Source organism: Necator americanus, chromosome III, assembly GCF_031761385.1.
Source record: "Necator americanus strain Aroian chromosome III, whole genome shotgun sequence".
In the NCBI taxonomy this organism is placed as follows: domain Eukaryota; kingdom Metazoa; phylum Nematoda; class Chromadorea; order Rhabditida; family Ancylostomatidae; genus Necator; species Necator americanus.
In genome coordinates, this window is record NC_087373.1 from 6,127,750 (window position 1) to 6,271,928 (window position 144,179).

Genomic DNA, 144,179 nt, shown 5'->3' on the forward strand with positions numbered 1-144,179 from the left:
ATAAAGGATAAAGTGTCCGGCGCGAATCAATGTGCTTGGGACCCGCGCTACCACGCACGTTCACTTCAATTCAGAATCGTTTGAGGTTTATGAACGTGTAACTGGCCTCTACAATAACTTGCGGTGGCTAGTCCATTCGTAAAGTTAGTGTTTTATCCTTCTAGACTGGTCTGGCACCAATTTATCGACCCCGGAGGGATGAAAGGCTTGGTGAGCACTAGGGCGGATTCGAACTCCGATCGATCGTGCAGGAGGCGGAACCTCTAACCGATTGCGCCACACCCGCCAACTGAATATGGGTATGGTTCTGGTTATGGAAAAACGAAGAGACTGTACAGTTCAAGGAGAACGTCACCGCTCGGATAACACAAAAAAAAAATTCCAAAAAAGGCTTTAATTTAATTCACCATAAAACCTACACTCAACCTAAAATTTTAATTTAACTAATTTGATTCAACTTGAAATATACATTGGTATAGAGAAACTTAGAAAGACAGAAGGTAACTTTAGCTAAGGTAACTTTGATATATTACTGCTAAGTAACATGGTTTGGATGAAACTTGGACCATACATAGAAAATGCGCTGGTACAATATAGTACAGAAGGTAACTGAAAGAAATACGGAGTGAGAGAAACAAAAATGACACAAAATTCTTTCAAAGACATCAATTACATTGTTTAAAAGTTCGTTAAAGTTAAAAATTCAAAAATCTTCAAAAAAAATTAAATCTTGGCATAAAGATTGCAATTTGTGGAATGATGACTTGTTCTGGATCAACGATTTGAAAGGATATTTCAAAAATGATCTCAAAAATGAATAACTGTGTCTTGGCTCTTACTTTAATTTATTTTTCCCGTTTTTTTTTGCTTCAATTTGTTTTGTTCTCTTTTTTTTCTTAATTTTTCTATTTTTTTCAATCGAAAATTTCCAATAATTACACTGATGTCACTGCGCAATTTTTGACGGGTCCCATGGACATTTAAAAAATCTAAATCTATCCGAAAAAAATTATCTAAAATAAAAATTATAAGATGTATATATATAATATTAGATAGATATTTTTTTAAATATATAATAAATCATATATCTAATATTATATACACATCTTATATTTTTTTATTTTCTAAAAAATAAAGAAATATTAGTAAAAATTTCTATATACATCTAAAAAAATCTCATCTAAAAGTGGGACATGGCCCTTAATATATGTGGTACGTGATCAGCCAGGATGACAAAGCACTGCCCCGCAAAGTTCTGCTCCCATGCTGACCATAAAGTTGGTTTTTTCAAAAACTTTATGTGGTGTAGGGACTATAAACGCTTTAGCGTAGCGCTAGAGCGTTTATAGTCGCACCGTAGTCACCAGCTGTGATGTCCAGCTTTCTGTGCAGGATCCTGGAGACTTCTGGGAACATACTTCCACATTTTCACAGATTCCCACCGAGTTATTAGTACAAATACATACACAAGAATAATAATAATTAAACAAATAAAATATATACACAAATACATGTAATACATTAATAATGTTATATTATTTTACCTATACCGTCCCTTAGTTTTGTACCTCGCGGGGTATCGAGAGGAGAGGAGGTTGAATTGTAGGGGATTTTCCCCGACTTTTTATTTTCTCCGCAGAAAAAGAAAAAGAGGAAGAAAAAGAGAGAGAAGGACCAAGAGAAGTCCAAATTTCAGTTTATTTTTTGTCAACAACAACAGTCAGTCAACAATTTTTTGTCAAGAACAGTGGAACCTCGGGCGATCTTACCGTAATTTCTGGAAGAACAAATAAAAATTTTAATAATGTATTACCTATTTTCATCAACAATTTTTTCTTTCTCTGGAAAAATCCTATACGGCTCTGAAACTGTCGAAAAAAATAGATTCATGGATTCATCAATGTCTTGATGGTGATTTCCGTTTGGAGAAGAGCTCCATCTAAGACTTCCTTCCGTTTGTCGGTACCTGCTTCTTCTGCCTTCTTCTGTCTTCAGGATATCGCTACTCTTTCAGGATATCGGATGGATGGGGCGGTACCAGCGTATGTAGATCGTTAATTCTCTGCTCTACCAACATTAGCATAACAGACACACACACACACATACACATACCCATAGTTGTTCATAATATATTGGAGGCGGTGCAAGCCTCGTTAGCTCCTCCTCCTCCTCTTCGTTCTCTTCGTGGCTCTCGAATCGCTCGCCGCTCGTACATACCAACCACATACGAGGAACGTGCGGCACATTCAGCGCTACACTGCGGCAGCCGTTTTTAACGCACGAACGGACGGACGACGCACGCACGCAGTCGCCCAGAAAAACACTCGTCATCGGAGCGTCGACGCCCTCGTTTCGCTCGCCTAATCGCTGATACGAATGGTGTTGTGATCCGTGGACGGCGGCTGGGATCTTGTAGTTTTTCGTCAAATTCTTCCTATTCCTTATTCTACTACTACCACTACCACTAACAACCAGTTCCAGTTCTATTCCGCATCGGACCACTCCAGCCAGCAGTGCCGTCGACGAAACACGAAGCGGTGGGGCCTAAGGGCCGTGGGCCGGCCAAACAACCTGTGGCCGTTCCCGATGCTCCATCGTCTAATTCCCCAATCGCATCGACACGATTAGCGGTGCCAACACGAAAGAACACCATCCCAAAACGTTCCCTATGGTGTTTTTGTGGACGTGGATTTGGTGGTGGCGGTGGTGGTGGCGGTGGTGATGGTGGTGGTGGACGAAATTCCCGACGAAAAGCACCAAGTAGTCCCTACGGTTTCACTTCACCAAATGATTCGTCGGACCGCCCACCGCTACTAGTCGACTTGCCTGAGGCGTCTGCGGTGAAAACGTCGGCCGCTATGCCGAACGTGGAGGATCCAACGAAAAATCTACTACTAACGCTTGATATTCCAACTGTATCCACAAGATGTAAGTGTTTTTCGATGTGTTTTTTTTCTAAGTCTGAATTTTCTCATATTTTTTTTCATCGTCCACGAGAAAAAATTCTGAAAACGTCTCAACAAAACGTTTTCGTTCGTTTATTCGATTCGCATGAATTTTGAATTGATTCTCTCGGATTTATTCGGTACAAATAGCGGCAATTAACATCGTATTCATGCGGAGCGCTTTTCTCACGCTTTTTCCGGTTTTTTGAATGGATTTTGCGATTCGTCTGTCACCATCATCACATCATACATCATTGCCAGAGGTCACGTCAACACATATGTATAGATAGAAGGGATTTGGGATTTTCCCGACTGGTGCAATCCGTAGTTGCAAAATCTTTCCTCTCTCGCCGAACGGGGGAATTCTCTTCCCAATGACGTCATTGTCCAGTTTCTTCTCTCCCTTGTAGGATTTTTTTTCGTCTTTTTTCCTCTCAAGCTGTCTAAATCCTCCTGGATCTTGTAGTATTTATTTATTTATTCATCTATCTATTTATTGAAAACACCTGCAGATGTGCCATGAAACAAAAAAAAAACCGAGATGGAACAGAGCTCACTAGAATTTCCCCGGAATTTTACACAACTCTAGAAGTCATGATATCTGGTGATTTTCAGTTTTCTCTCCATTCCTCGAACTTTCTTCCTCACTTCTTCACCTGATCCATTGAAAGAACTCCAGCAGAAAATAATGAATTGTTCATCGTGGTGGTGGTGGTAGTGGTAGCGACGCGGTGAAGCGAGAAAATTTCCTTCGATTTGTGAAATTTCTGGATTTTTTTCCACCTTTTCTTGTTCCTCTTCTTTGGACTAAAATTATGGGAGTGGAGATTGACACTAGTTTGGTGCCTGTTGTTGTTGTTGTTGTTGTTGTTGTACATGATTCGCTGTTATCTATGCCATTACCCGTTTAAAATGATGACAGTCGTTTATGCATCTAGGGGAAGGCAGTCATCATAATATTCGCTACTACCAGTTCTAGTACTAGTCCCAACGTCCCACGGTGTTATTTGAGGGGAGAATTATCGATTTTTCTCACCATATATGAGTCTCGTATGAGATTTTAGGATAGGATTGGATTTTGTAATTAAAAATTCTTACGTGAGGTGTAGGAGTGATTAGACGCTGCCGCTCGCCTCCATGGTTGCAAAAGATTCGCAAAGGAGACAACAAACGTGGGTACATAAATAAATAAATAAATAAATAAATAGATGATATATATCGTTTAGAATAAACCATGAAATAAATGGAATCATAAAATTCCTATTCGCTTGTCGTTCGATTGTGGAATATTTAATGCTATAATATGGAATTATACCGTAACCAATGAAGTAAGAATAAAGGACATTTACTATTTTATTGTTAATTTAGTATGATTTTCGCGCTCACGTCGATCGTTTTTAGCCTTTTTATATTTTTCTGCAATTATAGGATCGTTGGCGATGTGGCAAATTTAAATTGCAGTTTAAGTTTAAAATTTAAGGTCCCATGAATCCTGCGAAGTTTTTCTTTTTGCAGTGTTTTTTCCTCTTTCCCAGGAATTCGAAAAGAAGAAATGAAATTAAAATGTTTTTCCTTTTCGCGATATACTGAGGCTGACTACAAAATAAAACTATTTTTTTTCAATCCAGGTGCTTTAAAAATACTCTAAATAATAAATAAAATACAAATAAAAAAATTAATTAAAATAAAAAATAAAATAAAAATAGAGTTTTTTTTTCTTCCGAAAAATTGCAGTACCTTGTCGTGAATGACTGAAAAGCAGGGATAGTAGTTTTTCTAGTATATTCTGTTCAAATAAATATGCCATGGTTGATTTTACTTCTAATTTAACGCATTTTTTTACGCGTTGTCCTATCTAGAATAATAGTTGCGATCTGTTGAGAGAAGGGAAACTGCAGTGGTAAATATTATAAGGGGACCAGTTCTCGCTAAAATCCGTTCTTCTCGCTGTTTGTTGAACTAATGCTCGAAGCCCTGTTGAGCCTTATGTCTTAGTGAATATCAGTCCGTATCGGTCTAGGCGTTTAGGATCTGCAAATAAGTTTTACGTTACAATTTTAAATTATTTTTCCTGAAAATCAATAAAATTTGAGATATATCCAAAGATTACCTTCTTAAGAACCCTAGGAATATCCACAATTCCCATATATGTAATATTCAGAAATCGTTTTAAGAATTCCATATTTTCTTGAAAAGATTTTGAATTTTTGAAAACAAACCATCCGGATACTTGAAATGTTCGCATTTCTTTTGCATTTGTAATTCGATACGGTGACATCAGCTCAGTTTTCAATAGGATCCTAGAGAAATTTCTTGAATAAACAACATCGTATGGATTCATTTTTCCATGTTAGTGTTAGTTTAGGGAATTTCGTAGCGTTTTTCTTCCTGAAATAAAGTCAACAATAACAATGCCGGGAGGCGTTCGTTCGTTTCGTCTCCCGTGGTTAATGAGCGTTTTTTTTTTCGTTCGTGCACAAATAAACTCCGAGTGCTGAACATGCGGTCACGTGCGGATAATTAAAGGACGCCATGGGAATCGTTCCGCGAATGGGATCCATTAAAATTAAATCCCGAGAATTTTGAAAATTCACATCTTATTTTCTCTCTAGCTTTTCTATAAAGATTTTTTTATTATTTATATTATTATTTTATTATTTATATTAGTTTCTATTATTTATATTATTATTTTATTATTGTTTTTATTATTTATATTATTATTCATTGCTATTTATTTTCTGATAAATAGATGGAGATGTTTTTTTCTTCTCAGCTCTGCTCAAATTTCCATATCCATATTCATTTTTCCTTTTTTCCTTTGCTATTTTTCCCCTATATTTCCTTTTCTCGGAGCAATTTTTCTTAGATTTTACTGGTAAACATTTTTCGTCGTTTTTTTTCGCATCCAATGCTCGCTCCATATAAGTATTCATAAGGAGGTATGAGATTTGAATGAGGTGGGGAAATTTCCCATTAAAATATCCAGAAAACTTGTGGAGGTTCTTTTTCTTGATACTCTCAGATCCCGTTCTAAGTTTTAAGAAAAACATTTCTATTAGGTAATATTATATATATTATACTATTTCCTTGTGCAGAGAAATTTTTAGCAGCTCTACCGCAGTAGTAGATCATTAAGCAGATATAAAAAAATATATTATAGAATGGAGCAATTTTTCTTTTCTTTTGATCAGGTTTTTTTTTCTCGCTTTAGGTCCGTATTACGGATGTTATATGTAATTAAGTTCACATTAAGTGATGAGTACACATTGTTTTCCCCGTAACGATTCTTTCCAGCACAATAACAGCACTCCTGATGCCTGTACTGAATTTTGAGACATTTTTGAATTTTTAAAATTTTTGAATGCTTGAATTTTTGATTTTGATTCTGAACGAATTTCTATGTATGAATTTGTTCCATAGAAAAACAGTGTGCATCGAAATGGAATTCATGGATTTAATGGTTGCTTTTTTCTCCTCGAAATCCCATTTTATTACCTCCAGGGAATCATTAAAAAAAATAACGATTCGTGAAAATTTTTCCTGCGAAATCCTAAAAGTTCCCCCCAGGGTACGATTTATGCGTTTTCTTTCGATCAATTTCAATTTTTTTCGTCTCGAAAATCGTCATTCTTCCTCAGAGACATTTTAAAGGTATGCTTCAGATCCCATAAGGGTATTTAGCCGGGAAAAATTCTCATATTTCCGGCAGCCGAGCTCTTTTTTTTCGCGAGAAAACGAATTTTTACCGGAAGTTGATTGGCATGGAACTGACGTTAGATGCACTTTTGCTGACTTTGACTGCTGCAGGCAAACGTTTTGAATGTCGTCAGTTTCAGTTCTCCGGGTGAGCAAAAAAAAATCCATAAATGTCTGAAATGAGCCTCGTCCGTGTCCGTGCAGTGGCTACACTCAGAAAATTGTCGTCAATGAAAATTCCAATTAGTCGGGGTGGGGGGTATTTACGAGTGCCGACGAGAAGGACGACGAATTTCTGGTGGTACTCCGACTTCATTTATTCTCCTCCTCGACTGGACTGGACTGGACTAATCCTCCTTGCATATTTTGCTTTTGGGATGAGGTGGAGCCTATTCAGACATCGCCGCTTACTGACTGACGCAACGATAACGATCTATACGGTAGCTTCGGGATTATCGGAATCCATGACGGATGACGGACGGCTAAAACAGGAAACCTTAGGCCTAAATCCACACAAATGATTCCATTCATCCTGCCTGCTTGCCTTCCTGCACGACGGCAGGTCTTCTTAACATCTTCTTATCTGTGGAGCCGAGAAAATGAGAAAATCCATCGAATACGACGAGAGATTACAGAGCTTTCTCGTGTTTATGTGTCCTCCTCCCCTCTCCAATCCGGAGATTCGTCATCCCGGATCGAAACCGAACAAAGCGAGTTGCCAAGCTACTACAAGCTATATGGCGGTGTGTGTGTGAAAATCGGCCGGCTTCAATTTTCTTTTTCTCTTCGCTTGCCGCTGCCTAATTTTCAGCGAAGTTTCACCGTTACGCAGCCTTAAGGAAACGAGGGAAAAAATTCTGGAAAAACATGTTCGAATGCACATACGAAATATGTCGAAAGAACGGAGAAAATTCGAGAAATTGGCCAGAAATTCATAAATAAATAAATGTTATAGTGTTGAAAATAACCGTTAGAGAGATTTTCTTCTAATAACACAGGGTGAATTTTGTTTATTTTTTCATTTATTGCTATTCTACTGAAATTTTATCATTGAAAATTATTTTAAAAATTTATTTTCAATTAATTTAAGTACATTATTGTTTTATTACTAATTTATTATTATTATTATTATTTTATTGAAGCTGACAATACGTCGTAGAGGACAACTCTTACGTATTTCCTCTTATCTATATCATTTTTGCATCTTTTTTATCTTTTTTATCATCTGTACCGTTTTTTAAAGAATTTTCTATATTTTAATCTTAGAATTTTTTGAAACTAAAACTTTTTTCTCAACTTTAACCTCAAATTTCTTGGATTTACAGAGTAAACGAGTTTCTGTATTTGCATTTTTTCTAAATTTTTCAATCCTTATTTCAATTAGTTGGTTTTTTACATTGTTTCTGAAAGCAATGAATTTTTTCTATATTCCTGGAAGAGGACGTTGCACAAACACTTCATGGTATAAAATTAATATATCGTGCGCGATTAATTCAGAAAAAAAATATTTCCAAATATTTTCAGTCCTAATTTTAGGCGAAGCTACTTTTTATGATTTGCAAATCCATAACACTTGCTAGGAATTGAATGAGAATCAATTAAGTGAGTTAATCGAATTTCTCATCGAAATATATTTTCTGTTATTATTTCAAATATTTTATTTTTTTTATTTTACAAATATTTTCTGTTTTTTTTTTCAAGAAATTATCATCTTTGCGGGGCGGGTGTAACGCAGTCGGTAAGTGGGTTCGACTGCCACTACCTACGGTCGATGGTTCGAAACCGCGCTTGAGCCTACCAATCCGCGCATCCTTTCAGGATTGATAAATTGGTGCCAGACTTGTAACATGCGCGGCGCAAACACACGTCCGTAAACATCAAACAATTCCAAATAAATAAATTGCCGTCGAACACGCGCAGTGCTATCCTGCTGCGGAGAGTCCCGAACGGATAACGCCATGTGGTGCGCATTATCCTTTAATCCACGCAAACGAGGAGAGTAGTTTTTCGGGATTTCAGCAATTTTAATCCGGAATTCTGGGATGTAACCGCATCGGAACACTTTGTTTCCCTTTGCGTTTCTTCGCCGATTAGTCCGATTCCATTAGCGAATAGCGTAATCCTTAAGGGAAATTCAATTGCGGTGTGTTTGGTGGGCGCTCGTTTCTCGAAACATGCAAATTTCTTCTTAGTAATGTAAGTAAACAATGTAACTAATCAAGTAATCAATAATGTTGTAGTCAAGTAATCAATAATGTTATAATATAATTATAATCAAAGTAAACAAAGTTTTCTGGATAATTTTCTGGGTATGATAAATAAATAAATAATTACATAAATCTTGCATACTGTACGCTTTAATTAAAATTCTTTAAAATACTGTATAACAAATAATTTAATTAATTAAATCTTGTAATACTAAAATTTTTTAAAATAGTTACGCATATTTTTTCGAAAAATAATTTGTCATTAAATCTGCATGTATTCGAATTTATTCGGTACGATGTTCAATAAGAAGCATATTTATTGATTTATTGTAAATATCTAGTATTTTATTTTATTGTAAATCTTAGCGCGTTTATACTAGCGCGACATTGACTATGTATAGGGACCTGATATTTTTTTTTGCTTAAAAGAGGCAGCACAGCAATCTTTCAAGAGTATCGGGAAAAATTAATGTTTCTAATTCCTGGTCTGGCTAGAATTTCAGGCAATCGAGGATATTCAAGGATTTCCCCGTTGTTGCTGCTCTCAAAGGGATACATGTGTGGGGCATTTGAATTGCAAGAATGTGTAGATCACTTCCTCTACAAATAATGCATAGGACATCGTATGAATAGTTGTGGGGTCGAGAGAGGCACATGCATTTTTTGCCGAGCGCTTCCGTCTCATCGAGTCGAGAGCGTCGTCTCGGAATCGCTAAACATCCGTATTTGCCGCCGTATCTATCTGAGATCATAGCTCATATTGAGAGAAAAAATATAAGAGTAGGTGCTGATACGAAAACTCTGCCTAAGTAGAGAAGAAGTGACTTTTTTGGGGGGCGTGATGCACCGGTGTATCACGTCCATGCTGACCCACCTGAGCATCACACTGTTTTTCGTTGCGTAGTCGAGCGGTGTATCTTTTTCAGGGTAATCCATCAGTGAATCATATCCAGAGCGAGTCACCCGTGTATCATATCCGGTGTGGCTCACGGGTGCACCACAGCGTCTTCCGTTGCGTGACCCACCGGTGTATCTCATCCACGGTGGCCCACCGGTGTATAATATTCGAGGTTACCAAACGGTGCATCACACGTTTTTCCGTTGCGTGACCACTGGTGTATCTCATCAAGGATGGCCCACCGGTGTATCATATAAAAAAGTGATCCACCGGTGCATCACAGTGTTTTCCATAGCGTAGCCGAGCGGTGTATCTTTTTCAGGGTAATTCATCAGTGAATCATATCCGGAGCGACTCACTGATGTATCATATCCGGTGTGACCCACCGTTCCATCACATTTTTTTCCGTTGGGTGAAAAACCGATGTATTTAATCTAGGGTTGCACACCGCTGGATCATATCCAGGGAGATCCACCGGTGCATCACACTGTTCTCCGTTGCGTGATCCACCGATGCATCTAATTTAGGATGATCCACCGATGTATCTCATCCTAGATGACCCACCGGTGCATCACACTGTTTTTTCCGTAGCGTGATCCACCGATGTATCTCATCCGCAGTGGCCCACCGGTGTGTCATGTCCAGGGTGACTCACCGGCGTATCACGCGGTCATGTAACTTCTTGGGAAAGTGCAACGCATCGTGCCCCCGTTGGATGATCCACCACTGTATCACACAGTCATTAACTGATTAAAATAATACAATTTGAATAATACAATAGTACAATTACAAGAAAATCTTGGTAATTTAGTGCCTGATCATTTTTTTGTAATAGTACTAGTAAGACTGTAATAGTAGTAATAATGTTAGTTGCTTTTACTAATGGACATGGCAGACTTTCTGCAATTTTTCTCAAAAAATTTCTATTTTTAAATTTGTAGCGATTCGATTCCTGGCAAAAATTAAAGAAAAGTGCAACGAATGCTGAATTAAAAATCCCATTAAGAATAAACGTGTCGCCAGACGTGTGCTCACAGCTGCTTTTTTTTCTGCATGCGGGATTTTCTGGATACGATTCCACATCCAGACGGACGAGCTGCACTCGTCGTATATGTGAATTATGCAGAATTCGTCGTAGACTATGGTAGCGTTGACGCAATTAGTGGCCATAGGGAAGCTTCCTTTGTGTCCCGTAGGGATTTCGTTAAGAGCATAATGTTCGGGAAGAGTTCCAAGAACGTTGACGTTCATTGTTAGGATGGGGAAATTTGTATTAGGATAGAGAATAATTGTTTATAAAAATTCGTTTGGCTCTGAAAATTCACCTAGCTTCTAATGCAGACGATTCCGGAGAAGTTTCCAGAAGATACATAAACATTAGATAAAGTCTTAGCGCTAACAGATGGAGTGGGTAAAATTTTAGACTGTCGAGTTTCGAGAAATTTCTACATGTGAATAACGGAAAAACTGGAAAAAGTTCCTGATATTTAAGTGATTTACTTGTAAGAATCTCTGGAAGCGAAATTTAGAGGTTTTTCGGCTAAGAAATTGATTTTTCAATCCGTAAATTGGAGTGGCTGAGCCAAAAGTAAAGTAAGGGGGATTTAAATAACATTATCCGGTGAGGGACTTAGTTATTTTATCGCCTTAACTCTAAATTCTAAATCCAGACAATGCAGAATCAATAGGAGCGTAAAATCATTAAGTTTAAGCTGGGTTAGTCTGGATTTGTTCATTACGAAAGTTACGTTAGGAAAAGAGCGGGAATTTAAAGAAAGTCCCACAGCCTTAGTCTTCAACTAATGGTATTCTATAATATATTAATAAGATACATATGAATCCAAATATTACTTCCAGATCGAGAAAAAATAGTGTGAAAACTTGTTTGAGGACCAGTTTTCGCCTGTTTATGAATAGTCGCGTCAGCGCCACTTTACAACGAAAAAGTAAATAAATAAATAAGTTATTGCAATCGGTAAGAGGTCCACAATAGCCACACGGTCGATGGTTCGAATCCGCCCTGGTGCTCGCCGAGCCTTTCGTCCCTCCGGGGTCGGTAAATAAATTTAAAGAAAAATAAAAAATGTAAATGGACCATAAATTGGTAGCAGACTTATCTGGGAGGATACAACAAATAATAAATAATAAATAGATAAATAAAATAATAGCCAGGTAGCTACTATGAACGAAAAATTCTTCAAAATTCAAAATTCTTCAAAAATTCAAAACAAAGACCAATAATTCTTCGCCTCAGGCAATTGCGTCCGATACCGCGACCGTCCGTCCGTCCGTCCGTCTCGTAACTCGCCTTTCTTTCCATGTATTGATGAAAGCATCCATGCGAAGGAGTAAATATGAGTTCAGCTGTGCGAGAGAGAAACATGTTTGGATATACTTCTAAATCACTCTTTTTTTTCTGGAATATTTTACTAAAGTGCAACATATGTACATATTCTAAGCACACGTGCTATGTTCAGATATTCAGCCTGTGCACTTTTGGCAGGGGATTTTATCAAAAAAAGGAAACTGTCTGGAAAAATGCGGAAAGCACTTTGGAAAATTATATTCAAATCCAGGACCATTTTCTCTGACTCTTTCCATTGCTATTTTGCTTCCAAAGTGAAATCTCTGCAGAAAAAAATAGAGTCTAGGGAAATTTCTAGAAGATTCGATATAATTTTGTTGTTTTTCTTTTGTTTTTTGATTTTAAAGTGATTTTTTTTTATTTTTGTTAATTAAAGTTTTTTTCTTGGATTCTACCCATCTCTGCCAACTGAAAACTCATTTCCAACATAATTAATAATAAGAGACCCATCACATTACATTACGTTAATGTTTAGGTTTTTTTCCTAAATAAAAATTAAGAGAAAAACAATAGAATTGTAAAACAACGGTCAAACGGGCGTAGTTCTTTTTCCGCTCAAGATCCCGGGACCAGTTCTCGCACCACTATTCTATACTCTAACGCTCTCCATCCTGGTGATTAATTTAAACTACTCTGATAAGTTAATAGCATCGAATACTACCATGTATAATTTATTATAATTATTTATAATAATTTTATTGCTATTAAATTATCGATTTATTGATCTCCGTTAGCTTAAGCTTGATGAATATGCGCGCGTTACTTTCACTGTCTACTGTATTATCGCACATTCATGCACCACTTTAGGTGACTGAAATCAATAAATCGATGAATCCTTATGGGACCCGCGCTTCATGGATTACCGTTTCACGGAATCGTCCGGTTAATTTGCTTATTATTAGTTAAGCTATGGGAATTTTTCTGCTTGTTTTTTTTTTTCACGATAGGGTACTGTAGATTGATTTGACTGAGCTGGTAGCTTAATCATCTTAATGCTGAAACATCTGTAGACGCTGGAAATTCCAGGAAAATACAATATTTCCTCAAAAAAAAGTGACAGCTGTTTTGTTCCTGTACGCAATTGCACACACCTGGCATATTTTACAGCAAAATTGCACATGTTTAAAAAAGTGACTTTTTTCGTTGAAAAAAAATAATTCCAGAATATTTCATCAGACGTTCGACTAAAGCGATTCATTAAGGTTAAAATGAGAATTGTGTGCATGTGTGACTGTCTGTAATTGCGGATCATACAACGGAACAGCTGTCAGCAGCTGTATCTAGTTTTTCTTTCTCCATAGAAAATTAGATTACCAGAAAAATTGCTGTATTGAACAGAGGTATGGGTGGATCTGCTGGAAAAATTATGGCTAAAAATGAGAGTAAAGTAATTTTTTTCCATATTTTCACATATTTTCTCTATTTTTTCCCCTTAATCTACCTTTTTCCAGGCCGTAGCAGTTTTATTTTAAGCTTTTCTTCGATTTCCCAAAGTGTTTGAGTTAAAGATTTATACATATCTAAAATAAATTCAAGATTTGTGGACTTCCAGAATGGATTCCTTTATTTTCCTTGGAATAATTTTCCACGACATGAAGAGAAATTCAATTTTATGGCTTGAAATTAATGTTAATGTATAAAAAAAATCTATATTTTTTTCTTAAGAAACTTCGTCACTTCTCGCTAAAAAGTTAATAACCGAACCGTTTAAATAAAATTACCACCACTATTTCCCTCTATTTCTTATCACGAGGAAATAGAAATAGAGAAAAATAAAAGGTTAAATGAATATTAGCACTTCAATAATTTTTTTCGCTCTCTCTCTCGAATGGAAAATAATTACAATTACGATTATTGAAATCCTTCCTCATTCACGTCCTTATTAATTATTCTGAGAAAGAATTAGAGGAAATTTTCATTATATTTTTCATCTATACTATTCTTTTCACATGTTTATTTTTACATATATATATATATATATATATATATATATATATATATATATAATTTTTACACCTCACCACCTACCACCACCACTTGTTTAGTTTTTTTAATTAATAAACAAGTAAACAAGTGTATTGATGTTGAATTTCATACTTTTTTACTGTCGAAGATTTTTTACATATTTGTTTATGCTGTGGATTCATAAATGTGGATGGAAGCGATGACTCATCGCTAAAAATCCAAGCAGTGAGCGATTCGTGGAACTCGTGGAATTCGTTCATTACTGTAGCGGAAAACTTTGTGGCTCTTATTCTCTATTAAAAAAAACCTTAAACTTAAGCTTAAACGTTAAAACTGTGGAACATAATTTTATGCTATTAATAAACAAATAAACAAGTGCTCTAATGTTTGCTATTGAAGGAATTAGAACTCTTCGTAGAGGTTCTGTAATATTTTTTTCCCTAAAAAATTTCCTAAAATAATAATTTAATTTTTTTCCTCTTCTTTTTTTCCTTTTTTCCTGGAAAATTTCCTAAAATAATAATCTCAAAATTTGTTTACTTTTTATTTACCTACCCATTTCTGTTCTATGTATTCTAATCTTGTAATCTTGCGCAGGCAATTAGTTATGTGGGCTTCGTGGATGGCACAGTTTTCACTTCCGTCCTCTTTTTCTGTTGAATTCTGCTTCGATAGGGTTTTTTTTCCCAAACAATTTTTACATTTCACCCATCCCGTTCAACTTCCTTTATTAATAAACAAGTAAACAAAAATTTTGATTTTGTGCTATTGAAGGAATTAGGATTCCTCATAGAACTTCTATGTATTAGGGAAATATGGAAATGTGAAGCAAAAATTTCCGCGAAAAAAAATTGAAATTGAAATTGAAAATTCGTGGAATTTTATGGATTTGGCTTTCGGAAAAACCCATCGAATACGTTTTCCTTGCGAATTTCTTAGGATGAAAACCGATAGTTTGATATATATGGGAAATTGTAGGGAAAAACCGCCACGACCACCATTTTTATCCAGGTTCTAATGGATTTCATCGAGTTTTCATTTTCTAAGCTTGTTTTGCAGAAAAAAAAACTATCCGCATTGTCGACTGCAGATATTTTTTGATTTCGCAGAAAAAACATTTGTAATGGGGTTCGTGCCTAAATGATTGAAGTTGAACACTTAATGAGTCGTGAGTGGTTGGGGGAAATTTTATGGATTTTTCTGGATGATTCCAAAAAGGGACTCGTGGGAAATATCATTTTCTTTCCGCATACAATAGATTTTATCGAGTTTTTTGTTTTTTGAGCTCAGATTTCCATGTTACTAAAACATTATATTCTGTTTTTTTTTCAGTTTTGCAAGAAGGAAAACGTTTGCAATGTGGTATTCGCATCCGTAAGTGCACGATTCAAAATGGAACATTTAAATGGTCATGAGGAAATTTTATGGATTTTTCCGTAAATGTTTCGAAAAAGATTTCCAGCGGGGAAAATTCGCGCAGGAAAAACTCGCGTCGTCGTTTATTTGAGACATTGACGTGTTCGGACGTCATTTGTTATTCCGGATGCTAGCAACTACTTAGATCTGTCCATCCGTATATCAAATCGTGTGTGTATAAGCATGTGTTCGTGTGGAAACGATAATTATCGTAAATTGTGAATCCTTCAAGCAGATTCATGAAATTTTATCGTTGGAAGAAAGAAAAAAAAACGATAAAAAAATAAAAATTTTCGAAAGTGGACCAGGAGCAAAAATAGGGTGGAATTTGCTTCTGTCCTCATCATTTTCTTCTCTATAGGTTTATTTTAACGATGAACCTATCGCTATTATTTGAAAAAAAAAGCATAAAAATTTGTGAAAGTGGACCAGGAGCAAAAATAGAGTGGAATTCGCTCCCAACTTCATCATTTTCTCCTTCCATAAACTTATTTTAACATAAATCTATCGCTATTATTTAAAAAAATAAAAAATAAATAAAAATTTTTGAAAGTGGGACAACTTTTTCTCCATAAACTTATATCAGCATAAATCTACCGCTATCATTTGAAATAAATAAAAAATAATAAAAAATTTTTGAAAGTGGAACAGGAGCGAAAATAGAGTGGAATTCGCTCCCATTTTCATCATTTTCTCCTTCCATAAACTTATTTTAAAAACCAACTGCTATTATTTAGAGAAAAAAAAACTTTGTTTTATAACTTATTTTAACATAAAACTATCGCTATCATTTGAAAAAAAAATATTTAAAAAATTCTTAAAAGTGGAACAGGAGCAAAAATAGAGTGAAATTCTCTTCTATCTTTATCATTTTCTCCTTCCATAACCTTCTTTTAACATAAATCTATCGCTATCATTTTAAAATTTTTAATTCTTCTTCTATGACTTTTTTGTTTTAACATATATATATATATTTTATATATATATATATATATATTATCAGTTTTATTCCCAAATTATTCTTAATTTTTTTACCTTAGTTCATTTTCAGCTGAACTTTTTAGTCGGCGGGTCAGAGCAGAAATCAGTCGAGCTACGCGTATTCATTCATTATTCGTTTATGAGCCTCTTATCCGTATAGTTTCGGAGAATTAATAAAAATGTGCCGCATAAATTTATGCGGCGCATATATTGATGCCGTTTGAAATATTTGCACCATGGGGGCATTAGTTTCTGCCCTGCCTAGTGCACAGAAATACATATTTTTGTGTTGAATACTGTATTATTATCATTAATTTGTTTGTTTATTAATATCACCATTAATTAATTTGTTTATTTATTAATTTATGGAATATTTACAACATGAGGACATTATTTTTTCATTTGCCCAGTGCATAGAAATACATATTTTTGTATTAAATATTGTATCATTATGATTAATTTGTTTATTTGTTTTATTAATTTGTTTATTTATTTTCCTACACATTTATCTATTTGTTTATGCAATATTTACATGGTAGGGATGAGAGACATCCATTCTTGCCCTGCCTAGAACATAGAAATACATATTTAATGTTAAATATTAAGTTAGCATCCTTATTTATTGTTTATTTATTAATTTATGGAATATTTACACCATAGGAACATTAGTTTTCACCAGCCCAACAAATAAAATAATAAATAATAAAAAAAAATAAATAGAAATACATATTTTATGTTAAATATTATATTATTGTCGCAAATCAGTTATTTATCTATTTATCTATTCATTTGTTTATTTATTTTTCATACAATATTCACAACATAGGGTTTGAGGGACATTAATTTTTGCACTGCCTAAAAGAGAAATATATATTTTCTTACTAAATATTGTCATAAAATCTTCATTATCAATATTTTCACATTATTATCATAAATTAGTTTATTTGGTTACTTATTTATTTATTTATTTGTTTATTTACTTATTTATTCTTTCAGAAGTGTAAAACTTTGACCTTTCTTCAATCCTGGCATAATGATTGATTTGCAACTTGTCGATTATTAATGTGAAGCAAGAGCGAAAATTGTAAAACTCCTTATTTACGTATTCATTATTTATTTATTTATTTATTTATTTATTTATTTATTTATTTATTTATTTATATACACGATGCGCCAAAGAAAGAGGGGAAAGAAACCAGACTTGTTCGGAGTCAGAAGATTTTTGAAAAAAAAACTATATATTTATCTATACTTTATACATACACATTTATCTATACTTTTATAAAAATTAAGACTAAAATTTTAAATTAGATTAAAATTCCCCCAAAAATTAATCATGGTCATAAATTCAACAAAGCAGCTATACATTTTTAAAACAATATAATTTGCACCGCTGGTGCTCGCGAACTATCGGTTTAAGCATTAAATGTAAACACATAAATAAATGTCAGCACGGAATCATCGCTGGAATGGTGTAGAGTTATGGGCGCTCGTTCTGGGGATAGCAGATGATAACCCCCCGTTAGAGCCGTTTTTCCCCCCGCATCTCGTTCCCATTCGTTTTGGTCGTAATTGCAGACAATTTATGAGAATGACGGTGGAATAGCGTGACGAGCAGCGTTTTCCAGGAGCGACTGGGTGAGGGGGGTTTTGAAGCAGCCGATGTGATCATCGATCGTCTGAATCCTGAACTCGGATCGGAATGCGAACGAACGAACGACTCATCACGATCCTCTCTCTACTTTCTCCTTCAGGGAGGTATCCGTGAAAATTTCTGAGTGCGACACGCATGGAATATGGTTGAATGTACTGAAGCAGTAACATGGACATCCAGGAAAGAGAAAAAAGAGAGAAAGAAGAGAAAGAAAGAAAACCCGCCCATGTCGTCGTCGCCGCCAACTTGTCATTTACATCCGGTTTTTTTGGTGAAAATTTCATTAGGAAACTCGCAAATTATGCGGTCGAACAGGGAATAAACTTACACGGAAAAGAAACACAGATTCCGCGAACGGAAACAAATCTCATTTGCAATTCTTCCCGGGGAAATTTCTTCTGTTATATTTCAAAAAAATTCTTTTCTTCTATGTTTTGACAACATTATTAGAAATTTTGAAAATTTCAAACTTTCCAAATTTCAACCAACAAAAAGCAATGGCAAAAAGATGACAATAATACCTAGAATAAAAAAAATAGAATAAAATAAGATGAATTTGTAAACAAATGATAGTAGTAATAAATAGGTATAATAGGTGCGATAATGAATAATGATTAAATTGATAATAATAACAGAATAATAAATAAATAAATAAATAATGATAATAAACAGGCGGGTGTGGCGCAGTCGGTTAGAGGTCTGTCTTTGTAGCCGCAGGGTCGAGGGTTCGAAACCTCCCCAGTGCCCAAGAACACTTTCATCCCTCCGGTGTCGATAAACTGGTGCGCCATGCGACTTTACTTTTGATTTTTCTAAAATATATTTCTTAATATGATACTATATAAGAATAGTAGTATAGGAGATTATTTTTATTGCATTATTAATTATTTCTCATATTATATGATCTGATTATTACTACTGTTTGATTACTATTGATTGAGTGAGGATAAAATTAAACTGGAGATAAAAGTGATTGAAAATACATCTACAAAAAAATGGTAAAGAAGTAATTGTTAAATGGTTGGTAAGGTTTTTTGAAGTAATTGATTTTTTCTAGTTTTCCACAACTTCATGGAAATTTCTAGGATTTACTTTTTTGCATTACATTACTTATAGCTTGCAGAATAGTGCAAAAATGTATTTTGCACTCAATTCTCAGGATACATTCGATTGCAAATGGGCGGAAAAAAACTAGTTTGCAACGGATTTCCTGCAATTGTGAATATGCTGTGAAAATTTTCTTTTTAATATTTTCCGGAATACGGGAAAAGGAAGCTCTTTAGCTCTATCCGTTTTTTTGCACATTTTCACAGAAAATTAGAATAAAATTTTCCATGAAACCACGAGAAATTTAGAACTCTTTAAAAAAGATCTCCTCCAGTAGCTTTCGTTGTAATTTGCAGATTTATTTTTGATCAAATGATTTTGCTTTCACAGGTTATTAATTATTAATTTATTTATGTTATATTCGACATATTTAATATTTTTTAATTGAAATAAAGCAAAAAATTACGAAATCTAACAACACTGATTTGCAAAAACCTACTGTATTCCCTATATTTCTAGGGTGCATCTAAAAATTCCTAGCAAAAAAAAAGAGAACGAAAATCCTCATCCCTGGTAATTACTTAACGGTAAAATTTAAATTCTCACGCATAAATTTTTCATTTAAAATTCTCTTCCGATTTTATGTGATGTTAGATTACTTTTTGAATCTTTTTCCATTCTTTTACACATAAAACAATGGAAAAAAGCAGAATTGTTACTGGATGCAGAAATTTCGTTAAGTTCTCTTCATTTGCTCTTCACTCTTGAATGGAAATTAAAAGTGAGTTGATCGGAAATTGGCGTTGGAACACGTATGGGGAACAATCAGCCGAGAGGGATTCGCATTTAAGGCGGAAACAGTTCTAGAAGATCAACCGGACTTATTCCAGGGAATTTCAGAAAAATCCGGGGAAAAAAAGGGAAAAAAGGGAAGAAAAAGAAAAAAATAAACGAAAAGAACCTATAGATGCTTATTTAACTCATCATCTTGCATTAAAAATACATAAAGGAGTAAGGTGTTCCACCATGTCCGTAATTGCAGACAAATTTTGATTAGATTAATTTCAATTAACGAGCTCATTTTAATGTAATTTTTCTTTGACGAGAAATTATTCCGGAAAATTAGAAAACGAAAAAATCTATAGGTGACAATTTCCCACATTGAAAACATCATCTTACATTTAAAATATCTACAAGGAGTATGGTGGACGAACGTGTCCGTAATTGCAGACAAATTAAGATGCTCATCTTTAGGTCATTGTTCTTTGAAAGAGAATTATTCCAACGAATAATTCAACCGACAAAAAGCCTATATGTAGGTGACAGTTTTGCTTGACATCTTATGTCAAAAAAATCTATATAAGGAGTATGGTGGTCTGGCATGTCCGCAATTGCAGACAAATTCAGAAGCTCATCTTAAGACCAATTTTTTTCGAAAGGGAATTATTCAAGCGAACATTAAAACGAAAAAAAAAACCCAAAAGGTGACAGTTTCGCTTATGGATCTTACATTAAAAATACATAGTGAGTATGGTAAATCCGTATGTCCGTAATTGCAGACGAATCTAGAAGCTCAGATCCTAGAATCGTTTTTGGAATAGAATTATTTCAACCGATAATTCAACCAAAAAACCTAAAGGTGGCAGTTTTTCTTCCCACCTTACATTAAAAATACATAAGGGGTATGGTAAATCCGAGTGTACGTAATTGCAGACGAATCTAGAAGCTCAGATCCTAGAATCGTTTTTGGAATAGAATTATTTCAACCGATAATTCAACCAAAAAAAACATAAAGGTGGCAATTTTTCTTCCCACCTTACATTAAAAATACAGAAGGGGTATGGTAAATCCGAATGTCCGTAATTGCAGACGAATTCAGAAGCTAAAATTCTAAGATAGTTTTCCTTTAAAAGACCATTTTATTTCACCGACGGATCTACTTTAACAGGAAGCGATGAAAATCCTCCAGTATTCACGAGGTCACCTGACTCCCATTAATATACGATGAGGCTGGTTGGATTGCTGGAATCCGGAGCAAAGTTCATCCGACTACGTATCGCGTTTCTCTGCGTCTCCACCCCAAGCGCATTATTTACGACACTCTCTCATCGCTCTATTTGGGAAGACCCGATGTTCATTAGGCTATTTGTTGGTTGGACGTACACATTCACGATCAACTCCCGGACCGACTTCCTCGGACGAATCCGCACAGAGAGGATTTTTTTCTTTCGTAACGGAGTTGCGGAGTGCGAAAGGGAGCTGTGGCCGCTGCTGCTGCTGCTGCTCATTATCCATGCAGGACCACCATGCACCACGTATAAAAGTGTGCCAGAAGACACGGAACCGGAAGGAGGAGTCTCTATCCTCGATGCAACGATGATACGTATTTTATCGGAATGAGAATGTGTTATGCAGAAGCGCTGAGGGGAGATTAGTGTGATTTCCGGCACAGAACTCGTTTCCCCTCATCTCGGCCCTCCATTTCCGGAAGATAGATAGTGCATTTCGTTTACTCATAGGTGCAGCACGGCTAATGTATAAAATCCTGGTAAAGCATCCAGAAGGGATTCGATGGCTCAGGAGTTTTAGTGCTCTAATCGCAAGGGGGAGGGGGTGGGGAAGGCTGACGGTAATCCCTGAACGAGGAAAATATGGTGAAAATTGAAAAAAATGGTGAAAGAAAACACAATATGATAATATATAATTACATGCATATTTATATTATACATATTTTCGATAATAACACAACAAAAACAAATTTTCAAAAAAAACACTGTATTATTTCGCTGTGCGTTTTTTTTTGTAATGTAAATTTAATTGTAATTTTTTCTTTGCTGCTAATAGTATTTCTGTTTTTATTTCAACTTCTTCGATGCTTTTGCAGAACAGAAAAGAATTTCCGTATTTCTTATATTTTCTACATTTGTATTATTAAATTTTTTCTTATTTGTATTTTTCCCATTATTTCTTGTTTTTCTATTCTAAGGGGGATTATATATTTTACAAATGTAGGCCAAAAAGTTAGATCCAAGTGGATTTTTTTCTTCAAAATTTGCTCCTGATTAGCTCAAACGATTTCGGGTGTTACCTATTTGTGTATTCTTCCAAAAAAAAAAATCACAAGAAAAAAATTCTGGATTCCAACCTTGAGATTTCTGGAATCTTCGTATTAATAATCATCCATTTGACTAAAATAGTCCACATACAGTAAAAATGTTCTCTATCCAACGAAAAAAAGTGCACCAAAATTGAAAATGATGGGAAAAGAGAAAAAAAGAAAAAAAGAAAAAGAGTTAAAAAAAAGTACTTGATATTGATACCATTACATTTAGTAGTGTTCCAAGAAAGTAACGGAGATAAAAGGTGAAAGAAATTTGACAAGAAAAAAAAAGAAGCAAGGAAAAAGAAGTAGCAAAAGTGAAGACAGAAAAAATGAACTAGAAGCTTCTTTTTTTAAATCAGTAGATATCAGATAGGGAGATTAGTATACTCAGTTCTCGCTTAAATATTTTTTATTTTATACCAAATTACCCTTTATCTCAAATCTCCTTATTTAGTATTTGTTTTTAAATAGCTTTATTAATAATGGTTACTAAACGAGAGAACTTCTTTATAAAATAATTTTATAATTACGATCTTATCATCGATAAATAATAATTTTTTAAATTTTCAAACAGTTTTTCTCTTTTTTTGAAATTTAACACTGGTAAGATGCTAACGTCTGACATTTCCCCTAATTAAATCCACTTTTCATGCGTAGCTCATTTTCTGTGATAAAAAAAATTGAGAAGAAAAAGAAAAGAAGTAGAAAAATGGATATAAAAGGTAAACAAATTGAAATGAATAGTAAAATTTATTAGCTTAGTAACTTTTTGAATTTTCATATTTTTGTTTACTCTGCTTTCACTCACTCTTCCTCTAATGCTGCTCCAATAGCACATAAATTATTTCGATGGGATTTTTGCAACGAAAAAATATATTTGCGAAAATATATGCAATAAAAAATATTAATAAAATAAATATTTCCAACAAAAAATATAGAAACTCTATTTCCTAGCAGCATCTAAATGGATGCAGCGCAATTTCTTCCGACGCTTTTCTTTCGATCGCAAGTTCAAATTCCGCTGACGCATTCGAAAAGTAAAAAATGTCTGGCTTATATTGTTTCAGGATGCTTTATTAACGATCTGGAAGAGAATGTCACTTTTTTCTTTTTTTCTCCTTTTCTCTGGTAGAAGAACACGTAGGAAAATTTCGACTCTCCCGTATTAATATTATCCACGGAGGCAATTGCGCGATTGACGTATGTACCTATTTTAGACCCAAATAACAGAAGGTAGGAACGGAATGAACGGTAATTTTCTCTTCAGGACCACCTTAGTGGTCTATATTTCTTTAAAAAGTGTTGGCGAAGGCTCCACGAGCTTACAGTTTTTGAGAAAAAAAATAATTTGAGACACCATAGAAAATGTCGAAGATTCGTTTAAATACAGAGAAACTGTAAATGCTAACTTTTATGGAATTTTCTTTTTAGTAATTGTTAGAGATAAAGAAAAATTGGAAATGGAAGCTGATCCGGAAGAAATTTATTCACTCCGAGAGCTAAAAGAAATCCAACTCGCTCGCGCTCCAACAATAATCCGAAGGAAAATTCTGATTGCTTTCATACAACCAGATTTTTCTATCGAATTGTTAAGAAGATTATCAAGAATGAAAAAATTAATAAAATAATAAAATAATAGGTAGTAAATAAATTAATAATAGCAATAAATAAATGATAAGAAGTCATTTTATTTTAGTTTGAATGTTCTCTGGCGTAATAAGTTGCATCGTTGGGAAGACTCGACCACATAGGACTGTTCCACAGTCTGAGAAAAAAAAACAGTCTGAAAGTTTCTAAGCTCATGGTCGTAGTTTCATAAATCCGTAGATTTTCTGAATAAACAGGTCTTTGAAGGAAATTTCTCTGAGGAGAGAATCCAGAACTAAAGCTGAAATTAGAGAAGCCGACGATTCAGCTCTAAGAGCAGAATACTTTTTCTGGATTTTCCTCCTAATCTTTTAAACGGAATCCTATTTTTCTAGTCGGATCGGATGTCGTTTGATGGAACGTGGTGTTCTTTTTGTGGTTGGTAATCAGAGCTCTTATTTTGTGTTGGCACGATGGAAACATCGAATTTTATTCGACTAAACAATGGTTACGGGGTACATGGGTTAACTGGTAAAATATTTAACGAACCTGATTAACTGAGTAAATAAATTTCGAATTTATTATATTTATAAATTTATAATTTATAAATTCGATAAAGAAAATAAACAAGCTTGCCACCAATTAAAGTGTTTTGTGTTGAAATTGAAAGGAAGAAGTGCTTGAGGGAAGGAAGAGAATAGGAATGGGGTTATTTTTTTTTACCATGAATAAAGAATTCACCATGAATATCATGCCTGTCACAAATAAATCCGCTTGGGACCCGCGCCACCACGTTCACTTCAATTCGGAATCGTTTGAGATTTACGAACGTGTAACTGGCCCACACAATGAGTTCCGGAACCTAGCCGATGTGTCATAAAATACATATAATAATATATAATACATATAATATAATAGAAAATAAAAATTTTCTTGAATTCCCGGGGCTGGTCGTCGGTGCCAAGTCGGTCGGTTTTTATCCACCCAGACAAGTCTGGTACCGGTTTTTCGACCTCGGAAGGATGAAAGACTTGGTGAGCACTGCGGCGATTTCGAACCATCGATCGATCGTACAGCCACAGCCGGACCTCTTACCGACAGCGCTAAACCTGCCCAATACCATTGATATGATCGTGAAAACGCTAAAAGTGCTAGTGATCAATGATTGGCAGAAATGGTATATTTTTCTTCTACTTATACCTGTCTTTTTATTTGTCTTTTTCAAATCTGTATCCATAACTAATTTCCTTGATTTATTAAAATTCCTTTTTTATCATTCGTAAAAAGGAACAAGATTTTCCCAGGAACATGAATCAAAAAATATTTACGTTTAACTGCGACGCGCGCGGCATTGCACTAGAGCAGATATCGGATGGAGAATGTGTTCCTTGTAGACATGTGTGAGTTGCTGCGGATGCGTCGCGGTTGCGTGAGTAAAAATAAGCGCTGGTTATTGTGAATTTTCGAAAGGGTTATGTAGATACCTTTGAAAAAACTATGGAATCTTTGTTTTTTCTTCCCTGGAAAAGCATCAAAATTTCGAACGAATAATTGAAAATCTTCACAATCTTCAATTATTTTATGGAAACCATAACCACGTTATGGAACTAAGTGCATGGTGAGTATTCTTCTCGAATAATTTTTTTTTCATTGAAGTTTGAAATCATGTGACACTCATTTTTTCACAGCCAATTTGTCATTTTTTTTTTGTTTTTTTTTCCTTCTTGCAAAGGACCAGAGGACGTAATGCATCATGTCCAAATAATGAATAAATGACAGTCGGTTGGAAACACAGGGTGTTCGTGCTTGATTTTTCCGTACGGGACCGAAAAAATACATTGCCATTAGGACAAAATCGTAATAATCCTCGCAACGGTGATGCGAGGGAGGGAGGGAGGATCCTCCTCACAAAAAAATCCTCGCTGATCTTCGAAATAATCGCCTGGCGGCCCCGCTAGAAATAACATGTTTTCACAGTAAGCACGAGAATAATTCCGATGATGTTATTTAATTGAAGATTTTCGTTTTTTGGTCACATATGGGTGTAACTTCTAAAAGAATGTTTTTCTCTCATAATCAACGCTTCAAAATAGCGTTTAATGAAACATTAGGGAAGCGAATGTCGAATGAATCGAATAGTCGACTATTCGAAACGAGTTTAAAGTTCAATTGTATCGTGCTCCAGTACTTCTGAAAGCGTACCAACCATATTGGCGAGAAAAATTTGAATAACCGTTAAATACATCGAATAGAATCGAATGAAGTCGAATTTTCGAATGAATCGAATGGTAGAGCATTCAAAATATTGATCTGACATGAAGCCCTATAAAATATTTCCTGCAAAAGAAAAACCGCGTTTGCAGTGGATTTGCCGATTTTTTTTGTGAAGACAACTTTTCATTTGAAAAAAAAATCCAACGTCTTTGGTCAAAATAATTTTTCTTCATTTATTTATTCATTAAAATGTAATTCTTTTTCCGTTTATTTAGATTTTATTTGCTCTTCAAAAGCTATTACCGTATTTAAAATAAAAATTGTTGTTCTAAAATAAAATTTTCGCATTACATCACAGTTTGAGCTATTAAAATCCATGAAATATATTTGAAATAACTAAATGAGTAAAATGAAAAAATGAATAAAATAAAATAAGTAAAAATAATAGTAAAATACAAGTAAAATGAAATAAAAGGATTTGTAAAATCTGATAATAGAACGAAATAAAAGTGGGGGAAAATCAATGCAGTGACTTGCTGAAGTAAAAATTTGCGCGAAAAGTCGGCTTAAACATCAATTCGATCCATCAACATTTCCTCAAAAGTGCTGAAAATCCAGAAATTCTGCGATTTTCACGAGAAATCCACGCGGAAGGGCGCGATTTCCCTTTGCAAGTTCTTTCCTGCCGCACAATCCATCGTTCCGTCGTCGGGTAAACAAAAGCGCTGCCGGAAGTTGTCGTTATTTTTTTTTTCTTTTCGTTTAACGCTCATATTCACATACAATTTGTTTTCGACTTATTATTACAAAACAAAACTCCCCCCCCCTCCCCCACGTGTTTCAATAGTTTGATGTTTGTTGTTGAGTCATAATAATAATAATAATAATAATGAGGAGGGATCTCCATGGAAATCACAGGTGCGCCCCTACATCTACACACAATATCTTTTGTTCGATTCTAGTATAACGTTCTAGAGCGTCATAAATAGATGAACGACTGGAAATAGAACGCTGCAAGTTAAAATCTGAATGAGGGTAGGAATTATAGAAACAGAAAAGAAAAAAGAAACGAAAAAAAGAGAAGAAAAGTGACGGAAAAGTTGTAGGCACAGAAAAGTTCCCAATTTTTTTCTTCGCTGGATTTCGTGGTCGATCGCCATGGATCATTTTTCAAAGCATAATTTAATACGAGAAAAAAAAAACTGGTTGTATTTTTCTCTACAGGTTTTTTTTCTGCGAAAGAAAAAAGTGCTTTTCTTCTTGAAACAGCCATAGAATTCTTTATGGCTGTTTTAAGAAGAAAATCACTTTTTTTGAAATTTAGCTAATGAAAACGTTAACATATTTGTGAATAATGCAGTTAATTTTGGATTGAATTAAGGTGTAGTCGATCCATATTCGATGGCATTCAAAAAATGCGTTTTCACTCATTTAGTCATGTGTATGGATTCCAGAGACAGATAGAAGATTCCAAAATAATGGATTCAGAAAAACAGATAAAAATTAAAAATTTGACTTAATTGTTTCAATTTTTAATTATTTTTAATTATTTTAATCAATTAATTAATTTTAAAAAATTTTAAAAAATTTTGGTCCTAATTTTAAATTTAATTTTAAAATCCCAATTTTTGCAGTGCTTTTTTCCTAAGCGTGATAGGTACATATCTGGGCACGGAGGCGTTGTCGTTACGCATGACGGACGGAAACGGATTTAATGGTGCTCGCTTCCAGAGGTAGTCGCTTTCAAAAAAAAAAGACAAGCGTAGAAATTAACGTCTTCAATCAATTTTTTCCCCAATGAAAAAGTAGTTCCTAGTAAAATTAAAAGCACGACTACATCGCTCGTATGTTGGCGAGGAATCTTCTTGAAAAGATCCGAAAAATTAAGAGAACTTTTTGGATACGAATGAGATTACCGAGAAACTTGAAAATAAAAAAAAACTCAAAGTCACTGGCGTATCAATCCACTTGGGATGCGCCAACGCGTTTCACTGGAATTCTTAATCGTTGAGGTTCTGGAACGCGTGTCAGAAAATACAATGACTTGAAAATACCGTACCGCAATTATTTAATTATTTATTTATGTACTATCGTTATATCACAGGATGTTAAACGTTACGGAAAATTCTTTCTGAGATTTCATGACTCTGAATGAGAAATTTGAGCTCTTCTAGAATTTCACTCACTTTTAAATTCTGGATAATCTCTTCACTCTCCAGGGAAATTCTGAGATGAGTTTCTCTCACCGATAAGCACAGATTTTTCTTAATCAATAGTTGGAAAATTCCCAAAAATTCTTGAAACCTCTCTGATGACTGGGGTTTTGTGAAAACTTCCTTATTATAATTTTTTTCCTCTTCATTGACATTCAGCTTTTGGCACAAGTTCAAAATTTTATTAGGAAGCTATCGATGAAATTTTTATTCAAAATTTATTGGGATCAGATTCGGAGCAAATAAACGTACAGTAAAACAAAAATTTTTCATGATTTTTATCTTCTTCAGCGCAGCAGAACGATAACGACAGTTGAAAAAAGAAATTCTTCAATTTTTTTCTTCTTAATTATTGATTTTTTCGCCGCGCTTTGTTTATCACACAACTCAGCGGTGTCGGGGAATTCCTAGCCGGATTAGCGGCAGTGTATCGATGGGCGCACATACTGTAGTTGGTAACTTTGACAACTGCAACGTTAAAAACCCATTTGAAAAGGAAAGGATTATGGATGTGGAACGGAAATCCGAAGATTTTCCTCTTGGAAATGATCATTTAAGCCGATGTAAATATTATCTGAGCTCAGATTTCTTTTCTGGTTATGATCAAGAATCTGAGGGAGTTGAATTTGCTTGAAGGTAAGGTTTGTTGCGAGGAAATCTTCACGAAAAAATTTTTCCTTACTTCAACAACCTCTGTAACCTCTGTAATACTCTCATAAAAAATATTCCAAGAGGATTCAGCATTCCAGAAAAAGAATTATGGTTAATTTGTGAAATTTGTGCACTGCGCTACTTCCGCTACAAGAATATGATCTGCTCATGATGACTATTCAGTGATAATACTTTTTTATAGTAGCATAGCAGTTTTTTTTTTCGGGACAAATTTCTAAATTTCTTCAACTTTCTTCCAGAAAAGTTTTTTTGGAAAAATATCGAAAAAATTTGAGAGCAAAGGATGTTATTTAACGCTAGTTAAGGTATGTGAAGGATATTTGAAGGATGGCCAAAATCCTGAAAAAAGGGCAAATTGTTTTTTTTTTCACTGAACGTCAATAAATTTTAGTGTACGTACGTCATGAAATTGAATTTTTCTACAACATAATGTAATATTTGTAGGAAATAACACAATATACACATAATAATGCAATTAATAATAGTAGTTTTGTATTTTCCAGCCCAAAATGTAGTTTAAAATGTAGGCACCGGTACCTCAAACGGGATTGAAACTTCATTTTTCTGAAAAAAAAATTCCTTTGGATTTTTAAGTAAACCTTGCTATCCTGGGTTTTTATCTTTGGGTTTTTTTTTCAATTTCTAATAAAACGTTTTGTGCTTAGCATGTCGTGCACCTTAGAGTCGTTCATATCTCCGGAAAAAAGTCATAGGATACGAAAGAAGAGATCCTAGTGGCCATTCCTGAGCTCTTTTTCTCCTAGTTAAAAATAAGGCATCGAAGCACCCTGATTTTAGTGCAGAAAAATTCAGAAAAAAAAAATTATTTTAGTTTGTTTCACTATTATGTGTAATATAACACCATTATTATATTTTTATTTTTATATTTTTAGTTTTATTTCAAGTTCCTACTCTCTTGTAGTATATTTACCTTTTTGGTGGAACTTAGAGTGATTTTTACTAGGTACACTATTACCATTTTGCTCTGTTTGAAATAGTACACATTGCCGTATATAAAATAATTTTTAAAAAATAACCATTCCTATCCAGTAATTTATACATTCATTAAATTAAAAAATAAATAAATAATTAATAATAATAAGTAATAATATAAATAAGTAATTTATACATTACATTCATTCATTAATAAATTTTTCACGTAGTACAAAGTGTGTAAATTCCCCACAATCCTGTAACTTTCCAAAAATTCTTTGGTGACCGAGCGAAAACTGGTACCCGCTAAAGGTTCTGTTTAGTCATAGAGCATTGTCTTCTTCATTTAGCCATTTTTCGTTCCTCATAAGAAGTGTTTCGGTATTCTAGTGATCATAATCGATCATCTGTTATGATCGATGCTGAAGAAGACGTCTGAACACTTTCAAAAACTCTGGAAGCAGAGAAATCACAGGACTAAAATGTTTTGGGGACCAGTTCTCGCCCAGCATTTTAGAATGACGTTTGGGCAGACATCGAGAGCGTATCAGATATTCCAGAAAAACTAACGTTTCTTGATCTCTTGGGTTTTTTTTCGGTTTCATTTTATGAGCTGCCGAGAAAAAATCCCTAGAATATATTGTTTTACTAAAGATTTTTTAAAAATTAATCTCCGGATTGAGCTTTTTCATGCGAGAACTATTTGATCATCTCGAAAATATATTAATAAATAAAAACAAATATTAATAACAGATTTACATTGTTGTAGTTAGTCAATGGTCAGCGATAACAGAGGAAAGATCGCTTAATACCATGATATGACCACTTTGCAAACTCTAGAGTTAATTTCGATGCTCATGTGACATGGTTACGGTATCCGACCAAACCTACTATAAATCGTGGTAGTCGTGGTTCTTTTTGGAATTTTGCGCACCGATTTCATTCAATTTCGCGCATTTATTTCCATTTACCTGAAGAGATAATAAAACCTACTACCATTAATGATGAGAAAAGCCCGTTCCTCTTGGGACCCGTATTTTTTTCTCGAGTGAAATTGAGGATTTTCAAGCGAACAATTAAGTTTCCTAGTCATATCTGTTTTTTTTCCGGTCTCTTCAAATTGACGGCTTATTCGATGACTGCAAGGAGTAATTAAGGATGAAATGGATGGCGCATATCCTATAATTTTCTCGTTATTTGCGGTTTTTTTTAGAAAAAATCCCAGACAGCTTTTTTCCTATCGCTTCTAAACTCTATGGATCACTTAGCATTACGGTCACGACTAGTTTTACGGTATCCGTTAGCATACGGTAAATTTCCTAACCTACCTTTAGTTTTTTGGATGATTAACGTTGGTAAAATTTCCAAGTTTTCAATCCGAACAGAGTTTGGTGCGTTTTTGACCAGCAGAAAATTTTTAGACCTTTTGGATTTTTTCTGCCCAAGTCAAATGCAATTTTTCTCTCTTTTCTAAAACATTTTTTGAACTATTAGGAGAATTAAATTTAGAAAAATTGAAAAAATTGCTTTATTTTCAAAACACAATTTTTATTGTTTTGATCAATTTCAATTTCAAGCAGTACTTGAAAAGATTTACTTTGGGACCTTTTCTTCCTACATTGCAACTACAGTGGGACCCACCTATGGGACTCTCATTGTTATTATTTTGTTGAAGAGACTGTTGCTCAGCGGCTCGAACAGGTTTTCTATGAAGGATGAAAATTTCCTCGTACATAAATTCTTCTCATATTGCCCAGTTAGGAATAAATCCAGAAATTTTCCGGCAGAGCATTTGAATTTGACGTCATGCTCCTCTCGAGTATCGGAAATATGTCTCTAAGCTTTGCTACGCTTGTTGTGCAATTGCAGACATTGCACCTACCGTGTGTAATTATTCTAGGAATTCCATCAAAATCACTCTTCTGGTTAGTTAAACACTGAAAGTACATTGTCTCCATGTTTAGACGTTGTTAATGTGTGTTTGACGTGTAATTGCACAACATCTGCTGGTACGACAGAAAATGAATATGATTACCGTATCCATGATTTTGTATGCAACAACGCACAAATGCAGATATTGTGCAATCATGCATGGAATCCTTCTCGAATTGCTGCAGTGGATAAAATTCGATACTTCCACATTCACACGTTACTGATTTCCCTGTTGGACCAGTCTCCTGGGTGGAAAGTAGAGTGTAAATAAATTATCATGATAAATTTTTACCGCAAATGGGAATTTTATTCGTATTTAAGGTAAAAGGTCCCGTGGTTCATCGAAAAACCAATTTTGCGTTGATTTATTTGAATTGCGGTGTTTCTCATTTTCTTCTCAGGACCATAGCTATCATTACTTATTGCTAGTATAAAAATAGAACGCGGTTATGCCTTTTATTTCCTTTTTTATTCCCTTGGAACGTTTTTTCTTCTCTAGAAATTTCTTTAACGTAGATTTTGTCAACTTCCTGCTTTTTGTCAAGTTTCAAGTTCTCCTGAAAAATTCTGCAACAGTCGTCCAGCAGCTTCGTTGCTTTTTCCTGTGCTAGGATTCTTTTTATGTTTTCAAGGTTTCATTCTGCATAAATATAAACAAACTAATTAAATAAATAAATAAAAATGGAAAAAAACTTCTCCTACTATCTTTGCTGAGGAAAAAACGCAGGGAAGATTAATGATTCTTGTCTCTAAAGGTGGTTTCAAATCCTTTTGGGATTTATTTCTGGATTTTAAGCCATAAAGGAAATTTTTAATCTTACCAACATCTCCAAAACAAAAAGCTGGGAAAATTAGTCTTTCCTCTCTCTAAAAGTGGTGTCAAATCCTTCCGGAAATTATTTCTGGATTTAAGCCATAAAGGAAATTTTTAATCTTACCAACATCTCCAGGGTAAAAAGCTGGAAAAATTAACCTTTCCTGTCTCTAAAGGTGGTTTCAAATCCTTCTGCGATTTATTTCTGGATTTTAAGCCATAACGGAAACTTTTTATCTCACCAATAACTCCCGAAAGAAGGAAGAAAAAGAAGAAATGCTTAGCATCATTCACCGCTATTCCAGAATTCATGTAAAGACCTCTTTGCGCTGCCGATGAATTAATAACATCCAGGAAGTTGGCCGCTTTTGTGTGATATCCCGTTCACATGCAATGTCACTCAAATCCATCCATCCACATCGGTTCTCCTATCCCTGAGGATTTTCTGACCTCTCCTTTTTTCCCCAGCAGAACAAACATTTATACGCTTCTAACGGCTACATATAACGTGCTAACGTCCTCGAATCCCTAATGACATCAACATCTACGAGTCCTCTCTTCCTGAAATCTTAGGATTGTGAACTGTATTTTTTTTGGTTTTTCCTTCGAGGTACCAATGAGATTTTAGTGGAATTTTATTAGTGACTCGAACTGACGTTTCGAGTTGACCTCGTCTTTCTCAAATCCCAGTCCCATCGACTCCTAGGGCTGCTGAACCACCACTGCTTCCAAGGCGGGTCTTTCCATTGTAATCCGAAGTCAAAAGTAAAAAGGATAAAGGATAAAGTCACTGGCGTATCAATCCGCTTGGGACCCGCGCTACCACATTCACTTCAATTCAGAATCGTTTGAGGTTTACGAACGTGTAACTGACCTATACAATGACTTGCGGGGGTCAGCCGATGATCAAGTCAGTGTTTTTATCCTCCCAGACAAGTCTGGTACCAATTTCTCTACCCCGGAGGGATGAAAGGCTCGGTGGGCACTAGGGCGGATTCGAACCCTCGACCGTGTGGCTACAACGGACCTCTAACCGACTGCGCCACACCCGCCCATGAAGTCAAAAGTACAGTATGATATATCACTTTTGTATCATTTATTATATCTTTTTGTATCTTTTATATCATGATATATCACTTTTGCATTTTTCTCAAGGAAAAATCAATTACTGTAGAGCAATCAATAAAATAATTCTTGAATATTCCGAATAATGATTGACAACAAGACGTTTTCTTTTCAACTGTATCTATTTTCGTTTCTTCTAACTTTTTATTGGGCTAAAATCAATAATCGTTGAGCAGTCAATGAAATAATTGTTGATTATTCTGAATAATAATTGAAAACAAGACGACTTTTCTTTTCAACAGTATGTACATATTTTCGTTCCTTCTAATCTTTTATCAGATCCTGTGGGTCCCTGTGGAGGATCCAGAACGATGAGGATTTGTTAGAACGATGTAGAATAACAAATGAAGTGAAATTAATTGAACAATTTGGAAGAAAATAAAAACAAAGATAAACGTTTATGGATATTGAAATTTTTGTCTATATATTTTTTTCGTTCTCTTTCTATGGCAAAAATATTTTCAATCTATGCATTATTAAGGTGAAAACGTTAATAGCTGCTGAAATTTTTTTGATGTATACAATTTTTTTCTTCGTTCTATTTTTAAAAGAAAAATATTTTCCATTTGTTTGTGTGGGATACAAAAAAGTCACTAGGACTGCTAAAACAATTTTTTTAAACTTTAATCTTTATTATTTTGTATAGAAGCGCATGTAGAATATATAAGCGTATTATTTATTGAAGTGTTTTATTTTTCCCAGCTTTATTTTTAAAATAGAATGTTTTCCTTTTGTGTTAAAATACGAATAATTCAATAAGATGTCAAAAATTTATCAGAAAGATGAAATTCATAAGTCGCTAAGATATACCGTATGATATTTTTCGCTATTTTTCTTTTTTCCAATCTATTTTTCCATTCTAGTTGCAAGAATATGAGCCAGTAGATCAAATATGATCTATATAGACCTGTACATCTTCTGGTTTCCAAATTTCTCTCAGGTTTCGAGAATTTCAGGATAAATATAGTGTCAAAATTGACCTTTGGCTGGGAGAATGTGTGGATTTGGACCCGCCAGTGGCGTAAATGGTCGCGTAATCTAATAGACTTGCTGATGATTGCTTTTGAGGCACTTCTTCAGGCGCTAAACTCTCTCCAGGACCCGCCTTTTTTCTAGCTTCTCGAGCAACTCTCTTGTGCTTTAGCTCCTTCTAGATAGCTTTTCTCCTTTCGTGATTCTCGGAGAAAATTTTTTCTCAATAGATCCTCTGAATATTGCTTGGGATTTTCCGTAAGGACCATTTTTTCTGTTTCAATATTTTACGCGCCACTTTTTTTTCGGAATTCGACGAATATTTTGTGATTACAGGATAGGGATTACTGTACTCTGCGCAGCTAGTGCTTCCGGTAAAAAAAGGCACAACATTCCGAGCTTTCGCTTTCGGCGATAAACTGAATTTTCCCCTGGAATTCGTAACATTCACGTTCAGCAATTTTTTTTCTGGGAATAGTCTTGGATAATGTTGTTATTTCCTCGTATATCATTTTCTGGAACTTTGAGGAAAATCCCAGATATATCTACTGTTTATTCAAAGCGCACAACCGTGAACAATTTGGCGAATAAATGAGAAACTTCCGAAAATTTCTGTAAATTGATCGCATAGATTAGTAGTTGAATGGTTTTATTCCCCATTTCCCTATTTTTGTTGGTAACTTTTCGAAAAAAAAATGTTTTTTTCTTTGAATTTCGGCCATTGATTTTTCGATTCGGCCACGCCCTCCCCGGCTAAGTGCTCGCATAGAAAATTTTTCAGCTACCGCCCCTCCACTGCAGCACAATCTTTGAGTGTTTCCAAAGGAATAAATCTCACATATCTTTTCCGGATCTCTAGGATTTTCCCATGGTGTTCATCTTCAATTTTTTCTTTAACAAATCGCAAACGCTAACACATAGGATTTCACTACAATTTTTTCAGAAAATTTCTAAAATGCTGCTAAAAAAAGCACGCTTTTCTCTGTCTATTTCTTCTTTCCGTCTCTTTTCTCCCAATCTTCTAAACTTATAATAAAAATGAAACAAAATATGATATAATATAAAAATAAAATGCAATATAAAGAACTTATAATAAATTTGCTTTCTAAGTGGCAATATTATGCCTTTTTCTATTTGTCCATTTTTTTATAATTATATTTATTTATTATTTTACTGATATATTTTTCAAAGCATATTTTATTATTTTATTAGCTTAATTCATTGCTTAATTATTTTATTTAGTATTTTATCTCGTGTTATTATTTTATTATTATTTTTATTTATAACTATTTAGTTAGTTACAATGCGTACCGCCGTAAACTCTTTCACATGTTCACCGGCTGGCAACTGGCTACCGTACTAAATTCTTTTCGGGATGCATAGCAGCATCTTTAATTTAGGAGATACATTCGAATGAATGAATGAGTAGCGAATGAATGAGTGAACTGAAAAAATAAAGGTTGAGTAAATAAATAAATAAATAAATAAATAAATAAATAAATAAATGTTGATGCCTTCCATGCATCTTTAATCTAGGATCTATATTCGAATGAATGAATAAGCTGATGAGCGAATGAATGAGTGAATGGTTGAGTAAATAATTAAATAAATAAACAAACAGATAAATAAATAAATAAATAAATGAGCTGTACGATCGTTGATGTCTTACATGCAATTACTATGATTATATAATGTGACTCTGATCTCTTACCTAAGCCAATTCCTTCCTGGATTTTCCCGTAATCCCCTACAAATTCCGCTAATCAGTGTGAAAAAATAAGCCGCTCTAAGAGAATTTCCGCTCTGTCATACACATATCTTCGCTTGTACGTGAAATGTACATGAAATGAGATAGTATGCGTTCCAGAAAATTTTCCGGGATGATTTTCATTCATTCGCCCGCGAGATTCGCCCGCGAGGAAAATTATCCTAGCACTGCATAGCACAGTACGTCACACGTCACAAAGCGAATTCCACGTTTGCAGCCAGCGCTCATTTGTCTTTTCCCGGGGAATTATTGGATGTTGGTTTTCTTTTTCTCCGACCGACTCCGGGAATGTTTTGCCTTCACCGGAACGATCCAGCAATCCACCAATTCATCATCATCGTCAGATAAAGAACGACGTTTCACTAACGATTCCTTGGAAAATCTACGGGCGGATTTCTTGGGCTCTGTTTCCCATTAAATTTTATTTATTCCTTCTGTATTTTGATCATTACTTTTTCCTTTTTTTCCTCATTTCTGCTATATTTTATTTATTTCTTAGTCTTATCCTAAGAATATTTTCCTTAGAAAATCTAAGGGACGACTCCTCCGACTCTGTTTCCCATTAATTTTTTTTTATTTCCTCTCTATTTTATTTGATTCTTTCTCGTTTTTTTTTCCTCATTCCCGCTTTATTTTATTTATTTCCTGGTCTTATCCTAGCTTTACAGTGATACATCCTTGCTTTTTATGTACGTCCTACAGATCTCAGTGTTTCTTCCGCTCATCCACAGCAATCCCCTACGAAATATCACAGTCACTTCTTCACGGAGAAAGTACTTGGCATCCAACTGTTCAATCCAGAGATTCGTCTCACTTTATGTCATTTTTTCCCATTTCTCCAAGGATTACTTCACCGCGCCCCAGCATCAACGATCGGCTCAAACAAACAAACGGCTCCACTACCATGGTGCCTGTGCTTGTTTCTCGGATCTAGCAAGATTTTTAGATCTAGGATCTAGGAAGATTTTTTAAAAAATAGAACCTCTCCGAAGGGTTGATTTATTTGTTATTTTTTCATTTATTCATTGAGTTTTTTTCGGAGTGTAATTAATAATAGATTAATCTAATGGCACGATTTTATAGTAATAGAGGGAAGAAATGCGCTATTTCTGTTCAGGTGAGAATAGCGTACCGGGGAAGAGATAAAGAGATGAAAAAAGAAAGAGTAGGAGAGGTAAAAAAGACAGAAAGAGGAGGACTGTAGAAAGGAATGAAGAAGCTTCAGAAAGATCCAAAGAAGATCCAGATGTAGAGAAAAAATCTACTAGACTCTACGTAAAGGTATACCTCAAACTTTTGAGCTTAGCTCTTAGAGGAGAAGAGGAGGTGAGGAGCACCGTAGACAACCTACGAACCGGATTCCCTTGACTCTTTTAAAGACATCACCCCACGAGTCCACGAGGTGGTACACGGATCTCAGGTGGAGTATTCGTGTTCGGGATCTTAGATTATGGAGAGGAGGGTGATTCCGTCCATTTCTTCCTAATTGGCGTAAAAAAACCGCCTGGAAGATACGACTTCGACGTGCGATTTTCCACAACGACTTCGACAGGGGGACGCGCCAGCCTTGTGCACGCGCCGCATCTTCCGGGCCGTTTTTTACTGCAATTAGGAAAGAATGAACGGAATCAGCCCCCGTCTCCATAATCTACGATCCCGTGTACGAGTACTCCACCTGAAATCCGTGTACCACCTCAGATTCGTGGGTTGATGCCTTCATAACTAAAACATGATCCAGAACTCAGTGATCCTATTCCGCGGCTATCATATTACAGAAAATATCCCATTCAAGCTGTATTCAAGCAGTTCTCCTTCGGTAGATGGAACTTGGTGGAAGTTCTTCATACACTCTTTTTTTGGTTTCTTCAATTCTTCTTCACAAGTTCCTATTTTTCTAGATTTTTCTATTAATGTTATTATTACTATTTATGTTATTATTCTATTATCATTCTATTTTTCTATTTATTCTAATTTCTATGCTATTAGTACTACTATTGGTAGAATGTTAGCCTTCGAAAATAATGTTTGCTTTGTTTATGTTGCTTATTTTACTCACTTCTTTCCTTTCGATATTCGTAAATTTATGGAAATTTTCGATTTCTGGACTCTCTGAGCCCTTTCAAACGCTATAATACTTATTTATTCAATAGAATCTAATAATATTTTAGTAGGTAAGCAAAAAAACGGAAAATATGTGCACTTCGTTGTTTATTTTTGGTCGAATGACTTCTATTTTGCTTGGAAAAACCGAATTGGACAGAGGTGTGTAAATTACAGCGGACGCGTCGCGGTCCATCAGGAAAACATGAGTTTTAGGCATTGTTTAACGTCGGATGTTGAGATATCGTGCTAGGATACTAAATTCTCTTCTTCTTAATCAACATTCTTTAACTCTGTTCTTTTTTTTTCCGGAACAAAAATTGGAAAATAAAAATTAAAAATAGAGAAAAAATTGAATTAAAAATTTTCAGTAGAAATAAGAATTTAAGAACAGAAATAAAATTTTTTCAATAGAATTAGGTCGAATCTTGTTCAGCAGCAGTTAAGGACTCTCTGAACAACTGACATGATCCCATGTCATATGTGGTTAACAAAACTGGTCTTCTTTGCGAGCTCACAGTTAGTGGATTTCTTTTCCTGGACTGGTAGCATTGTTTGTCTACTTGTTGTTGTTTACTTTTAGACGAAGTGGTTTTCAATTGGTTCCATAACCCATGACAAAACCACTTTAGCAATTTTTCACTTTATTTTCTTTTGAGCTGAGCTTTCGCCACTGAAAGTCGAATTTTTAATTTTAAATTAAAATGTTTAATGTCTGTGGATTCAGTTCAACAATCTGCTCTTTTCAGGCACTTATTCTTTTGTTTTTCAACGCTTGAAATATTTGCGCTAAGCTCTTAGGATGCGTAGTTTCTTTGTTCATGCTCCAAACTAAAGGCACGTACTTCAAAATGAGCGTTCATACTTCAAACTCAACGCTTATGCTCCAAATTAGACTCGTATCCCTCGAGCTCTTTCATACATTCATATTATTTTATTTTTATCTTCATCCATTCCTTTCCATTCATATGTATTTCTTCATCAGTCATCATCTTTTCGATTCCATTCATATTCTTCACCATCTATTCGATTCCATTCCTATTCTTCGTCATCCATTCGATTTCATTCGTATTCTTCGTCATCTATTCGATTTCACTCATATGTCCTATTATTTAATTTCATCTATTTCTCTGATTTATTTATGCTATTATTTTATTTCATCTATTTCTTATTATGTTTACATCTTTAATTTCATCTCTCTTCCCATTTTTTATCGAACAAAAAAAATTCCAATCAAAAATTTACTAAGCAAAATATAGTCACTAGTCTTCATCCATCGATGTGATAAATTGTGATTTTTTTTTGACTTGGGACCCAGATTACTGTAAATTTGAATATATTGGCGACCGTGGAAAGAAATTTATGTGGCAACCTATTATTTCTTCAAAGGTTTAATACAGTGGAATTCAACGAGAAATTTCTGGAAATTATTTCTCTAGGAAAATCAAACCCGAACATTATTTATGTGCAACTTTATTTAGATTCACTACTTATTTTATCTTTTATATATTTATTTGTTTTACTTAGTTAGATACTTTATATCTTACTAATCAGCCACATACATCAACCAAAAATAATCAAATTACTTTAAAATTACATAAGAAATAAAAATAAGAGGTAAATTATAGACGTTAATCGTAAAAGTGAATTATTTAAATGATAACATTGTCAGTAATGTTTTCTAGGAGGATTCTGCGAAGGATTTCTCAGTTCTTTTTTTTTTTGAAGAAGTTTTTACATTAAAAAAATAGCTTTTGTCTCTCTTCAGGACGACCATAGTCTTCGTCTCGTGTTCTGTTCAGGACCTTCTGTAGATTTTATGCGCGGATTTTTTTTTCTCAAAATTACTACTACTTTGATATTCAAATAGAATTGGCTATAGTAGTTGTAAAATCTTCGTAATAAAATCCACGCTTCATTCAACGACGCCAGCCATTCCCTCGGGGGACGAAATGTCAAAAAAAGGATGAGATGTGTCGTAGAAATTTATCGTGACGTTTCTTGTTTGGAAAAAAATCCAATCTACCCAAAAATTTCAATCAATCCAAAAAAAATCCAAAATTATTAAGCAAAATATAGTAAATAGTCCTCATCGATGTCGATGTGTGAAATTGTGAATTCTTTTGACCTGGGACCCAGATTACTGCAACTGCACTGTAACGAATTTTTATTTCTCTTCATTTCTTTCTGTTTTTTCTCACCGTCCGCGCTCATTTCAACAAAACATATGAATAAATGCGTGGCAGTTTCCTACAGTAATCTATTATTCTGCATAAGACTCATTCATCACCACTTACCTCAATCATATTACTCATATCTGAGTTTTTCCTCAGCGAACGCTCAAATTTTCAACGAACGGAACGTTTACGTCATTTTTCCGTGAATTTTTCGAAATGCTGACGCAAAACGAATTCGGGGCCGTTCTGCTGAATGCTGCGTGGAATATTCGCGTGGTTTTTCCTTCCGACCTTTCTTTTCCCGTGAGAATAAAACGGAGGCGGCGCAGTTAGCGGGGAGGGAAATGTTGTGCTGTTGTTGTCATTAAAATACATCTGCTGCATTAACCCCCCTCATCCCCCGCCCATGTTTTCCATGGGCTCTTATTTCATCTGAAGGAGAGCTGTCGTCGTCCGTCCGTCACTGCTATTCTGCTTCTAATACCAGTATCGGGCGCATTCTAACCACAGTTCGTGATTAGAGCGTGCGTCACCAGTGTATCACGCCACGGCAACAGTGTGACGGTGATTCACCGCTGAATCACCCGATTCACTTGTGATTTTTTTTCCGGAATTTTGACGAGTAGTGGTAGCTTTTTGTTGCTATTTCCTAGTAAAAATTAAAGGCTATATTGTTTTATTTATCCTTTGAAGTAAAATAAAAATTAGATGGTTATTTAGATAAAAATGATTATTTTGTGAAGTAGAATAAATGTGGTTCTGTTTATATTGCAAAGTTTTACACTAAAAAAAAGTGTCCAGAAAGATGATTATGGATTTTTGTTGCTATTTCCTAGCAAAAAATGAATGAATAAGAGATAGATGATTATTTTGTAAAGTAAAATAAGTATGATTCTGTTTATTTGGTGAAGTAAAATAAATAATAAATAGTTATTTGGTGTTAATAAAGCAACAACATTTAATAGATAATTATTTTGTTAATCAAAATAAATATGCTCTTATTTTATGAAGTAAAATAAGTAATAAATAGTTATTTAGCATTAGTAAAATAAATAAGACATGATTATTTTGTCAAGTAAAATAAATATGGTCCTGTTTATTCTGTGAAGGTAAATATGTTATAAATTATTGTTTAGTATTAGTAAAATAAAAAATAAATCCTTATTTCGTAAAGTAAAATAAATATGGTTTTGTATATTTTGTCAAGTAAAATAAATAATAAATAGTTATTTAGTATTAGTGAAACAACAACATTTAATAGATAATTATTTTATGGAGTAAAATAAATATAGTTCTTTTTATTTTAAGAAGTAAAATGAATATTGAATAGGTTTTTAGTATTATAATGAAATAAATAATAAATTATTATGCTGTGAAGCAAAATAGCATATTTATATTGCCCTTGCCTTCTCTTTATATTGTCAAGTTTTGCACTGAAGAAAACGTGAGCATTGAGCCCAGTTCAAGTGGTTCCAGCAAATTTTCCTCTGCGAAAAAAATTTCCGAAAAATTAATCCTAGTTTTCCCCATGAGATATGATGAGGTACGTCCTGCGTGACGTCATCAGACGTCACGCAGAGACCGCTGGACTTTTTTCTTGGATCTAAACGCGGCGGTGAAAATTGAATAACATTCATACATTGTCACATCTATTCGACATCCACCCACTTTTCCCAAATATTCCTGTTCTCGTCGAGAACGCCTGCCGTCAAAATTAAATTTCTGTTCCACAAAGAGGTTACTTGCGATAAATTTTCATGGATTCATCCGTGGATTTTCTAATTTCGTAATTCATCGAAAAAAATACGCGGATTTTGTTTCGAATCCGGGCTGCAAATCAGTTTTCTCCGCCCCGGCGAAAAAGGCGCCACACATTCGACAGAGGTTTTATTGGGCTCGGTTATCAGTATGGGATTTTATGGCACTACGGCACCATTGGCGCTTTTTCCGTGTTCCCGGATATTTCGTCGTCGTCGTCACAGCATCGCATCGGTCAGCTAAAATTAATGTCACCTAACCATAATGGGATCCATAACTCGTCCGGTGATTTCTTTCACCTAGACAACTCACATTATTCCACTGTTATTCTCGTCCTCGTTCTGCAATTACGGACGAATCGGACGTGAAGCGCACGTCATTCCACTCAATCATCCGTGAGGGCCCCGGTTACGCCATTAGTCTTTTTTTTAAGCCGAGTTTTTCTGGGTCGCAAAAGATGCTTTCCAACAGAAATTTCTCTCACCGCGAAACAAAGTGAAGCGCTGCGATTTTCTGCAATTGCAGACCTGATGAGAATTTTATGCATGCGTCACTGCCTCGAAAAAATCGATACAACTTCAATAAACATCATGGTCTTCGTTAATTTGCGGAAATTTCAGTAAATTTTAACTACACATATATACAACAAGGATTTATTGTATATTCGTTACGGTAGTGACAGATGGCTGGTTCGGTTATTGTTGTATTTTTTACCACAATTTTCTTCCCTGGATTTTTGAAATATTTTTAGATTTTTCCCTTGCTTTTTTCTGTTTTTCTTTCTTTGTAATTTCATAATTTCTTTTTTTTTTCGCAGCCATCGTTTTCACCTGTCCTACAGTAGCTATAAAATCCTTTCATTTCACTAAACCCACATTTTGCTGACTAAACGAGTACGGTGGGGTTACAAAGTCCGTAATTGCACTCAAACATCTGCATACGTTGAAATTAGAGAAACGCGAAAATTCACCATCATCTTAATGACTTTGAGAGGGAAAAAGGCCCGCGGCTAATTTTCATGTCGTCATTTTAAAAAAATTCCCCCGCAGGGACATCAGAAAAATATCCTTGTTCTAGGCTCTTCTAATTATTGCAAACCGTTTCGTCAGCTGTTTTTTTTTTCTCCTCGTTACCGCTCTAATTGCTAATATTTGGCGTCTGTTAAACGTTCGTTTCTGCATTTACGTCCCCAACGACATGTTTAATATTCAGCAGCATATTTGAAATACGTCAAAGACCGTTCAATAACCCGACGCGTTCCCATCACGAATAATTTCTCTTTTTCTCTTTTTCCTGCAGAAATTTCCTCATAGAAAATTAATGGTTTCGCGGCGAGAATCTCGCATAACGGGAATGTCTGTAATTGCAGAATTTTCGTGGCTACTCAGAAGATGGAGCCTTTCTATTGTGGTTGTTTTTCTTCATCTCACGCCTAAATTCGCATCTTTTCTTTTTTTTTCTTTTTGAATTCCTACTCAGAGGATTTCATAGGGATCCAGTAGCAAGTCCGCAATTGCAGAAAATTTCTGATGTTTCATCCACATGTGTTAATTTCAACAGTACTTCCACGCTTTTTATATTGATTTATAAAGAAACTACCATATTTTTTCTTTAGTTTTAAATTTATTTATTCCATACATACTTTGTCTGGTATAACAGTAGAAAATATCCGGAAAAGAAATTGAAAGGAAAAAGAAATAGAATTAAATAATAGAGAAATATGACAGATATAATAAAATTTTTATAAGAAAAATTATAACATAAGAAATAGAAAATAGAAGAAAATTATAATATGAGGAATAGGAAATAGAAGATTAGATCTTCTCAATAATTCAAATTTTAATTTAATTTTAATAAGTGAAATTCGAATTTAGTCATCATCGAAATCAATCATATTTAATTTAATTTTCATGAATAAAAAAAATTTCTCAAAAGCGAACTAGTACTTTCTCAAATTTTTTTTTGAACTTTTCAAAACAACGAATTATTTAGAAATCAACGTAAAACTTTTGAAAGTTCCATCGTGCGTAAAAATGCAACGGTTTCAGAAAAGGCTGAATATAAAATTACAACCGTAGCAAATTACGTAGAAAAAAAAATTAAAAATTAAAGTTAAATCAAATTAAAATTACGTAGCACTCACACAGCACGCACACACACACACACACACACACACACACACACACACACACACACACACACACACACACACACACACACACACACACACACACACACACACACACACACACACACACACACACACACACACACACACACACACACACACACACACACACACACACACACACACACACACACACACACACACACACACACACACACACACACACACACTCACACACACACACACACACACACACACACACACACACACACACACACACACACACACTCACACACACACACACACACACAAATAACAATCCATTGCTCTTCGTATCGATTGAAATTTCTATAGAATAAATTCCTTCTAATTTCTAAACAAATAAATATAAATAATAAATACAATATAATAGATCTTAATAATTTCTAATACTTTGTACTTTCTAATATCTTTGTTCTAACCGTTAAGGTTCAAACGGAATTATCCCCAATCGCTATCGTTATGTCCACCTGACCGTGGACACTAAACGAACATTGCGGCATAGTTTTGATCTGTGATCAGAAAAATTCCAGGAAATCCGTGAAGTTTCGAAACAATCTCTAATACTTCATGTTTTTTGTTCTAACTGTAAAGGTTCGAATGAAATTATCCTTGATCGCTAGTAACGTGATCCTGAAAATAACACTGCAGCATAGTTTGAATCCCTTATCCACTCAGAAAAATTCCAAGAAATCTTCAATCATTTCCAGCACCTTTTTTTTCGAATTCAGTAAATTTACCACCTTCTAAAGATTTGTAATCATCATCACAGCTACAGCTGCAAATAGTGAAGTGAGTGCATGTTTTACTCTAAAAAAAATAGTATAAAATAAAATAAAAATAAAATAAAAATAAATAAACCTCTATTTCCATCTGTCTTCTATCGCATCGCATCGTCTTTATTCTAAAAAAAATGTTTAATGCTCCTTTTATAGCCCATAGAAAGAAATTGTGGGAATGTGGAGAATTAGGGACGATTATGGATAGGGGAAGCGGAAAAGAGACGTAGTTCCGAGGAAAATTGCTTTCATAGCGACAGCTAAGGAATACTGAAAATATCCTAGTGGTTTTTTTTTCTCACGAAAACACTATGAAAGCACTAAAAATAATTCTTAAGTAATTCTAAACCGAGTTCTACTTGTTGAGCTACTTTTTCAATTCAAAGCGGAATTTGAAATTGGAAAAAAAAAACAAAAGTTGAAATTGTAAGGGTTACTGTGAGGAAAATTGTAGGTTTTTCTTTGCTGGAAAATTCAGAAATACGATCTTTTTATTTTGTGTTTTTCGTGAATTTACGTTCACTTCAATGGAACTTCCTCAATCTACCTTCGCTCTCATTACTTTTTTTCTTTAGCTAAAATGGGTTCAGCTTTGGCCGGATATTTCGGTGCTGGAAATGATTGAGGATTTCCTGGAATTTGTTGGAAAAAAATTTAAAGGAATTTGTTGTCAACAAACGAACGAAAAACACTCTTAGGAAAAATCCCGGGAAATTCCTGTATCCTTGCCGGACTCACACGATTTTTCTGGATCCGAGGAAAGATTCGTGGCAACAATTTGTGACTATAAATAATTTGCGGCTGCGACGGAATCCTCGTCGACGGCGCCTATCCATAATCCGCAAGCGGCGAGTGATGAATTTTTGAAGACGGCTCAGCTTTGATTGAGAGCTGCGTGGACGAGTTGTTATGGATGTATGTGGTATGTGTGTATGTATATATCTGACGAAAAACATCATCAATTTCTTTTTTCCTTCTTCTCCTCCTCCTCCTCCTTCTCCTTCTCCTTCTCCTTCTCCTTCTCCTTCTCCTTCTCTTATCAATAAGAGGGAATTTAGACGAACGCAGGAACAAACCTGGATCCCAGTAGAGGAGAGGGGAGGGGTGGAGACGAGGGAGGGTGCGTGCGGATGGGCGGAATCGAAGGAGGAAGCAAAAACGAGGGAAGGAGGGATAGAGAGCCATAGAGCAAATCCTCGTCGTACTTTTATGTGCCTCTCAGCCGAAATAATGGGGAATCGCCTAAACATAAGGGTAAGGTGTGGTTTTAGGCCAAAACCTACCTCATAGCTCAATTTTTCTTTCATCCATTCATCCTATTCCTCACTCGAATTCTAATTAACATTTTTTAAGTGCCAATAAAAGCATTTTGGAAACCTTAGACATAGATTTTGAAGGTTAAGATTCAAGATTCTAGCTAACATTTTTTTAAAAAGAATTAATTTAAAAAAAAATTTGAAAACCGACTTCGATTTTAACGGATTGGAAGGGTTATTTTTATTTTAATTTTCATTTATTAATATTATATGACATCATCATCATCATATAGCATTACTGTATTTATTCATTATTATTTTTTTACGGATTATTAAAAAGATTTTGGAAACCGACTAGGATTTTGAAAGATTGGGGAAAATATTTTTCTGTTTTTTCATTCTATATTGAATAATTACATACTATTCTATATTATTAATTTACATTTATTATTATTACACCACATCATCGCATAGTATTGCTGTATTTATTTATTATTATTTTTAAAAATTAATAAAAACATTTTGGTAGACGACTAAGATTCTGAAAGATTGGAAGGAGTATTTTTCTCTTTTTTTTTCTGAATTATATTTAATATTATTACATCACATCATTACATCGCATTGCTGTATTTATTCATTATTATTTTAAAATTATTATTTAGATATTATTATACTATATAGATAGATGTTAGATCTGAGTAAGTATCTAAGTACTTTAAAATTAATACTTTTTTTTGTCGATGTTTCTCTTCTTTTCTCTCTATGATATTTTTTTTCTTTTTCCTTTATCTTTTTCAAGCTAAAAATTGCAAATTTATGTGAATTAAATTTTAAAAAATTAGTGAAAATTAAATAAATAAAGCGGTAAATTATTGGAGATCCTCGTTCATGGTTCTCCATCCGGAAGTTTATGGATTTTCTCATTCCCCATCTGAACGTTTATCGATTTTTCCCAGAGTACTTTGCAAAGCCGCATTCCCTTATAGTATAGTTGCGCTTTGTATATTGAACGGATTTCACGTCTACTCCTGGAATCGAAAGAAATCCACCGAGGAGCTTCGGCAGATCCATAGAGATTAGCGATGGGATTAGCTGCAATCAGTCGTCAGTGCCCCGTCCATTTGCAAAGCTCGGACGACCGTTGATTTCTACGGACCGTTGCTTCTCCCGTGCTTACGTATTATTACTTAGAATTTGATGTTATCTGGCACAATTTTACATTTTTTTAGTGTGGAAAACTTTTTTTCTTTTTCCTTTTCTTAAAAAAATATCCTACCTATTCTATAAACATCTAAAATATAATTAAAAAAATCCTATAAAATATCCTATCTATAACATCTTTAGGAAAAAATGAAAAAAAATCCTTTTTTTTTTAACATTCGAAGTTTCTTGAAATCCCTTCCAAATAAGACGGATATTCCTTAAAATTCTTCTTCTTCGAGTATGTTATTATCTGAAATTATCATGAATTAGTATTGATTTAAGAAAGAAACTCTATTTTTCGAATAAAAAAGATTTTTTTTTCTCGGTAGCCTCTTCTGCCCTATTTCTAAGCTCTCATATCCAGAAAAAAATTGTTTACCAAGAAAATGTCAAGTAGACCGAACTCTTAACTAATCTAACTGATCTAAATGAGGACGTTCCCGGGATCCCAGGAAATCCAAAATTCAGGACCGTTCAAAATGAAGCTGCAGCTGGATGGATATTTTCCTGGGGAGAGATTAATAGCGAAGGTTACCGTATCCTAGTGTTTTCTCGGCGTGAAAATTTATCACCCGGCCCTCTGGCCTGGTCAGCTTTCCCGGAAACTTTCACTCAGACCCACCTGAAAAATCCAGGAAAATCTTGGGAAAGGATATATGTGGAGTTTTCCCTTAGTTTAATCTTTATGTTTCTTTTTTGTTTTGTAGACAAAAAATGGTTGTACCCATAAATTGTGGTAATGTAGTAGATATTTCGGGAAATTTCCCTGGAACCTTCTGAAAACATGTGAATTAAGGAAAAATGTTGAGTTTTTCCCTCCAGCTCATTTCATTTGTTTTATTTATTTTGTTTTGTAAACAAAAAAAAGCATACTGTCAATTAGTATAGAAATCTAGTACTACCTACACTGTAAAGATGTTTCCCTAATTATTTATTAGCTACTAATTAACCATTGTCAGGATAGTAGCTGATTAGGCTTGGAAAACTCCACGGATTGCTATCCGTACGGTTAGATCCTCGCCTCCAAGTAGACATTGTCTCCTAATCCACTCTAATTCACTTGAACTCTCACAAAATACGCTGTGAATCGCGCGCGCGGCCATGCTCTGAACTATAAACGATGCTTTTATCACTTGTCCTCACCTCTTATTTTGTCATCCATGAACTGAATTTCTGGATAATTCCAACAGCTTTAATTCATGGAGATTTTCTCTAAAATTTCTATGGGACCTCTATGGGACCTTTATTTTAATTTATAGATTTCTTGAAGTGATACGCAGAAATACCTTTGTTCATGTTCCTCATTTTCTTTATTCCTGATCTCATCATCGAAACCAAGAGATTTCTGGAAAATTCTGGAGAATTTCCTTCCTGAACGCTGATTTGCTCACTGTTTTCTTCACACCGTGTTTTCCGTTACATTTACCATGGAGAATCTTTTCTACCGTATCCTTCACTTCCTTCCACTATGATCTTCTCCAGAATTTCTTCCCAAAAAACAGAATCCTCTTCATCGAGAACGATTTTCCCTTGAACCTCCTTACTCGCTGTTCGTGCAACGATGACGTCATTCCATTTCGGGGAAAATTTTTACGTACTGTTTCAGTACCGAATACTGTCATACTGTGTTGACGTGACCAATAATGAGGTGACACGAGGTTTCTAAAACACCATTCTCCTCACCTGAAACTCAACCTGAACTCAATCAATAAATCAATAACGATCACAACAATGGATGGTGCACATAATATGCTGACGTCATCACTTTTTATAGTGCGAAAGCTGAGTCAAGCGTTCTTCAACGCTCAACATGGTGATCAAGTTGGTGAGTTCGGATGTTTTCTCGTCGCTTTTCCAGTATTTCCAAATTTTCCGATTTTTCATACGTCACCTGGATATTGCCAACAAAAATGCTGCCGGGTATAATTTCTTTTTTGTCCTTTCTCAGCGAAAGACCTGATTTTCCCTTTTCTGGAAAAATCATTAAATTCACACATGTGGTATAGAAAATTCCACATTCCATTTCATTCGATGGTTGCGTGTACAGATTAGAAAAATATTTCTGGAATTTTTATAGCATATTCATTCGTTGTCTTCTCGGATTTTTATTTGTTCGGAGAAATTCTTCCAGAAAATTGCTCAGTTACAAGAAAAACACCGAAAATTACGCCCGAAAAAAAGTTTTGAGAAGAATTTGTCATAGACAGAGATAGAATACATAACGGATTTTCGTTTCTACTAAGATTACCTGTTAGCTTGTTTCTGCTACATTTTTATTTATTTATTTATTTATTTTTTACGCTCAAAGGCGTGCCCAGAGTAAGAGGCAAGGAACGAATACAAATAAACAATAAAAAATCCACCAACGAGAAAAGAGCAGAATGAGAATAAGCAGGGATAACTCACGCGAACAGTAAAGCAAGGGACGATTTAGTAATTTTAAAAAGCACATAAACTCGACAGGGTAGAAATTAGGACTGAATTACATGTTACACTAACGGAAATATCCAATTTTCCCACGCTTTGTCCCATGTCCTGTGTCTGTATTAGATGGACCTACCGTACTCGTCATAGAGAGGACGACCGACGTAGACTCGCTGGACTTTAATCATAATCACATGCAGATGCGATTAAAGGGAAAATATGAACTGTTTTAGATAAAATAATTTTTTTTACAAAATCTTTTCCGTATTCTTTCATTTTCTATCAGATTCGGTGCTTTTTCTCTTTCTTGCTTTTCTTGCTTCTTTTTTTTCATTTTCTTTCTTTCTTTTCCTTTTCTTTTTCTTTTTTCTTGCTTTCTTCTCATTGAATGCAATCTCGTCTATTTCGTCAACGGCGCCAACATCAGTAAAATCAATAATTTCTCCGAAAAAAAAGAGTCAGAATGTTCAGTTGATTTTTTTCTCGTTTTCAAGCACTAAAAAAATATCACTGTCGATATTTTTCCCACGGGTTCTAGTTGATTTTGTGATATTCTGACTTACTTGTGTGATTGCGTACAAAGACATTGAGATTTTCTAAACCGTCTCTGCACTTGTAATTCAAAAATACAAATATTCTTTCAAAAAATTCCACAATGATTCGAACAGTTGTGGAACGATTTTAAATCTATGCATTGTCTTCCAGGATTTCAGGGCTAGTTACTTAATTTAAACGATGGTGGATGTTAGACATCGGTGTTAAACGGTTATCCCCAGCTTCGCTGGAGGTGTTCTTGAGCAAGTCTGAGCTCATACTTCTCCATCTTTGGGAAGAGGTCCCATAGAGTCTACCAATCCGTCGCCATTTTATAAACTGCGAGAAGAAACGTCTCCTCCAAATAGACTTGTTTCAAGTCTAATTCTCCTCAGATATCCCTTAACCATCTCCCTTCTTCATTAGAGGGAGATGATGCTCCTTTTCACTTTGGGTCCCAAATCATCCTTACTTGAACGAGTCAGTTCAAGGCGTCTTTATGATGTTGTTGATGGCAGTTAGCTGACTCCTGTTCCTTTTCACTCTAAAACTATTACACAGACGTTGATGAAATTTCAATCTTTAAATTTCAGTTGTTCTTGATCATTCAAATCTGCCATGTCGATTTTCGATTTAGAAAGTACTTTTCGATTTCTTTTGAGCCGTTTCTCGAAGCTGAAAAAAAATGATGATGATCTCAGACAGGTTAAGATTTTTCAAATGAGCGACAATGGAGTGTTCTTCGTTAGAACGTAATTGAGCCTATGTATAAGAAGTACTATCTTCGTTCAGGCTGCTCTTCAGTGATTAAAGATCTTACCCTGCGGCAAATAAGTTGATGACATCGATTTCTTTTCTTTCCTCTTGATTGTGGAGGCAACGATGAGGATGAGCAAAGGTCTACTAGACGATTACTCTTCACGTACCTTTGCTTCACAGAGTAATACTACTTTGCATCCGTCTTTCATCTACAATATTCTTTTTCGTCTTTGCATTCATCCATATTAGTTTCAACAACGACCGACAGCTGTCTGGATCTCTTGGATAATCGCGTGTTGAGTTCATAGGAGTGTAGTCTCATCGTAGTCCCTAGAGATTTCTGTACGTGTACGAGAACTTCTGATTCGAACTTTACGTCCTTTTCGATTCCGCAGGCGCATCGTGTCGAGTCAAACTGCTCCACCGGGTTGTTGTAGTAGCTCTGCACGGTCGTCGTGCATCCTACTACTTTCTTCTCATCAGCGTCACTGCAGTAGGAGCTGTAGTTTCCGATATTTCTGATTATCGACGATTGATTTGGCCCTCTTGGTCCAACGTTTATTGGGACAAGAGCCCCAACACATCGATACACGCAGTATATATACGGACCAAGGGGATAACAAATTTAAATTTTCTTGAGAGAGAGGAATGCTACTAGACATAACATAGGCCTGACATTTTAACCAATGGATTTCTCATAGAGCAATGATTCACTTGAAGAACTTTCTAATATGTACGAGAAGGGGCCTTTTGATGGAATTCTATAGTCATTATTCTGTACGGTTACAGAAAACGATCGAGTGGCAATCTGTAGTGAGTGTTTTCATGAATGTGTCAAGCGGTGCATGGAAATATCGTAGCGGAGTGGATAGAGCGACTCGTTGGAGTTCATTCGACAGCGATCGACAGTTCTGCGTTACAAAGCGGATGTCCCATTGTCATTTGGTAGATTCCATTGTCCCGTCAGACATTTGATCTACGAGAGTATGGGCTCTGGCGGCACTTTCAACAGCACTTTTTTGCAATGTTTGAAAAATTCGCAACAGTCCAAGTTATATACCTCGCGTGTTCGTAAGGTTCAAACTTAAAGGACTGATTATAAAGGATAAAGAATGAAGCGTTTGGCGTTAATCAATCCGCTTGGGACCTGCGCCTCCACGTTCACCTCAATTCAGAATCGTTCAAGGTTTACGAATGTGTAACTGGCCCCATACAATGACTTCCGGTGGCTAGCCGATGTGTCCAGCCAGTGCTTTTATCCTCTCAGACAAGTCTGGTACCAATTTATCGACCCCGGAGGGATGTAGGGTTTGGTGAGCACTAGGGCGGATACGAACCTCCGATCGATCGTGCAGGAAGCGAGACCTCTACCCACTACACTACACCCACCCGATTATATTATATTTTATTTACTAAAAGCACAGCCATAACATGCAGCTAACAATCAGATTTATATCTTCGACCTCGGCTTTTAGGAAATAAATTAATTTTAAATTTGTTCTGGAGAAATATGGCGGGGTTTTATCACAAATATTGACACTACTAAAATACTTTTCCTGTATCTAAAAATTTCAATCAGTTTTATTTGATTTTTTTACGAAAGTTTTACTTTTTTCCACATCTTTATGTTAATTCGTTATTAATAAGCTAGGCAATTGCTTAATTAAATAAATTGCTTATTTATTTAAAAATTATTAATTTAATTTAGGTTTCACGACAAGTATATAAGGCATGTTTTTGGGGCCGTTACTCGTTACGTTTTCGACGTCTATTCGTACTTTGGTATAGTCGTGCGGTGCTTTGAACATACTTCAGGGTTGCTAACAATTGCTAGTTTATTTAAAAATTCTTCTATAGAACTTTTCTAAATCAGATGCACTTCTTAAAGGCAGCGTTTCACGTATTTGACGTTGTGCGGAACCCAGAACGAAGGCTTAGAGTTCAGGTTGTAGATTCTAGAATCAGTTCATCTTTCTCTAATCCTCGTGAGAAAAAAACGGTGTGGGAGAAGCCGTTTCTTTACGACAGTTCCGGTTGCAACACGTCGCCGTTGCGCACGCGCTGCATCCGACTGCGAGCGGTCGCCGATCAATAATGTCTTCTCGTTGGCCTATTCAACTAAGTCAAACGGATAGGCTGATGAGAGGGCTGTAACGTGTAGATAGAGACGTGTTCTAACGTTCCTCGTAGGAACTAAAACGCTTCCCACGCTGTTTTTTTTTCCACGACCACCATGGGAAGATGAGCGGAACCACGCTGTGTTCTGGAAACTTCTATCCGAAGTCCATGCTTTCGCCTTTACGGGTTTCGCACCTCGTTGAAATCGTGATACGGTGCCTTTAAGACAACCTAGAATAACGATTATAACTCGTTTCATATTAGAGGAAAAAAATTCGAATATTCGAATGTACAAGTTGTGAGAAATGCAAGAAAAAATGGAAAACAAAAATACGAGGAATTGAAGAAAATAGTAGAAATAAATAATAAAATAACACTAATCAATAATAATCAACGAATAGTAGAAAACATGGGCAAGTGATTAGATATGAAGAACACAAAACATGACAAATATGAATGTCTCAAGGTTAGAGAAGTGCTGATTTTGTGGTAACTCAAACATTCAACAGCTATTCGACCATTCGAATGTGTGAATGCTCGGATTCGATTTAGCGTACCTGTTCGATAAATAACTGCTAAGTACTATTTCAATTTCAAGCGATCAAACATTTTGTCGAATATTCAAATTCGAAAATAGTCGATCAGATGAATCTTCTCCCAAGTCCAATTATTTATATTTAAAATTTTAAAATGGAATTTTCTGAGATATTTTTCTCAATGCTGGTTGCTTATTTACTCAAAATTGAAATGGAAAAAAAACGAAAAATGAATTTGTGAATGAGTTAATTTTTCCTGTGCTAATCCTTCAAGAAATTTCTCCTTTATTACTTAGAATTCAAATTTCGACCCTACAATTATAAGTGTACTCGTGTGCACCAATTAAGCTCTGCTAAATAGCAGCCACCATTCGGTGGATCCATCCGTGCACCGAAATGACGTCGAAGTGAGGTGCACTTGACGGAAACCGCCATTCGATGACATTTAGAGGTTACACATTGGATTTATTGAAGTGAATTCAATTTTATGGATGCCCGAGCTGTCACAATGTTACAAGTTCTTAAATCAATTGCTTACTCTGACAGTCTGAGGCTCCTCACAAAAAAGGTGGATATTTAATCGCTAATAGCCGAAGAGAACACTCGTCCCCCAGCAATTGTTGAAAAAGAAGTTCATTTATTTTTCTAAAATGAATTTTGTTTAATTTTCTCATCTTCGGCTCGATGCTTTGAAATGGCTCGTTTCTAGAAGCTTCTCCGGATCCTATTAGAGAACTCCTTTCATTTACTGGTTCCTTGTACAGTGAAGGATAAAGAGATGAAGCTACCGTATTCCTATCAGTAGAAATAATAAGGTAATTACCGCTTCCCTGTTGTATATACCTAAGGCGTACTGTAATCGACAGTTATGAGTTATTGTAATCGGCTTACTGTAGTCTATGGGATTCTTTTAGTCGCTATCTTAACATCTCATAGTAGATGCTTTTTTTTCTTATTTACGGATAATAATACTGCATGGAATTATGTTGTTCGTTTTTTGGAATTCAATAAATAGATGAATAAATAAACTAAATAAATAAATAAACTGAGCGAATAATTGAATCAGATGACCATGTAAATAAGAACTAATATTTTTGCTTAAAATTTTGGGAATATTTTCTCTCCGATGCATCACTTACAGTTGCTGTTGCTCAATTCGACACTGGAAAACAATATATTAAAAAATATAAATGGAAATAATATGTTAAAAAATAAAATATAAAAAAATATAACTAACTCTATTTCAGTCTTGTTCCTATTCTAGAAGTTACATACGCTTTCTGATTAAGGAGTTTTCGTTTTAGGAACCACAAATATATCCTCCTTGTCGTTTAACAGCATTCAAAGTAAGGTCTTCCACGACAAAAATCAAATCCAATCAATCAGTCGACCAAATCCAAATCTAATCAGTGATCAACGACAATCAATTAATCTTTTTCCTATTAATACTGTGTTTTATTGATTGATTTATTTTCAATTTTTAATCAAAATTCGAAACTTTTCCTAGCTATTATGGAGAGTCCTCGTTGGATCATCGAGATGTTTTTTTGCAAAAAAAGTATAATAAACAAAAATTTGAATATTAATAAATACTAATACTAATAAATATGAATATATATGGCAGTGGATCGTTGCTTACCGTCTTTTTTTTCAAATTTTTCGTTTGTTAGTAAATCAGTAAAAATAAGTAAGTGCAAATACCATAATAATTATCGAGTGATTGGCGAATATTTTACTATCCGAAGATCCTAGATATTATTTAGATGAGCCTGAATGTCCAAATCAAACTTCACGTCTTTCCCCGACGAGTCCAGAATATTTTCCTCTCATTCCTCCCTCGGCGCCTCCCCAGGGCGGCGGTTGCTCGTCGCTTGTTCCATGCAGCTACAGCTACGAAATTACTTCATCCCGAACTCATTTCCGTGTATCCATCCGCTTGCCAATTTTTGCCATGGGCCATGCATGAGACGTCGGGAATAATAATAGACAGAGTGTGCTGTCCTCCCTCGTTCTTCCTTGCTCTTCCTCGCTCGTCTCGCCTCGCCTCGTCTCATCCGGATATTGTTTGTGTGAGGTGTATGGGCCCCGTATGGGGCTGAGTAGTCGAATGAGGATGTGAGTTGCAGAGGAGGAGGAGGTGGAGGAGGAGAAAAAGACCAGCTTGTTTTCCATGCACATGCATTCTTCATTTCCTTGTCTCATTCAAGATGGTATTCCATTCTACGTCGGCTACAAAGACCTAGGATTTTCGGCGGGACACGTGGGCATTCAATTCCGTATTTCTCCGGAAAGATTCGATTGGAGAAAAAAACCGGGGAAAAATCCGCATAAACATTCAGGAAAAGCACGTTGTTTACCTCTACGCAATTCATTAAGCGTTCAGCGATTTGTTTTCTCTTTTGCATATCGCTCGCTAGATTTTCGATTTTGATAGGATTTTTAACTGTGCCAAACACAAGAAAAACATCTGCAAAAATAAACAAATAAACAAGGGAATTTTACGGTGAATAAACAATTTATTCCGTCGAAAACAATTTATTTACTTCCTGTAAAGTCACCATTCGAATTGAAAGTAATACTTTTAATGAAAGAACTTCGGCTATTCTTAGATTTCGGTTTGTTTTTTCATGATTTTAAATGTGTTATTAAAATAAAATAAATAAACATAAGTCTTTTACATTTTGCAATTTTTTGACTTGATTGGCTTCAGCAATGACGCGAGTGCTCGTATTTTTGTTGAGGTGTGTCGTCGCTGCACAAAACTTTCTCCAACCGTCCCTGTCTATGGATAAAATCGGTCGCGTTGGTCAGAATCCATCCATCTGGCCGCTGTTCCAATGTCCTTCGACACTTGATATCTCATCTGAACTTTCTATCTCCACCAAGTGACAGGAGTTCCTCACGATGACAATGTTCAGCAGGGCAGAATGACCAAACGGAATGCTGTTGGCAGGAATTCCAGGACTCCTGTATGCATTTGTTCCTTGGGGCGGGTGTAGTGCAGTCGGTAAGAGGTTCCACTGCGGCTGCACCACCGACCGATGGTTCGAAACCGCCCCGCTGCCAACCAAGTCTTTCATCACTCCAGAGTCGATGAATTGGTGCAAGAATTACTAGGAGACAATTAAAAAAATACAATGTAAACAACAAGACAATGATAAATGACATGACGGCTCTCCACCGCATGTTATTTTAGGGTTGTGTACACGATTTCATATAATTCATCCCGAGTTGAAGTCGAACGGGTGGATGCATCCGAGGGAAATTGGCTAACCAGTAAGAAAGTTGCTCTTTTATCCTTTTAGCAATCGTTTTAGAGGGAGTGTTTAGATTTAACGTTCGGTGCTAATCCACTCTTGGTTCATTAACCTCATCGCCGGAACATTATCCAGAATAGAGGTAACCAAATAATAAAAAAAAAAAAAAAAAAAAAAAAAAAAAAAAAAAAAATAATAATAATAATAATAATAATAATAATAATAATAATAATAATAATAATAATAATAGTAATAATAAATAGACAATCCTGGTTCTGGTAAAACAAAGTAGTGCGTACGATTCCGCTCCACAATTCCAAGATTTATGGCAGGTCAAACTTGAGACGAACCTCAAACGGTTTTGAATTGAAGTCGATGGCTTAGGCGCTTCCCGATTGGAATTTATCAAGGCCATGGATTTTACTTTATTCGACCCATAATAAGGTAGTGGATTTCGGCGATATTCTGGATAACAACATGTTTCTCACGTTTAGGTAACTTTCAACTCAAAATAATGCAATTTATATAGCTCGCACGTGACCAGAACGTGAACATAAATTTATTATTGCATTTCGTACAAAAAGGGTAACCACAGCCGCCGGCTATCAGACTCGTACATACGACACATTTCATTTTAAAATGTCAAAAGTAAATTACTAACTTTGAAAATTTAAAGTCTTTAAAATTTTGTGAAATGACTGACAATTGCAGACAAATGCTGTTCCTATATGCAAAGAAAGAGAAAAAAGGAGGAAAAAAACTTTGTACTTGGTGAAGAAAAAAGTTTCGGATTTCTAGAATTTGTAAAGCAACTAAATAGCTACTCTGATAATTCGTCTTCAAGTTCACAAAATTGGATTTCTTCCCAATTTGCTGACAATTAGTTCATTTCATTTGTTTGCGAAAAATTTTCTTCGTTGAACTGCGCGAGAACTGTTCCTCGTATATATTCTAAACGCCATTAAGCACTCACCGTCCTTTTTGTTCTTCAATCTTTCAATCTGCTCTATATTTATTTATGTACTATTATATACAGTATATATTTGTTATTTGATAGTTATTTATATGTCATATATTTATGATTTATCATATCTTCTCACCAATGTCGAAAACCCAAGAATAGAAATTCACGAAGACCAGTTTTCACGTCCTAAGAACGTCAAATCTGTCCTATTTCATTTTTTCCACGTTTTACACTGAAATTTTAAATGTTGTGAAACTGAAACTAAAATTTTAAATGTTGTGTTTTAAATGTTTTAAATGTTAAATAATGTGCGCTGTGAAATGGGATAGCTTATCTTACAGTACCCTCTTTAGTCATCGGTTATCTACTACTATCGATTGATGTTTAATCAGCTGTACACGAGTTAGTTATTGATTAATTTAATTTCTTTACTTTCGGCTGATTCCCTTCTTCAGAGCCTGAAATAAGCAATTCAGTTAAGAAACTAAGCGATCAAGGATCTCCACAACTATAAAGATAAAATTTATGCGTTGTTTTTCAACCACCAACCATAGTGACTACACTGGATGCTCACCTTGGAGCCTCAAGGAAGGCTAATCCTAAAATGGATCGTCTAGGTAAAGGAGAAACGATCCATTCTTCAATTTTATCCTCTATTTTATTTATTTTGCCTTTTTTGGATCGAAGACGCTTAGCATGGACCGCTAACTGATCTATCACGAGAGCGAATGGTTTGAATGTCTCATTCGGAAGAGTCATCCGAGCATCCGGCTCGGCGCAAGTTCCTTCCCTATCGAGAGACATTCGCCGTTGCCGGTTCACGTTTTTTAGGGTTTTGGCTTGGATCCAAGATGTCTTCAGCGATTGTCAACCCATTAGAGCGCCAAGATTTGAACGCTGATTTCAAGTTTGTTGGCTCCGTCGTGTTTTTGTGTTCTCTGGGGGCTTAGAGATGTCTATTCTCGTACTCTACTCTTTATGTTCACGTGCTCTTTGATGCGAACGTGTGGCGGTTGTGCCCGTTTCACCAACATACTCGTCGCACCAGCTCGTGGAAGAAATCAGGTAGCTTACACCGAATCTCAAGCAGTCTCCTGGTTTACCTATGAGAGAAATAATACAGTATGATACAGTTGCGGGGATAGTATCGTACAAACGATTCCAAACTACCTGATTGTTTGAATTGAACTCAAATTGTTCGATGGTCTTTCAAAGACCGAAACGGAGCTATCTAAGTCTGCTCTCCTCAGAGACCCTCTTTTGTACTATCGACTTATCTGTTAGTAACGACCCGTAGATTATAAATTACGTTATAAATCAGTATCAAATAGAACTATTAGGGATTGGAAAGATGTATCCGTAGTTATTTATCAAACCTTAACTTTACGCTCAACTCTAGACTTCCATATAACCCGTAAAATTCGTCCGAGTATAAAGGGCGGCTCACATTAAGCGTGATTTCGAACTCAAGGACCGTTTCCAACGGCGTTTTTCAGGACGATTAAGGGGGGATTGAGTGTGACCACACTCGATATTCATAATCTACACCTTCTAATCCTATCTGTTCTGTTTAGAAAAAGATCCGAACATTGTTAGTTTTGTAGTGTAATGCCTTTAAAGAAGAATATATAGGATGACATGAAGTGTGATAGGCTATGGAAAATCCAGAGATGTAGTGATTTCTCCAGCCAAAGAAACCGGTAAGGACACTGACTGAACCTTCCTTCAAAGTTGAGCGCTAGTCCACGGCATGAAAAAGATACTGGAGTGGTGCAGGAGCAATCTTCCAGATTTCCGGAAGACGGTGTTTAGCCGTGGAACTCGGCCGACCTCGATCTTTTGGATTTCGCTGTCTGCTCGATTCTAGAGCCAAAGGCCTGCTCTTTTAAGCAAAAATAACTGAGTTCGCTGGAAGGAGCCCTGGATGAGGCATGGGAGTATGGGAACTGATTGCGCGCTCAAGAATTTCCGGAAAAGATTTGATGCTTGTATTGGAACTAAATGTGGTCATATGTGACGAAATTACGTAGAATTTTCTGGCAATTGTATTTTAAAAAATTATTTCTTAAATGGATTAATTGGTGAAAAGTTGTGGGTGGTTTTTTTTCATCACACTTCTTGTGGACCACCTCGTATTTTTAAAGATCTTTTTGTTCGATTAAGAAGTCGCTGTTCTGATCGCTCAATTCGATATTCGATTTATTCGATGCTCGACTCGATGATTCAAATATCTCGATTCAACACCACGTCGGCATGTTTCAAAACCCGAAAAGCGGGCGCTGCATGCACGCAGCGGCTCGACTGCCGCTACTCTTCGATCCTTCTCGACTCAATTAACGTAATAAGTTTGTGTAGGCGGATTCGATCATTACGTCATACGCATACGTATGTATGAGTGGCAGCTGCTCGGCAGCGATGACGACTTTTTGCAGTTACCGTACACCGTGGCACCACCACCACCACCACTTAAACGTTAAATTACCGTGAATATTGCAATTTATGTTCTGCGCTACTTCCGCTCACATAAGTCAGAATGCATATCAGTCAAGTTCGGAATGGATTCTTGACATCCGCGGACATATCCGCTTACTGCACGACGACAAGACTTCCGCGTCGAAGATTTCATTTCTGGAGTGCTGCTCCAGTGGATTAAAAATTTCGGAGATTTCTTTCAATTTTCAGAGCAGTCATGATAATTTACAAACCGTTTGCTTATTCCTTTATTTACTTATTTATTTATTTACTAATTGCTTGTGTAGTGGAAAAAAAGCAAGTGACGGTTTATTTATTACGCCCTATCACATTCTTTATGCAGAAATGAATACTATGTAGCTGATCCGGAACGTATGCGAATAATAATAATAATAATAATAAATAATAATAATAAATAAAAATAATAAGGGTAGCAATGAAGATAAGATATTTTAATTTCTGTTAAAAGCGCACGTCTTAATTTAGTAGTTCATTAGGCCTGGAATACTTAGCCTCGGTTTTTTTTCTATTATTTATTGCATTTATTGAATTTAACTAAAATAGCGCTAACTTGTTAGCCTCCTGCTTTTTTTTCCTAGAAAATCCAAGTTCCGGATTCTAGCGTTTCCAATTTCACAGCCAAATTTGGGAAAAATCTCCTTTTCTCCTTTCCCACATTTTCCAACTAGAATTTATTGGAGACTATCAACGTAGAGAGTCTTTTTTAGATCCAGTACAACTAAAACCTTACGTCTTCCTCTACCTTCCTCATCAAAAATGAGGAGATTTTCTAACTTAGGTAACCTGATTTAAAAAAAAAAGCAACCTGGAAAATATTGGAAAATGTGTAGTGGAAATGTTTTTTTTATGGAGCTTTTCTCTCATTCTTGATGAGAAGTTCAAGCAAAAGTTTTTTTTTAGAGAAAATCATTCTCTTTTCCTAAGAATAAATATCTAGAATTATACAAGAAGAGACACAGTACTCCTTAATTGCACCGTATTCTTTCTGCTTTGCATCGGCTTCTTCAATCCATCGTCATCCATTAATTCCACATTTCATCCTCATATTCACGATAAGCTTAGTTATTGCAATAAAAATTAATCTTCCATGAATTTATTGCGAACTTTTTCCCACTAATTCGACGTCGTCGTCGTTTCGTCTTCGTTGAATGCAAATTATCGGAAGATCCAAGGGATTTCGGACCGATAAACATGTGGTTTCCCAGGATTATGCAATAAGAAACTTCCAGAAGGTGGCCAATAGCTTTCGACTGTGTCTCAGCTAGTAGCTAATTATTATTTACTGTTAATTATTCGCAATTTAATCACTGCAGTGGTAGGTTTCAGTACGAGAAATTATGTGGACTTTTTCTTGGAGAAATTTCTGGATCAATAAGAAAATTTCACTTAATTGAAATGGAAAAATTTCAAATTTCAAATTGAAATAGGAAATTCTTTCTCGAAGAATCATAGGAAATCTGTGGATAACAGACAATTTTTTAACCACTAATCGAAGAACCTATTAAAGTAGCAATTTCTGGATTTATATGAATAGTAGCAATTCCGTATAGTCATAGGGTTAAAAAAGTACTTTTTTTTCCCTTAAATATATAAGGTATGAGAAGAAGGTATTGTTGTACAGTTTTCGACTGTACTTAACAGTTTTAACTCCCTCTGAACTATTACATTCCTCATCCCGGAAAAAATCTGATTTTCTTAATCCGCTGCGAGTGCGCGGTCGATGGATCGAAGTCGATCCTGGGCTAACCAAGCATTTCATCCCTCCGGGCTCGAAAAAATTGGTAACGAATTTGTCCGAGAGGAGAATCGGGTCCGGGACTGGTGGATACATCGGCTAGCCTCGGTAGGTCATGGTATAGGCTAGACTGGGGTTCGTAGATTCGCCTAGGAAACCAATCCACGCTACTTCCTCCTCCCTGGAAAGCATTCCAGGACTCGTCCAGCACCTTCTATTCGGCTCTTTCCTATTGTTTAACGGCGGAATAATTGGCGGAATAGAGACATTCGGTGGTCTGGCGCAACATCTGACCTTTTCTTGACTGGGAATTGTTTCCGGCTCAACGTTTCATGGACACCGGCGACCAGGAATCGAGACGGAGTGACACGTTTACGCTCTGCTGGTCAGCTGCCACCACCACCATAAATTTTCATGTCAATCTGTCATCGAATCAGGATTTAGCCTCACTGTCCTCCTTACAGGATTTATTATTATTATTTTTGACTGAAATTAGGAAGATAAACACAAAAACACATCTCTTTTTTTCCAAAATCCTACTGTTCATTATGACCTGATTTTTTTCAGCGTTTTTTAAAATTTTTTTTTTATTTTTTTTCACGTGGTGTTAAGGAAATATAATTATTTGGAATAGATGACGGAACTCTTCGTATTAAAAATAATTTTTCTCCTCCTTGTACTGTAGTACAGTAATACTCATCTAATTTTTTTCTTTCGTACTTCGTTATAATTGGACCTAATTGTTTCTCGCATAAAAATAACCAGTAAGTTGAAACGGTTGGACACATTTATCCACTGTGTATGAACATTGTTCAGGTTGGACAAATCTTTGTTTAGCAGCAGTGTATCTAGGTCCCGTCCATATATCCGCAGGCCCGAATCATACAATTTTGTAATTTCGACTTGCGGATGTAATTTTTAATTGATCCAATATTTTCTTCCGTATTTCATCGTGGGACCTAACTGTTTCTCGGGTAAAAATATCCAATGTTGAAACAGTTGGATATATTTATCCACTGTGTATGAAAACTGCTCGCGGATCTTTATTTCGACAGCTGTTTCGTGGACGGTATATCCAAGCCCCGCCCATATATCCGCCGCTCCGAATCATACAGTTTTGTGCATTAAATTACGAATGTACGCTCAGCTCGCCTCAGGTCACCCCACAGACTGCCGGGATCCGGGAAACTCCGGGTCCCAACGCGAGACACGTGACCTGCCACTCACAGGTGAGTCACAGCAGGTCACGTGTTGGTTGGTGGTTGGGACCCGGAGTTCCCCGGTGGGGATTTCACATCCGGTCTGATCGCGAGTAATTAGCGTTGTGTGAAAATGACTGCTACGTTGAATATGTTATGAGTAGGCACTCGAATCGATTCACGTTCGTCTGTTGCTGCTGTTGTGCGCCTCCGGCACACATCTCCGTCAACGATGCCTCTTTTCCACGGACCAATTACGCGCCGGAGGCGAAATGAGCTTAGCTTAGGCTCAGCTTAGGCCAGAGAAAAAAATTGCGAATCATACCGTAATTTTCCATCGATTCTCGTCCTGTCCCTCCCCCCCCCCAAAAAAAAAGCAACGCGTTAAGTGTCTTTTTTTTCTCTGGATGGAAGAAATCATCCACTAGATTTTTTTTTTTGCGGATTCGAAGTAATCAGCCTTCTTCTCTTCCGTACGACCGCCTTTGACTATCCAGGAGAATCTTTTTTTTTCTCTGGATGGAAGAAATAATCCACCAGATTTTTTTTTTGATTTCAGGTATTCAGCGCTCTTCTCTTCCGTACGATCCCCTTTGACTATCCAGAAAGATCGGTTTTTTCTCTGATTTTTTTCTCTGAATTTTTCTCTGAAGGTTCTTTTTTCCGATTCGAGGTATTTATCCCTGTTCTCTTCCACACAACTCTTCTTTAACTATCCAGGACTTCATCAATAACTTTCCTTGAAATCCCTGGATGCGTCCCTTTTTCGAGGATCCCCCTATTCCCATTTTTATTCCGATCCCATCATAATTTCCCATCCCAAAGCAATTCATCGTAGAGGGAGAGATGCATCAAAGCGTTGCTTGTTGTTGCTCTTTGATTCTCCGGAATCCTGAATTCTTCCCGAATAACAAACAAATTTTTCTCGTGGATACGGGTGTTACCCGTGTTATTGTCATACTCATATTTCATATGTATGTATCACATACATTTTATATCATCTCACCCTCGAAATAGTATGGAACAACGGGAGACGGCAGAGTGTTCGAAGGAATACGTCCAGGTCATGAGAATTCACCACTGCATACATACATATGTTAATGGGTCGGCGACGCCACGTGAGACGGTTTCTTCCCGTCGGGACCCGCCGTCAGGTGTCTTGTCTGCCGTTACGTCTTTATTTTCCATGAAAAAAAACCTCTCAGAAAATTTGACAACGTATTTTTCTCGCGGCTATAGGCTGTAATTTAATAATGTGTAATAATTTTTTAAAATAGTTCATAATGTTTATTCTCTGGATATCTGCTTCCGAGAAAATCCTAGCATGTTCATAGACGACAGGAACTGTAAGAAATTTAGAGAAGCTCACCGAAAAACAAATTAATTTCTTTCTGGACTTATCTGGAAATTTTCGTTCCTTATTTTTGTTATTATTTACTTTATTTTTGTTCCTTTACGGATACGGACGGGGAATTTTATTTTTGTTTATTTTATTTGCATTTATTCACTTTTTCTTTTGTATTTCTGAACTGTTAAATTACAATTACAGGTCAATTACAAAATTTACTGCCACTACGGAACTACTGTATTTTCCTGGAATTCCCCTGGAAAGATACCTTAAAATATTTGACCAAAAAAAAAATCCACCATATCTATTTTTTAAACTCTTCGATCTTTTAAATTCATTTATTCGAAGCATAATTGAAATCTTCTTTTTCTGGATATTTCTATTTACGTGACCCCTGAAATAGACGAAACTCTTTGTAGACGCAAAAACATCGTGATTTAATCCATCCAGATTCCTTACCGCTGGCTATTCGAAAAAAAAATCCACAAATCACTACAAGAAATCCAGAAGAGAAAAATATACTAATAAAAAAAGTAATAATAATAGAATAAATTTATAATAAAAGATATAAATATACTAATAAAAAAATAAACTAAACTAAACTAATATAATGTTGATCGACGGAGTAGAAAACCCATAGTAATCTCGTAATTTTTTCCCCGGCCTAAGAAAATAATGTGAAAACGAATAATGTGTAGTTTTACCCGTAGAAATGTTATTATTCCAGTTTCGTTGCTATTCTAAGCGATCCAGAAATTTGTTTTTGTGAAAGAAAAAAGTGTGCCTAATTTGCTTTGCATTGAAACCTATCATTGACGTAAACGTGTCTTTATGTTTACAGACTTTTCCCGTCCGACGTGGTGGTAGCTAAAATTACTTGAAAGGAGAATAGAAACACTTTTGTTGGAATACCTCGGTTTTTTCCTCGTAATCCACAATTGGTCAATCCAGAAAAGCTTTGATTTTGACGGATTAATCCATCGCAAATCGTCGGAATTCTTGGAAGTGGGCGAAATTAAATTTTGAAAATACCATTCGTTTGTATTTGTATGGTCGATAACATTTCTTATTGATCCACATTTCATCCTAGGAATGGTTTTTTTTCATCTGTTCACGTTTTACTTCGAACATATCAGGAGTTATTGAAACTATTTGATTTTGCAGTTCTAACGGATCTATTTTCCCTAATCCACAGTTCCTGTAAAACCGAATATTCTACATCAACTTACTGTGTATTATCTCCACAAATCTTAGAATTCCCGGATTATTATTGTGATTTTCAAATTTTTCACGCTTACACGAGAAGGATATGATTTTCTCAGAAAATATCTCATCGTTAGGATTTTATTTCCCCGTAGAAAGTTTATGGGAAATTTATCAGAGCCTGCTAAAAGGATTTGCTTCCACAGTTTTTGTGAGAGGTCCGGTTTCCAATTTCAGAGGACCCAGAAACTTCCAGAAATCCGGATATTCTTCATCGATTCACCGCGTTTTATTCAGATTTTCCTTGAAACCCAGAAACCCTTTTTTCAGATTTCCCGCGTTTGTGTAAGATATTTTGTCTGATGTTGTTTTCCTTCAGTATGGCAAATGGAAATTGACTCTGATTAGTGAAAGGAACCACAATTTTGAGATCTCTCCATGGAAAGATAGAATTATGTGGTGAAGATCATGGGTATAGGCGCTGTCACGCTCAATTTCCTGGAAATTGTCCTGAAAACCGGTGTGGGAAACGGGGTTGTTGATCAACTTTTCCTACGAGGCACCTAACAACACGTTGTGCGTTTGCGTAACACGTAACAATACGAGTCGGCGAGCGTGGAGACGGTCAATGTGCTCATATCTTATCGCTTTTTTTTGGTATGCTGCCTTTACCTACATGTCAGCGATTAATTTTGAATTTGAAGAAATTTGAATTTTGAAGTTTTTTAAAAGTCAACTACAACACTGTTACAGAAACATTATTTGAAAAGTTAGTAGAGTTTTCATTCTGTTTCTTTATGTGAAAACAAAACGAATACATTTAAATTATCTTAGCTTAAAAATTTTTGTAAAAACGAAGTATATAAAAACATAATTGTGATGAGTTCCTAGGATTGAATTTCCTAGTATTTTAACTTACCTCTCAACGTAGAATTCTACGTTCTACTCTAACTTTAGCCATCGAGGGACTGATGCTGATAGAAAACAACTTTTTAAGGAAATTCCTCAATCGAATCCCTATGAAAATCCCTTAAATCTTCCTGGAAAGAAATTCCTGGATTTTTCAGCGGAGACAGGAGGTAAAGTGCAACGTGCATAATTAAAGACTTCATCCAAGACAAATTGCATTCATTTAAAGTAGCTGAACATCTAAATTTTTCAGGAATTCCATCTCTATATAAATATTTATTATAGGATAATTTTAGTTTTAGGCAAATCTCTTTTCCGTGCAGGAACCACAGCAAGAATCCTGCATTTTTTTATTCTCGCTATGGATAGCTAGAGTGTGATTCGTATAGACGTATAGAATTTGTTTTCACGCAATGTGAACGAATTTGTTCCCCTCGCTTCACTGCCTAACATTGTCTGAGAAATCCTTGAATCCACGCTTAAGTAATTGAATTTCTACGACTACTTGGCAAGTCCTCCTCGTTGTTTCCCTTCTCCTTTACCTTCCTTCTCAAGAATTCCACCCTCTCAAGCTGTGGTTGGGTTTTTTGTGGATTTTCAAGAAGAGATCCATGAGACGGATTCTTCTATGCAGTCTGCAACAAAAAGTCCTGCAATAGAGTCCTTGAAAATTTGAGGGGGGATGGATGTAATAGCAGGATACTGGTTGCTGGATTGTTACTTTTTTCCGGACGTTTTTATTCTGTGAATGGAGAAAATATCGGAAATTTCTCTTCGTATGATTGATGCATGAATGATTTCATGTTGCTTATCTGTTTTTCTTTTTCCTTTTTTTCTTTTCCTTCTTTCTTCTTCCATAGCGCAACGATAACCTTACTTTTTAGCTTTTTTCAACTATCGGTTGCTATGGAAAACTCGTGCTCGTATTTTTAGCGCGAAGAACTTTTGCTGCTCACCTTCAAAATTGCGACAGAAAGAGAGAGAGAGAGGAAGTCACCGGAGGGAGGTAGGAGGGTGGAGGGAGAGGAGGCTGAGAGAAACGAGAGGGTAGAATGTGCGTGCTGCTGCTACTGCTGCTGGCTGCTGCTCGTTTTTTAATTGCTCCCAGCGTTACGTCGTCCCTAACCACACGACGACGAGAGCAGAGAGTGTTGTGCGCTCGTAAACGCCATTAACGCTAGCATGGATCCCCTAATCCCACCCCGATGCGCTCATCCTTGTAGATTTAAAAAAAGAAAAACTTGAACATTATTATAGGTTAAGCATCCTGATTATAGATTACGTATCCTAGCAACTGTTTCACTAAGCGATAAAACGATGAAATGAAATCGACGCTGCTGCTTTGATAGGTGAACACCGTCAGAAATTGAGTTTCTTCCCTTTTTTGCAATTGAATTTAACTTTGCAATTGAATTTTAATCTAATTTTGTTTAAGTTCTAACCTCTCCTTCTCTTTTTTTTTGCTTTATTTTTAACCTCTTTTTGATTTCATACTCTTCTGTTCTTTCACAACTATTATTTTGAAGGGAAATAACTTTTATCTAACTTTCCGTTCAAACTTTTTCTAGAAGTTTTTTTCTGGTTTTTGAAATTTTTGAGGATCCATTTCTTAGTTAGGGCTGGTGTAGCGCAGTCGGTAAGAGGTTCGGCTGTGGTTGCACGATCGATCGGAGGTTCGGATCCGCTCTAGCACCAACCAAGCTTCTCATCACTTTGGGCTCGATAAATGGGTACCATACTTGTCTGCGAGGATAAAAACACTGACTTGGCACATTGGCTAGCCTCCGCAAGTCGGCGTACTGTACTGTATAGGTTAACTACACGTTCGTAATCCTCAAATGATTCCGGGACTGAAGTGGGACGTGATTGCGCATCCCAAGAGGAATACTTCGCCGGCAGACGCCTTATCCTTTATCCTTTATCCCTTATCCTTCATCGTTAATCCCTTATCCTTTATCCTTTAATTTTTAATTAAGAAGAACTACTTTTTGCGGTATCTGAACTCGTTGGAAATCTTCTATTCCATTTTTCTGTAATTACGGACCATATGCACTTACTTACGAAAATGATGTGAATTTATGTATTTATGAAGTTAAATTTGCATATTTGAAATTGCTGCTCATATTAGCGTAAAGGTCATATGGGTTTTATTAAATAACGCACATTCATGCGCGAAGGGCACAGTAGCCCCGCCCACACGCATAATAACAGCGCCGCATTTGCTCCCGGAGGTGCTGTGTTCACGACGTTAGTCGCGACGCAAATGCTTTTCGCAACAACTATTTTTAACGAAGATAATTTTTAGCTACTTTTATTCAAATTTATCCTACAAGAACAAAGATATTTGTACTTTTTGGTATAATAATTTTCTTTTTTCTTTTTTTTTTCTTTTTTTTGTGTGCGGCTTCCATTTGTGAACACATTGGAGAACCAGATAGTTCCTGTTGTTCCGGGAAAAGGAAGAAAACTATAAAATTAAAATAAAAACTAAAAAAACAAACAAACAAGACAAACAATTAACTAAAAGCTAGAAATCTAGGAACGATAAATACTACGGTAAGGCGTTCACTTTTCTCTTTTTCTCCTGTTCCTGTTTTCTTTTTTCTGGATATATCTTTCACTTGATCCATCACAACATAATAGTGTCCGGGAATTTTTGAGAACTAAATCAAAAAAAGGAAGATGTTGTCGATAAAAGTTTCTACGTTTAGGAAAACTGAACCTTTTTTTAGGAAGAAAGACCTCCAGTTGTCTCCTGCTGAGGATATCATCCAGTACATAATAGTAACTAGCTACATATATCGGCTACTATAGTTAAGCGGGGAAAAAAATCCAGAGCTTTCCTGAAGCTGTGAAATTGATTGAACTCTGGCACGAGAAAATGTCACGAACATTGGTCACGTGCACGTTTTTTTTTTTCTGTAACGTTTTTTTTTCTTATGAATTCTTTATTTACACATTTAAATTTACTTGTTCTTGGAATTTCCGCCGTTGTTCGCTAAATAAGGTGCTAATGTATAATAATTTCCCTGAATGCTAATATCAATTTCCATCTAAATATCGGTAATTTTATTACGTATAAGTGCAATTGAGCTGAATTTATTCGAATTTGAATTGAAGTACGAAGTGAGCGGCGGCGAAGTGGAGCCGAGGGGCTGAATTCTGCCCTTATTACGCGGCGACTACCCTTCACAATGGAAATTTATCCCAATTTACCAGTAATTGCAAATTACTGGTAAATTGTAGGTACCAAATCGCACATCACCCACATTAGAATTCCTAGAAATTTGTGGAAGAAATTCATGGTGAAAAATTTGAGAATTTAATCACGTATTTATCATTTATCTTGCACATTACCCATATTAGAATTCCTAGAAATTTGTGAAGAAAAAAAAGAGGAAAATAATTAGCATATTAGTGTCATTCATAGAAAATTTGAAAATTTGTGAAATAAATTCATGGAAAATTTGAGAACTTGATTAGGTATTCATCACTTACCAATAATTTTAATTAGTTTTAATTTGTTATTAATTGAGAAATCAGGTGAGATTTTTAGAAAAAATCGGAGCGCTGGATTCAATTCGATTTTGAAATTTCACTCCTGAATATAATATTTTTGTTTGTAGCGTTTTTGTGCCAATCCGATGCAGTTCAGAGAATTTCTATTTATTTTACTTTTCATTGAAGTTTTATTTATCTACTTTTATTTTTTTATGGAGTTTTATTCACTTTGCCTTTGTTTTCTGGAAGGAAAGAAACGATAGCTGGCCATATGCAACCCATCATAACTACATAGAACATACATCAGCACGAAAATGATCTTTTTTCTCTATCTATTTTCTGGATTTTTTTATCCGTTAAATAATGAACTATTAAGTAATAGTAAGACACTAATATGCTAGTTATTTATGCTTCTATTCATTATTTATTTCACTACTGTTATTTATTTATCATTTATTTAGTATTATTTATTCTATTGTTTTTTATTTCTTCTTTTGTTATTTATTAGTTTTTTATTTATTACTTGTGACAGGATGATGTTGAGTTGTTAGTGAGGGGACATGAACCAAAAAATAACTATTATTATATTATAATAAAATAGAAAAAAGAAAATAAAGTGATAAAAAATAAAAATAAAATAAAACAATAAATATAAAAATAACTATTATTATATTACTAATAAAATTAAACAAAATAACTATTATTCATTATTTATTTTATTCGTTATTTAATATTTTTATTATTTATTATTTGTGAGAGGAGTTACTAATCGTAAATTTTTGAATAATTTGTTTCTTCTGTTTTTTCTCGTAAGTGGTTTTGAAAGGAAATGATTGCATGTAACACAAAAATATTTCTATTCTTATTAATATTATAAAAAAATTTCTTAAATCTCCATGCTACACTTATTTACTATTACTCGGTGGTAAATACGTAGCGCTGACAGGCGAACCTTCTCGAATAACGGTCAGCATCAGTCATATATCTGGATCTCGATTATTCCTGGATACTCTATAAATACGCCAGGCATATATACATGACTTTTTCCAGCCACCATGGAGGTATTTAATGTTCTCCTGATTGGCTTTTTTTTCTCCGCGTTCCGTTCGTCGATGTACATATAGATAGAGTCAGCCTAGGGGCAGTTAAATCCAGTCCGCGGTGGCAGTCAGCCAGTTCCCCCCCCCCCCAGCCCTCGGGGATCGACGACCGACCGGGATTTTTTCGCCTCACCAGCCGATGTGCTCATGCGAGGAAAAATTCAATTTTCTCTTTAATATTTTCGAATCGCGCGGACAAAAGCAACTGCACCTTTTCACCTTCTCATTCGTTCAGAAGAGGTCCTCATCGATTTCTTTCTTGGAAAATCCTCGAATGAGAAGTTCTTCTCTTTGTTTTTCTCACAACGAAAAGAAAAAATCCTGTGAATGAAATTCACCGCTTTATCGAAGCTCTGCACTCTTAAAAGTAGTTTTTTCTTCGACTCTAAGGAGAATTTCTGTGCAAATGACATCCAATCCTTGGAATGGCTCCATTATTTTCTGCACAGAAGCCAGCTGGGCTTGTAAACACTTATCCCGGCAAAAAAAAGCGAGATAGAGAGCCACCGTCGGAAATAGACACCGTAGCCGTTCGAATCCAATGAACGCAACGTTTCTCTTCTCTTCCACCACGCGTTCCAGCAAGCAAAAAAAACCCCTTCCAAGAAACATGAGCTAATGCATCCATCGAGGAATTTTTCTTTTTTTTTTGCCATCGTGCAATCGTCGCAATTCCGAGGAATTCTCGGTTATTGTTCGTTCACGCGTGCAACGTTCTCTTTTTGAACAGAAAAAAAAATAATTCGATAAGGATGGAATTGAAATCTGCTATGGAAGAGTATTTTCGGTCGAATTCCAGCCATAATTGTTCCAGTTGCTCGAAAATTCGACGAATAACTCACTATTAGCAGGAAGTTCTGTTGAAAAAAAAAGAATTTTCTGGAAATTTTTGCTGCACATTAACGCCTGCCACACGATGGTTCTTTATCTAACTTCTTGGTTTTCAAAAAAAAAAAAAAACGGAGAAGAAGAAGAAAAATAGAGCAATTTTTAGGCAACGTTGTAATTACATCGCTTAATTGTAGTGTTTCCATTTTTATCCTGCCCCCTCACTATCCTCGAAGGAAAAAAACGCTATTAGCAGAACATTTTCTGCTGGGTAACAATTCCATTCCTCGCAACCATATATGTGGTGATGATAAACTGCAGTATATGTTGTGAATTATTGTGCTGAGACGTTCATTTTTTCCAGAATATCCCATGACGTTCTGAGTGCAGCAATTTTCTCGCGCCCCATAAATCTTATCAAATCTGCAATTGCGGACTGACACACACACACACAAATCTTCGCCCACGATTAGGCTATGAGGGTTTTTTGCGGTCTTCGCCTAGAGCATTTCCACGTTATTTTAGCGAATAAAGAGCTTTCCTTTCATTTTTCATCTCCTCCTGTGAAGTACGTATTCTACGGAGTAACAGTGCGAGAACTGGTCCCCGTGTTCAGTCCACAGTTTGGTTGCTGACTTTTTGCTGCTTATTTATCACAGTTTTGTTATTCGAAAAACACTTCAAAATATTTCCTATCATATATGAAAGATTCATTTTGTTTTATTCCATCTATTTTATTATTTTTTGACGCTAAACATTTTTGAATTTAATACAGCACCAAAAAATTATTGAATTTGATACAATACAAAAGTGTCTCCTTTTTTTAAGTAAAAACCTTCATGATCTGATTGATTACATCTCTTTTATTGATTTTCAGAAGAATTCTCTAGAGCTAGAGTGGGAATTTCGAAAAATTTTTGCTATTGAAGAAAAATTGGGAAGATTTGAGAAAATTTTCCACCGAGTATGGAATTTACTCTTATAACTGAATATTTCTGCATTGCGTATTCCTGAAAGATTTTCTCTCTGATCCTATAATATGTCGCTATAGCTGACAATAATTTTTCTGACAAATTTTTCTTTTTCTTCTGAGAAATTATTGTACATATAGCGACATATTATAGGATCGCATAGGAAATTTTAAAAAAAAGTTTAGGATTACGCAATGAAGAAGGGCAAGAAAGGTAAATTTATCCTGTTCGGCTAATAGCGAATGATTCTCGTCTGTAGAACTATCAAACACTCCCGAATTACCTCTAGACTATCCAGGCTCTCGCAGGCACAAGCGCATATATTCATAGATATCCATGATAACATATATCCATGGTATAGAGAGGTAAACAGTTTGTTGACGACGACCATGATGACAGTTGAAGCGTTTGTTGGCAGCCGGTCGCCCGGCCGGTCCAACCGACCGGCGACGACAACGGCGGCGGCATGCGGCCCTCGCCATTCTATTGACGATATTTTATGGCTAATTGAGGGTGAACGTAAATAACAGATCATATTATGCTATTTCCCGCCCCGGCGCTGCACACTACGTACACAACTCCACAACGTTTCCTCCATCCAGCCCAGCTTCGGTTCCGCTTCAGTCAAGCTCCGGACAACCTACGCGGCTTTAAGGTCCGAAGGCATCACCCCACGAATCTGGAGTGGTACGGATTTCAGGTGGAGAGTCTCAACATGGGATCGCAGATTATTGCGAGAAGGGTGATCCTGTCCATTTCTTCCTAATTGCCGTAAAAAGCAGCCCAGACGATACGGCCGCGAACGATCCGGCGCGCTATTTTCGACGACGAGTTCGATTGGAGCGCGTCAACCCTGTGCACGCGCCGCATCTTCTGGGACGTTTTTTACGGCAACCAGGAAGAAATAGACGGAATAATCCCCTCTCCATAATCTACGACCCCGTATACGGATACTCCACCTGAAATCCGCACCACCTCAGATTCGTGGTATACTGCCTTTAAGGATCCTAATAATTAGCTCGTTTCTTTTTCCTTGGTTCCTGTTTATTTATTTCTTATGTTGTATTATTATTGTTATTGTATTTATTATTATGTGTTTATGTGTTTATTTATTGTGCTGATTTATTACCGTATCCTCTTCCAACAGTGGTTAAGTGCTACTCTTTAGAATCATTGAAGTATCCTGGAAGGGATACTGATATGTTTTTGCGGTAACCAACTCATAGAAGAAGAAAATTTCGTTTAAGAATATCAATATTTATTTTTCTTATTTATTTATCCCCTTATTTATTTATCGCTTTGAAGACGCATCATAAAAAACAAACACCCGTTTGAAAAACGGCTTATTTAACAGGACGTGAATTAGAAAACAAAAAAGAACCATCTGAAAAAAAAAGAAAAATTTTCCAGAAGTAGAATACGAGATACAAAGAGGGACTAGATACGGTTCAATCGATTTTATATTGCTCAGGAAAAAAGTGGAAAAATCCTGACGAGAAGATCATGTACTGTATCGTATCGTATCGCTCTATTGATCGCATTTCGCACTTTCAAAGAACTTATTTATAATTTTCTTGCAGAAGGATTGCATTATTTTGTTCTCATTTAAATTACTCGACTAATCAGAAATGAATTCACCATTCATTACGCACACATTCATTACCGTAACCTCAGAATTTTGCTGCTTCTTTCTTACAATAAAAAATTCAAATTTTCAAATAAATTCGCTTGTAAGTTGATGAGAAGTAAAAGAATCTAAAGAAAGTGCATGTTAGAGGAAAAATTTGCGTTATCGTTGCGGATGCGTCGCGAGTGGCGAACGATGCGTTACAGTTTTTAACGCAGTGCAAGGCTTCTTCGAATCCTTTCCTTCATTTTTTTTAAAATTATTTTTCACGTCCATCTGTACGTTCCTAGGAAGAAATGGAACATACGACTCATAGGCTTTTTTGTTCTACCCATAGATACATCCTGTACGCTCGTTTTCTATTCTGATCAACTCCTGATCTTTCCTGGAATTCTCCTCGCTCTGCATCCTCAAATTATTCTTTATTCAAAATATAAATTCTACTTTTAGATCATTTTCGTTTTTCACTTCACGCAAAAATTATTTGCAACCTTATTTTATTCCTTTATTATCTTTATTCCAGAATAATCTTTTCTTATTGAAAATTATATTAATTATTTATAACGATAATTTCTTATAAATGATATTATAAGAACTACATATATATCATATTTATTGTAGGAATTACTTCAAATTTCAAAGCGAACAGTACCTGTTTACTGTATCAAATGAAAACATGAAAATAAAAAATAAAAAATAAAAAGGCATAGGGTACTTTTCTTCAAAACAACAAAACCTAAAAAATATCCATTTCCGGCTCTCAAATTCTGGATAAAAATGAAGAAAACTAAAAAGAACCAACTAACTAATTAAAGGAACTAAAGAACGGAAAACTGCACAAATTTCTTGTGCTACTATTGTACAGGAAACTTTTACTGTTTATTTATAATTGTTTTCTTTAATATTTATATTTTATTTTAATCTTTTATATTTAATATTAAAGAAAACAATTATTGAAACATCAACATGTCGAGGTTTATCGAAAGTCACGCATGGAGACTTCTTCGCAACGTGCCAGCCAGATACCATCGACTTGTTTATTAATAACTTGTTTATCGACTTGTTTATAATTAATGTTGTTGTTTTTTTTTGTTAAGATAATCTATATAGTCATATTATAATTCTATTTATCTAAATTATTTATTTATTTATTTATTCCTAGTCTCTTCTTGTAATTCCATAGTCTTTCTTCTAAGGTACCAGTGCTCGGTAATCTTCCAGTTCAGATGGGGAAAATCGCCGCTGGAAATACCGGAAGTCATAGAAACGACGGTGCGTGCATGAACAGCATGAACGCCGAAGTATTGTTTAGCGTTTCCATTTCGGTTTCGTTTGCCGCTGCGATTTCCCACGTTTTCTTTTTCGTTCAGAATTTTTTAAAAATTTTCCGGACAAAAAAAAATCCATGAATTTATCTTTATTTTGAAACCCGAGAAATAATAATATTTTTTGCCCCAATATCGCTTCCACACCTATGTCGACGAATTCTTTTTTACATTTAAATATTACCTTCATTATTTTCTTTTTAATTTATTTATTTCAAAATGTTTAATTTTTTCCAATTAATAATAATAAAAAACAATAATGAAGTTAAAGTTAAAATAATAATAAGTACTTAAGTTCTCTTTTGATAGAATTGAAGATGATGATTAAGGCAAGGGGTTTTTATGTACAGTGAGAATTTTTCATGAAATTATTCATAAAATTATCTGTTTTTTCTAAACAAAAACAGAAAAAACAACAAAAACATTAAAAATAAAGAGGTATCGATCTCTTTCTTTCGACGATCCCTTGTTTTCCCTCGAATCGATCTCAAACTCACAGTTTTCTCTCTTTTTTTGTGGAATTTTATTATGTTTTTGAATAAAACGTAGAGTGGTTTTTTCCTTTTGAAAATCTCCTGCAAATTATTGCTGCCATATTGCAGTAATTTTAAAAATTTCACATCTTTTTATATACGCTCGGGTTTTATTGCTGGAATTTCGTTTCGGACTTTTCAACTAAATTTTTCACGAAATTACTCAATTAATTACTATTTTCACAGCTCTCATCCGAAATGAAAAGCTGAAAATTTCGGGAAATGTTGCAGCAGAAACTTTGAAACGGGGAATTTTTTTTTGACGTGGATACTCTCCTGACTATGTTGGTCGTCGCTTCAAAATCTGCCAATTTCCCTGCATTCATTACGTCTGAATATGTCACGGTGTCGAATTTCATTGGTCTCTGTTTGAGTCTCTTTATTAGCTATTCTGACGATCCTACTCGATGAAATTCGCGGAGTTTGAAAAGAGAAGTGTTTTAAGGCGGGTCCCATCCGAGTCCCATTTCGTCTTCGAAACATAATTAGCGACGCAACATTAATTTCTTTTCTACATCGAAGTGGAGTCTCCTTATTAGCTATGCTGACAATCCAACTCGATGACATTCGAAGGGTTCGAAAAGAGAAATGTATTCAGTGGGTCCCGTTCGAGTCCCATTTCGTCTCCGAAACTCGTAATTAGCCGACACAGCATCAATTTCTTTTTTTACATCGAAGTGGAGTCTCTTTATTAGCTATTCTGACGATCCTGCTCGATGACGTTCGAAGAAGAGAAAAGAAGGTTCGAAAAGAGAAATGTATTCAGTGGGTCCCGTCCGAGTCCCATTTCATCTTCGAAACTCGTAGTTAGCCGACACAGCATCAATTTCTTTTTTTTTACATCGAAATGTAGCGAATCGCCTATATGATAATACGCCTGAGGGGGAATGTGAATGTGGGAATCGATAGTGTGAGGCACACACTCGTCTCGGCCGGTGGAGGGAATGGGGGGGGGGGGAGCTCGGAGCGCCACCGAAGGCATCCAACGTCGATGGCGGCGGCGGCGCCTGCACCAACACAACGCCTACTAACACATTAACCGTTTGAATGTCGCTACTTAGACATTTAAGCAGTATTTTCGATGAGAATGAAGAAGGTTGGTGATATCCATGAGAAATTTTTCCCGATTTTCCCGTGTTTTCCCTCCTCCTCCTCCTCCGGCCACGCAACGCATCCATATTTTATTCGCAGAACCCGGGATAAAAATTTTCATCGGTGGTTAATTAAGACCTCTTCACGCCTAACTCTTAGTTAATGAGTTGTCATCACGATAAGGTTATGTAGATGACTTCGTTAAATTTTCCTGGGAATTTTTCCCCCCTCAAATTTCGCCTCAGGCGTCTACCGATCCACAAATCCATTCCTCTACTCAATTCCGTCTTTTATAGCAGCTGTCTTCATCGTCGCACGATTTTCTTCTCGTCACCAAAACGGGTGTTTTTTTTCTTTTCTCCGCACCAGAAGAATCGCTTAATGGAATATTAAATGGATTCACGTGCGAGAATCCCCGCAATCCTTCTTTTTTTTCTTTCTCTCATCTTCCCCACATCATCCGCTGCTCTTCCACTTCCATTGGAGGGGGGAAGAAAAAAATCTTCTCCTCTCTTTTACCTCTTTTATTCCCCGCTCTCTTTTGTTTCCTGATTACTGATTCCTTTAAGCCCACATTCATTAAATCCATAATTTTATCTCAATCCCCATTCATAAATTATTCCATTAAAATTCACATCTTCATGTCAGTTGTCGAATTCTGAAGCGCCACACCATACGATGACGTCGATGTCGTCGACGTGCGAGAATCGTGCTAAGCTTCAATTTATTCCGAGGGGTTTTAGCGTTAAGCTGGCCATCTGACGGAATCCGAAAAAAAAAGAACCCAATTCTGTAGGCGTAAAGAAAAACCCAATTCTGTGGCCGTAAAATGCAGAAAAAGTCGAAGAACACGTCAATTCTTTATTTCGTCCCTCGAATTCATCTGCTCTGTTCCCCGGGGGAATTCCAGGGGAATTCCATAAATAGGGATATTTTTGATATGGGATAATATTGGTATTCAAGGATGATCTTGATATACTTGGGATTTACTTATCCTTTCTCCTTTTTTCGCTTTACTTTTTCTTATCCGATTTGTTTGTTTCTATCTAAAGAAATAGAGCGACAACTGAAATTTTATCAAAAAATTATCTATCTGAAAAAATCTAAATTTCATTTTTTTTGCATTTCTTTTTGTTTTATAAATGTGACAGCAATGTGTTTCTCGTAGACTCTTAGTAGACCATCTTTGACAAAACTACTTGAAATTACTTGATTTGCAAATTTTTATTTATTTTTATTTATTTATTTTTTAAACTCAACTTATATACATTTTTTATACACCCTTTCTACTTTTTTTCTTTTAATTTTTCAAATATATCATTTTTTTTTCTGAGTTTCTAGCGGAAAAGAGAAAACAACGAAATCGTTACGCCGAACAAAAAGCTTCATGGCCTGTTCTGATTTTCAAAAAGATTATTTCTTTCTTGATTTTTTTCCCCGATTCTTTTTTTAAAAATATACTTTAAATGTGCAAATATGTGAAATGTGTCTCATTGACGCACATCTTTTCTTCTTCTTCCTCTTTTTGAGCCTGTGCCTTTTTCTTTTAAGCGTTAATGCAAATCTACATCAAAAGCTTCTTTGTGTTTTTTTTTTCGTAATTCTTTTGCAAGCTACGTTTCTCGCTGTGCAATCAAATAACAGCTACAGTCTGCAGGGAACATTCTATGGCTTTCTGATGCAAAAAATCGCTATTTCATCTAATAATTCTGATGAAATTTCTGACTTTTCCATAGAAAACTCTTTTTCTCGTAATAAACGGAGAAAATGAAAGGCTTATCATCGTGGAACCAACAGAGCTCGATTATAACTATTAAGAACAATTTCTTTTTCTTTTTCGGAGAATTTTCAGGACAAAACATTTATTTTATAGATCAAATTCAACTGACACGAAAATATCTGTGAGAAATAATTTTTATTGGGTTCCAGGCCTATAATCTTCTTTTTTTGTGATCTATAAGAATTCCTTTGTTTATTACGAGAAAAAAAAAGTTTTTTTTTATTGATTCACGGTTTTCCTGTAAATTTGGACAGATTCTCCGAATTTCACCATTTTATCTCGGTATCAACGGAATTTAAAGTTTTTTTTTGTGTACATTGAAACACATGTAAAATTTGTAATAAATTTTTCATATATTTAAATTCATTTATTTCTTCTATATTTTGGACTAATTCTCACTACTCAAGTCACTTTTATCAATCCTCAAAAATCTGCAAAAGTATCACCTAATAATTATAAAAACAATATGTAAGTAGCATATAGATAAATCCTCTGCAATATCGTGAGTTGCTCTTGAAACAGCGCAATGGGACCCTTATCCATCTCTGCAGCCCGATTAGAGATTGAAACTGGCAAGGGTCCCACTTCGAAAACACAACCGTTTATGGAATCGCGCCGCGTATTAGGTCTTTTTAATCGATTGTAGCGTAAATAACATAAGAATAAATTTTCTGTGATAATATAAATAAATAATATATGAATTTTACAAATAGATGTGAATAGCAGATAGCGAAATAATAACTGAATATTATTTTAATATTTTAGTATTTTAATATTATTTATAAACAGTATAAATATTATTCCAATGAAAATACTTAAATAATAATAAAAATTATAATAAGTCAGGTGTATCTTTTTTTTTGTAAATAAATTTGCTAAATTGTTTTTTTTTCTGCGAAACCTCTGAATAAACAAACTTTCCGGGGAAATTCCACTTCCGGCTAGAACTCGATAAAAATCCAAAAGTTTCCCCGGTTGTTATGTTCAGGAACTTAAGCATGAAGCATAATATTTACGAGGGGAACGATTCGATTTACCATAGAAACGGGAACCGAAAGGAGGAGGTGAGATAACGCTGCTACAACTACAATTAATCAATATCTATGTCTCTCATTCAACTATAAATTCCAGAACTTTCTGTTCCAGTTTTTTTTTGTTTGATTTGAAAAAAACGGGATTTATATAGGATCCTTCGTGTTCTTTCAGTTGTAATCTCCTTAATTCTACATGTATTTACTTATTCATTTGGTTTATTTTTTTATTTAGGTGCTCTTACATAATAAGCAAGGATTAGAAATATTCTGAAACGAAACATTGCGATTTTTCAACATTTTCTTCCGCTAGTGCAATGCAGTTTTCTGGATTTTCCCTCTCTTTTTGTGTTTGTTCTTTCTTGGTGAAAACGTTGCTCGAATCGCTTTCTTTCTGATTTCTGTTTCCGTTCTACCTGATCCGAATCATATTTAGATCTTCTTGGTTATTATTCAGATTTCTAGGCAAGTATCTTGGATTCTTTGGAAAATTCCAAAGATTTTCCTTTAAAACCAATGATTTTATATATACTATACTTTTTAGTGGTGTTTTCCTTGTTTCCGCGTTTATTTTTTCCTAATTTTTCCATTTTAATCACTGTCGAAAATAAGTTCATCGCTTTTCAAATAACTTTGAGTTAAATATTATATTCTGAGCTATTTTTTGAATATTATTAAATAAATAAATAATAATATTAAATATTCTGAGCTTTTTTTGTCAATAACTTTTTAGTTTTTAATTCATTCTAAACAATTTTTTTAAAAATCCTTCACATTCAAAAGAAAGAAAGAAAGAAATTGTAAGAAATCGGTTTTCTCATCTCTAAATGTTTGAAAGATAAGCTTATAATGTCGCCACGTCTACAATCCAGAGCTGATCTCAGCTTACGTTGGTTGAGCTGGCGGCAGATTTTGCAGCATTTCCTGTAATCCTTGTTTTTCAGAGGCCATAACGCCCATAACCCTAACAATTGCGTATTTATGTGGTGTCATTCCTCTATTGTCCCTACATAGTATTCCTAGATATATGATCAGGTGAAAATCCACATGAAGAATCCAGAAAAAAAGAATTTCCAGTGATTTTTTGAGGTGAATCTTTTACCTCTTTTCCTTGGAAATAGCTAAATAATTCCACAACGGGACTATTCAACTTTTTTCTCCTCCGATCCCAATGCAGATTTTCAGGATTCATTGCCTGAATGCCTATGGAAATATCCAAATAATTCCGTGACGGCACTATTCAATTTTTTCACCCCACTCCTAATGCAAATTTTTAGGACTCAGAGTCTAGCTGCCATTCGAATAAATACCACGAATACCAATAAAAATACCAATAAAATTGGCGACGATCAATATTTTTTTTTGTTTTATGGACTTCTTTATGGAAAAAAAAACTTCTAACCATTTCTAGCGAAATTCAACGTCCTTCCTACGACCATGCATAGCTATGAATAAATGCATTAATAATTCCTGTTCTATGCGAAAAATGACGTCATGTTTTTTTTTTACCGTAACCATACGTAATGGTGTTCATCCAGAGCTCTCCTTCCACCACCACCACCACCACACCACCGCCCACCGCTTCAAAAAAACGAAAACAATTTGCAGTCCCCTTACCTCCTCCTCCTCTTATTTTTCCTTTCAAATTTTTACGGGGAATTTCGCATCCATTTTAGGAAAAATGACTCTTTGTGTGTCCACAACATTCCTTTAACGGTCCCAGTTTTGAGGAAAATTTATGGAAAGCTTTCTGAGATGTTCTCTTCATAATTTTATGAATCGGAATCCTTCTTATTGTATTCTTTCTTTCTCTTCTTTCTTTTCCTCTCCTCTTCTTTCTATCGTATCTTCGTTCCTTCCTTTTAAGTGATCATTCTCCGAAAATTGTGCTCTTCAACTCGTTTACTTACGGGAATTCTGAAACGAGAAATCGGATAAATTTACTGGAATTTCAAAAACAAGAAAAAAGAAGGCAAGTTTTTCAGGTGGAAAAGCAACAACTTGGATCAGATAGGATTTTCCTAGGAATTTGCTTCTCTCAACTCCCTTTGTGCTTTTTATTGAGCACAAATTGACATGTTCACAGTGTTTTGGTTAGTTTTAATAGCAAAAAAAAAAACATCTGCTCTAAGAATAATCTCAGCGTATCCATGTGTTTTCTCCGGATCTATGTAGGTTAATGGTAAAGTATATCAAAATTTGTAGATTATTTTTCTTCTGATTCTTAGGCACCATCTTATATTCACTCCTTTAAAGTTATGGATTAATTCTACTGTAGATTTTGTACTTCCGTGAATTTTTCGTGTAAGCTAACAAATAGACATTTAAATAAACACATGTACAAATACATGAAAAGCAAAGCTCTTCTCTTCTGCATCTGCTTCTTTTATACTTTAATATTTACATAATTCTAAATTTCCATGTTTTTTTTCGTTTGGGTATATTTCTACCGTTGTATTTCTATGAAGGACTGAGAAGTGACAGAGAAATATGTGGAACTCTGGAAATTCTTACGCCTGATTTGAAAAGCGTTCTGTAACGCTTTCTTTTTTTTTGTAAAGGTGCAATTAACCAGAAGAAATTCTCTAGTGGATATATCGATCAAACAAAAATTTTTGATATTCTTAACAATTTTTTATAGGAAAATATCGGGATTCCTCTTTCCCAAAATCTTAAATTTTCAATTTTTTCTCATTTTTGTTTTTAGGTCATAATTTATATTTTACAGTTACAGATGATGATATTTTATACAATTGAATAAATTGTTACGTGTTAAAAATACGTTCTATTCATTCGCGTTCCTATGTTAGAAAAATTGTGAAGATTTGAATTTGAACTTTAAAAATAATTCATTTATCTTTGATTTGAATTTAATTTGAATTTAAGAGAAAATTAAATTTTTTAAAAGAATTATATGCGGCTATGATTATCAATGTTTCTCGATGACTCTAGTTAATTTTTCTCTACATTTTTGATCATTCTCTTTTTTTTTTTGCAATTCTTCAGTTAACCTTCTTAAATTTATTCGGCACATTTCTGTGCAGGAGCTATTTAGCATTAAATTCACGAATAAGTTGGGAAAAAAATCTCATTTCTCAAACTTCTTTAACGTGGAATAATTGAGCTTCATTTAAGCGACGAGAGTTCGCTGCCTCTTCGGTCCTCTTTCTTCGACATATTTGTTCCCTCAAACTCATCATTAATTTATTTCATACGATTTCTCGTCGTCACGCATACATACACACGCTCTGAGAATGTGACTTTGATCGCTTTCACATCGACAATACATTCGCAATATCCTCGAAATTTCCCTCCGACACACACCGTCGCGTTCACAGAATTTTTTTTTTGTCGCTTCAGAAATCAACCGCAACTACTACATGAAGAGAAATCTTGAATCTACTTGAGCAAAGTTAAGTTTTCAATCGAAAATGTATCTTGGCATGGGTGAAAGACCTGTAGAAAAGGAGTCCCCACAAAGATTATCCAGGAAAAAAATCAGGAAAAAATTCTGAATTAGTTACATTCAGATTTTTTTGTATTTTTCAGATTTTTTTCTTGTCATATTCTGCTTATATTGTATTTTAATTTCAGATCTTATGAACGACTGGGAAATTGGTGGAACGCAGAACAAATGGGTTTGTCCCAGTGATCGACATCTGCATCTAAGAGCACAGTGAGTTTATTTGACGTCATTTTCTGCAGGGTTCTCCATCTTTCTGGATTACTCCGGAATTCTCCGCTATTGTAACGTTTTTTATTCTATTTATTCACACACATTAAAGGTGTACAGGAAAAGCAGAAAACAATATTTATTGTGCAATATTAAAAACGGGTCCGCATTCACTTTACTTTATTTTCTTTTCAAAATATTTGAAGCAAATTCGTGACATTAAAATAATATTCAGAAATTTGATAAATAATTCGCTGTTGTTATATCTTTTTTGGGGTTTCCCCCTAGAAAAAAAACCTAGAACAAGTGAGTAGAAAAAATTTTAAAATTAAATATTAAAAAGTTAGAAGTTAGAAAAACTATTTGAAAAATTTACAAAGTCAAAATGAAAAATAAAATTAATGAGTAGGACAAAAGCACCGAAGAACTCAAAAGAGGAAAATTAGATGTGATAAAGGCAAGGAAAAAAAGTTGAGGAAAGATGGAGATGGAAATTTTTATTTTTCCTCTTCCTCTCTTATCTCAGTTTGTTATTGTGACGTTCGCTTGGCCTGTGACACAATGACGGCTTTCAAGGACCGTGGAAGTCTATTCCAGATTCCTGGAATACACTTAAACAGCACAAAATAGCTTTTTTGCCGACCACGTCGTCGTGAATTTTGTGAACTTTTTGGTGTCAATTTTTAAATTTCTAATTTTTCAAACAAATTTTTTGCATAAGTTCCCAATTGAGGATTTGCATAAACGCAAGCGAATGGTTTTTCCTGAAGTCCATCACTGAATTTCTGGGGTTAACTACTGTTGTTTAATCGGTATACGTCAACATCGATTTCATCCATCACGTCATTGTGTCCAATTAGTTGGTCCCAAGCAGATTTTTTTTGCTGCGTCTGATGACATTTACTGAGTTCATTATGTTCTCTAGGGAGCAGAGGAATTTAAAATATAAGAAAATGGGAATCATCGACTTCACTCTTGTTTATTTTTTTTATTTTTCCAGTTATTTAAGAAAATTTTGAAGAAGTGGTTCATCGCAGAAAGTATTTTAATTTGTGTTGGAGTGCTGCTACATTCAGTTCCTTTTCCATTTCTTTTTACGCCACGTATCCCGAAAAGTTTTTTTTTCTATTTATTACCTTCTATCTTATTTTTTTATTTTCTAAAAAAAATTTCCTTTTTTTAAAAAAAACTTTGCTGTAGTTTTCACTGCTTAAGATTGCGTTAGGATTAAGGAGAAATTTAAATTAAGGAGAGAAAGCTCTTGAAGGATTTTTGAAGATTTATTTCTGGAAAAATGTAGAAATCAGCGATCGAATCCATCGTATCAAAAAGTACGATAGATCCACTGCCTTATGATCACCTTTCTTCTTTTTTTTACCTTTTCTCCCTCAAAATTGAATGAGAACAGCAGCAATCGTGATACTATACAATAAATAGGATACTGTAATCACCTTTGATGGCATAAATCATCACGTACATATATGAATAAGAAGAAATTTCTTCGCTCCTCTTTTCCCGACAAGTGCTAATTACCGTAATTAATGTTGAATTTGTCAATTTGCATTAATGTTACAATTTTCAAGTTATTTCCTCTCTTTTTATGACAAAGGCTATTCTTTGGAAAATTTTTAAAAAAAGTTCTCAGAAATTATCCCGAAATAATGCAAAAATAGGTCTAAACATTTTTATTATTCTTCGAAAAATGTGCTTTTCGAAGCTGCTTGGTATCCACGGGGAGGGGGTTTATTTATTTATTCGTATATTTTTATGTTCATTTGTTTATTTACCTGTATATTTATTTATGATGACTCAAGCTTTACTATAGAAAGCGTTGGTGACTCTTCGTAGAAACTCTTCATACCATAAATTGAAGGAAATTTCTTTTTTAGTGCATCTAAAAGGAAAAAAAAACTAAAAGAAATGCTACAAAAGCGAGAAAAATACTTCTCTGATCATTTTCATACAAAAGTATGTATACGTATACGGTAAATATAAAGTGTGCGTTTAATATTTTTCGTATATATGTATTCTTAGATTTATATTCATTATTTATTTTTCATTTTTTACTTTATTATATTTTACTTTCTATTTTTTATTGTTTTATACCTGTCGTGTATCTGTAATTTTAGATTTTTTTTTTCGTATGTGTATTTTTAGACTAAAATCAGGATGGTCAGTTCGTACAGCGACAGCACGATCGCCAACAAACTCGAAAGGGAACACGGGAATCACCGAAGCCGAACAGGAACACATCAGACAAGTAGGCGCCATTTTCAAATCCGATTTTTGTGCGTTCCATGCCGCATTGCTGGTGGTTTTTCTGTAATTGCGTACCCGCTCACTCGCAGCGGCGCTTTTTTTTCGTTTCTTGCAACTCTTCCCGTCATTTGTATTTCACATTTACTTTCATTATCCTTATTTGAATGACGTTACATTCATGGAACAAATTAGAACTTTGACATTTTCTGCAGGCTGAATTTAATTGCAACTTCATTAGCATACTGTAATTACCATTCATGCACTTTATGTACTTTACGTACCCAAATGTTAATTTTAATAGGACATTTTTTTCGGTGGGTGAATAAGGTAAAATGTAATTACTTCATTTAAAATTCGTTCAATAAACGTTTTAGAATTTCTAATAATTTGTACTAAAATTAGTCTGCAGAAACAGGAAGGTAATTAACCAGTGATGGCAAAATTTTACCCGTTTTATCACCGTTTATTTGCCAAAAAAGAATTCTGAGAGATTATTTGAGGTCAACAGCTCGGATATTTTCGATCGGTGTTCTTAAAAATTACTCTGGTTATTTTCCAATGATTCTGAGAGAGTTTCTGACGGGTTAATTCTTCCTCGGAGGCGGATTTCCTGAAACAAGATACTAGTAATATTGTATCCAAATTTTCATAGACCTCTGGAGAAAAAAAAGATTCAAAAATTTAAATTTTCTGCAGCGGGACACAAAATACTTGTAGTTTTGTATTTTAATTCACATTATTTTTTATTTATTAAATCATTTATTAAATTCATTTATTAAATTCACATAGAATTCTGAAAAAAATCGAAAATTTAAAATTTCTGCAGTGTGAAACTGTGAGCAGCGGCTCTAGGTATGATTACTGTAAAACCCCTGGCAGTTCCCTGAATTTCAGGCATTACTCATTTATGCTTCTTAAAATCATATCACGTGAAATAGGAGGACATATTAAAGAGCCATATTTTACATTCAAAAAAAAATTATTTAAAAAAAAACAATACCGTACACAGAAAATTCACTGTTGATCTTGTTGTTACAGGTTTTGGCCAAAGCCGAAGCGAGTCGAGTAAAAGAGCAGCAACGATTAGGGTGAGCGGTATTTTTTTTTCAGGAATTCTTTTTTTTCAAGGATTTTTTTTTGAGTTAATTAAAGCACATTGACATGTAGAAAAGTGAAGCTGTATTTATAATTTCGGCGATAGAATCAACGTTGACATGTGGTCCTCTAAACGTTAATTGATGTCGAGGATTTGAGTTTTTATCGCCTTCGTAAAGACGATGATAGATGTCCATCAAATCCTCTGGAAGTCCATGAACGCTTTTAGGAGTGGAACGGCTATAAAATCGCCACACACACACCACACTATTCTCCATTTCCTGATATCCTCAAATCTTCTTCGCCTCTTCTTCTTCTTCTGACCTACTTATCAGCGAAAGCGAAAATTCACTAGAAAATTTTATCCTTACTCTATGTATTTCTACTAAAAACGAAAAAAATAAATAAGGAGTAGTTTAAGCAAAAAACAGACATACATCTGGACTTTTTTTTTGAAAAATAAATAAAGAATAGTTTAAGCAAAAAAACAGACATTGATTGACATCTTTGATTATCATTCATTCCATTTTTTCTCTCTATTTATTCATCTAAACCCTTCTCTTCTTATTTCAACTACTCATCTCGATTCTGGTAAACTAGGTTCAAAACTACAAGGATACTGTAACCGCTGTAAAGTCGCCGCTAGCTCCTTTAATGCTACAGAACGACATGCGATATGAATGCCATCCATGGTTTATTCCGTGAATATTTTTTGCCACGAAGAGTTTAGTATGTTTCCCTCAGTACTTTGCGAATTCATAGCACTTTTTTTGCCTTGAAGGTCCTGAAGTGAAGATACCGCGAACTGCCATGCCGTTGGAAATTAGTGGAAATCGTTGCCGTTGCCGTTGTCGTTGTCGACGGCGACGACGACGACGAGAATCAACGTTGACATGTCGTCCTTTCAACGTTAATTGATGTCGAGCTTTTAGCGGGGGTCCCATCCATCTTCTTCGCGAGCGCGGACGATAAGTGATGTCCATCAGACTCTTGGAAAACTGATAAACGCCTACTTGAGTGCGGCGATCCTAAAAGCCCGCAGCACTCTGTATTATCCATTTGCTTTTATCCTCAAGCATTTTTCGCCTTCTTTTCTGCATTCTGCTGAGATCTATTCATCCGCAAAATTCCGCTCCAGAAAATTATTTTTAGACGTAGATGCATTAGCCTGACTGGCCTCCTCGTTCTATCCGAAGCGTTGTTTACTACTATACGTTTGTCTTCGATTCCAGTAAAATGGTCGATCGTTTGGAAAAAATGCGACGACGTGCAACTGGTAACGGTGTAACACATTGTCTACTATGTCATACAGAATTCGGTTTGTTAGCGTCAAAAAGTTACGCAGCAATGTGTGTGGATTGCCGAAAGGTACGTATTTTTCCTACTTTTCTTAATCTGTCTAAGATTCAATTAGAATACAAATGAAAATTTGATTATTTCAAAAGATTTCAACAGAAATAAAAATAGCCAACGCTTTAAAGTACTTTTTGCACCATAACTTTGAATCTAATTTTTGTCCGCAAGGCAACAACCATGGGAAAAAATCATTTTTGTGTGATTTTTCTTACGAATTTGGACGAGTTGTGATGTGCGCTAGCAAAGTAATAAATAAATAATATAATGTATAAATAAATAATATAATAACAATAATATATGAGCATAAACAAATAATACTAATATTATAGTAACATATAATATGTTTAGAAAAACTTAAATGCTGAAATAATAATAATAAATGCTGCTTAAATGGCACGTCTTCAGTAAATCTGTGCGGACCCGAGCATCTTTTTCGAAAAAAAAATTGTTTAAAAAAATTTGAAATTCCAAAAATCTCTTTAATTTGAACAAATTTTGTTGATAGATACTCGGTCGCTGGAAATTCAGCGGACGAGTTTCCGCGACTTCCGCTTCCGTGACTGTGATATTCATGTGTGATACGTGTGTTCACATGTCAGTACGTGTAATGTACGTGTAGAACAGGTTAGGAGCAGTGGTGGTGCTGTAAACTCGTCCAAGCGGCTAAAAACTGAGCATCTCGTCATATTTTTGAGCTCATTTTTTGGACAATTCTCAGAATTTTCACGAAGATTTTCTGTTCGTATTCGTTCTAATTTAAGTCGAAATGTTATTAGAATCGGTAGAAATTTCTGGAAACTTTGATCAAAGAAGAGGAATTATCAAGGATAAATAATTTCATCATTTGACATAAAATCCCCTATGGTTATACTTCTCTGAAAATCTCTTATTTTTTCTCTTTTAAAGGAAATCCTATAAAACATTCGAAATTTTTGGATTTTTATAAGTACATCCTTTAAGTGAGGCTTCTAATCCATGAAAATTTCAGTATGTTTGTCAACGAAATTGTGGTGTGGAGACATTGGACAGTCAACGTGGTGAAGTGGTGTTTCTATGCAAAATTTGTTCGGAAGCCAGAGAGGTGGTTAGTCGCTGGGTGGTCTGCTTTCTTATTTCTTCACAGCCTAACACCTATTCGTGCTTGCATGCGCAATCATTCACTGTTTTCTTTCTTTCCTTTCTTCTTATTCTTCCTTATTTGAGAATCAGATCTCTCCCTTAACTGGTCACACCCCAAGTCAACTTGATCTGATTCCATATCGCTGGTAACTACTGTAAGTCGAGCTGAAAAAAATGTTGATCCATAGCAAACCAGGCTATGGTAATGCTTCTTGCTAACCACGTCTTCTGTTCGGCTAATAGCGCTTACAGGGTTTTATTTTATTTCTTTTGTCTCAACCTTGGTTCCTGTGCGGTCATTTGCCGACTTATGGTAAGCTTACCAGCGATGAATTCTTCTGGTTTTTCCTGAAAATAAGGGGTTGATCTAAATTACGGGTCACTCTTCCTCTGTTTATTCCTACTAAACCTACTGTTCACTGCCTAAACGCTCTTTCTCGCATCTCCCTCCGCCCACGTAATTCAATGAGGATAAAGATTTGACATTTTCAAGTCAACTGTGCGAATTTCCACCCCTTTCCACTACCAAAAAAAATCCTGGAAAATCGAAAGAATTTCGAAACAAATCCTACGAAAAATAAAAGTCTCTAGCCAGAATAACCTAAAAGGGTGTTATCGACATCAAAAACTTTAAGTCGAAGGAGCGTTTGGGTAGGAATAGAAAAATTTCCTGCACTTTCTATTCCTACTGTCACATTTTCCTACTTTCGCCTACTCTTTCGCACTTTTTTGTTGAATTAAGCGACCACCCAAACAGTAAACTGTTTGTGTTGACGTGTTGCCTCGATATTGTTGCTAGGTTTCGTTGAACTAGGTACAGTTCCAAGAGAAATTCTGGAACTCGCTAGAGCTCCATGGACAATCCACACTCTCCTTGTATTTCATGGAACTGACTAGTGCACGAAAATTTGCACAAGTTCGTCTCTCCTTCCTTGTCTTTTCTAAAACTAATTACGATCTGTTCCTAATCACCTATTACTTCTTCCCAGCTGTTCCTAACTTAATTACTCATATTTAATTTCCCTGGAGGTGTCCTTTGTTGATTGCATGCTGCAGATAGGCTGCTTTCTCTACGAAACTGAAGAGTTTGTGTGTTTATTTCGAGAAAATTTTTAGCTTTGGAAAAAATCTGGCGCATGGTTCTACAAGGAAATCCCCGAATTTGTACGTCCTGAAGCGAATGGATCCGTTGTAACGTCACCACCGCATCATAAACCGTCATGGACGTCACCGGCAGGACCATCAGCGACATCACCGCAAGCTCGTAGGCATCTCCCTCAAATCCCTAATGAAAGGTGAGTTTTTTTTTTCTCGGATTGGGAACCATATGACTGACTGAGAAATATTCTTCAAACAATTACATAATAATTGAAAAAAGTTCAGCCGTACGACACCGCCTGTTGCATTACCGGATATTTTAATAAGGTTCGATTTATCTACGCACACACACAGCACTTTGTAAAGAAAGAAGTTTTAAATTTTTCGAAAAAAAAGTGCACATACATTTATTAAAATCCTTGACTGAATCCCTTCCGAGTTCTGTGCTGGTCCTGTACATGGTCTTATTGAGCCCTTCACAATGCCTCGCACAACAAAAAAAAATGTGCTTGTCATTTTTTTTCACGCTGTTGATATCACGGAAAATTCCTAGAACTTCCTTAATTTCTTCCAGATCAAAATCCCCTCGACCCAGAATTCAACCGTCATGGGTCAAGGAGAAGGTGATGTCGTCGATGTCGGTGGATGACGATGACAGGTGACAGCGTTTGCTTGGATCTTACTGACATTATGGATTATAGATTTTCAAGTTTTTTTTATAGATCATGGATTCTTGAGTTTTTTCTTTCCAGAAGCTCTTCCGATGGCGAATTCGCTCAATCCGGCGTAATCAGACGTAATCATAAAGCGACAATGGCCCGACGAGAGGAGAACCTCGCCCGATTCGCTCTTCATGCCACACATATCAGCGATAGCGGTGGGTCCTAGGAAGAATAAGCTCGCGCGCCAGCGCTTTTGTTCATTTTCTGGATCACTTTAGAAGAAGATTCATCGCCGGAATCGAGAGCTTCGACACGTTCCACGTCTCCACGTCGATCCCTGGCCACCCCATCCTCTTACGATTCTGCTCATAATCAAACCGCTCCGCCAACACATCTTGACGATGCGAGAAGTATTGACAGCGGAGGTAATCGGAGTCAGTTTATTATCATTACTACTAATTTTCGGCGTTTTTTTTTCCTTCAAAGAAAATAAAATAAAAAAGGAATAAAAATAAATAAAAATAAAATAATAAAAATAAGAGAAAAGGAAGAAATCCTGTGATTGAAGGCAACCTATCACGAAATCAATAATAGTACATTTTCGCATCTCACTACAAATGATTGGTGTAGAGGTGTTGTCTACAGCGTGAATATGAGAGTGATAACGTTCCTCAATTCCCTCCAGTAATCCAGAAAATGTCGTGTGAAAGCCTTGTGTGAACCGATCTTCCCAACGATGCAACTTATTACGGGCAATGGAACGACGGGAATCCGCAAACCTTTTACCGGCCACTTCTGTTGCTTGCTGCTTGTTTGATTTACACTAATCGGGATTATGAACGCTGGACGACGACAGCGTTGCCCGTGTTTTATCTCGTGCTTAGTTGCATCGTTACAGAAAAGGGATCACACAACGCTGTTTCACACGCCCTTATCCGGATCCCTAAGAAACTGAGACTTATCACACCTATACTCGTACACTATCTTGCTATTTTGTGCATCCTCATCAACATCTACCCGTATAGATATCCCAGTATCGTCAATTTCGTGCCACGTCTTCACTGGGTCAAACTAAGATCATAACTGATTTGAAGCCGTAATTTGAAAACTGACGATAAGAAACAAATAAATATAAATAATGATAAAATGAATAGTAATAAAATACAATTTTTCGTTAATTTCAATTCTTCACGAAACGACTACAACAGAAGAACAAAAATTATATGTTCATGAGATAACGAAAAAAAATCCTGAATAATTAAAGCAAAGGAAAAGGAGTAAGGAATACGATTGGTAGAGAAAAAACGAAAAAAAAGAAGATGTAGCACGTAGAACTCGAGATTCGCCTTGATTTAATGGGATTTCTCTTGGTTAGGTGGAGAAAAAGTTCGAGTTAAATTAATAGGGTTTACTGTATCAAAGTTTTAGTGAGATGAAATGGGACAAAAATTTATTTTCTAACCAGTCTCCCACATACGTTATCAAGGAAATCCGCCAATCACAAAACTATTTTTTGACGATTTTGTGAAATTTTGAAAACCCGTGGGACAAAATCGGGACAAATTCTAACCAGAAGCAGTAACTTCTAATGAATCATTGATCAGAAATCAAATAATTAATATTCTTAGACAAAAAAAAATGCAGAAAAAAATGGTTTTTGGGGGATCAAAGACCAGCAAAAACGAAAACACTGAAAAAAAAAGTTCAATTGAATTTATCAAATTTCTTATGAATTATTTCTGTTACCTATCATGAATCCGCTCCTTTTTCAGTAGTCCAATCGGACCACTCCAATCCACAACAAGCATTGACTCTATCCGTTTCCTCATTAGCCCCATTCTCCTCAAGTACCACAACAAGCGAGAATGCACCAGTACAAGTGAGAAGAATCAGTCAAACTGAGCTCCCATACGATACAAGAGTGGCGCAATCAGCTTCAAGTTAGCCTTAGAGCACGTTATTTATCATCCACAATAGTTTTACGTAGGTCCCTTGAACTTGAACTTAAATTCCTCAGGAGGATCTTTGGCACTAGCGACACCGCCTCCGATCCCACCTCGAGCAAGTCCTGTTCCCACAGAGCCACGATCAAGTCCGGCACCATCGGTTGATATGATGTCCAGAAAGATTAGCATCAGTTCCGCAGCCAGCACAAAACGAGCAGGAACATCGAACGATAGTGTGAACGTCCTGGAGCCTATCAAATCTCAGGTGAGCGCATGAATAAGTGAGGTAACCACGATCAGGGAAAAATGAGGAAATTTTCCAGGCTACTCCAAGAACTGAATCACCAACTGCTTCATTTATGAGTTCACCAGATGATGATTCAAGTATGTGATTTTGGAACTCTGTTTTTTCAGGAATTTATCCGAGGAACTTCTCCTTTTTTATTAATTTTTTCTCCCTCATCTCCCCTCTTTTCCCTCTTAGCACTTCCTAACCGGATATAAAGATGATTGAGATCTTTGCTGTCAGAAGTAAGGAGTTGGTTGAAAGAAGTTTCTGGAAATTTCTTGGAAAAAAGAATAGAACCTAGATCCTCTCAGATGAGTCACAAACTGCATAAAATAGCAAAATTGCTGCACTTTAAGCACGATTTTCTTTACGAATCAGCACTAATGCGGCTACGGTATGTTCCAATCAGGACCCCGCGTCTCTGTAACACAAGCAGTATGACTAGAATAGTACAGTAAGATGGAACTGACCCGTTGATACCTTTTGAACATCGATATCCGATAGATCCTCAAGTGCAAAAAAAAAAGCCGACGGCTTTATTCAATGAGATTCATGTTTAAATTCAGTCCACTGGAATTTTTCAAATATTTTCATTTATCTACATAATTATCTATCTAAATAACCACGACATTTTAAAAAATATAAAAAATTCGATAAAAATCCCTATCTTATATGCAAATCACACCATAGTCTGGTTCACAACGAACCTCCTACGAATTTTTTTCTACGAGTTTCTCAACAATGAAAATGTGGGATAGGACATATTTCGAGGACTACAGGTTTTTGATGGTAAATTATGCATGCAGGCAATTTTTTTCCTGGGTGAATATCCTGTTCTCCTTATTTTTGTCTTGGATGTTTTAAAATCTTTGAGTAACTTGTTTTCACTAACATTTTCTTGTGGAACTCATTGAAAACGCTTCCTTCGTTCTAATCTAAGGGTTAGCGGATAGGATCAGCGTCTTATCAGTTAGAGATACATCCGAGTTTACGTTAATCCGTCCTAAACCATAAATTCATAATTCGCATAAATTCAATTGGAATACTAGAGTTAGATTGCTTATAGAACTGGTAGGCATTTAATTTTTTGTCTTTTCTTAAAACAACCTGTTCCATAGCTTACAACCTAAAACCTTCTTTTTTTTCTTCTCTAGCTAATATGTGAACTAATGACATTTCATGTCATGTATTCTGATGTAAGCTATGCCTCTTCGGATCGCATAGGGTTTTCCAAGAGTAATCAGTCCTATAAGTTTTCCTATTTTTATCCGAAAATTTGCTTTATCCTTGAAAGTGTGGATCTGCAGTGCATTATAGCACGGATAATTTATATCGTTATTGTGAGCAAACGTCCCTTTTTTCCCAATTTAATGTATCCTGAATAGAATTAATTTTGATTGACAGCAAACATAGAGACTCATTCATGCACTCATTTTCCTCTCGTCCGTCACAAACCTCACGCTCACCTTTTTTTTACAATGTCCACACTGCAACAGTAACAACAGCATCATGTCATTGTTTTTTTTTTCGCTTGCTTTTTGTAATGTTTCCTTTTTATTTTTTTTTAATTTTTTGTATTTTTTCGATGGAAATCACACGCTCAAGCTCTAGATTCTGATGACACGTTGTAGCACTTCGCTGATGTGTCTCGGCTACGTCAACTCGTCAACTGTTTAGAGTCACGCACGCGTCGACGTGCGATCATCGCACGTTTTCATTCGTCGAAGCGTCAAATGACTTTGGAAGAGCCGCCGACTGCCGCCGAAGAGATCATCACCGCATCGCCTACCGTAGCCGCATCGTACAGTACACCGGACGGACTGAACTCGGAACAGGCGTTGACGGCACAGCAACAGCAGCAACAGCAGCCTGGTTCGGCTACTATTCGACGACGCATGCCTGTTTTTCTGCTTTCCTGCTTCTTTCCTGCTCATAATCGTACGCTTTCTTTTTTTGTGGAGCTATTTATTTTGATAATTATTGGGCAGATTTGGGGAAGAAAAATAGAGAAACTACGTATTATGAGTGAAGGAAAGTAAATGCATGGAATGTGATTGTGATGGAGAAAATTTGTGATTTTTTTGTAAACGTGCGTGTTTTTCCACGTCGTTTTTTTTTTTCGTCCAACGTGATGAACGCATGCAGAATAGCGCACCAGCTTATGTACGCACGTCCAAGCCTTTCTTTTCCTATCATCACTATCTTTTTGGGTGCTCTTAGGTTCATTCAAATATTCTTCAATTTTTCATTAAAACAATTTAAGGTACTCTCGGTTCCATACAGTTTACGGTTCTCTACAATCAATCCGAAAAGAAACTCACTGTTCATCTTATTCGAGCTAAGGTTTGTTTCATTTTTCTGATGTTTTTTTTTTCTCTGGAAATTCCTGAGAATTTTCCTGTGGATGGATGTTTCCCTATGGATTTTCTGATGTGTATTCTTTGGAAATAGGTGGAATATTCCAAATAATCCGTGATGACACAGTAGATTTCAACAGAAAAAATATTAATATTAAATATTATGCTGAAAAAATGCTGTTATTTCATAAGGCTTTGAGGTTTTCCAACAATTTCCTCGTCCTCTTTTTTTTTCTCTCGATACTTTGAGTTTTTTTTTACAAAGCTTGGCGAAACCATTTAAAATATTTAAAATAAACATTTCAGAACCTAAAAGCTATGGACAGCAACGGTTTCTCCGATCCATACGTGAAATTGCATCTAATTCCCGGGATAGCTAAAGCTACAAAGCTGACCTCAAAAACTATCGAGAAAACGTTAAATCCTGAATGGAATGAAGAATTGAACTATTACGGTGTCACCGAGGAGGATAAACAAAAGAAAACATTGTGAGTTCTTGCACAAAAAAAAAGAGAAAACAAGTTTTCTTGTTTGAAATTCCAAAAATGTTTTTTTTTTTGAAAATTGTGGTTACAGAAGAATAACCGTTCTCGATCGTGATCGTATCGGTTCGGATTTTCTTGGCGAAACACGGATTGCCTTGAAGAAACTGCCAATGAACACAGTGAAAAAATTCAACCTCTATCTAGAACACGCTATTCCGGTATGAAACTATGCCAAAGACTTTTATTCCAGAAAAAAAAATAATTCGCAATCCTGAAGACGATTGTTTTTAGGTTCAGCAGTCTCGACAAGAAGATGAGTCAATAAGGGGAAAAATTCTAGTCGCTTTGCAATATAATATTCAACAAGGTTAATAATCTTTTTTTTAGAGATTGATCCTCCTTTTCTAAAATTTTGATTTCCAGGATCCTTATTTGTTACCATTAAACGATGTGCTGAATTGATAGGAATGGACTCAACAGGATTTTCTGATCCCTACTGCAAAATGTAAGTCTTTCAAAAATCCGCCTGTAAAAATTCCCTAAAAAATTAACAGTAATAATAATAAATAAAATAATATATGTATTGTTGGCTACGTTCGCTCAATCAACCGTGACCGCGCTGTCCGTTAGCGAGAAACGGGTCCGATTTACAGCGGATGCGTTGCGGTTCTCTGAGCAAACATAAGAGTGTGTGCGGCTATGTGTTCGTATAGATAGCAGATAAATCAATAGTTTTTTTTTTCATGTGGGCGCCACTGAACGCGTTCACCAAGGATAACATGTTCAACTGAGTCAATACGTGATGCATCGCGTTAGCCGGGACATGTTGAAGCCTGGTTGAACATGTTCGTTGCCTACTGTAACTCGTCCTTTCCAATTATCAAGCCCAATTATCAAATTTATATCACTTATATAATTTTCTAAATTATTTTTGTCTCTAATTATCTATTAACTACCACTAAACTTACTATTAAATTATGCTAACTAGGTTAAATTGACGCTTATTAAATTGCTGTATTTATCTTTATTATATATATATTATTTTCTTCTCTTTCTTTTATTATTATTATTATTATCATCTTTATTATTTATTAATTATCTTAATGACTATTATTAGACTACTAGCATTAACGTAATAGTGGAATTATACTACTCATTCTTTCTCCTAATAATACCTAATGATGTATTAAATAAAATCATTCATAAATATTATTGATTTTTCAGCTCTTCCTTTACTCATAATACCATGTTGAATTAAATAAAATTATCTATGAATTGTATTGATTTTTCAGCTCACTTACGCCAGTCACCTCTAAAGCTCATCGCCAAAGGACTTCAATAAAAAAGAGAACACTAAATCCAGAGTTCAATGAGGTTAGATTTTTTCACAAAAACATTTTTTTCGTTCAGATAGAACGAGGAAGAACTTCAATTAACGTGTCAGTCATTGAAAATTCAATTATTTTACTCGTTTAGACCCTAACATTCATTGTTCCATTCAAAGATTTGCCGAAAAAGACCCTACAAATCGGTGTATTTGATCATGATCTAGGGAAACAAGATGATTACATCGGTGAGTTTTGGCTCTTTTTTTTTGAAATCACCTCAAAATTTCCTCTATGACTAGCCGAAGCTGATTTAAAGGTGGAATTGTCCTATCGGCGTCCGCTAAAGAGGATCGAGGCAAGCAATGGATTAATTGTATCGAAAATCCCGGTCAAACATTTGAAGTATGGCATCAACTCGAATTAGATGGTTAGGATTAGAACACCAGGATGTCAACTTGTCTTTTTTTTTCCTTACAAACAATCCTCGATACCCCTGAAAGTCTTCCAGATTTCAATAAAGGGGGATACTCCCCTTTATTCTCATATGATGACCATTTCTTTATAAACTGTGTTCACTTTCTAAGCTCATTCAAGTAGATGATTATGTTAGTTTGAAGATGCTTTGTTTTCTTTTTCTTTCTTTTTTCCTTCTTCCTTTTTTTTCTTTGAATTCTATGAGTTTTGTGCCGCTCCTACATAGCCATGGCACACCTTATTGATATTCACTTTTCGGGTTTTAACCGTATCGTTTACGCTAAGTTACGGTATATTTTAAATCTGTGTTAGCCTCTGTTAGTAAATCACGATGTAGTGCATTGTATTCAAAATGAGCTCTTCTTCATATCGCGCTCTATTCAAGCTAATCGTAATTAAATTTGATGTATTACTATTTTTTTTTCTAATATATCTGATCAATAGTCGATTACCGGTGTTTCATTTGAGACGGTGTAAACTATTTCCAAAACGTTATGATTCCAACAGAACGACATATATATTTCTATCGTTATTAATAAATATGTGTTTCTGTTTTGTACTTGTTTTTTTCCTATGTCACATGCATGGAGCGGGGGTAGCGCAGTCGGTAAAAGGTTCCGCTGTCTGCACGATCGATCGGAGGTTCGAATCCGCCCTTGCGCTCACTAAGCCTTTCATCCCTCCGAGATCGATAAATTTGTACCAGACTTGTCTGGGAGGAAAATAACACTGACTTGACACATCGGCTAACCACTGCAGGTCATTGTATAGGCCAGTTACACGTCCATAGAACCAGAAAGGATTTTGAATTGAATTGAACGAGGTAGCGCGGGTCCCAAACGGATTGTTTAACGCCAGATACTTTATGACACTACTTTATACCACATTAATACATATGAAGTTGTAAAAAAAAAAATAAATTCTAAACGAAAATGACGTAAAGGATACGTTGGATGTCCATGTCCTATGTGAATATTTATTTTTTTTTTATTTATGGATATGGATATGTTAAAACCAGCCTGAACGTCCAGCTAAAGCCGGATTTCAGACTTTTTGTAGCGTTAACTTCGCTCGCCTTCACCGATCAATAAGATATAGTGGTAGCGACATTTTTGGAAAATTACAATTGCTTTTTCCTACCAACGTTTCCCTCAATTTTTTTTACCCGAAAATTTGAGCATAGATGAAAGGTTTTCCCTAAACGCTCAGTTCTATATTTGTAGAACAATCAATCGTGATTTTACATCTATATTTCTCTCAATTCTCCACAAACTGGAAACATTATTCAAAGTATGAGTTTCCTCCGTTTTCAGCAATTAGCAAGAATGATGTGCTATCATGGAATGATGTAAATATCACTATTGTAGTGATAAAAATAACGCCAGATCGCGTAAACTGTTGGTTACTACGTATTGCATTTAAGCAGTTGTTTGCACGTGTGTTTCCTCTTTTTGAAGAAAGGATGCTAGCAGCATCAAGAGACATGCTGGGAAATAGATATGCGAAGGGACCATAGAAACCCATTCTACCTCCTTGAGGCTTCCGCGCACCAATCCGACGCAATGGAACCCGTCTCTCCCCACTTAATAGCTTTCTGGCACCGGCGCACCATTCCGATCCTGTGGGACCTGTCCCACCCCATTTTAGAGATATCTGGCTGCGGGGCACGAATTCGTCGCCGTAGGACCCGTCTCACCCTATTTTACCGCGTTGAAGCTCCTGCACACCAAACCGACGCCATAGTATTCGTCTCCCTCTCTTTCTGGAATTTTTTGACTGAGACACACACATGCACAGACGCACGCACGTGACAGAATAAGCCCGTTATTATGTAGCATGATAGTTTGCAAATTTTGAAGTATAAATTCACATAAAAGTTTATTTACCCTCACTAACATATGAGGGGAACTAATTTTCTTTATCAAAGCTGACATACTATGGTTTATATGTTGGACAATGGTGAAAAGGTAGAGTGCTCGCTTATCAGGTGCATGGTGATGGTTCGGAACCTCATGTGTGCACATTTTTGCATCATTGTGGATTATTTTCGTGACACACAGACAAACACACACACATACATACATACACACACGGATTAAGCGCGTTATTATATAGCATGATAGAATGTCAGATGGAAACATATGGAATTTTTCGTGACATCTAAAGGAGTTTATAAGACCAAAGACTCGTTGCTTCTATGATTTTTGTTGTGTACGGATGGTGGACGGGTGTAGTGTAGTGGTAAGTTGGTTGCATCGATAATCGCACTATCGAGATGGTGCCTGTGCCAAGCTACCCTTTCCCCCATCCTTCATCAAAGGATGTGACCGCAGGAGGATAAAAATACTGACATCACCATATCGGCTGCCCCTTGCCAGTTAATGTGTGCGCCTTATGCGCCCTCCTAAAGTTTTCTTTCAATAAATTGAATTTTCTCTCCGTTCCATATGCATTGCGCGAATTTCAGAATCTTTTCCTTTCTTGTCTTTTTACCATTTTTTGTCCAAAAGACCGTAGTTAGGAACTTCATGTCTTTTCTTAATGCACATAACAAAATTCACAACAGTAATCGTTCTTCTACACGTTTTTCGGATCCTTCTTATTTGAACCATTTAAAGCATTTCAAAACACTGTAGTTGGACGCAAAGTTCTTTTTTCTGTTCAAGTAGTGCTTTGAAATATTCAAGCAAGTATACGAATAGGTTAGACATGTTTACATGGTTGTTTACATCCTCATGCCATAAAATAACGGGGCTTATTCTGTCATGTGCGTGCGTGCGTGCGTGCGTGTGTGTGTGTGTGTGTGTGGGTGTGTGTGCGTGTGTGTGGTGTGTGTTTGTGTGTGTGTGTGGTGTGTGTGTGGTGTGTGTGTGGTGTGTGTATGTGTGTGCATGTGTGTCGATAAGATCGACTTCAGTCAATTTCCCTTTTTTTGTACTATTGTGTACTGTGAAGTGTTGTTCGAGTATTATGTACTGTATCAAATATTATGTACTGTGAACTGTTAGTCAAGTATTGGTTTTCTGTCAATCAATAGGCGAGGAATGCGATATCTGAAGCTTTCATCTAAATGCCGCGCAAGGCTCCAAAAACATTCTTTTCGTTCCTCCCCTTCTTATAAAATGCTCACTAGTTGCGTTGTGGCAATCCACCTCATTTGATCCTTTTCAAGTATTGTTAGAACGCCGTTGAACTCACTTCATCATTGGAAATCATTCATATAACTTTCAAATTTTACGCTACCATGCATCACAGGAGTGACAATTGTTTTCAAGGAAATCGAAAAGGAAAAGTGCATGTAGCAGTTCATTGCGCACATAGTTGCTTGTTTTGTATGTAATCGTCGTAACTATTTGTGAATGACATTATTTGTTTGTCGAGGTTTAATTACCCAAGTTTGAGGTAAAAGCCTAATTTGGACGCGTTGGTGTTCGTGTCGTGTGAAAGTACAAATTTTACATCCGCGTGGCGTGGTCAAGGATCATTTGGTGAGCAACTAAACAAGTAAACAAGTCACTGTCACACACACAACGCGCTGCAATGTGCGTTTAGTGGTCCATATGAAGTGTGACGCAAAAAAAACTACCCACAACTTTGCACCAATTAATCCAAATAAGAAGTTTTTTTTCCATACAGTAGTCACAAAATTCTACATAGGATCTCACAGATTACATTCAAAATTATTCCCTTTAACTTCAAAACAAATATCCAACCTTTTCCGGGAATTTTTGAGTATGCACGCGATCATTTCCCATGCCCCATACCATCTCTAAGACGCTTCTCAAAAAAAATCGATGGCTTATGGTAGTTGGTCAGTTCAACTATTGTATCGATTTGTTTAGGCATACTTTTAGAATTTTAGAATTTTTGGAATTCTTTTCGAATCTTTATTCAGAGTTTTGGCACCAGTTGACCACGAGTATGACAAATACATCAATTTGGAAAATTGAAAATCCTATTTATTTTTATGGACTTTCTTCCTGGAGTCATTCGAGTCTCCCTGAGGTTTTGTTGTATCCTGATTACGAATATGATGAATATTTCAAGCGAATACGTTAATTCCATGCATTTTTCTAGTGCTTTCTGTTATTTCTCTCTATTCATTCCCAAAAACCTCACCTATAGATCGTCGGGCACATGCTAATTATATGCATCCGGTGTCCTTCCGTAGGAAATATTTGATCTATGGTAAGCGCCGTCCAGTACGGAAAGCACACAGTAAAATGCTATTGATATCCTTTTAAAAATTACACTAGAATATTGTAAAATAATAAAATAAATAACAATATAAATATGATATAGTATAAATAATAATATCATATAATATAGCAATATAATAAATAAGGGGCGGGTGTAGTGTAGCGGTTAGAGGTTCCGCTTACTGCACAATCGATCGGAGGGTCGAATCCGCCCTAGTGCTCACCAAGCCCTTCATCCCTCTGGGGTACCGATAAATTGGTACCAGACTTGTCTGCGAGGATAAAAACACTGACTCGACACATCGGCTAGCCCCCGCAAGTCATTGTATGGGGCCAGTTACACGCTCGTGAACCTCAAACGATTCTGAATTGAAGTGAACGTGGTAGCGGGGGTCCCATGCGGATTGATTAACGCCAGAAACTTTATACTTTATCCTTTTATAATAAATAAACATAATAAATATAACAAAATGAAATATTTGCTGTGTTCATGAGAAATAACTATATCTGGGTAGAGATGGCATAAACGGCCAACAATTTGTATGGTAAAAATTCTATTTCCGTGGATCTGACTCTTTCCTATTAATGTTAAATCACATTTATCATTACTAGTAGTGTATACGAGCCCCGTATGTATGCGAATCTGATTGCTATCTGCTCGCGATGTGGATCTCCTTGTACTAAATTCAATCAGGAATTTGAGTACACTCTCTCAGCACCGTACGCGCTGTATAACCTACATAGTTATAATCCGGAAGTTACCTAGAGATTTCAAAAAGGTGATGTTGTCCAGTACACCGCCAAAGAGCAACTCAACTTAAAATATACTTAAAATTTCAAATACCTAGACGGAGCGTGGAATCTTCGGGAATAACTCATCGTTTCGTCACGCTGAAATGCTCGACGTAGTCGACCTGTGGTACCTTGTGGTACACTCGGTGTCAATCGGCAGTTCACAAGACACGACGCCAATTCTCGGAAGATATGGAACAGGGACGAATAAATGGATTCTTTGCAAGCCCGGCTACGGATCAGGAAGGTTGGGCAAAGTTGTATTCAAGGACGACACGCCTCGGCCAAGATCCCGGTAACCGCGTCACGCGATAATACCACCCAAACGGTTAAGTAGGTCAAAGCACTCCAGTGTAACTGATCGAATGTTATGAATAATTAACATTTTGATAAGGATCTCCGTCGTATCGCTTATCGCCTCCACAATTTTCTGCAATCGAATTGAAGAGAACGAGTGTAGTGCAGTCGGTATGAGGTTCCACTATGACTGCACGGTCGACCAGTGGTTCGAAACCGCTCCGATGCCAACCAAGCTTTTTACCCCTTCGGGATCGAAAAATTGGTAGCAGACCTATTTGGGACGATAAAAACACTGAACTGTTATGTACATCGGTTGACCTCTGCAGGTCATTCTATAGGCTAGACCTCGCAAACCTCAAACGATTCTGAATTGAAGTGAACGTGGGGGCGCATCCCAAGCGGATTGATTAACGCCAGGCACTTTATCCTCATCTTTTATCTTCTGCTTCTACGAGATCTTCATAAAACTTTATCATAGGCATAGAAATTACATAAGAACATGCACATGATTCTTTTCTAAACATTGACAATTCTCAACAAGTTCGACACAAATTGCACTATGCGAACAAATTGATAAATTATGGGAAATCAATATCAATCAATTTGATAACTGTCTAAAATCTGTACACACCATGAGAATAGCGCGTGAAAACTACGAAACGAGACTTTCGAGCCTAAGGCACGATGCGATGCTCCTGTGTCTGTCCAACGTTCTTTTTTTTAAATAAATTGACGCATGAAATCATAACGTCAACAATCATCACTACTACACCTAACACCAACTTTTGTGCATATTAAGCACAAACACCTCGTAGGAATCACATCACTGCTCAATAAAATTGTAAAGGTATAGAAGCAAATAGAAGAAATGTGCACAAAAAATAAAAAGAAAAAAATAGCGACGAAAATCAATGAATCTATACCTCAGACGAGATCTAGCCACGCGTCGACAACAACGAGAAAAAAAAAGAACTAGTACAAGACCTGTAAAGAAACAAAAAAAATCCGCTCGATTGATCTACAAGGCGATTCATATATACGTACAGAATATATGTAGATTAGCCAAGACAAAACAAACAAAAAAAAAACCATTCCAAAGAAATAAACGCACTAGGCCAGTCCTCGCTACTGTAAAACAATGCTTTGACGAATAGAAGGGATTTCTGGTTCAAAAAAAGAGAAAATAATGGCGCACATCATAAAAAAAAGATTTAGCAAAAAATAAGTTCTAAAATTTATATGTTAGCTACGTGCGCGATTTTTGAAACACAAATGGTATCAGACTTTCAGGAAGCATTATTTCGATTAGATCAATCTCAAAAATGACTCAAATGACCCAGTACGGACTGGAACGGTTTCATTAAAGAATGTATTGGAATGGATGAAAGAGATGAAGAGATTGATTGGATATTTTAAAGTGAACAAGCGAGTGGACGATATATAACAAGGAATGGATGTCATCATATAGGGGAATCACGAGAATTGGCATGTTAGTAACAGTAAAAATTCTGCACAATTACGATAACAAAATTTTAAGAAAAAAAAACGACAAAAATTCGCACAGACTACGCAATTACTAGTTGCTCTAGCAAAGAGCTGCACAGTATCGGATGTTCATTACAATTTAACACAGTTCAGATAGAAAAAACCTGAGCAAGCACAAAACTAGTATACCCTTTGTACGTTTTACCAAAAACTTCACACTTTTTTTTCCAGTCATTTTAATGTGGATGCGTCTGTACAGGGCCTTGTAATGCCTCGAATTTTCCTTGTTCCGTTAGCAAATATTCCACAATTTGCCCTTGCATGATCATATTGAATGCCATGTGTGAATTTGATTGTACTGGCTGCACCACCTCCTCCTACAACAGGGGTTGAAAAATTTAACAAAAAAAAGTCCATTTTATATCAAATATGTAAATCAAACTATTTCCTACCTTCTTTTGATCTCTCTTTTTCTTGCTGCCGTCTTTCTTTTTCGCTGGCGTCTTCTCATCCCCACTGTTGAATAAGGTCGGACCAAACATAATCGCCAGATTATGTGTTTGCATGCGGTTTTTGTCCGAATGCGCCGCCACCCTAAAATGTGCCAATAATCGTTTGCAATTCTGAACATCAACGAAATCATAGCGTCTTTAAATAACAAAAGAGTTTCGTAACATATTCAGATTTCAATAAGGATATTGAAACGAAGAAAGAAAATTAACAGATTACGAGAGCGTGGAAAGTCGAAAGTGGAATGACTTGCATCTAATATATTTATTAAACTTTTCCTATAAGGAAATCCTAGTCCATATTTTATCCTGCATTTATTTTCACATTTGCTCTTAATAGTTATTCCCAACTGTTGAACTACGATATAAATTTCATGTGAGAATTACCCTTATAGACGTCACTCGTTGACAACTCCCCCAAATCCATTCGTCATACGAAAAAAAAAATTAACCAAAAAAGCTATGGCTGTCACCAAAAAACATCTGCTCAGAATCGTCGGTCAGCAGCAGAAAAAACCAAAAAATATCCCGAAAATCTCCGTTTGCTCTCCGAATACTACAAAACATACCTTTGCAAATGTCGTAACAGCATCTTCAGGGTTTCACGGTTTTCAGGTGGTAACATTTTGAGGAGTTCATCGAATCGTTTGAATCGTTGTTTGGGATTTTGTAGCTCTGAAACGTGTACGATTGAAAACTGAGTGATTTTCAATATTTTGGTACTTTCCTTCTATCAATACCGTCTCATACAAACTCTAATTTAGAACACATTTCTGGTTGCTGGTAGCTAACTGCCGTGCCAGCCACCTCAGCAGAACGTTCGAATGATCCCTCTGCTAACTCAAGCTCCTTCCTATCATTTTTGCGCTTCTCAAATTCTTCTAGCACACAAACCAAAGGCAAACATATTTCGGCCATCCATAAAATAGCGCAATTTAATCGTCCATTGGCACCATCTGCACAGGATGACGAATATGCTGACACCTACCATCTGGATGGACACCTTTGCCCCTACTGTTCAGATTTATGTTATCGTTTCACCTTTTGTGAGCATAGTAAGCTCGCGTACTACCGTACCGACTATTGTTTCACACAGTAACCAAGCATATCCCAAAAGAAAAAGAAAACCACTCACTAATAGCACTCAAATAGTCCTTCGTCAGAGAAAGTGGGAATACTGGCTCAGCCAATTCACGAAAAAACAGCTTCAGTGCACCTGTCAGCACATGCACGTCCTCTTCATTCACCAGCGCGCTATACTTGTCTAAAATTCAAATCATCATAGTGAAATCATATTCGTTAAGAAGAAAATCCTGTTTTGTAGAACACAATCGTATGGAAAAGACTGAAAATTTCCGACCTTGATCTACTTGGCATCGAATCCGCTGCACTGCAGACAAGTTTCCACTTACTCTAGAAAAGAAAAACAACAATTTATGATCAACACACAAGTTTTACTCTAAGTAAAATTTACATTAAAGGCATCACCCCACGAATCTGAGGTGGTGCAGATTTTAGGTGGAGTATTCGTATACGGGATGGGAGACTACGGAGAGGGAGGTGATTCCGTCTATTTCTTGCTAATTGCCGTAAAAAACGGCCCGGAAGTTGCGGCGCCGCACAAGACTGGCGCGCTCCAATCGAACCTCTTGTACAAAATGGTGCGCCAAAACGAATGAAGCCGTATCTTCCGGGCCGTTTTTTACGGCAATTAGGAAGAAATGGACGGAATCACCCCCCTCTCCGTAGTCTCCCATCCTGTATACGAATACTCCGCCTGAAATGTGCACCACCTCAGATTCGTGGGGTGATGCCTTTAAAATGTTTTCAACGAGGACTTTCTCACACAATTTTCTGTTCAGAAATAACTAGCAATTTCAGAATTCTAAACTCTAAATCCCTAAGATGATGAATTCATTATCTTCGTGGAAACAAAAAAAATATGCACAAAAACAAAGAATATTTCAACAGAAAGGATTCGAGACCGACAACTATAAAGTGAAAAAAAATATCAACAAAAAAAAACTGATTATAGTGTCTATGCCTAGTCATGAATGGAAAAAAAGGAATTTCGTGACAAAAAAGAATGTAAACTGGGGAGTTAAAGAATTAATCAAATGAAGAGAATATGAAAAAAAAAAACACTTACCGATAGAGACCATCGATTTCTAGTCCTCTACTCTCTATTAGCTCTGTCACCGTTCTTATAAATTTCGGCACAAAGCTGTTCTCCAACTGACAGATTGCTGATAATGTGCTTCCAAACACGGGTTCATCTGAAAATTTCGAACTTATTGCTTGAGCTATGTTGAGAAAAGGCAGAAATAAAGTATGTAACTGAAAGAATTCAGTCGCTTACGTTTGTAAATACCCTTCTCCTTGAGCGAATCAACGCTTGGTCGATTTCGGAAGAATCTTATCAGCTTCTCTAGGATAGATTCTCTGGACGGTCTTGGCTCGTCCACTATCCATCCGGATGCACCGGCTGAAGTAGTTGTCGCGCCGCATTCAATTGAAGAATGTGCCATTTGATCCGAGCGTGACGAAGAGCTATGAGTAATGCGTCGACTGAAAAAAAAAAATCATTCATTCATTACTCATTCTAATCACTTAACAAAAAAAAACATTAAAATCAACTCAAAACTTACTTGTTCAGCATTGTCGTCGAATGTGGTCTGTTCGACAACGTAGAAGGATTGCGGACGATCGCACATGATGAATCCAATACGGCCGGTTGGATAGGAAGTCCCGAGCATGGCGGAGCAGAGGGCTGGAATATCATTGATAACGGACAACTCTAACGATCACATGCGTGGAACCGTTCGAAGAAAATACCCTCTACAACTCCCTTTAATGTTTTTTCAATCAAATTTTTACGTCTTAGTTGAAAAACATTGATTTTCGCAAATTTAAACGTTTTTCACTTCTATTACTTTTTCCTTTTTCTAAATGCAACAATAATTTATCAAAAAAAAAATTTCCTCGATGGAAGAAATCATAGTTCTGCAAGTGCATTCGCGATTCCTATCTACATTTACTAACGTCGCACAAAACTAGGATTACAGAACGAATTATGACGAACTACACGACGAAGTATGACGAATTACATGGTTGACGCTGTGATCTTGCAAATTCACACTTGTTGTGGTGGACTTGAAAAATAAAAATTACGATATTTGAACGTTCAACTAACGAGTTACTGAGTGAGATTGATTGCAAATCATAAACATAACAAAATTCGCCAAGAAAAGGAGGAGATGCGGTAAATAACACACAAGGAGCAGCAGTCTTGTTTGCTTCATTTGTTAATCATGGTTAATTTTTCTCTTTTTCTAGCTCCATCAAGGGAAAAAGTATTAATAATTCGACTCGAAAATTGAAAAAACAGATCAGCGATTAAAGAAGTAACTTTAAAATGATTAAGATGCTTAATAGAGAAAATTTAAAGAAAACAACAACAAATGCAAAAATCCATGTGGAAAAACCCTTACTTCTTGAGGCGCCGAATAGCTTCTAACTAACAACATATTCCTTTTGAATGGTACAGGAGGAGTGATATCCATATTCGAATAGATGTGTTTCACAATGAAGTTAACAACACATCAACCTCTGTCCACAGTACAGTTCATCGAGTCCAAAAAAACAGCATGCACAATAAAGACGAAAACAGAAGTGCGTCTTTGTTTACACGCTTGTTCTCCTCCGTGATTCTCAGTGAGACGAGTTTCAGTCACCAAAAATAAGAGGAAATCCGCAATTATCATCTATTAGAGGATTACTGCCATTACTTCCTTTCTTCCCTCAGCCATCGCATATGTCACACTTTGTTTATTCTGGCATCTTTTGCGGAAGTAAGAAATTTTTCAAGGTACGTCTGTTTTTCGTCGAAAGATTTCTTTACAAATTCATTGAGTCATTGAGTACGCGACCAGAAGTCCCCCGAAATCCATGATTCCCACTGAAGTCATACGCGACGCGTGCAAAACCTTGCAGGTGGTCGTTTGGGCATCGACATTGGTATGAGGTTGTGTCAATTAATGTCGTGCTGCTTAACGTCGGCGATGTGCCGAAAAAAGACGACAGATGCGCGAAAAAGCGTTGACGTCGGCCGTCTTTCCTCTATAGATCACCGTCACATCCGCAACTGCAGAAAATAGGTTTGGGTGGTGCGCAATTCATAACCCGTTTTCTGGTAGAAGACGGTCAGAATTAGATATATTCTTTTCATAAGCAAATTGAAATTTAAACATCAACTTTTTAATTTCATTATAACTTCTATTATCACTATAACTTACATTATTTCACTAAACTGTAATTTTTTTTTGTATTCTGCTTTGCATGCAAGACTATGAGTCTGAAGGGCAAGAATGCAATTCCTACCAAATAGTAATCTACCCTTCCGTAGTAATGGAGGTCACAACGGAAATAAATGCGGTTGAGGTCAATAAGGAGAGGCAATAAATGTTTGTCGGAGCAATTGTAGAACGTAAAATGTACTTAGTTCCCAGTCGTTAAACGGTTTTACAACGATTAAATTATCCAAGAAACAAGATGAAAAATTGTGACAGCAAAAAAAAAACTTACTAATCGCGCAATCACATCTCTCAAAGCATCAAACCACTCGTTCGTTTCAAAATCGTTCGCAGATCGGAACAAATAGCGGCAGCCATTGCTTAACTCGAGCTGAAACAACTTATCAATAAGGAAAGGTATACATACAGGATTACCGATAAAGTTCTGCCTTACCTGTATAATTTTCCTCTTTCTCTTCTCCTTCTCCATCACAAGCCAACTAACGCTTGCACCTTTTAGATCGCATACACCGCGCGGAGCTGCATAGTGATTGCCATGTTTCTGAATTTTTACATATATACTATTACATTTACATTATTTTTACTATCCACTTTATTTTTTACTTATTAATTTTACAAACATATTTTTACATATATTTTTCATATATTAAGTAGATAGTAACAAAAGAAAACACAAACAGCGGAAACAATAGAAGGATATAGGAGAATAACCCCATGTACATCAGAAACCAAGAAAAAAAAGCGAATTTCTTCCTCACCTCCGCGCTCTTTTCATCCTTGTAAAGTATTAAATGGGCTGATGTCAAGTACATGAAATTCACCATCCAGTCGCGTTTTCGGGATTTGATCTAGACAAAAACATTAGAAAAACATTCTGAACCTCTGCGTTTTACCGTAGTTTTGTTGAATACTATCAAGACTTTCAAACAATAGAAAAAAGCTGACGAGAATTATCTGCTCTTAACTGCTAACTGCGGAGAACAACCACTAGTTATTTTACACGTTTTAGAGAAAAGAAAATATGTTTCAAAGGGAAATATAGGAAAAAGATCATTTTACACCTTCTCAGGCACATTACTCAAAAGAATATAACATCTTACGTTACACTTACGGTCACTTTACCTTTAGAATTTTGTTTTTGCAGAGGCTAAGCTCTCGAGCTTCAACAAATTCAATGAAAAAAAAACTGTTCAATCAAAAAAAATCAAGGAAGTAAAAAGAGTTGTGGAAAAATATTTCACGTCATCAAAACGCTTGTTTAAACTGGAAATAAACGAATAAAAACTTGCATTTACCTGCTCGGCAGATTCCACCAACTCCAAATTTCCACACTTAATCGTTTTCACCGATTCACGTGGTTCTGCACATCCACTGCTACTTCCACGGCGATTACAAGGAGTATCTTAAGTGAGTAGATAATAGTTTAACAAGAGAATTTAAAAAACCAAGCATTAGCGCTATGATTAGAAAACCAACTAATTTTAACCACAAAATTCCTAAGTATTATTTTAAAGTGCACAAATCTTTATTACTAGCTTAAAAAGTGCCAAGTTGTTCACGGAATGAGAAAGAAATAGGAAAATTGTTTGAACCAAGGAAAACAAAAAAAGAGCATTGAGAAGGTCCTTCTTTCATACAAATCACTGTCCTGTTGTATTTGGTTGAAAATAACAGAATCAAGCAAAACCGTTACCATAAATAATTGGCTCCTTTTCTGGCTTCGGATAGACGCGGTCCAGAGAATGTGTTCCGTTATCGCCATAAAAGAGATTCCCAGAACTTGTTGACGGGAGAACCTACAATTTTAGGATTCGTGTTCCAGAAAAACGTTTCCGCATTTGAAATGGTTCGAAGTAACCTTGGGAACTTTGAATTATTGATGACTGTTTCGGATCAAAGAAGTATAACAATAGACATACGCTTACTCCTTGCCAGATGAGCAGTGATGCAGGAAAGAAAGTTCTCTATGGCTCAATATATTTTTTTAGAGTCTATTTGATGTTAAGGAAAAAGTATTGTATATGAACTCAGTCTGTAGACGGGAAAAGACTTCTGCTGTTTTCTCAGACTATCCGTAAAAAAAGGATAATTTTCGCGACCTACTTATAACAGAGCATTTGACCTACCCTACTATGACTACTTCTTATGTTCATTTGCAAAGTTCACCAACAGCGGTAGCAGAACTTAGAATCATTCCATCACAAATATCAGATACTTACTACTTCCCTTCCCATGAATAGTGCGCAGATACAAGAAGAGATGGTTCCAGTCACATTGCATTGGAACAATCACCTCAACCCTCGTTACTTTCACCAAAAAACCGATCGCAACATAAAATCCGACTACTCAAAAAGCATTTTCACGGTTCAGTAGGTCCCTATGTGTATGAGGACGCCTTATCGTCTAAGCCAGTTTGATATGGCCTTAACTTAAGCACCGTGAAAACGCTTCCTTTCCTCCTCTCCGCTTCGCTACATCACAATAAGGCGAGTTTTCATGCATATGGCGCGGAACGGAATGGAAACTCAAGTGTGGCCTCGAATTATTTGCAAAAACATTCAACTTTTAAGATTACATCGAGAATTTCTCTTCAGTTCGTGGATATTCTTCCACTTATAGTATATATACTAGTATACTAGTACTAGTATACTTATAGTATCCAGATAAGTTGTGGATCAACAATGAAACAGAACCTTCTAGAAGTTGACAATAAACAACTATGTAACCGCAAAAAATGAGCTAGCTGACACAACAATTTGCAAGAAAGAAAAAAACTGTCCGCTGTTCATAATTGGTCTTTTTCTTTTCTTATCTTCTTTCAATCAAGATGAATATCTTTCTATCTATGAATGCGAATTCTCCTAATTAATGTGCAAAGTTCAATTTACGTCAATGCCTCTTCGAAGGTTACTCTAACTAGGATACAGTAAGCTAACGCGCATAACGAGACACTTTCTATCAAGAATATCATGATTCATGTGAATTATACGTCAGCCCCGAGACAACTTGTACTTCATTCGTAATTCTGTCATTGGGAACACCGGTAATCGGTGGTAGCTGCATAACTGACAATAGTCGTTTCACCAGACCATGAGAATGGGACAACTATTCTTGTCGCCGTGACATCTGCCAACGTAACGCAGCAATTAACTGTGAGTAGGCAGCATGCCAGCATCTACGCTGACATTTGCTGTAGCGAAACGATGTCGTAAAGTGACACCACAATTTGTCGACCAAGAAAAGATGGATATGGGCCGGCTCACCTCGTGCTAATACTAATAATACCCTTGGAAAAATGAAAGTAGAATAACGGGGGGGGATAAGCGGATAGGGATTAAAGCTAGTAAGAAAAAAACCATGACTTCAATGTATTACATATAGAAGACAGCTGTATTTTCTTTCCTCAACCTTAGTTCACTTCAAAATACCCCTAAAACGTTAAGCGATAACGATAGAAAAGTTGTATTTGACATCGCTATAATTAATTTCAGTGCCAAATAATTGATTGCCAAATAATTTCGTTCCTTATTTCGATCAATATTTCCATAGAGAATTATTTTTATTATTCAAGCGTAAAGACAAAGGGAGGGAACCACTCAAAATGCAGGTGAAGATTATCCAAACATTTTTTTTTTGGAATATACATCAATGTTCCAAGTCAAAGGTCCTTGTCCACTGCGCACTTCCAAGAAATCTTTTTGCGACTGTCACTGCACAATGATAGAACCTGTTTAGAAGCATCTCCACATAAAAAGGTGATTTCTGACATCCTTTCGGATTTCTTCCTATCCAAAATCCTGTTACACACCGGTTCTACTTATCTTGCAGGTCCATTCTAGGACATGGTTTAGGAAAATGAAAACTAATGAGAAAATGAATAAAGAGAAAACTCAAAAGAACCGCACCTGAGGTAGCGGCACATTTTTCAACGAGCATTTTCTCTTATTGAATGATTGAGAACGCTCATTTGCAGGAGCTTGTGTGACATGGTTTCGGGAACTGTTCTGAAAACATACAAACAGCGCATATCAGTGATACGGACGACTGAGTACCACAAAATGACAGAGGTAATATGAATAGATATTATACAAATTAATAAACAAATACGAATAAGTAATTATGAACACACGTAAACAAAAACAAAGTTGTGCGACATTATTTTAAAAATTTTTAAGCTTTTTTAAGCTTTAAGATTTTAAGCTAGCAAAACAACTGAAATCATTCTCAGTCTTGCTGGATGATCACCTACACCCAAACTCACTGACTGAGAGAATTTCCAGATTAAAAAAAAAAGAGGGATGACAAATCAAACGAACGCCTTTTGTTCACTTTCAATACAAAACACATTTTGCTGAAATTCAACCCATTCCAATAACAATAAGCAAAACCTTCTAATTACCTGCTTTAGGCTCATCCCTAATGGATCCGGTCCCATGTGTGCATGGAAAGACGACATCATAGTCGTGTCGTCGCTACTAGATGTGGTATGATGATACGTGGACGCGGGCGGCGAGTTTTTGAAGTCCTTGAAAGCGACGCTAATCAATAACATGAAATCGAGTTGTTCTAGATTAGGAGATCTTTCTCGGCCTCCTATGACATTCCCACAGCATATACATTCAACTTGCGAACTCAATTGACCTCAGCATACTAATTTTACCTTCTAGTTGCTTTATTCGAACCCAAAACAGCAAAATTTAGGTATAAAAAGTATGACCACAACAAATCCTTTCTATACATTCCATGAGTTCAACTACAGGACAACTAAATCATCTCATGGTCAAACAAAACAAAAAGCTCTACTCAAACACTACCTGCTCGTTATGCTCAGGAACTGCTCTCTTTTCCGAAGTCGTCGCGCTTTCCGCTAGCAATGCGTCTTCTGATTGTGCAGTACGTGATGATGACGAGACGTCAAGAGAAGATTCGTCTTCAGTCGAATGCGAATCTTCGTGCTTTGATGACTCTGTTGAGAAGTTTTCGTCAACTTCTGTGCGAGTCGCTTGCAAAATTGCCTAAAAAGAATATCTTTTTTTTCTGGAAAAAGACGCACAAACAAAAACACTGGTTAAATATATAGATATTACGTGAAGTATAACGCTGTAAACGTTTGGCATTTAGATATTGAATATTAAAAAGTGCCGCTTTTCCTAGCGATCGTCAACAGTCGGTGACTAAAACGTCCAAGCGCAGCCTACTGTACAGTGTACACCATGTGCACACAACATTTTGAAATTTGGACAAACGGACTGCCAATAAAACTGGGTCTTGTTTAAATGCTACACAGATTCCAGTACATGCACTGTATCACATGTCATGAAAGTCATGGTTGGACAGAAAATAAGGGAAACTTCTACCTCGTAATGAAATAGGTGACGAAAGTAATAAATAGAAACTTTTCTGCCGAAGAAAAAAATATTTTATGTATATTAATGGAAAGAAATAGAAGACCGACTAAAAGTACTGATTTATAGCAATAAACTCATACCTGAACTTGCGCTGGCGTCCGTATAAACCTTGGGGGAATCCACTGACTTTTTCCAGTTTCGAAATTATAGAAATATGTTCTGCAAAAGAAAATATGGTCATAAAAACATAATTAAACCTCCCTTGAGATATTATGACGAATTCTCTTCGGAAGTGCATGCATTTTACATCTATGAAGAGAACAATACAAAGCGGATATGTCAGCCGCAATGTGGTTTTTTTTTCGCCCCCTCCAACAAAGCGAACGTTAAGTTGTGATATTACATCGTAACTACCGTTGACAAAAATGTTCAAAAACTTGGATGTTCCAAAGAATACCACGGCCTAAATCATGCGCGTGAATCATGCATGAGTCATGAAAATATAGCCCATAGCACAAGCAGGTGTCAGACCCTTTAGCTACCAAAATTATGCCACATTTCCTATGAAAAAGAGTAGGATCACACACTCTCAAGTAATAGAACGTCTCATGATGTGAAACAAAAAAAAAGCAATATAGGTTGAATATGAAAAATGTAAATTGATCAAACCAACCTGCCCGCTTCCGTCTCATATTCCATCCATCCGTTGTTAAGATTCCGACGTGGAACATCAGTCACATCAGGTACTGGAGGGAATGGTCGATTATTTAATTCATCCATTTCACGGATATTCGTATAAATGTGTTTCTCGTCATCTTGGTGAGAAGAGCTCAATTCAGGCGATGCTGAGCTACTGGTGATCTGTAAAACCAAGAAATGAGTCGATTATGCAAACATAAGGAGTTGATCACAGTGAAAAGAATGAAAAACACATGTCCTCGGAAACCAAAAACATTCCACAAAGATACTCGGACTAATCATATTGAAGCTATACTTTTTGAAGCTATACTTTAGTACGATTCCCTTTAGTTCCAGCAACGTAGATTACTAGATAGCATTACTGAGGATGGTTACTCTACCAAACCTCATTTCGTGCCATAATCTTGATTCCATACAGCTATCACAAACTCCACTCTAACCTCAAAAATCGTGTTCAATTTTCAATCTCTTCTTTCAATTCAATTTTTTTTCCAATTGCCTATTCTGAAACAACTCGTCAACCCCGAAAACCCATCAAACAAACCAAAAACCTGGCCCTCTCCAATATCAACCAACAAAAATGCGGCATTAATGGTTGTTTCCCAATATAGATTAGACCACTGTAACATCAGCAATCCGATATTCAATAGTGCAATCATTTGAAAAAAAAAGCTGGTGAAGGATTAATTTTCGTTAAAATTGAAGCTTCAAAGCGTATCCCAGATTTGGTTCCTAAACATGAAATGACCGATACAAACCAGGAAACATTAAATATTTATAATTTCCTCACACGTCAACGAATTAATTTCTTTTTAAGAGATAAAAAAGCCTATGAATACATTGAGTCAAATGTCACTGTGTTATAGACTTATTTCTATTAATTTCAGCTGTCATATTACAACGATGGCAACGCATTTTCAGCGCAAACTCAAAGTTGCAAGAATATATTCTGGTCAGATTTTCTTCTTTTCTTTCTCGTTTTCGGATGAGCGCAAATATATGTCGTTTCAAACGAAGTTTCTAGCTATGTATTAGCACATAATGACCTCTTAGTAGAGTCTCGGCGCCGAACTTGAAAACTTGAACATGATCAATCAATTTTCTTTTGTCTTACACTGATCATACTCAATCTTTGCTTCCAACTAAAAAGATCAGAAGGAGAAGGATAAAAGTAGGTCTTATTTCCGTTAGAAGAGTTCAATCCAGTACATACCAAAAATAACTTTTGCCAAATAATCCTTATTTCAAACACACAGCGCTCAAACACTATTGAAAGCACTCCAAAAGTCGAGACGATAACAACAATCCAGGGTCAACAAGAAAACACTTCGCTGTGTTGATTATTTGATCTCAAAGTGCTGAGAAACCTCTGTCCGTCACTATTTGAAAAAAAAAATGCTGCTCTTTCACAATAATCAAACGTTTTAATAAGGCGAATACCGTAAAGAAGACTATCACACACAATGTACTTTGAAAAAAATCCATACATATTCGCTTACGTTACGCTTGCATGTTTTGGATCCAAAGTATGCGGGAAGTGTGATTTCCCTGGTTTCTTTCGTGAATAGTTCTCAAGAAAGTCAGTGAGCATACGATTTATCGTATGACCAAGAAAAAGTAACCGAATGAAAGTGATATGTAGAAACTATTACGAAAATCCAATAAATATACCTTAACTGATAAAAATTGAATCAATAATAACAAAGTGAGCAGAAACAGCAATAAACAAAATGTCGTGTTCACATTTTTGTCACACATAAGGCCGACAGTAAAGAGCATTACATAAATACCCGCTTAGAGTGGACTCAGTCTAATAATAATCACAGAAATTCTTGTACATTTCCAGGACTCAATATTTCAAAACAGGACTGAAGAGTGCAGACTTATTTTTATAACTTTATTCTTTAATAAGCCTATGAAGGAAAAATTGTACACAATATGTCATCGAATGTTTGATGAACATTTGATTTTGCTCTCCTAACGTTACTCGTTAAAATAACATGGGTAGTTGAAGGGAAATAAGTGCCACATTTCTGTCGTTCGTACTGCTTTTGTCACAATAATTGGTCATTTCTACTCATTAAAATGATGAAAGTTATGTCGCTAAGAGTAAAGAACACCTCGAATTAACTTTCATTAATTTTATCCTTAATTTTCACCAACCGATGTCTCTCTTAATGGCTGTGTATACAGTTCTTGGTAATTTTATCAAAATGCACAGTATCTCTTCCAACAGAAATTCTCGTAACGAATTCTTTTTTCAAATTTTAAACGTGGGAAGTGCAAAGTGATGTACGAGACCAACAGTCACCGTAAGATTCTTTCCCATGTGAATCACTATTCATGTGAAATCGCTGAGCCATTCCGTTTGTCGAGTAAACACCGAATTAATACAACAACCGCAGCAGAGTGGATCAACCAGACCAAAAACTTCTACCTTCTAATAAGCCCAGAAAAGTCCGCAAATTACGAAAAATGTTTCGAATAACGATCACTTCTAGCGATTCTCAGTAACATAACTAAACAGCGATAAACTTGCGTCGCCATGACACTTAACAATAGAGCGCTAGAAAAAAAACCCATCAGCACTTCAATAGATCCGAGTTTCAAACTTGTACGAACACCTTGGCTCCGAAGAGATTTGTAGTGCCTGATGCACGAATAGTTCCCACCGAACCGGCGCTTTTCGCAATTTCAGCAGAAACAAGCGTAGTTTTAGTTGCTTCTTATATCATCTCGCAACCAGAGAGTTAAAATATGATTCGAGAAAGCGTTGGAGAAAATAATTTCACTCCTTCGACATATTACCAAATTTCAGACACATTCTTATTCATTCTTAATCATTCTTACTTGTTATGACATCAGTTCCTCTCTAAACTACACTCTCTCGCACTTTTTTGTTCCGTCTACACAACTGTGCGGGCTTTTTTGGGCTTGCAAGCAATTTCCAACTACGGGTACACATGTCGAAGCAATTCTTTGCAACCGTATGTGTAACTGTAGTGTGATTTACGAGAAGACGAACGCAAGGACAAACTTCCACAAAGTTCAAAATCGAACCAGTAACCTCGACAGAATTGCAACAAGAAGAACAGTTAACTTCCACAAGAAAACAAAAAGTCCTCTAAAAGCTCACCTTTTCATTGGAATTGCTTCTTGAATCGGCATCGTACGTTCCAGAGTCTTCCAGTTTCAAATCCTCCAAATGATTAGCTGATTGCGAATCCGAAATGTTTTCATAGATCGTCGATGTTGACGATGCTAACGTAGCCATCATTGTCATCAGCTGCTACAGAACAACAGTAGAATCATGCTTCACTAAAAAAAAATCCTCTACGATAACAACAAAACACATCTTGTGCAAATGAAATCAGCGATCAACAATCGATATCATAACAAACCACGCCAGACGGCGCCTGCGTGACCGTGACTCAGTACAGAGATAGCGAGCCGACTCGCTCCTCTATCGCAATTTTACTCGAGTGTCCATCTCGAATTAAAACAGCAATTAAATGCATGACGAACTCGAACAGTAGAGAATAAAATGCCTTTGGCGAAAGAAAAAAAAACGAGCATAAGTGAATCAAAAGGGCGCATTCGGGCGGGAGGATTTCAATGAATAGCGCGAGCGCTTTTCGGCAGAGGGGAAGAAAAACCGCTGCAAAATCGATGGGTAAAAATGACGAAATATAGATGAACACATGCAAATGAAACTAAATTCTGCAATCACCTACTGTAATCTAGCAGGAAGATCTCAGAAACGAGTAACAGAATAGCTTATATCAGAAGAAAACCAATCCTCAAATACATACATTAAATAAGATCCATATTCACAAAACTAATATTTGCAGCAGGATTTAAACATACATAACAATTCACGCGACGCACCATTTACTGCTCAACGTAAACAAGAAATAGAAGGCTTTCCTAGGAGAGCTGAATATTCAACGAAAGAAAAGATGTGAAGAAGCAAGAAATAGGACAAATACAGCAGGATACGAATTAGAACCTTTCGAACGTGTTTAATACCTTATTAGTCTGTGAAATATGTCATGTGAGGGTATCAATGTACGCTGCTATCAAACCCGGATAAAATGTAGTTGGGAGGCCAGTCAGTGGCACCCTGATTTCTCGAAGTAAATAATCAAATCAATCGGGGCCCTAAGGCCTAAGCATTAGTCTTAGACGATCTATGACATGTAAAATAAAGCTACTAAGAGAAAAAGGAAGTTAAAGCGTCGGGAAATAAGCCCGCCAGTGAGTGCTCTCCCCCAACTACATTATTCCCATCAAACCCTACGTCCCTACTGCCGCATACATTTGAAAACAACGATTTTTACCGAAATATTGGAAATGTTCATGTCAGATTTCTCCGAAACCCAAAACACCATTACATTAAACAAACTGCCAAGATTAAGCAATTGCGTGGAAATAAATATTATGGAAATCACAATCATGTATATTTATATTTACACCGCAAAGGCTTATTCAATAGAATCAGAATCGAGCAAAAAGGGTTACCTCTTCAAAGAAAAGGACTTCGATACGATATTCGCTGAGCGGAAAATGACTGGAAAATGCGAAGAATTCTCAGGCATTCATCTTGTTTTTTTCTCGAACACATAGGGTTTCACATCAAAGCAAGATGGATTACGACTTTTTCAATGCAAATAAAACGGGACATGAAACGTAATACTATTTATGAGCATTTCTAGACGTCTAAATGATTTTGATTTTACAAGAAACTATACATTTAAATCTCATTCATATGAGTATTCATATTTCTTAATCAAACCGCTAGCAGTGGAGGAAAAAAGAAAGACGAAATCGAGGCGTGTGTTCTCACAAATATGCTAATGAAGATGCTGAATTTTAGATGGAAACAAGAAAAAACTGTATTCGACTAGTCATTGCATTAATGTCAAAAACTTTTCCCCACTATTACTGCTAATCTTTCACTTGCAAAGCATTTTGACCGCAGTATACGGGATACGTTTGGGGAAAATTATGGATTTTTCGAAAGCGGAAGCATCACACTTCGATTACGCAAAATATGTGTAATGCAAGAAAAAAAATTGTGCATTTGCGCAGATGGGACATCACCGCTCAGCAGCAGAGGCAGCGAGACGCAAATCGTGTTATGCAAATGCGGCATAGAACGCCATTTGATATCGTCATTCTTGCCGCGATTTCCTGAACACCGTCTCCTCTCGCAAGAAGGAAAAAATCAATGGCAACCGCTAAGGGGGGAATGCATACTTGCTACATGTAAAAGTTACGTCGTGACCTCAACAATAGGACAACGAAAATTCCGCATAACATCGCAAATCTTCCCAGAACTTGTCCGAGGCGGTTTCCACGCGACTACCACGGTGGCATCAACACGGCTGCGAACAGAACTGTAACTGATTTCTGCCGTCTTTCCGTTCATTTCTCATTATCTTCATTTTCATTATTTCATTTCGCATTATACAAATATACGTACCTCCTAAAAGTATGAATAACAGCAGAAATTAGCCTAAAATGCTAGCAGATGGCAAAAGATTCACAGCAACAGATGAAAGATGAGTCTTCAGGATGTGGTTTCAATTTCCATGAGAAAGAAAGAATATGCACAGTGAAATAATGCGAATATGAAACTGAAATCGTTCGAAGACTCTAACTACTAGATCCCTGAATTCGAAAAAAAATATCGCCGAGCAAATATTTGCTGCCCGAATCATTCGAAAGAAAAAATACCGAACGAAAAGTGTTTGAATGTCCTGAGCAAATTCTCACAAATGGACGACGGACCGACAGCACATCAAACACGTAATTGTACTACGTTTCAAACGTCCTTTTAACATTCGTTGATGAACAAACGAAAAGAAGCTTTCGAACGAAATTTAAAATATGAATTTCTTTTCCACATAAATGAACTGTAGTTCGTTTTATTCCCCCATATAGAAAAACAAGAGAAAATTTAACTCAATTTCCTTTTTATTCTGCTAATTATACATTACAGAAATTCCAAAGACTCCTTTACCTCGACAAATTAAAAGTACCTGCTACAACCTCTCTGTGATAGATTTCCAATGAAACTCACGCGCCAACTAAACTCACGTACAAACAGTTCTAAAAACAGTGATGGATAACCTGTCCTACTTTCAAATGTCGAAACGGAACAAGGTTGCGCACTGATGCATTACATCTTTCTTTTTCCATGATGATCTATCATGTACGGTTACTGCGCCGTACAACAGAGAAGTAACTCTTTTACGGTAGAGTGAAAAAATGCTCCTTGGAGAGTAAGAATATGAAAAAGACTTTTCAACTTTCTTTCTTTTCAACAAACCATCTCACTAGAAACAGCAAGAAGTAATGTATCTATTTAATAAAGAACAAAACTTATCGAAACTCCTTTTAGTTCCATCGGTTAAGTGTGTAAAAAAAGGTTAAATGTTATTAGTGGGAGTCTAAGTCGAAAAATTACATACTAAAAAATACTAAAAAAAAGATGACAGCTTAAAAAGAGAGAACCACAGAAATCTTCTTTCAGTTCTACCATGGGAATAAAGTCATTGTTGGATCAAACTTTGGGAAAATACCTCGACAACATCAAACGACACAAAAAACGGAAGCCAATAGTGAAATCAATCGTTAAGAGTGGTTCATTTCTATGAATTTTCATATTTTTACGACTCATTAATTACAATATCTTTTTCTCAAATGTTAGTGCTACAGAAAAGCTCATTTACAAAATACTCATAAGAGTTTAAATTAACAGTAAAATTCAAATTCATATAATTCCATGGTTTATAGGCACATATTAGTTTTAGACCGTGAACCATGGTGTATGGTTCACGGTCTAAAACCTAAGTTCTGAGTTCTGAGATAGAACCTCGACATTACTGTGGAAAAAGAAAACCTCACGTTTTATTCCTATACACCATCTTGACCTTTTCAGACGCTGAAAAAAAAAGAACTACCAAAAACGCTAGCGAAATCAATCATATACCATCGGTTTTGGTGAAAGATGTATCACATCATCGTCGAAGTACACAACTCAAAGGTGTATGAAAGCAACAGTTCAAGAATAGGAGGCAAAAATAGAAGAGAAAATAAAAAAAAAAAGAAAAGCAGGAATATTGTTACTTGAAGTGTTACAAAAAAGTAGAACATTGTGTAGAAATCCATAAACATATTCAAAGGTTGTGACCGAAGTCGAACATTGAATCGAAGGAAAGTAAAAGTAAAGTGGAAGTTCTTCAGGAAATAATACAAACAAAATAAGCACAATATTTTCGTGTACTAACTTACCTGGATGGATCATTGCGGATAGAAAAAAAGAAACCTCGAAAAATCAGAACCACTTCTTTGTGTAACGAAGTATTACACTTTTCTACTGTTTACTTCAACAGCTTCAACGAATCTCGCGGGAATGTGCACATTCACAAACATCCCAGAAGACTATTATAAAGGCTGTGGCAGCCCAAAATAAATCATTCATCATGCGTATGGCATCGTTAGAAAGAAAGAACGAAAGAAAACAACATCAATCTTGCCACACGAAAAAGAAAAAAACCTACTTCCTGAACATAGACAAAAAAAAACGCTCCAATTATTGTTTATAATAAACAGGAAAATGGAAAATATTGAGTCGAAAATAGTGCATACAATCAGAGCAACGCACCCAATAATAGCAACCTAGCACCTCATCGTTCGACAAAAGCTGCTTTCAGACCGTATATGCGTAACGCAAACACTACGGAGAGGCACTAATGAGGTCGGATCGATTTCCGTCCAACGTCTGTACAGTCGACAATAAAAACGTTGCAGCGACGATGTGTTCTCGATATGAGCAGGTGAGACGATCGATTTCGCTCATACAAACGAGATGATCCGAATCGATAATTGCGTAGCTTTAACGTCTTCAGATTGATAGCACGGTCGCCGGGGTTCGATCAGTATTGATTGGTGTAGTGAAACCTAGTAAGGGTACTAAATCTTCCTTATATTAATAATTAATAGTACTATTAGATGTTCGAAATAAAACATAATACGACCAAGAGAAAATCTTAAGGTTTTTCTTTAAAGGCATCACCCCACGAATCTGAGGTGGTGCAGATTTCAGGTGGAGTATTCGTATACGGGATGGGAGACTACGGAGAGGAAGGTGATTTCGTCCATTTCTTGCTAATTGCCGTAAAAAACGGCCCGGAAGATGCGGCGCCGCACAAGACTGGCGCGCTCCAATCGAACCTCTTTTACAAAATGGTGCGCCAAAACGAATGAAGCCGTATCTTCCGGGCCGTTTTTACGGCAATTAGGAAGAAATGGACGGAATCACCCCCCTCTCCGTAGTCTCCCATCCTATATACGAATACTCCACCTGAAATCTGCACCACCTCAGATTCGTGGGGTGATGCCTTTAAGCTTCTATCCTATTCACAACTCCTAAGATTTTTCAAGAGAACATCTTCAGCTGCTTCAGCTCTAAGAAATGCAGAACATCGTTGAGATTTGTTTACCTTTCAGCAAATGCAGACATACACAACATCTCTCACGTTTTAAACCACATTTAAATCTCATCAAAGCCCCCGCTTGATAGAAATTGTGAGCACATTTCATATGAAGTGAAGCGAAAACGAATAGTTATCCTGGTTCAAGTTCATACAAGAATCTATAACGAACATTTTTAAGGACAACGAAATCCTTTTCAAAAAAAAAAAGAAAAAAAAAAGAAAACGAACGCAAGTATTTTCGCGCTCAAAATTCCCGATCGGCGGCGAGAACTCGACGCAATCTCGCACCACAACAACTTGATTTGATTTGAATGATAATTTGCAGAAATCGCTACTTTAGAGAAAAGCTGTGATCGTAACTAAATTTCTATGAAATCATGTTGAATATAGCGATAAATAGAAGCTAGGGTAAATTTAAAAATTAATTCTAATTGCGTAGAAATTAAATAAATTGCATTAAACTTATGTTATCATTCATTGTTCAAACCCAATGGTGCAAAATGATGTAGATGCGTGCTCCCAAGTATTCCATGGTTTAAAACAACCGCAACGAGGATCTGTTACGACTCTGGGCACCTAAAGTGCTGTGTTTTTCATTGCAATAATCCACTATTCTGCTGCTTAAGACAATCGCACAACGCGCTTGTTTTCAGGAACTAAGGAATGGCACTCGGTCCGTACTTTTAGCAGCGCCCGGTGAAAAATATGAATATATGGATATAGGCGTAACGAAGGGGAGCATGGAGCGATGTCTTTAACGTTTGGAACTGAAATGAATGGTTCAAAAGAGCTAAGACAACATACATGGGTGCAGTACTTATGTTTGCCCAGACAGCCGTGAGTGCAGCCGATAAGGGCGAAGCGGGTAAAATATAGTTGGGGGCACTCAGTGGCGCCCTTATTTTTCGACGTTCTAACTTAGTTTTTCTCTCTTAGTAACTTTAGTTTACATATCGTTTACAGTCATAGATTCTCTAAGGCTAATACTTAGGCCTTAGGGACTGATTTGATTATTTATTATTGATTATTGATGATTATTATGATTGATTATTTACTTCGAGAAATAAGGGCGGCACTGAGTGGACTCCCAACTAAATTTTACCCGGGCGAAGCAGTTGGATGGAGGAAGTGCGTGCGTCCCGGCAGACACGCTGCGATCAGCGGGGAAATTAGCCGCCTGCGGGTAAAATGTGCTGGGTAGGGAGCACTCAACTGCGCTCCTATTTTTGGAGGTGAATAACTAAATCAGTCGGGGACCTAAAACCTAATCATTAGTCTTAGAGGATCTATGACATGTGTGCTAAGGTTATTAACAGGGAATGAAGATAGAACATCCACAAATAAGAGAGCGGTTGAGTGCCTCTCCCTCCCTTTCTCCCCTGAATCACACGTTACCCGCCACCGGCGACTGATGTAGCTTTGTTAGCTTCACTTCCGGGAAAATTAATCGCGTAAGTGGAAAGCTCAGCCAGGGGCTTTGTTCAATACTGTCCCATCGCCGGATTTACTAACGTACGGTCGGTTATTATCGAATTGTCCTGTGGGGCGGCAGACTTGTAAAATATTACCCAGAAAATGGCGTGATCAAAAAACGAGATGATTGACAATGGAGCACGTCAGCAGATCGGTTGTTTTTGTTCTAAGGCTGCCCGCAGATTTCAGGGCCGCGCAGGCGCGCGGTTCGGCGGCTCTGCGGTTTTGGTGGTTATTGAGCGCACTGTTGTGAGTGGTCAATAACCACCAAAACCGGAGAGCCGCTAAAGCCACGGATCTTAACTCTGCGAGCATTCTGAGGTCAATTAAAAACCACCCTTTAAACATTTCTTCCTCGTCCATGTAGATACAATTTACCTACACTAAGGCGAAAATATAGCTTTCAGACTCGACGCCTTTCTTCTCTCGCAGTTAAGTCCGGCTAGAGTCCGTACATACTGTGCATAGTTGCCGCCGACCACAGTATGACACGCTTTTGTGTGCTGCACCAAATGTCACAAGAAAAACTTGAGCACTGTATTCTCATGAATAAAACAAAAAATGCAAAAGAAACAGTTAACGGCAAAAAGTTATGTATGCACCTGTCGACATTATTCAAAGCGGATTCGACGTGCGTATGTATGGTACGGTCAAAACGAAACGAAGTTTCGTGCAGTGGCGTACGCGGCGGCTGCGCGGAGGAGACAGCGGTTGGAACCAAGGTGGGACTATCGCAAACCGCAACGAGGGGTGGCGCTAGCAAGAGTCCCACCAAGATCTTAACCGATACGCTCCACCACGCCGCTTCACCCCACGAATCTGAGGTGGTAAGGATTTCGGGTGGAGTATTCGTAGATTATGGAGAGGAGGGTGATTCCGTCCATTCTTTCTTAATTGCCGTAAAAAAAACCACCCGGAAGATGCGGTGCATGAACATGAAATTCTCTAATAAATAGTAGGATTTCAAAATCTGGCTGGCGCGCTCCAATCGAACTCGTTGTAGAAAATAGCGCGCTGGAATGCTCGAGCCCGTATCTTCTGGGCCGTTTTTTTTTACGGCAATTACGAAGAAATGGACGGAATCACCCTACTCTCCATAATCTACGACCCCGTATAGGAACTCTCCACGGGAAATCCGTACCACTCCAGATTCGTGGGGTGATGCCTTTAACATATATTCCTATTTTTCTCGCCGCTATCCGAAAATTAAAACACTTAGATCATAGCCTGCAGTTTTTAATTTGGAAAAAAATGAAGAGGCTATCAGTGCGTAACTACACCGTGCTTCATTTGGTTTTCCCTGTACTGTAACGTGATGTATGAAGAGTATCAGATTCGGAAGTCAGGGTTTTTTCCCCCTAGCAATAAGGAAAGAAACGAATTACTGCTCGCATATACAGACCCATTTCAATGTGCGACAAATTCAACGAAGAATAGTGAGTAGACGGAACTGTATCCACTAAAGAATAGTAATTACCAGCATATTATGCTGTTATCAGAGCAATAAAGCGATTAAAGGATAACAAATCTACGAAATCAAAACAGATTAGGTGAATGCATCAAAGACGGCGCTATTGACGGTAATAATCCGAGCACGACCCGAACACATCAGCGTGAAACGCCGCCAATCAAACACGACAACGTCATAAACAAGCGCTTAACATAACAAAACGGCCCTCCTAGGCGAGAACACTCGGCGTTCTGAGCAGACAGCACTTGTTCGTTTAGTGGCTCCGAACGGAGATTTAGTTCGTTGGAAGAACAACAGAGAGCAGTCCGCGTCGGATTCGGTTTGGAAGAATTTTTGTCTTAATGTGCTTTTTTTGGAAAAATTATAAGTATTTTAAAATAAATTTAAAAAATAAAAATAAAAAAAAACTAAGCAAGTATTTTTGGAGGAAATATTAAATAAATAATAAAAAGTCCAAGAAACTACCACTTGATCGTGTCACGGGAATAATTCTTAGGTGTAAACCAAAGTTTCTATTTAAATACATTGTTTTTTTCAGACAGTCTCGTTTTATTCTAGTTGAAAGCCCGCCCCTTGAGCTCACATGATTCATTAAGAATTATCTAAGTATTGAGTCATAAAATAATACGGCATTCCATAATTCTTTCATTTTTCAAAGTCAAAGTTAAAATAACTTTTTTTCGGACGCAAAATACATTTTCCTTCGATTTCTGCATCTCTCGTCCATCCTTCTGATAGGATTTTAATGCTTCAATGCCTTCAACCTCTTCAACTTCAACCAACAAGGTCACCCTTCGGACCATAGTTTTACGGAATTGAAAAAATGCACTATTTATTGGATAACCTAGTAGTAGATGTTAAGGCTCAACTTACATACAAAATTTGTGAAGTAAACTTCAAACTTCGTCAAGACTATTAAGGCAAAAATTAGTTGCTCTCGTCAGAGCATACGAAATAATAAACAGATATAATCTAGTCTCTCATGTTCTTATTATTTGCAAAAAGATGGCATTCCATGAGAAAGGGACTTTTTTGATTTTTTTTTCCTTTTTTCTCAATTCTATATTCCCATAGAGGATCGTAACTTGTTTCCTATGAGGAGATTGAGCGGCCAGATTACATCAGTACTTGAATTTCCATGATCCGACGAGGATCTGCGAAACAATAATATGGCGTTGACGACGTCGGAAGAGAGCGAAAGAAGCTCAATTAAAGGCATCACCCCGAATCTGGGTGGTGCGATTTCGGTGGAGATTCGAAAGGATGGGAGACGGAGAGGAGGGAATTTTTTAATTGTGTAAAAAACGGGATAATATGGCGTTGACGACGTCGGAAGAGAGCGAAAGAAGCTCAATTAACATCATCCACCCGATTTTCTCCAAGGATCCTATTATATTTCGATCCACTTAGTAAGGAATGTTAACAATCCTTGCTGCAGCTCCACATACATCATCGATAAAGTCGTTGAACCTATTTTGGAATCTATAAGGACATATTTACGCACAAAACTGAATCTAAACGCCTTTTTTTCTGTATTTTCATGATAAAGGATTAAGTTTATGGCGTTAATCAATAAGTTTAGGATGCTCCCCCACGTTCACTTCAATTCAGAATTGCTTGAGGTTTACGGACGTGTAACTGGCCTATAGAATAACTTGCAGTGGCTAGCCGATGTGTCAAGTCAGTGTTTTCTCCTCCCAGACAAGTCTGGTACCAATTTTTCGACCCCGCAGGGATGAAAGGCTTGGTGAGCACTAGGGCGGATTCGAACCTCCCATCGATCGTGCAGGAAGCGGAACCTCTAACCGCTACACCTCACGCTGTTTCTTCATAATATTTACAATAAGTGTTCTTCCTATCATTGTCAAGAAATCTTACTAAAAAAAAACCGTTTCGTAAGCGTAACGTGATGGAAGCGGTGCACGAAGCAGCATACATAAAATTTTGTGCAGCACGATAATATTGCGTTGAGGAAAGAAAGCTAACTTCATCTCGCCGATTTTCTCCAAGCATCCCCTTATATTTCGTTTCACTAAGCAAACTGAATCGAATCCAGTAATTTCCCCCAACAATTTTTGCAGAAACTGCAAGCACAAGGAGTCTTCCTGGTTTATCTCTTGCAAAATACGACAAGTCCTTTGCAATACAGTATTTAAAAAAAAATGAACTTTGAGCTACAGTATTTGCAATAGTGCAACGTTGCTTATCTCTGAATTAATCCACTTATTGATTTCACCGCAATCAATCTCATATCGGGTCAATGAAATGCAAAACAAGGTATGTATTTGTTCAGCACATGATCAATTTGAAGGCAACCAAAGTGCTACGAGCACTTAATTATGGAATCGATACAAAGGTAATATGAGATTATGTAAATACGTACTATATACGAGTAATAAGTAAATAACTAAATCTCCTGGTAGTACTTCTTATTGAAAAAAAGAAAAAAAAAACGCTTAGCAAATACAATGAAAAGTTCTCCTCTAAACGAAGTTCTCTTTCATCAAAAACATAGTTTCGCAAGAATTTCTTGGTACTCCAAGAATACTCCTAGAATCGTGCGGGAAATTGTGAAAAACAAGAATAAGATCGTGTAAACATTGACACTGTTGACTAAAATGTGTAGTCCTTAACGGATTTCCTTTCATGGTGATAACAAAAGCGCTCATTGATCGCTGCCAACTCTACTGATCAGATTGTTTACGTTCGTGGACCGCTCAGTGATTTTCACAGATAGCGCACCTCCTCGTCCTTTCTCAAGAGAAAACATCTAGCAAACAAAAAAGTCATTGATGAGTAAATCAAACAGAAACAGACTTGCAAGAAAGAAAGACGTAGAAGAGATGGGACATGAAATATTGCTCAAGGCTAACAAAAAAAAGGGTTAATTGGGATAATTTTTCCTGAATCCTAGGAATAGAAAAACCCAGAAAATATTCGTTGAAGTAGTCAGTCAGTAGTGGCCGACATGGACAAACATGGCCAGCGCGAAGTTCCGGTTTCCGGTCCCGTTAGCTCTTCGTCGACTGCGTGCCCACTCAAAATGGAATTTCAGAGTACTTTACTACTGACAAATTGTGATCCACTCGTCTCCATACGTATTCTAAAGCAAAAGAAAAAAAAGAACAAAAAAAAGGGTAATCTTCAACTTAGTAAAACAAAAACTGTCTATATGCTTGTAAAAGGAAAGGAGCGGGAAAAAAGCTAAACTCCTTTCACCATTTTATGACAGTCGTAAACAGGTAAATAGATAACCAGAACTTATGAAAAATCCATGAGAATTTTTAAAAAATCACAAGAATCAAAGAGTGGGACAGGGCACCGAACATCCCAGAGACAAGGATGAGAAAGAAAAAGAAAAAAAAAAGAGAAAGAAAAGAACCTCCTAGTAATTCATCTCCAAAACAATTTCTTTAAAAAAAAACGTGAACACAATCAGTTTGGAGGTGAATCGATCTTCCGTGATGCAGTGGGACCTCGAAGCCGACACATAAGTGAAGTAACTACCACTCTACGCTCATGAATCATATATATCACACGTTTCCGCATTCCTCTATGCAATGAGGTATGAACGAGCTCATTAAAGCACACGTAATATGAGCGCAAATGCGAACGCATGAAAATCAACGCCTGCGCTCGCATAAAAATCCGGTCCTGAGCGGAACGGAAAAAACTGCTCAACACAGCGATCTTCAAGTGCACCACGCTCGCTATCAACACTAGGACGGGAGGGGGGAAAGTGAGAGGGATGTGAGTTGACAACCTCAATTCGGATCGATATCTGAGACAGGTTCGGGTAGCGTAACATTTAGGAAAAGGGGACAATATCGAGTAACAGGACAACAGGTAACAAAACAAACGAACAGGCTTTTCGGTGTGCTTAGTGATGTGGACGGAAGGGAACCAGATTGGCTGGGATCTCTGGTTAGACAATGTCAGTTGATGTATGGTGAAGTTAAACGAAGATGGAATGGATGTTTGACGGACGCTAGCGAAGGAACGGACGACTTTTTTTTCGGATAACATGGACTCCATCATCGACGGGGGAACATCGGTACGACCGGTCCGTAAATTGACTCGCCGCGGAAATGACCATCGTTGCTTTAACGGGGAACCTGACCCTTGTGTAGAAAAATGGGACAAGTTTAGAACTTTCATCTAGTCTTCGACCGGAACTCGACAAATAATCCTACGAAAATAAGTTCTGAAAAGGACAAAAGTTAAGTTGAGTCCACAAAGAAGAAAGCTGCGTGGTAAGCATCGATCGGCGCTAATCACTTCTAATCCGATCATAGGACTATTTAGATTTCATCAAAATTTGAGAGAAAAAAAAACTGTTGACAAAAAAAATTTGAGACATAACGGACACTTTCAAGTCAAAAATTTCTCAATTCCCTACAATGATTTGGCGAGCAAAAAGCCGAGCAGAGCAGAGTCGAAGAGAAATTCCAGAAGGCCTTATGCCGGAGCAAATTAGCAAAATTTACTCGGATAGACATTGCGAAACAGCCTTAACGGCTTCAATTTCCAGCTTCCAGCAAAGACGTCGACAATGGACACTAATTCCCTCTACGTCTCCGATCATTCTTTTTCAAATACCATGCCCAATTTGTTCTACGTTGGCACAAAAAAAAAGAACTGGTGGAATGGATTCGACAAAGACCCTTGGCGTCCGGTTTGATGCAAACCAAGTAGCTCACCACTTCAACTAACTCATTGTCACGACATTAGTGTCCATGAAAAATTTGGTCAACATTGAGTTTGTTCAACCAAATGAGCGCAGCGCGTCTGCGGCATCGCGTCCTCCCACACTGTTTAACATATATTTCTATTTTTCTCGCCGCAATCCGAAAATTAAAATATTTAGATCATAGACTGCAGTTTTTTTCAAGTTGGAAAAAAAATGAAGAGGATATCAGTGTCGTTGTGTAGAGGAAAACAGAAAAACTGTCGCTTCCCGATCAATGAAAACGCCAAGACCATGGATTCCCAACATCACACAATGCATACTAAAGAAACCACGCTTTTGTTCTTTTTTTTCCTTGCGTTTTTGTTGATTACCCCATAAATGCACAAAAACACATTGTTCTATCGGTCCGACATCTTATATGGTCGGGTCAAAACCACATGAAGCATGGTGCATTTGCGTACGCCCTCAAAACGGCGCAGTGAAGGCAGCAGTTGGGACCGAGGTGGGACCATCGTAAACTGCAGCGATGGGTGGTGCCAGTAGGGATCCTAGTACGCTCCTAACCGCTACACTCCACCGCACCGCCTCAAGAGAAGCCGCGTACACAGTTGCACTGTGTCTCATGTCGTTTTGACCCTACTATACTTTTGTTTGAGTTTTTTGAAATCCTACTATTTATTAGAGAAGCCTGTTTACCATTAGGACATTTTAAAATCGAACCCTTTTTATCCTTTTTGCTTTCCATTCATTGGAACACCCCCTACACTCTGAATATAGAAGGCCGAGCACATTTAGCAAGCCATTTAGCAAGCAAGCTCATTGCCTAATGAAAAGAATTTCAGAATTTTCAACAACTAATCTTAATGCTGATAGATATAAGCACTTTCGAAGAGGACTTGAGACGGAAAACCATCAGATTATTTTGATGCGCACAGAGTTCTATGGTTCTAAATTCACAATTGAACTTTGCTGGCAGGATTAGAAGATAAGCGCTGTGAACATTACGAGAAGAACAAATGCAAATTATTCAAATAACATCAAGAAATAATCTAACAAACTTACGACAACAACGACATTTTTTGGTTACTTCGCTTTCGTTTAACTAAACTTTCCATGGGTTTCTAGTTTTTTTTTTCTAGAACCATTTTATCATGTAATAAAATCTCTGTAAACAAATCCCGGTGCCCTCCTCTTAACATCCATGACTGTGTGATCTTTACGTAAAGTAAATAAGATGACTAAGCTCTTGATGGCATATTTTTAGCCATTCAAATAAAATACGCCATTTTATCGTCCAGAAACGAAGAACAGATGCTCCAGGACGAGGACGAGCATTAATCGCTACGTGTCAAATGAACAGCGCACAGCGCTAACCGAATTTCCGTCGATTCGACCTCATAAAACGTTCCATAAAGAACTACAGGTCAATTATACAGCTGCTCCGTTACGGTTCTTAGTCGATAGAGGCGCAGAGAATACGTACATATAGTCACCACGATATTAGACATCATTGCGGTGTTAATTAACGGCAGATATTTTTGATTTCTATTCCAGATGACATGTCTTCGAGTCTTCCAGACGACATACACTGCTATACTGGGACAACAGATGCACTCATGAGGGATCGAGCAGGATCGCTAGCAAACAAAGTGTTCTGTGTTAGCTCTCTAAACAAAAAAAAAAACGAATAAAGCATGGATTCTACTTCTAAAACGAGAAAACAGCGATTATAAAAGCGATATAACACACTGAGGAAAAAAATTAACTTGAACAGGATAGAAAAAGTCATGCCAAACAGGCTGACTCCTCAACAAATGAGCCGTCAACGTGCTCGAGCTGATCTCAAACAGAAATCCACACAACGTGAAGCATTTCGTAGCGTGAGACGTGTAAACATAACGATGAAATGAAGCATCTATGAGAACGAAAACCAGCTGTGTGTAACGTTGAAACACTCGAAATGTTCCACATGCAAACATAAAGTGGCTGAAGTTGAAGAAATGATAAAGAGAAAAACTTCGCTTCTACGTACCCACCCACACACATATTTCCTAACAGGTCCATCATCGTGTACGTTCTAGAGTTTTCCAATATACGGTCCACTTATGTGAAAAAGAAATATGTGATCGAGGGAAAGAGTCAGATTTCAGCAAAATAGGTGAACCACGTAGAACCAACCGAACTTACCGAATCGAATAAATGAATTGTTCGACAATTCACATTTGTTCTAGATGATAGAACAGGATTTCAATTCGCAAATTAGTATCGCACGCTGTCTTTTTTCTTCACGTTCGTGAAACATTTGATTGGTCGCCAGCGCACGTCTAAAATTTCACGCTCCTGTTAGATTGCATCCGATTCTTTGCAGAAGCTTAGATTTTCTCAAAACTCGACGACTACTCAACGATCCGCCAACAAAATGAAAAAAGTGAAAGAATAAAAATCCACTTCACAACATTATTTGATTATTTTGATGTTTCTCAGGATAAAGAATCCGAAATGATGCTATCTTTCGAGTTATAGTTAAGCGAAGATACGAAGATTTTAGATGTTGATGGTCACACCAATGGAGGAGAACTTCACGAGGATTCATGAGAATATACATACAACTTTTCAAGGAAAAACGTAGTTTAAGGGGAGGGCGAGGGAGGAAGGGCACTCTGTGGCAGGCTTATTTCTGGAAGTGAATAACTAAATTAATCGGGGACCTAAGACCTTAACATTACTCTTAGAGGATCTATAACACATAACCCAAAGTTACTAAAAGAAAAAAAAAGTAAGATAGAGCGTTCAGAAATAACAACGTCACTGAGTGTCCCCCAACTACATTTTCCCTTTTTTCATAAAAATTTATCTCTCCTGCCCATTTTGTCCTGGAAAAATTTGCAAATTTCACTGGATTTTGGTATTATTCATCAAGCGCTATCGTACTTCCTAGTATTGACTGGATCTGCAGCCGCAACGCAGTCCAGGAAACATTTGAACGTGTTCACCGATCGGTAGTGCTCCAAAACACCAATCGACCGTCTAACAAGCGATCGTCGTGTAGCGACGACGTAGCGGAGAAAAAACGCTATGACGGAGACCACATATTCATTATTAAAAAAAGTTGTTTTGTATTGTTTTTATTTTGTTGGTCAATATTGAAGAATTATTTATTATTATTATTATTATTTATTAATTTATTTTACTTGTTTTTATTTTGTTGACAATATTGAAGAATTATTTATTAGCTTATTTTATTTTGTTTTTATTTTGTTGGTCAATAATGTAGAATTATCCAAAAGCAATCCAAAAAAAGTAAAATGTCGAGTAAAATCAACTCAAGGAAAGTGTCCACACCACGAAAAAAAAACGTAAACAAGCAGTCGAATAAACAGGAAAAAAAGAACTTTGCACCAGATTTTTTTTACGTGAACCATACGTTTCGTACATTTTGCACGTTTCGTTAGCGCTATCAGTGAAACATTCGTATGGTCTTTGCTCCGACCTTCCAAAACCAAGAATAATCGCTATCAAACACGAAACATGCACCATATAGCGGGTGAGTCACGCCATCTTACGACGATGATTCACCGGTCAAAGATGGCACAGATTTCCCAATGGGGAAGAAAATGATAGCAACGTCAATCAAGTAATAAAAACACAAAAAAATGGCTTCCGTGCAGAAGAAGAACGAACGAACAATTCAGGAAGAGAACATTCCGAAAAAAAACAATTTAGGAAGATATTCGGAATATACGAGTGATGATATCCTTGCAAATGGGTCAGCCTCGTCCCTGTTATACGATTATGATAGCCAAGTTATATTCCGCGACTATCCATAAGATTAACTATCGTAGAGGTGTAGTTAGGTGAATAGTTAGGCGAATAATAGGAGGACCATCCAGTAACAGTGGTAAAAGAATGGAACAAGGAGCTTAAAGGACCGGAACAATAACGGTCCCACAATGCATAAAACAATGCGTAAGGACTGAAAATGAAACCAACGAGAAATTGAGGTGGCCTTTGTTAGCACTTTATTCTGGGAAATTTTTAAAAATTTGTTTACCATTCTTTATTTATCAAAAGCTGGCGTGTACTACTATAAATCACCAGGCAACCGCAACCAAATGTAATAGAACCGCTGAGGTCTGTTGTTGGTGCCCGTAGGGTGCATACCAGCGGACAAGCGGAAAGCAATAACAATCCATTTGAGGACATCGTTCAGGAAATTTTCCGATGTTGGGGTTTCTCCTCCCACAGATCCAGAAATCAGACGCGTGAGGACACTCTGCGCGTGGAATGGATTGGATCTTCCTACCCGGATGTAAGGAGTTGTTTCGTCAAATAAACTTATTACTCTTATGCTCCGATCCATTTGATTTCTGGATTTGCAGGGGATATCTCGCTTTTTCGCCGGTGATACCTGAGAAATACGTCATGAATCTCGTCTACAACTGAAGAGGAGCCATTATAGGGAATTTTCCTGTGCGTTGCTTTTGAAGATGAGCGTCAAGTACGCACATATGGTCCACTCAGTGGGAACGACGATTTTCTTCCCGTATATGTAAATGCGCACAACAAGGGAGCAAGGATCAATGATGGGTGCCAGCCGACCGCGCGACCGCGGACAAAGCACGTACCACACAAGTCGGCAGGCAGCTGGCTGCCTTTGCGATTCCGATTCCCGCCGGCCAATCGCTTCAAATAATGAGATGCCGAATATGTGATTGGGACGAAGCCTGGTTGGACGCATCAAAATGTAATGCTTAGAGTAAATGGATCAAATGGATCGGAGCATCAGCGTAATTAGTTTATTTCACGAAACAACACATTGCACCCGTATGAAAGATTTTATCCATCCCACGCGAAAAGTGTCCTCATGCATCTGATTTCCGGATCTGTAGGGGGAGAAATCCCAACATCGGAAAATTTCCTGTACGATGTCCTTAGATGGATTGTTATTGCTTTAACAACTTTTTTTGCAACTTAGTGAACCCAAAACTCTCACATTTAATCTATTTGTCCTTGGAAGGATAAATGCGACGGAAATTGTACCAGAGTGGAAAATATACCGGTGCCTTCTTTACCTAATCCTAGTCCAATTTTATTTCCAGAATTTTTTGATTTTCCGTAATTTTCCGGTGCACCGCGGCACCTCACTGCAGAGCCTGACCGGAGCTCTCGAACAAACATTCAGGATAATAGAACTGCTGGATATTTCCATGATGCGATGCATTTATTAGCAGATTTTTAGCTGCCCAACAATGTATCCAATCCACACACATCTGTCAGAGCACATTTATCATCTTGGATAAGTGATATTGAATACGGCCACAGAAGTCTCCTGAGACCTCTGATCCCTGGATTTGTAGGAGGTCCGCGTCGTCGCCGTCATTCGAGAAAAATACTTCCTCAATCCTATCTATCAGCAGAAGAACACAGCATTTGAAGATCCTAGGACGCTCTCTCTAGGTCCGGAGCAGAAAACTGATGATTCGGGTTTAAATTTAGTACGTATTAAGACTTGTTATATGTAACTAAGCGTAGCACATAGATAAACAGTTCTTTCGATGAACTAGTACTCTTCTTTCATGATGCATATATTTTAAATTAAAAATTCCTGTACAACATATTACCTTTTCTCTTAACAGCTCTATACCTTCGTCAAGGTAAAAAAATATGCTACCTCAACTATTCCTAAGAAGTGAGATTATGCTCAACTAACTAGCTCTTTTCTGATTTTTTTGGGTTGATGCATAAGTTCTTTCCTTGAAAATTTCAAATAACTACTTCAAAAAATAACTATATAATTAAACTAAGAACTCTGAGTAAGTTCGAGTAATAAACCGGGTGGCAATGGGAATAAGCGAAAAATAGTTAATGGTGGTTGAAAATAGTTCCAAAAAAAATGGTTAAAAATAGTTCCAAAAATTATTAAAATAATAAAATCTATTCAAATTCTATGAAGAAAAAATTCCGACTTCTAATTTTTCTAGATGAGTTCCTTCAAGTCCTAATTTATGTAACCTCCATCTAAGTGTTGCATCCTTAATTCTAAGTGTTCCAACTTCAACCTTCAACCTCAATGGTTTAATTTAATAGTAACTTCGGACAAGTCTTTGTTCGCGTCATCTAGAACCTATGCACCAACACAACATACATCAATTTTCGGAGGAAACATCTCCTTCTCGTGTAAATCTTCCTCTATTCCTCTGCATCTTTCCTGCTACCGTAACTCTGAGCATACTATCCGACCTAACGAAAAAGACTAAAAATAAAGATGGACATTTTCAACGTTGACGAACACTGCACGGAAATGGAATTTTCAAAAGATGCAAATGCACATTTAGATGCAGTGCTTGTCTATATTTCCCGTTAAAAAAAAAAAGTCAGAGCATGTATTCATAGGATCAGAAACAAGATCCTACTAACGGCAAAGCTGTCTACAGCAACAGTTATGTAATTGCTACGCGTAATATTGATGACATTAGAACGACAACGTTAACAACATATACATATTCCGTATTCCATGAGCATCAAAGCGACAACGTACAGGAAGTACTACGTTGGAGAAACAAAAAAAGTATAACTGCATCATATGACGAACACTGACTGCACGGAAATGGAGCGGCAAACAGGTCTCATAACATATAGATCCGTATATGAATGGATGTAGTACGAATATAGAAAATACGACTATGAGCTGGTGGAAAAGTACTGTAGTTTTGTTAAATTTGAAAGCGAATTACGCCATTTAAATACTAGAACTTATTGCTGGAACATATTTAACACAAAACGACACTCACATTTGGATAAGAATCCGAAAGATTAAATTATTTAAATGATTAATTAATCAATTATTTCAATGATTTATCAATCATCAATTATCAATTATTTCAATGATTTATTTAAATGATATTATTGAAAACCTGGTAGCTAAAATTCAATGCAGTATAAACAATAGAAGAAGAAAATGTAGTAAGAAAGAGGTTCTGTTACTGTGAATGTAAACATAATACTAATACTAATAATAATACTTAATAATAATACTAGTAATACTTGAATAGTCACAAAAAGTAGTTTTTTCTTACGTTTTTCAGTTGAAAAACTGAATAAAACATACAACATCAGCATTCCAATGCATTTGACGTTGTCGACGCCTACGTCACTCTGCATCCATCGAATTTTATGAGGTTAAAATCAAATACAGAATGAATAGAATATGAATACATTCACGTGACCAGTTTTAAAGTGCCAATCTAGAAGAAAAATGAGAAGAAGGAGGATACAGGGAGGTGAAGAGTATAAGTTTCAATTGTTTAAAGGCAGTATGTCATGAAGATGTTGGGATCTCTACTCTGTAAGATAGGGTTGGAAATTTGCATAATGAGTATGAGTCACGAGTGTGAATCACGTTGATTTAAAGGCGTCACCACACGAATTTGAGGCAGTGCAGATTTCAGATGGAGTATTCGTACACGGGATGGGAGACTATGGAGAGGGGGTGATTCCGTCCATTTCTTCCTAATTGCCGTAAAAAACGGCCCGGAAGATACGATACGAATACTCCACCTGAAATCCGTACCACCTCAGATTCCTGGAGTGATGCCTTTAAACCCCGTAAATATGTCCATCGTGAAAATATCTCAACATTGTCAATTTTGTAGTGTGTTCCCTTTAAGCCAAAGAAAAGCTAATTTAATTTAAAAAATGATGGGGGAAATGTAGTTGGGGTGGAGGGAGGGCACTCAGCTGCGCCCTTACTTCTGGAAGCTCTATCTTCGTTTTTTTTTCTGTTTTTTTTTCCTCAGTAACTTTAGCTTACGCGTCATAGATCCTCTAAGACTAATACTTAGGTCTTAGATGCCCAATCAATTTAGTTATTTACTTCCAGAAATGAAAGCGCAGTCAAGTGGCCCCCCACCTTCACCTACATTTATCCCGAAAAGATTTAGAAAACGTGATAATTTATATTTCAGTTGAAAGGTGAAGCTCATATCTAAGGTTTCCACAAAATCTAAAGATTGGGCGTGTCGCTGCTGGATCCCCCTATATTCTCAAATTACGCTCAAAACTACTTTTTTTGTAAAGAAAGGAGTCCCATAGTCTCTTCATGGATCTTTCGACGGAGATTCTACAGCCTTCTCATAATGTCATGAATTTATCACGAGAATTTCTGTACGCGATTTTCAGATTAGAGCAAAGATTTTTGATTGGGGTATAAGAGAAGCGGGAAATGAACGTCCCTGTGATCACTGAAGATGCGAGCTCGGTGCGAGCTGGCACTGCCACTAATCGCATATGACACGCTGGATTGCCCTTTCCCCGCTAATGCCCGGAGCAGGTTTCGCTGATTGTGCAATTGCGGTGAACTATGTTTCAAAATTTGCATAATCAAATACAAAATTTTCTCATCAGCATCGGCGGTTTTCGTTGAAAGACAAAAAACAAACATGTGTATCGTTTATGTTCACTGTACAAACACAAACGTCACATCTACATACCTTTTACATAGATAGTGAATTTAAATCTATCTCACAAATGGTGCTGCCACGTAGATACGGCCACGGAAACAGCATCGTACAAGAAAAGAAACAACAACAAAAACAACGTAGATGTGCGTTCTGCACGACAGGCACTTAATGTTCATGACTCAGTCCCGCTGCGTAGCGACAAAAGATCACAGATAACCGCCATTACTTTACTTATACGACTGCGACATCCAAAATTGATTAAAGAAAATTGCAGTTATTCGCAAGTGATGAATTTCCAATAAGGAAAAACAAGCTGCGAGGAACTTTCCCAACCAAATACTGCGGAGGTTCATAGGTATACACTATTACAAAAAGTGATGTCTACAATTAAGAAGAAGACTAGTCCGCAGAGAGCAAATTAATGAATCTGCGCCCTTCAGTAGAAGCGTTAGATCTCCTGCCAGATAAGAGAAAAAAGGTGCAAAACTCCAAAAAGAACATTACCAGCAAAGAGAATGACGAGTTTTCATGCACAAAATAAGAGAAATATAAACAAATAGTGGAAAATAACCAGAGACGGCCAAACAAAACAACCAGTAAAAAAATACATGTTGAAATTTCAGAAATATATGTATATAAAGGAAAAATACATAATTTAAAGTAGAAAATTTCAAAATGCAAATAAATTTCTACCAAATTATGAAACATTTTTGAGATTTTGTCGATGTCCGTCAATTAAATTCTAGTTTAGATCACGAAACAATGTAACGTATGCAATGCACACAAATCGAACGCGAAACAATTTATCTCACGACGAAACAATGAATTAAATCATAAATCATTTTGGATACGTTCATATGATGGGAACGTGGTGAGAAGCAAAATCTTCCAAAAAAAGGGAAAGCTTTAACAGATACTCAAAACAGCATAGGATATTATCATAATGTTCGAAGCAAAAAAAAAACCTACCAAAAAAAAGAGCAGAAATTCGTAAAGATACAACCACTAACTCCTCAAATGATACTAGAAATTTCCAAAGCTCGCTCACACATGCGTAGGTGTAGATTAACTTACACATCGTGGAGAATGAACCGGCTAGTTTATGTCACCCGCTACTTTCTGGACACAATGACTGCGCGCACAGCTGGCTTCGCTTCCAAATAACACTTACACGTATGCATTTGTGAGGAACAGGTTCATCTGGTTAGATGTAAATAAACCGATTACATCAATCCTTACATGGAAATCCGAAAAGCAGTGTGGTGAGCGCGTTGCGCTGGCCACTACAGCCGTTATGCTCACGATAATCTTTGGTTTCAACATCGTTGAAATCTGAGATCTGCAAAGAATCCGTGCAGCAATCCACCCGATAGTGACTGGAGTGGTCGAATTTTGTTTGTGGCGGGTCAATGTGAAGCAATTCAACGATGAATCGCAACAAACCTCACAATTATTTCCTAAAATCACGTAAACGAATTCGTTCGTCACTGGAACCTCCGAAGTAGTTCTGCAGTACACAGGATTTCATTGAATTACAGTACACTTGTAATTATTAATTAATCATAACACTATTATATAATAGAGGTTGTTTTTCGAATAAATCGAATTAAGAGTTACTTGGGGGACCAAATACTCTAAGAATATGAAAAAGTTGAAAAAATTGAAATTGTTCAGATTTGAAGAACGAACGGGTCCTAGCCTAAACTGTTTATTGGCATAACGTAACCATGTAAATTCGTGCCGAGACCCAACAACAATCACAGGATAATGAAATGTTCAATGAAGAACTATAGTCAAAGAAAGATTCTTCTCCTCACAAAAAGGCTAGAGCTCAAAATTAATTGATTAGAAGTGATTGGCGCGCACCGCCCGCCTTTGCGCCACACACAGCACGAAAATGAATACAAAACACCATTAGCCGGTGAGGAACGGGTTCCTCTGTGAATCCTTCCTCCGAAATTACACTACTGACCCATAATTCTCTTGGAATAGTACATATTTCCACAGGCCCAACGGAAATATCAACATTCACCGTCACCACAGTCAACATACAACTTCAAGGTCTTTGATAATTTAATTGTTAAAAAATTCGAACAGGTAGTTGAAAAAAACATAAATTAAGCAAATAAAATATGAAAATAGAAGAGAAGAAGAGACAATTCAACTAAAACTATGAGAAACCTGCTGAGAACCGATCTCAGATTCTACGATATCTGGAAAATCGAAAGTCACGAACTCGCTTGGGAAATGTGCCGTAAGGCAACAACACACACACACAGAGACTGAACCAATTCATTCTACCCTTATCTAAACGAGGATTTAATGGTCAACGAATAAACAGCCTACTGGGAGTAATGTCGTGCCAGGATCACACATCCGGGCGAAATGTTGTAATAAATTTAAGGTTTATGAGGCCACATGCTCTAACGGCCAGAAATATTACTGTAGCATCTAACGATTAGTCACATAATAAAAATGTCGGCTATTCTCTAGACAGGAATATAGGTATCGATTGGCGATGTGAGAAGGGCGAAGTAATGAAGAAACGCCAAGTTACAACAACAATAGAGGTACATCAGCTG

At 36.4% G+C, this 144,179-nt stretch overlaps 2 protein-coding genes across 5 annotated transcripts; one reads left to right on the forward strand and one right to left on the reverse strand.

Moving 5' to 3' along the window:
* Nucleotides 1–544: 544 nt before the first annotated feature.
* Nucleotides 545–99,313, forward strand: RB195_008746 (uncharacterized protein; the record flags this gene model as incomplete). Of its 4 annotated transcripts, none has more annotated exons than XM_064195390.1 (24): nucleotides 545–605; nucleotides 2,482–2,928; nucleotides 49,722–49,772; nucleotides 84,809–84,890; nucleotides 87,045–87,147; nucleotides 88,185–88,234; nucleotides 89,474–89,609; nucleotides 90,586–90,678; nucleotides 91,833–92,011; nucleotides 92,389–92,472; nucleotides 92,567–92,691; nucleotides 92,755–92,910; nucleotides 94,249–94,416; nucleotides 94,494–94,687; nucleotides 94,746–94,806; nucleotides 96,389–96,583; nucleotides 96,975–97,054; nucleotides 97,375–97,556; nucleotides 97,645–97,771; nucleotides 97,845–97,920; nucleotides 97,977–98,058; nucleotides 98,846–98,927; nucleotides 99,030–99,126; nucleotides 99,198–99,313. In XM_064195390.1, the coding sequence occupies 24 exons, from the start codon at nucleotides 545–547 to the stop codon at nucleotides 99,311–99,313; spliced, it is 3,027 nt and encodes a 1,008-aa protein (XP_064046535.1). The 4 variants fall into 4 exon arrangements, with proteins under 4 accessions (XP_064046535.1, XP_064046536.1, XP_064046537.1 ...); XM_064195393.1 differs by lacking the exon at nucleotides 545–605 and adding an exon at nucleotides 1,230–1,277 and having other exon boundaries at nucleotides 2,508–2,928; nucleotides 90,586–90,681; XM_064195391.1 differs by lacking the exon at nucleotides 545–605 and adding an exon at nucleotides 1,230–1,277 and having other exon boundaries at nucleotides 2,508–2,928; nucleotides 90,586–90,681; nucleotides 92,755–92,901.
* Nucleotides 99,314–106,367: 7,054 nt separating this feature from the next.
* Nucleotides 106,368–120,283, reverse strand: RB195_008747 (uncharacterized protein; the record flags this gene model as incomplete). Its single annotated transcript, XM_064195394.1, has 19 exons — nucleotides 106,368–106,508; nucleotides 106,584–106,725; nucleotides 107,210–107,315; nucleotides 107,776–107,904; nucleotides 108,001–108,053; nucleotides 108,790–108,916; nucleotides 109,000–109,208; nucleotides 109,289–109,410; nucleotides 111,225–111,323; nucleotides 111,387–111,494; nucleotides 111,712–111,801; nucleotides 112,249–112,355; nucleotides 112,647–112,749; nucleotides 114,859–114,957; nucleotides 115,353–115,478; nucleotides 115,768–115,968; nucleotides 116,442–116,520; nucleotides 116,975–117,162; nucleotides 120,137–120,283. The coding sequence occupies 19 exons, from the start codon at nucleotides 120,281–120,283 to the stop codon at nucleotides 106,368–106,370; spliced, it is 2,376 nt and encodes a 791-aa protein (XP_064046539.1).
* Between the last annotated feature and the right edge of the window lie 23,896 nt (nucleotides 120,284–144,179).